Source organism: Ailuropoda melanoleuca, chromosome 15 (genome assembly GCF_002007445.2).
Source record: "Ailuropoda melanoleuca isolate Jingjing chromosome 15, ASM200744v2, whole genome shotgun sequence".
Taxonomy (NCBI): Eukaryota; Metazoa; Chordata; class Mammalia; order Carnivora; family Ursidae; genus Ailuropoda; species Ailuropoda melanoleuca.
Window position 1 is genome coordinate 20,274,539 of NC_048232.1, and position 106,541 is coordinate 20,381,079.

At 39.3% G+C, this 106,541-nt stretch overlaps 2 protein-coding genes across 9 annotated transcripts in view; both read left to right on the forward strand.

The window, feature by feature from the left end:
- Positions 1 to 5,933, forward strand: part of BMI1 (BMI1 proto-oncogene, polycomb ring finger) — a 30,820-nt gene extending 24,887 nt beyond the window's left edge. Inside the window, exons 1-10 of one of the 6 annotated variants that reach the window (XM_034643866.1) lie at positions 26 to 109; positions 854 to 984; positions 1,323 to 1,419; positions 2,031 to 2,086; positions 2,159 to 2,233; positions 2,399 to 2,507; positions 2,586 to 2,631; positions 3,054 to 3,152; positions 3,512 to 3,592; positions 3,679 to 5,933. In XM_034643866.1, the coding sequence (XP_034499757.1) occupies positions 873 to 984; positions 1,323 to 1,419; positions 2,031 to 2,086; positions 2,159 to 2,233; positions 2,399 to 2,507; positions 2,586 to 2,631; positions 3,054 to 3,152; positions 3,512 to 3,592; positions 3,679 to 4,008 (1,005 nt within the window). In that variant the 5' untranslated portion in view covers positions 26 to 109; positions 854 to 872 and the 3' untranslated portion in view covers positions 4,009 to 5,933. Of the gene's footprint in view, positions 1 to 25; positions 116 to 344; positions 484 to 847; positions 985 to 1,322; positions 1,420 to 2,030; positions 2,087 to 2,158; positions 2,234 to 2,398; positions 2,508 to 2,585; positions 2,632 to 3,053; positions 3,153 to 3,511; positions 3,593 to 3,678 lie in introns of those variants that run through there. The other 5 variants (XM_034643865.1, XM_019801262.2, XM_034643867.1 and 2 more) reach the window with 5 other exon arrangements.
- Positions 5,934 to 20,094: 14,161 nt separating this feature from the next.
- Positions 20,095 to 81,462, forward strand: SPAG6 (sperm associated antigen 6). Of its 3 annotated transcripts, XM_002913151.4 has the most exons (11): positions 20,095 to 20,256; positions 20,350 to 20,445; positions 35,307 to 35,473; positions 38,965 to 39,148; positions 59,189 to 59,394; positions 60,285 to 60,458; positions 61,591 to 61,743; positions 64,440 to 64,631; positions 73,499 to 73,615; positions 77,099 to 77,244; positions 81,191 to 81,462. In XM_002913151.4, the coding sequence occupies exons 1-11, from the start codon at positions 20,232 to 20,234 to the stop codon at positions 81,258 to 81,260; spliced, it is 1,530 nt and encodes a 509-aa protein (XP_002913197.1). In that variant the 5' UTR covers positions 20,095 to 20,231; the 3' UTR covers positions 81,261 to 81,462. The 3 variants fall into 3 exon arrangements, with proteins under 3 accessions (XP_002913197.1, XP_011225285.1, XP_019656841.1); XM_011226983.3 differs by lacking the exon at positions 77,099 to 77,244; XM_019801282.2 differs by lacking the exons at positions 20,095 to 20,256; positions 20,350 to 20,445 and adding an exon at positions 31,449 to 31,500.
- The last annotated feature ends 25,079 nt before the right edge of the window (positions 81,463 to 106,541 follow it).

A 106,541-nucleotide genomic window follows, 5' to 3' on the forward strand; every position in this document is an offset into this window, starting at 1 on the left:
CCCTCCCCCGCGCCCGCCGCCGCCGCCGCCCCGCCGCCCCGCACGCCCGCCGAAGCTCCGGGCTCGGCCGGGCTTCGCGCGGAGTTGCAGCGGTGGCCGGATGCCAAGTGTAAGTGTAAGTTGCTATGGAAACCCCGACAGAGGCGAGTTCCGAATCCGGAGCGAGACGGAGCCCCGGGCGCCGCCGGATCCGCCCCTCGCATCCCGGCCCCCGGGCGTCCGCGCGCTCAGGCCCCAGCCCGAGGCCGACTGGAGGTGCTTCTGCGGCCCCAGCACCCAGCTCCGGAAATGCCAGGGATGCAGATAGGGCAGAATTTGTTTTTCCTTTGTATTGCGTGAAAACGTGCCAGGTTCTGGTTGCTGGAACCGCCTAAAACAACAAGAGCCCCTGAGAAGCCAGGGCATGCTCCCGGATTTTCGATTGAAGATCTATAAGGAAGTTTTACAATAAATTTGGAGACCTGGAACAAGCCCTGGCGGTTGGTAAATATCTGCGGGGACTGTGTGGCGTCTGCAGCAGCCGTGGGGCTGCTAGGCTAGAGGACAAATGGAAGAAAGAGACCCGAATACTCTCAGCTCCCAGCCCCCACCGCAGACCTTTTCTTCTCCCTCCTGGAATGACCTGAGGGACCAGAAGTTACTTTAGTTGAATCCTTTTTCATCATTTCACTGTAATTGATTCAGGTCTGATTAGTAAATTCCTTCTGTAGAAAACGTTGGGACCGTTCAGCTGTACAGTGTTAAACGAGTTTTATGAACTCCTCAGCATTTCAGAGCGTGTGGTTACTAGAAGTTGGGAGATAATCTCGTTTTTCTTTCTGTGGATTACGGCCAATATTTCTGTGTCTTGCAGGATATTTTATCAAGCAGAAATGCATCGAACAACCAGAATCAAGATCACTGAACTAAATCCCCACCTAATGTGTGTGCTTTGTGGAGGGTACTTCATTGATGCCACGACCATAATAGAATGTCTACATTCCTGTAAGTACAAAGTTTTAGACCTTTTTTGTGTGTGTTATGTGTATTTCACATTTCTTTCTGACTTTTGAAAACTATTAACAATTCCCGCAATCCTCAAGAATGTTGGTAAAAAGTGATGGAGTCATATTCTACTCTTGCATTTGGTGAATTTTTGTTAATGCATATTTTAAACTTGTAACTATGCAATGTATAAGTATTCTCAGGATATTGAGTTAGTTTAGTTCATTGGAAATACCTTTTGACATTTAGCATTTTGCTATCATTAGTTCTCCATTTTTGACACTAATTTCAATGCTTAGCGTCTAATTTCTAAACTTAAAAACTTTTTCTACTTCTAGTCTGTAAAACGTGTATTGTGCGTTACTTGGAGACCAGCAAATATTGTCCTATCTGTGATGTCCAAGTTCACAAAACCAGACCACTACTGAATATAAGGTAAGAAAAGGTTTAAAATTATTGTCTCTAATTGTTATTGGAATTGCATAATTTAGTGGAGGCTACCCTGTTTTATTTCTTCACACAGAATTTACTGTTGAATCTCCACCTAATGTGTGTGTTTTGTGAAGGTTGGTCTTCATTTCTTGCCATTTTAATGATGACTAACTTTAAGCAAAGTTCGGTATTCAAGTGAATTTTAATGGTTTTTTAAAAACATTTTTTTTAAACCTGAATTAGTTCTCCATTTCTGCATTGGTTTATTGAGTTTATGACAGGCAGGAATGGGTGTGTGTACAGTGCTTCCATTTTCTTCTCTCTGTTCTCTTTCATATTAGCTAATTTAGTAACTTGAAAGGCACACTTCTCTTGATTCAGTGAAATGTGAAGAATTTCTTAATGAATGTAACAAAAGTATTTTTCTGCTGATTTAAAAGATTATTACTCCATAAAGAATTTTTAGTCTCATAATTGTTATCTTACTGATGTGGACTCTCATAATCAAGTAAAATACTATACCACAAAGAAAACAAAGAATCTGTAATAATTTATGAGCATTTAAAATTTTTGCCATTATAATTAATAATTTACTTTTCTAATTCTTTTTTCAGGTCAGATAAAACTCTCCAAGATATTGTATACAAATTAGTTCCAGGGCTTTTCAAAAGTGAGTAACTTGCTTACAAATGAATTTTTACGAGTATTTCATCAGCTTTACCTGCTATAACAAATGTTTAAGTCTTTTTCTCCCCCCCCCCTTTAGATGAAATGAAGAGAAGAAGGGATTTTTATGCAGCTCATCCTTCAGCTGATGGTAATCTCCTTAGAGAGGGAAAAGACATTTTATTTGGACAGAGAATTTATTATTCAATAATTATTAAAATTGAATTTAACTTAAAGTACCATTCCCTTTTTCCTACATATGTAATATTTTAATTAAATATTTAATTTTAAATTGAATTTCAAAATGTCTTTATAGCTGCCAATGGCTCTAATGAAGATAGAGGAGAAGTTGCAGATGAAGATAAGAGAATTATAACTGATGATGAGATAATAAGCTTATCCATTGAATTCTTTGACCAGAACAGGTAAATTCTGTCAGAAATGTGTTTTATGCTAATCTGTTCATAGATGCATTGTTCCACTAATAAAATTATGTTTCTTAGATTGGATCGGAAAGTAAACAAAGACAAGGAGAAACCTAAGGAGGAGGTATGTTCCATGTCGCAAAAACATACAGAAGAAACATTGTTTGGATTCTAGATTTTCTGAAGGTTTATGTTGCCCTTTAGAATATTCTGAGGCCAGATGATGCTGTCAAATAGGAGAAAATGATCATATTTGATGTTTAAGAGTAATTTATATCTGATAGTAACTAGATAGAATTTACTTTATATATGATTATTATTACAAAATACTTTAATGTTCAATGCTTTGATGTATTTGAAGTTTTCTTATTAGCAGTCTCCTTATTTCATATTTATAATAGTAAACTCGAAGTATAGTTAAAAATATAGCCAATCTCAGTTTTGGTATTCATACTTTTTATCATATTGAGGCAATCTAATTGAAATTCTTTTTCTTACCCAAAAGTTGGGAATTTTAAAAAATAACTTTCCTAAATGTATTCTTAGGTGAATGATAAAAGGTATTTACGTTGCCCAGCAGCAATGACTGTGATGCACCTAAGAAAGTTTCTCAGAAGTAAAATGGACATACCTAATACTTTCCAGGTATATACTTTATAGTTTTTGTGCATTTAATGTGGATTTTTTTTAATTCAATGACTTTTTTCTTTTTGGATTCCGAACCCCAAAAAAGCAACAGATTTTTTTAAATTTAGAACTCAATTGGAACTGTTTCTTAAAATGTTTAGTATGAATTTTGTTTTATGCTATAAAAACAAATTCCTTAGTAATTTCAGGTAGTATTTTTCCTCATTTGAAGTGTCAAGAGGGATTCTTTTCCTTGTTCAGATGTTTGAAGAGAATGTTTGTTAAAGCATTTTTGGATTGCATATAGATGACCAAAAAATCTTGATTTATCTTTGTTCTTCATGGTACTTAGTGATTGAAATATTACTTTCCAATAGATTGATGTCATGTATGAAGAGGAACCGTTAAAGGATTACTATACACTAATGGACATTGCCTACATTTATACCTGGAGAAGGGTAAGTGGCCTAACTAATACTCGCAGATTATTGTGGTAAACTGTATTTAAAGAGGACTGATTTTTTTTTTCCTTTTCATTTTGTAGAATGGTCCGCTTCCTTTGAAATACAGAGTTCGACCTACTTGTAAAAGAATGAAGATGAGTCACCAGAGAGATGGACTGACAAATGCTGGAGAACTGGAAAGTGACTCTGGGAGTGACAAGGCCAACAGCCCCGCAGGAGGTGCTCCCTCCACCTCTTCCTGTCTGCCCAGCCCCAGCACTCCCGTTCAGTCTCCTCACCCTCAGTTCCCTCACATCTCCAGCACTATGAATGGAACCAGCAGCAGCCCCAGCGGTAACCACCAATCTTCCTTTGCCAATAGACCTCGAAAATCATCAGTAAATGGGTCGTCAGCAACTTCATCTGGTTGATACCTGAGACTCTTAAGGAAAAAAAATTTTAAATCCCCGATTTATATAGATATCTTCATGCCATTACAGCTTTAGAGATGCTAATACATGTGACTGTCGTCCAATTTGCTTTCTTTTGTAGTGACATTAAATTTGGCTATAAAAGATGGACTAGATGTGATATTCATATGGACGTTAATGGAAAAGATTGTTCCTCTAAAGAATTGGTTTCTGAGAAGGCAGGCAAGATGTTTTTCTATGTGTTAGGCAAGATGTGAAATGGTTTCTGTAACCATTGTTCAGATTTGAAAAATTCTGCAGTGGATATAAACATTGGGCCATAGTTTGTTAATCTCAACTAACGCCTACATTACATTCTCCTTGATTGTTCTTGTTATTATGCTGTTTTGTGAACCTGTAGAAAACAAGTGCTTTTTATCTTGAAATTCAACAAACAGAAAGAATATGCATAGAATAATGCATTCTATGTAGCCATGTCACTGTGAATAACGACTTCTTGCATATTTAGCCATTTTGATTCCTGTTTGATTTTTACTTCTCTGTTGCTACACAAAACCGATCAAAGGAAAGTAAACTTCAGTTTTACAATCTGTATGCCTAAAAGCGGGTACTACCGTTTATTTTACTGACTTGTTTAAATGATTCGCTTTTGTAAGAATCAGATGGCATTATGCTTGTTGTACGATGCCATATTGGTATATGACATAACAGGAAACAGTATTGTATGATATATTTATAAATACTATAAAGAAAATATTGTGTTTCATGCATTCAGAAATGGTTGTTAAAATTCTCCCAACTGGTTCGACCTTTGCAGATACCCTATGTTTGAGCCTTATCAGCATAGAACATTTTTAATGTGGATCTCTAATTCTAAATTCTATTCCATTGAAAGCAATTGGCAAATCATAATACTGATTTTCTGTAGTAAAATACATGTTTACTTTTAAAATTAATTGTTGCAGTAAAGAAAAACTTTTAACTAAAGACTTTGGAAACCGTTTTCATTTCCTATTGCTTTTGATGGAATGAATGTTTTTAAAATGCATATTGATCACTATAATTCTAAAACAAATTTTTTAAGTAAACCAGCAAATTGCTGGAAGAAGGCATTTTATCTAAAATTAACATGTGGTTTAGCAGTTACTTCAAATTTAAGGAGTTGCTTTTACAGTTACAAACAATGACATATGCCCTCCTCTAATATCTTGAAATAGAAGCAATTTATTTTTAGCTTCTCCAGGTATTAATTTTTAAACAGAGTGAACATGTATTTAAAATATGAATAACCACAACCGTTTTCAGTTTGTGTTTTGCTTTGGTCGAACTTGGTGTGTGTTCATCACCCATCAGTTATTTGTGAGGGTGTTTATTCTATATGAATATCGTTTCATGTTTGTATGGGAAAATTGTAGCTAAACATTTCATTGTCCCCAGTCTGCAAAAGAAGCACAATTCTATTGCTTTGTCTTGCTTATAGTCATTAAATCATTACTTTTACATATATTGCTGTTATTTCTGCTTTCTTTAAATATACAGTAAATGAAGTTTTATGAAACCACAAAATACATATATTTTTATTTTGACCTAAATTTGTACAGTACCATTGTAAGTGTTGTTTCTAATTATAGATGTAAAATTAAATTTCATTTGTAATTGGAAAAATCCAATAAAAAGGATATTCATTTAGAAAATAGCTAAGACTTTAATAAAAATTTGATATGAAAAGCACAATGTGCAGAAGTTTTGGAAACCCTACTGTGGATTACAGCAGGTAAAACTAAAGAGAATCCATTGCTGTCTTAAGTAGTGATGTTGCTAAGAAGTCCATGCTTTGTTGTATAATTGCTTGAAAGCCCAATTGAAAGATGTATCTGTTTATTTACTCTACAATCTTTGAAGTAAAAGTTACCCATGTTTGCCAATTTTGGTGAATTTAACTCATTTTTGTAGGCTTCTCAAGTTTTTCATGATGTTATCTAAGAAAGAAAAGTTAGTTAATGGAAGTTTCAAATGATGGTTTTACTTTGGATGATCATGTATACAAAGAATGAAAAATTATTTTTCAAAGACTTCAAAACTTCAAATGCTAGTGGACCTTTCACTTGACTTACACAATACCAAGTTGTGAGATCAACATGGAACTAAAGACTTAACATCTCAAGCTTTTTATAATGGACTTATTTTTGAAATTGCTTATTAAAAATCAGATCTTGCATTTATGGCTTACTTCACACTGTTTTATCATATTTGAAAACATGCATTTATTTTGTTCGAAAGGATTTTTTTTCCCTACTCCTTTTGAAAATTTCTTAAGCGTTAAAGGATATTTCATCTAAAATGTCTTTGTCTTTTAATAAAACAGAAGAAAGATTATAATGTTTTGCATTCTCCCATAACTAGCTTTCACAGTTCTGACAATTACGGTTTAAAACTTTTGCTAAACTACCACTTTAAAAAGTTTCAATCTTATAATACCCATACAAAGGTTAACTTTTTAACTCTTAGCAGTAAAAGCAGGGTACATGAAAAGTAGGCTTTAAGTTTGGCTTTTGCTTCTGAAAAGTATTCTAGGATTCTCTATCACAAAGTTAGTGCTAACAAAATATTCCACAGAAAATGCCTAAATTGATTTCACAGATTTTACCTTAAATGCAAAAAGAGAATGAGGCTGGTTACTGTTGTGTAAATAGCGATCTATCTTGCTTTACACATGCATACCACTTTACAAGTACTTTTTGCTTTTAAAATTGCCGGCCGTTAATTGCATCGAGGGAAAAAAAGTAGCTGGCCTTCAGCTGACTTAACCCACCAACCATATTGCTTTGTTTCATATTCATACGTGCAAATGTTAGGATTTCTGGAGGTATAATTCGACTTGCAGAGTAAGCTCGCAGGGGCTTTCCTACATCCTTTCCTCTTATTCTTGTCCCAATATTTGGAGTTTCAGTAGACACATGGTATAGGCCTATCAAGATCAAGTTTTATTGTGAAATCTCAATAGGAACCCACATGAAATACTACTTTCCACTGACCAACAAGATGTTCTGTTTTTTAAAAAATAGCTTATGGTCATCTTTTGAAGGGATGTGATTTTAATTTTAGAAAACAATATGCACATGGAACCTAGTCTTAGAATCTTGGGGTGATGGAAGCGGGTTTTTTTTCTTCCCATTTCTTTTATATTTTAAAGGTGTGGTAAATACATCTTTTTTTCTCATTGCTCCTGGAATGATAGCTGGGAATTCTGATTTAGTCTACTTCTATGAAATGGAGGCTATATCATTCTGAAAGACGGTGGTTGTTTCCCTCATGCAGTCTTCCTCGCATTTTATCCAAAGCTAAGGTCTTGATGAAATTACATATAAGATGATCCTATTTAACAACAGTATATATTTTAAAGACATCTGATATGCAAAGAGCACAGAAAGCAGCTCCTGCATAAGGCTTTTGGGTTAGATAGCGTCATTTCACTTGAGGATGTTTCTTCAAGTATAAAATGAATAGCACAACAGGTGGTTATTTCTAAGATCGCTCTAAAAAAATTCTGACTCCTCCCAAATAAAACCTTGTATTAAACTGGGACCACAGAATTCAGATAGGTCCTTTAGAAGAAAGAGAAAGTAATACATATTAGAACCTCCTAGTAAGTCAGATTTGGGAAATACCCCCCAAATACCTTGAGCCTGTGGATCTCCTTGCAAATCTCAAGATCGCCCAGTTTTGATTATGAAAGTCTCCGAAAATGTTTACACAGTCGAGTGTTTCCTGTTTCCGCAGTTAATTTTTTTTAACGTTTTTTTCTTCTTTTGGTTCTTGAAACGGATTTCCTTTATTTGCACCAGTTTCTTTTTCTTAGTGTGCAATTTCTAGAGTTCTCACATGAAGGCTTCACTGTCAACCTGTCTTCATCAAGTCGACGACATCAAAAGTCATTTATCACTGCAAAGGCTATTCTAGGATTCTTGTGAGTTTTTTGAAGAAGTTCAAGCGCATGTGGGAAACTCATCCCGAAATTTCATTTAACCCTCCAAATAAACAGTAAGCACTCAATAAAACTTCCAATGAGTTAAATTACTCCCATTCTTCTAGGCTCTTAAAATATACCTTCCAGAGAATTATCAGAAAGAACTTTCAAAAATAGCAGGTGTCATTCCCTCAGAGTCACCTACATTTCAGTAAAAATACAGTTCTTGCTCTGATTGCTGGATCATCATGAAATCCAAACTTCACAGAGAACATGATTTCAAGTTTGGTGCCGATTTGGCGCTTAGTTCTGTCCCCTTAAGTTAGCTAGAACTCAAGCTGAGAGAAGAGACTTTGGAAGACTGTGGACCAGGGTACTCGCGAAACGCGTGGAAAATTGAGATGGAAGGAATGAGAACGTTACCGAGACGGATAAAGATGTTACTGGAGATTGAGAAATCTGTCCAGAAACTACAGTGTTTGGTCTAAATGCCCCCCAACAGTGGAAGATACCCAAACAAAGCCGAAGTCAGCAGCGCACTGCGCGGCGTGGAAGAAAAAGCGGGGCGGGGGGGCGGAGGAGGAGGCGAGGGTGATTGGGGTGGAAAGAGCAACGGCTTAAAAAAAAAAAAAAAAAGAAAGAAAGAAAAGTCTTCTTATATTCTGGAGCACCGTGGAAAGGGCACAGGACGACTGCTTGGAGAAAATGACCTCCCTTTCTCGGCCGCGCTGTCTTCTCGGTCAGGGAGCCTTTACCAAAAGAACACGTTAAGGAGGAAACCGCCTTTCTCTATGTCCTTAGTTTTTAACTAGCGGCTCTCCGAGGAGTGTAAAGAGCTACAGCTCAGACCTTGGTTACCACGGCGCCGCGGGGGCTCCGCCAGGCCCTACGCGCGAGCTGAGGCCGCGGGGCGCCGGGAGGCCATTTTGCGCGTGCGCCGCTCGCCTCGCGCCGCCCTGGGTTCGGCGGATTCGGATCCCGCCAAATTTGAAAGCAAGATTCTCAGGCCCTATCGGCTTGGGAAGCGGCAAAAAGAAGTCATTTCTCCAAAGTCGGAACCTGTGGCAAGGGGCGGCGACAGCGGGGTGCGCGCGGCATCACAGGGTGGCCGCCTTCCTGCCGAAGGCTTGCCCACCGGGCAAGACATCGGCAGGTCTGCCGGGCGGCGGAGGCACGGGGACCAGCCCCTGGGCCTCGAGCTCAGCGCGGGTAGGCAACGGACCCACGTCCGGGGACGCCGCGGCTTCGCCCGCAAAGCCCACAGACGCGCATCCTTGCTTTGCCCCTCCTCCTCCTCCCGCTTCAAATCCTATGCCCTTTCTCCGTCAAAAACGAGGTGTCCTTGAAGTTTGAATTTTTATTGGATAGACTGCAAATTAAATTATTAACAAAACATAAAGCTGCCATTTTGAAGGTTCCCTAAGGCCCCGCTTCGAAGGTGGTGACTGGAAAGGCTGACGGCTCCACTCCCCTGGGACTTAGCCGGGTGACAGTGTCAAAGAGGGGGTGACTTCGCGGCAGGAATCTCAAGATCTGGGCAAAGGACCACGCCTTGAAGAACCAAAGGCGACGCCTAAATAAGTCTCGGGGCCAGGCAAACCTGGGAGATTTGGCACCCTTAAGCCACCGGCGCCCTCGCGCCCCCCGACCGGGCAGAGCGGCTGGCGGTCCCAGGCTGGGATGTCGCCTTCGTCCGAAAGACGCCGGGACGCAGCCGGTTTCCGACAGAGTCTGTGCCTTCCGGATCCCTAGGGTATAAACGCTTATCTGACCTGGGCCTCCCACTGGCACTCGAAAACGGGGAAAGAAAGGAACGACTTGAGAAGGGGAGTCGGGGTAACGGCAGAGAAGTGAAAGCGGCCTAAAATGGGCGACGCCGGGCGAGTCCTCTTTATCAGACTGCAGGAGCCGCCATTTGGTGGCGGATTTTGGTATTTCAGTAGCACGTTGTGCTGAACGTCACAACTGGCTTGTATACGTGGCAGGGTCATTTTTAAACCGCGGTTTTTAAAAATTCAAAATTTCCCCTAACCTTCCCCCTTGGGGGCATTGAACCCCCTCCCCCACTCCCGGTGGACCGATCCACTCGCCCCTCGACCCGGGGCGGGGGACGTTTCCTCGGGGCGACGGCGGCCTCCACCCGTGCCCAAAGGCTGGAGTGAAGCTTGACGGAGCCCAGCGCACACCTAAAGGGGTGTTTTCCTCCCCGTTTTTCAGAGACTGGGGCGATTGCGAGCCCGCAGCTCTTCTCTCCCGAGGGCGGAGAATGTCCTTTTCCTGCGGTCCTGACGGACATTGTCTTCCCGCTGGCTGGCATCCCTGCCCCGGTCTCGCGCCTCACACCTCTCGGGCGTGAGGAGCCCAGGCCTAGCGGGAAGGAACCCACCCGACGAGAGGAGGCTCCTCTGGAAATGTCGAGTTAGGATGCCGCGCTCGCGCTTCCAGCTCTGCCCGAAGCCCTTCGGGGACCGGGAAAGCTAGACAAATCTGTAGAGTGCCAGGAAGCCTGGCGTCCAACCCAGCGTTTCCAGGTCCTCGAGGGTTTCCATTAAAAGCCCCCGAAGCGTGAGGTGCCTACCGAGAGGAGAACAAAGGGCCGAGGGGTGAACGCGAGGCTAGTCCGCGCGCACAGCAGCCCTTTGCTCGGCGGGGCTCGGAGTCGGGGGCGCGAGCAGGACTGACTGCCCGCCTGGAAAGGAGCCGGTGGGCCCTCTGCAGAGTCGGCACCTCCCCCTCCTCCCCGGCGGACTGAATGAACCCAGGCTTAGAGCCGGAGCTGCCATGTTGCATTCGCAGAGGGCGCCAGTGATTTGACGCTTCCGAGTCAGCGACACCCCCAACCGAAGAGCCCTTCAGCCCTTCGTGCCTCACAGCTGAGGTCAAAGCCCGAAGGGACCGCAGGGCGCAGGCGGGGGCGAGAGCCCTGTGGGCTGCCGAGCCGGTGTGGCGGTGGCGCCGCAGCGGCTTCCCCTCGCCACCTTCCTTCCAGGGGCTGCGGGGCTGCGCGCTAGGCAGAGGCTCGGTTGCCAGTAGCAACCACACGACGGCGATTTGCAGTCAGGGCCGCCGCAGCAGCCGCTGGTACCGCTGCATTATCGTACACCTCGGGGTCGAGCATTTGAAACTCTGGGGTTGCCCTCGTTGACTTCTCTCACCCCCGCCCCGGGTCCTCATCCTCCGGTACCATCAGCTCGGCTCAAAAGCCAGCTCCCCTGGCTTGGCCCTGCCCCCACCGCAGACAATAGGGGAGGCTTGGAGAGCACGCTGCTGCGCGCGCCTCGCTGAACAGGCACCTGAGCCCCCGAGATAGGGGCGCTTTTCTTGGTCCCAGCCCCAGGTGCCCTGGTCTCCAACTTGAGCTGAAAGGCTTTGTCAATGGCCATTCCAGTAGAAAGCTTTCCTTGACTTCCGAAATAAGAATGGTGGTAAAGAAAGAAGTCAAGACAAGACGCCCACTCCCTTTCCAGTAACATGGACACAAAGAAGAGCTTATGGTTGCATCTGCTCTTGGTAACAGTGGCTTTCCTCTGGGTTAGAGCCACAGGAAAACGCTACAATCTTCTGTCTATTTTGTCTACCACGAATATCTTGCGTTTGCTCCAACATCACGTCCAGATACTTGTTCTCGTTATGCGTAAGTGGATGGAGTATCCCCCCCCCCATTTCATTTGATGAACCATATCAGCTCTTGGCAGTGTAGACTGACTGGTCTGATACATTAAAAAAAAAAAAAAAAAAGATTGACCTTAACCCTCAGGAATCTTTCTGCCTTTCCTCATATCTGTGGTTCTAGGACACAGATTTAACTTTTTAAACAGAAACTTGTTAGTGTTTTGAGCAGGTTTTTATTGAAGAAAAATCTTCAAAGTATCCAGGTATCCAGCACAGTATTTTATTTAGCTGGTAGGATAACTTAGGAAATATGTGCATTGCCAAATTTCTTCCCTCTTGATAATTGCCCCTTCTTTAAATAGCCATTAAGTTAGCTGAGTGTTCTTCAAGGATTAAAATTTCATGTAAATCACAGATATGTTGAAATTTCTAAGTTTAAAGCTCCTGAAGGACAAGCACCTGTCTTATAAATCTTTGTGTGCTCCAGAGTCCTTTTAACATAACTCAACAAATATTTGAATCTTTAGAGGATTCCAGAAGTTCAATAACCCTTATTTTAAAAAATGTACTAATAACCACTATAAAGCTTGGGTACCTTTAATGAACTCGGTGGAAAGCTAAACATTTTCCAAGCTAGTGCCATTAATCAGACATTCTCATTCATGTATATTTTTTACCTAATTATATATCAAATGTGGTAGATTGTACTAAAATTATCTGACAGATGTTTCCAGAATTCTAAGGACAATGATAAAATGTATATAAGAACTAGTAACTTTGCTATTTTCCCACTATAGGGTCTGAAAATTGGTTAAATAGCTATATGTAAGATGAGATTTTAAAGTGACTTTCATACTTTCATATGGCACAAGCACGACATTAACTTTCTTCACAGTTCAACAGGAACACTTAAGGGGCTAGTATTGGATGTTGCAAATCTACCAAGGCAGTGTATCTTGAAATATCCTTTTTAATTTAAATCAGCTTTAAAACATACTGAAAGTAGTTGATATGTCTTAATCATATCTGATGGTAAACTTAAATCAATACGCATCCTAAAATGACTCTTAGGTATGATGTTTATTAAGGGGTTCACTTTTAAGCTTCACAAAATGTCAAGTTCATTAAATAAAACAGTTTACTTCAAAGAAGAAAGTTAGCACTACTTGGTTCCTGGAGGCAACATAATGACCTGTAGCTTGCCCAAACACCCCACCACCACCTTAAAAATAGGAAAGCAAGGCTTTAGTGAAAAGTTCCCTTCTACGGTCTTTCAAGAAAGAAAAGCTCCAACAACTTGCTTTGGACCAAGTTAAAGAGATTATCTCCCTTTTTCATTACGACTGTGTCTTTCAATGAATTGAAGGATAAGATCAAAGTGCATTCATATTCATGTGAATTATCGCTATTGACTTGAATAATGATGGATTTCATTGTTTTATTTAAACTGAAACCAGAAATGCTGCTTTTGAGTCTACACCCCTAAGGCTGTAGAATTTCTTCTGTGAGGACTCGAAAGCCAAGCAATTAGGTCTGACAACCACGTCATTTCCATAATGTACTTCCGTACAGAGGACTATTTATTGGAATCGGTTACATTTCTATAGAATCTTACCACGCAATTTTTGACTCCTTTCCAATCTTCTGGGGGGGGGAACCCTAAGTTTAATAAACACACTACCAAAATTCTTAAGTGTAAATTGTACTGGGAAGATAAAGTGATGTTTAGAAAGCATTTGGTTGTTCATGAATCAGAAAATTAATGTTATCAGTAATTAACTCAGGGCAGTGTTTTTGCTTTGAACATGATTCATTACAGTTTGTTTTCTAATGTAACTGAAGAACTTGGTCAGAGAAAGCTTGGGAAAATGTGTTTACCAGCTGTTTCTTTCTAAATATGCCTCGTGACAATTTTCTTAAAATATTTTCACTTGGGTTCTTTTCAAACTATCCCATCATTTTCTAAGGAGAAAAAGGTTATGAGATGCAAAGGACCCCACTCACTTTTACCAAATGCTCATTCTACTCAAATTAATCACCTATTAAAATTCTTACCACTTTGGAGAACACCTCTAAGGAAATTTATTACAATAAAGTAAGTTTACAACAGAATAATCTAAGCATTCTTTAAAATTGACTTAAGAAAATGCATTTCATGAACTTTAGTATACACAATTCGTATAGGCTCTCTAAACTGAAAGAGAGACTCTAGTGCAATGCAAGTCTATTACATTACCATGGTCTGCAATGGGTTCTGGGAATATCCTTTCCCACAAAGATAACTGATACCAGTTTCTTGGTATCACTCTTACATTCTTGCCATACATTTAAAGCATTATGCATAAGCATCACATTAAAAAAATGTTTTTAAATCTTATTGTGCTATAAGAAGTCTCTATCTTCCCTGTCCCCATTTGGTGTCCATACTATTGCAAGGCACTCCTTAAGCTAAGAGTTTGTTAGTAAGTTTGTTTCTATTTGGGATTTGGGCATTAACATTCTGGCATTATTTGTATACTTCTAAGTTTTTTGTAAACTTCCAAGAACTTTACTCTTGACTTATAATTAAAATGATAAGCAATTACATATTCTTTCACCAGAGTGTCTATTCACTCCTAGAATAAAAGGCATTTCTTTATAATTCATTTCCTGTCTTGCTAATGGTAAAGGTATTAGTATCTTCTTCACATAGGTAGTCATTAATCTTTTATGTTTTCCACATGAAAACCTTTATTCTTCACTTAAAAAAGTAAATACGGGGTAACGTTGGAGTTGGAGGCAAATTAAAATAACCCAGCTTTAGCAATATTCAGATGTTTCCTCTGGAATATCAAAAGGTAAGATGACAGGAGTTGTGTTTTATAGCTTACTCGGGCTAACGAGAATGCAAATTGTAGTGCAAATATCTCCTCTTAAGGAATGAGACGCTGTGCCACCGCGTCTTAAAACCTTGTCTACGTTTTAGCGGAGCTCACTCTCGGCTCTGATAATCTCTGTGGGGGAAACCGACATGCAGAGTGGATAAAGAGCATATGCCATTTTTGTAAAAGCAGAAACCTTGAAATTTTTTTCATTACTTTTGCAGTATTTTCGAAGGGTCAGAGCATACAGTCAGTTATTCAGAGTAATCAATGAGCAAGAAGTTTTGGCTTAGGACTTGATATAACAAAATGACGTCAAAAATTAAAAAAAAAATTGAGCCTCGCACATGCGCAGTGAGGTATGGCTTTTTTTCTTTTTTTTCTTCTTTTTTTTTTTTCGAATAAGCCTTTGGCCCTGCAACCCGCCTCTGGGATCTGGCCTGCGCCACCCGGTCTCGGGAGCTGGCTGAAGTAAGGTGGTGCAGGGTTCCCACACCCCACCCCCGGCAAAAAGTCAGAACCTTCTCGCTACCCCCACCAACGGGGTGTGGGGGGGCTCTCTTTAGAACTCCTGGTAGGAGAAAGTCAGGGGGAAGCACAGCCAACCCGAGCGGCCGCGGCGAGTTTTTCCGGCTGCGCCAGCGCTGCGGGGCCTCGGCTCTGGGGTTCGGGTCTCCGCCCGCCCCGGGCTGGCCCCTGAGTGTTGGCCGCACCATTCCTGGGCCCACGGGCCAGCCGCGCGGCGGGAAGGCTCGGCCGGGACCTCTCCGCGAGAGCCCGCGTGGCGGTGCGGTTCTTGCTGGAAGCCTGGCCCGGGGAAGCAAAACGAAAGGACAGAGGCCTTCTTTTTCCTGCATCCCGCCCCCCAGGAGACGCCGGCTCTCCGGGATCCGCAGCCCCTTCCCTTAAGATACCCAGGCCCGCGGCCCGCGGAGCTGTGAGGATGCGCTCAGAGTGGGACTCCCCCCCACCCCATCTCGCTCGCACCCTTGGGCACCGGAGCGGCCGAGCTCACAGCCGGCCCGGGAGGGCCCGCGGGAGGAAAGCAGCGGGGCAGAGTCTGCGCCGCGCTTCCGCACTCGCGCCCTCGGGCGGGGCGCCCCCGCCTCTTCCTCCTGCCTGCACCCCCCAGACCCTGATTCCCCGCGCCCCCTTTTCTCCCTAACTCAGCGACTGACAGCGGGGCCCTCGAGGGCTTCTGATCCAAACCACCGCCTGACCCCAGCCCCAACCGATTCCCGGCGCCCCCTCCCTCGTTAGAGTAAGCAGAGGTGCTCTTTGGAGTTTGAGAAATTTTGGACTAAAGGAAAAGCCGAGAACGTCCCAGAGTACTGCATTCTTCCTTACCCCTGGGGCCTCAACACCACCGTGAACACTGGATACAGTTGCCTGCCGGGGCCAGCGCCGTCGAGTCGGGAACCCCTCGTCCACCCAGCGCGGAGACCCACTTGTCCAGTGTTGCGGTGCTGGCCAAGAACCTTCGGCTCCTGGCTGGCGGAGCCGCTGCACAGTTCTGACTGGACCCGCACCTGAGGGTTGCGTGGGCCGAGTTCTCCCAGGTCTTGGACTGGATGCAGGCGGGGTGGGCTCCAGGGGTCGTTCCCTATGTGACACTTTCCATTTTTGTCTACTGTATCCTGTACTAATAAAAAGGTGGGACAAGGACGGTATCTACCTTCCCTGAGACAAGTCCAACAACACCAAGATTTTAAAGACGTGGGGGGCATGGGTAGTGTTGAGAGGGAGGGGCTGACAGACATCTGTGTCAGGGCGCTTAGAATTTTCTATCTGGTGATGCGGGGTTTGGGTATAATTTTTAAGGAAAACTCACCTCCTTAAAAAGATATTCACATCACAAGCACACACACCAAGGAGCAATAATTTGGTTTTTTATGCAAGTCCCAGTGCCTATTTCAGACTTCTACATTTAAAGCATCCATTTTTAGTATCAATCACTTTGTGCTCTATGGTGCCTTTGGAAGGGAAATCATTCGTGTATGGAATTCCCCCTAATCATGGTTTACTTCGAGAGTGGAAAAGATGAGTTCAATCTCTGTATCCATTGAATTACTGAAAAAGAAAGACATGTACAGGTGTATCCTTAGAACTTTGGGCCAGTTCAATCACTGTCATCTTAACATTTTACTGACCTTAATACTGAAAGGTAAACAATTTAAAGTTTAAAATGTAAAGAATTGACTTTAAAGGTTCTTGAAAAGCAAAGAATAGGACATAAGACAAATACAACCCAAGCATAGAAATGTTAATCTTCCCCTCCTGGGTAGGAGTGTCTGAGTCTCTTCACTGCTGACAAACCTGATGGCACAAATGGATGGTCTGCCAAGATGTAAATGCAAAATCTTGATGTTTCTCCCCCAAGGAGTGCCAAAGCAACATTTAAGAGTCATATGTTTGCTTTCATCATTATAGATAATATTTTGAGTCCACTAATTTGGTTATGGGGTATGTAGTGTTTTTATTTTTAATTCAAGTATGCAACTATGGGGTTGTTTCAGTAATTTTAGATTTGTTTTTGGCAAAGTGATTATTGTATTCTATAACTTAGATAATAATTACATGCAATTGCCAAATGAATGCCTATTTAAATACTAATACTATGTTTTAATTCTTTGGGAGAAGAGGGAAGGAGATTTCCTATCTAGATAAAACCCAGCTTATTTTTCTCAAAAACAAGAAGTCTTTTATTATTTAAGTGATGTAGATATTCTCATTTTCTTCACTTAGGTTACCCTAAGTCCCTTGTCTTTGCTTCCAAAGCACTTATATGGCTTAGAGCAATTATAGCTCTTAAAATACGGGCAGGCTGCAGTATATACTTGTTGAATGAATTAATACTTTGTTTACATGTCTTTCTCCCACTAGATTTCATGTGCTAGAAGACAAGCACATTCTGTTATTAGCAAAGTGTCTGGCATACTTTGATACTTAATCTGTGTTTGGCTTGAGAGAGGAATATATATATACTTGATTCACCTCAACAATTTTTAAAATGTGGATGTCAGTATCTAATCATCACATATAAAGCCTTAACTTTTAAAATTTAGCTAGGAGCTGAAGAAAAAAATACATGTATGGTAAAATTAGCAGAATTTCTTTCAGGCATATGTAAAATATATTCCCATGTTAATGAGATTTTTCTGAATTCCCAAACCAGATTTTTAGAGAAGTAGAACAAGATATCAAACTGGCTTTATAATGTTGTCTTTTTTAAGTCTAATTTTCATAAATAAAAAAATTAAATGCAAAAGTGATTTTGAAGTTACACATCACTAGCTTTTTACAAAAGGAGACAAAGGCTTCCAAACAAATCTTTCACAGAAACACTTTTGCAAATTGTTCAGATAATATGTTTCATCCTCAATCAAGTGTAGAGTTTAATAGGTCAAGTACATTATATATCTGTATTTAAAGTTAGCTGGTACTTTAAGAACAGTAATCTTAAATAGCATTTTTTTAAAAACCCTGAAATATCCCTTTGAACAGTTTTCTTTCTCACTACTTAACTGTTACAGGTGTGTATGTGACCATGGGGCATTCAGCTTTGTAAAACAGAATGGTATTTTATTTTGAAGTTAGTAAGTTGAAAAGTAGGTCAGAAAATATAGATTGGCTTTCTTGTCAGTAAAAGTAATCTGCCACATTTTATATTTGAATTGCTGATAAGATAATTCATTATATGTGTATTATAATCATTCTGTTGTATTTTTCTATTTAATTTTGAAGATTTTCCCCCAAAAAAGCTAGAATGAAGAGCAAAGATCTAGCTTCTTTAATGTGTCCAATTTCAGATATAAAGTAGGAATCCTATATTATGTTTTATCAGGAACAATACAATTTAACCCACAGACATTGTTAATGATAGATATTCAGAATCTATAGTTAAAAATAGTTTACATACCATTTGAACTTGTTTTTAAACTTTGTAGCATTCCATAAGTAGGCTTGTATAAGTAGTATGTTTATAGGTTTAGACATCTTTTTCACTATCAAGCTCCTATCTCAACACGTTTAAAGTAGAAAATCATAATAAAGAAATTACTAAAAATGACAGCTGTGGTAGCTTAGGAGTTTGAATTGTTTAAGGACTGAAACCAAATATGGAACCTCTTAGTTTTAAGGGGATTTTTTTCATAATTCAACAAGGAACTGAAAACAAAATTACAATGAAGGTTTTATTTGCCACTTTAATGATTTGCTCAATCTGTTTTCCCCCACATCTCTAAATGGGAACACAAAAAAACTTTAATTTAAAAAGACCTGTTTCCTTAGAGAAATGTGGAAACCATTGAGAAACTTATGACTTTGGAGTTAGGTAAAGGAATTGTGAGTATTACTGGCTTCTGAACTGCAGAGCAAAAGACATGCACCTGTTCCGGGGGTAGCAGGGACCTGACTGCACACACTTGCTCCTCTCTTTTATTGCTGGTCCATTCCCCAACTATCTGGGGCTCCACAAAATATCAAGACTTCATCAGAGAGCTCAAGTCAGGGTGAAAGCATAAAGATTATTATATAGGACTCACCCCAAATATGAGAACCAGCTAAGTTTGCATCCTCCCTTCTATTGAAGAGGAGATATCAAGAGGTTTCTCTCCTGTCTTGGCACTACTCAGCAGCAGCTATGGCTATCCATTCACTTGACACCTGGTGAAATTGTAGTTTCTGATGGAGAAACATTTAAAGTTGACACCTGTCATTGAAACATTTCCTATACAGTTTTCAGGCAAGCTAGAAACCAGTGATAGACTAAGTAATTAATTTCTGTTAAAACAAACTGGGTAAAAATTTAAACTTATACAAGCTAGGGAAGTCTGGTGAAGATAATGTGAACCAAGACTTTCCAGGTAAAGATTCTCTCCCTTTCTTCTGGAAATGGCATTTAGAAAAAAAAAAAAAAAAAAAAAAGAAGCTTAAGTTTAAAAGACAAAGACAAATGTTTAAAAACCACAAAAGTGAGCAAAGTTGGTAGATAGGAGAAAGTCACGGAAGACAGGACATTTATCATATTGTTCCCCGTCTTCTTTTCTCATTGAATCTCTAGGAGTGCTTATTAAAATACTTTTAAAGCAGTATGCTTAAGTTATGAACATAATTGTCTTGACCCTCCAGGAATCCTGAAACCCGAAATGCCAGGTTCATGAAAGCTGGATTAAAGGCGAAAACCATTCGGCGTGAAGGTTGTATTGACAATGTCTACATCAGATTACACAATGTCATATGTGAGATGTCTCTTGACCGCCTAAGCCAAAGACGACTCCACTGACGTAGTTTACTAGCTTCGCCGCGCTTCAGCTGGATTCTCTGGGGGGGGGGGGGCGNTGGCTCGGTCGCCGGGACCGAGTCCGCGGCTCAGTCAGGAAACTTCGCGGGTGCGGGTTCGGTTTGCAAGGAACCGCAGACTCCTGGCGGACGCCCTGTAAGCGCTGCAGGATCGTGACATCGACGGTGCACGATTCCCGCGGCTGCTTGGCGAGTGTGGCACGTCCCGGGAGCCCCTTGCAGGCGGAGTTCCCTCGGGGCTGGCTGCCTTCGCCCGGCGCCCGGTACCCCGGCCGTGACGTCACGCCCGGACTGGCCGTTGCCGCGAGACGGTCGCGTTCCGGTTCCGGTCGGTTGCCCGGGAGACGCGGGTACACAGAGAGAAACGGCTCCCGTCGGAGGCTGAGTCGTCGCCCCGGTCGCCCCCTCGGCGTTCTCACAGGCCGGGAGCGGACGGGCCGCGTCGCCGCGGAGCTGGTCACGGGCGGAGAGCTGCCGGCGCCATGAGTCAGAGGCAGGTGTTGCAAGGTAAGGCCCGGGGCGGCCGGCGCCCCGACGGGCTGGCGGCCGGAGCCGCGGGGGCACCGGGGCGGCCTGCTCCACCGTGTCTCTCCTCCGCAGTGTTCGAGCAGTACCAGAAAGCCCGGACCCAGTTCGTGCAGATGGTGGCGGAGCTGGCGACCAGACCCCAAAACATCGAGACGCTACAGAACGCGGGTGAGCCCGCACCGATTCCGCGTCGCTCAGGGCCCCTCGCCCCGCTTGGCGGGTCGCTCCGCACCCCGGGCCCTGCGCCACTTGGTGCCCCTGCCTCGTCTTGCACCTCGAGTTCCTAGTCACCCCGGGTGCTCAGCCTTCTCTCGCCCCTTACCTCCTTCCCCCTCACCCCGTATCCCTGGCCCCTCGTCGTCCAGGGTCCCTGGCCTCGCCTCTCCTCGGGTCCCGGATCCCCTGCCTCAACTCCGGCCTTACCCCGACTCCCTGTCGCCCGGCTCCTCTGCCGTCTGAGCTTTTGGAGAGGGGCAGGGTGGGGCCAGGAGGACGGCGCCCCTAAGTTCTTCCAATCACCGCGGAGACAGTAAAAGCATTTTTTCTCTTGAGCGGGTCTTTTTGGGTGTGAGGCCAAGAGGGTGAAGCTTCCAGATTGGTGTGAGAGGGGCCCGACGTCCCTATTTCCATCTTTATGGCGACCAGGCAAGTGTCAAGTTGAAAGTCAAGGCCAGAAGAATTGCCTGGAAGTCATTTTACGTGAATGGGAATCTACCTTAATCAGACCCATTTTATCCGGGTGCCGTTGCTTGTCACCCTGCCTTTGATCACCTTCGACTTCCTCACACCAAAGGAATTCCAGAGCGGTTGACACATTATTTCTCGCCTTGCATTAGTGAAAGGGCAAAGATTTGCTTGAATAATTTCTAAGACATTCAAAGTAGGTAAAGTGCTAGCTTTGAGAAGTCCTTATGGGGCTGTCATTCCACCCCCTCAGTCCGAAATCATGCATACTCTAGAAAGAGGAAGAGAGAGTGTGTGATTTGCTTCTTATCAATTAACATAAACAGGTGGAGAAGATAATGGTGGATTAAGGATTCCACCGCCATCTGAACTCAAAGTAACGTAGCATTTTATCACAACTGTGTCATAAGAAATGTTTAATTTATAGTTTGTAATCTTTAAAACTCACTCAAATTAATGTGGAATTAAAAGAAATTTAAGGACATATTGACAGGGCAAGAATGTTTAGAAATAATGTTTACTCTGGTTTCTTTGAGGAGAATGACTCTTGCACCTAAATGGCAATTTTTTCTGTCACTGAGAGGGATTTTGGTGTTTATTCCTTGTATGTTTCTCTTGGGGGGGTATATTCCTAGAAAGTGTATTTGGTAATCATGTTTTAAAGCTTTTTATTTTGAGATAATTGTAGAGTTACAAGAGTTGTAAGAAATAATACACAGATCCGCTGTACCTCAAAACTGTGATATGATATCACAACCGAGATATTGACACTGATAAAAATCCATCCATTTTATTCAGGTTTTCCCAGTTTTGCTAGTACTTATTTGTGTGTGTGTGTGTGTGTTTAGTTCTATACAGTTTTATCCTGTGTGTATCCATCATTACTATAGTCAAGATACACAACAGTTTCATTACAGCAAGGATCACTTTTTTTTTTTTTTGTCTTTTTATAACTACACCTACCTTCCTCTTGTCCCTAACCCTGGACAACCACTAATCTGTTCTCCTTTTGGAAATTTCAAGTTGATCATCTTTTGTTCTGCAGTTGTTTCATGTGGATTAATTTTCTTTCTTCGTGTGTGTGTGCATGGGTGTATACTTCCCAAAGTACCCAGAACAGTGTTGGACACAGTGTTTCATATATACTGACAAATATAAGTTTATTAGAGCATATTACATTTTTAAAATGCACTTAATTTTTAGTCCTTCCCCCCCCCTCAGTCCTACTGGTCAATGGCTTTTGTGAATGGACACTTACTATTTACAAATATTTAATTTCTGATCTATAAGTAAACAGCTAAACCAAAACATTTTTTTAAAAGGGAAAATGATTGACATTATTTTTAAAACTTGATACTGTAATATGGGGGTATAAGTAACACTTAAGATACAGAATATCACATTTTAGTATAATAGTGGCAGGTTATTTCCTCTTATAAGTATACAATGTACAATGTGTTATGGAATTTAATCATCCAAACCATTAGGCTAAGTGATCACCAAAGTATAAGGGACCTACATATGACATCTTAAGTAGCCACCTATTTCCATTTATGGTCTGGCTTATGAAGGAATGGAATACAAAAGGAATATAACAATGTTTTGAAGTTGTTTGCACTTGACCAAAGTTGATGGAATGCTAAGATTTTTCTTGTCTTAAGGAACTTATTTTAACATATTTCATGTTATCTAGATTCATTTTAAACACTCCTTTAATAATTTTAAATAGATACAGCTAATGAATATACTAGTATATTTATTCTTTTAATTAAAATAATCTGTAAGCTTTGTTATGGAAACTTTATAGCCTATAAACTATTGAAATGGTTTGTTCTTTAAAAAAAATCAATGTGGATTTAAAAATACTTTTTTTTTTTTTAAAGATTTTATTTATTTATTCGACAGAGATAGAGACAGCCAGCGAGAGAGGGAACACCAAGCAGGGGGAGTGGGAGAGGAAGAAGCAGGCTCATAGCAGAGGAGCCTGATGTGGGGCTCGATCCCATAATGCCGGGATCACGCCCTGAGCCGAAGGCAGACGCTTAACCGCTGTGCCACCCAGGCGCCCCTCACATAGGATNCTTTTGAATGAGCCACAATACGTATGCATCACTTATGTATTATGATCAAGTTTTTTTTCCAGTCAAGTGACTTCATTTTGATAACATAAAATACCAGTGCATTTTATTCCTGACTTCGACATACTCTCTGCATACCTAGGAAGGTTTTGTTTTGTTTTTTCACTTTTCTCCCCTAATGAACTACTTAAATAAATATGTATCATGGATCCAAGGTAAGGTGGAAAACATTTTCCATATAGGTATCATGATAAATCAGTAATTCACTTGTTAAGAATTTTTTAAGTCATTCACTGTGAAAGGAAACTTAAAGGTGAAAATTATCAATGGAGTTTTATTTCATTTTAAATCTCTGATCTTTTTCATTATATTTTTGATGTGCTAATAAGAATATTTGCTTTATTACATATGCCCAAAGTAATTACTAAAGCAAAGTGTTGCAAGATATCTTCTTCAGAGTATTTGGACAAAAATAAGTTTGATTTCTAACCAAAATTGTTACTAGAAAGAATGGTGTACAATGTGTCTATAACCTAGAGTTATTTTTTTCTTACTGAGATTTTATTCCTTCTAAATCAAATACATACAGGAAAACATTAAAAAGTTCAATGTTTATTATAAAATCTCTTTATGCACCCTTCAACCCTGTATGTTTGAACCATTACATCTTGCAGCTATTTAAAAATGAATTTTGATACTTCCCCTCTTTGAATAATCAGTAACACATGTAACACATTGTAAATAGTAGAGATAATACATTATTACTTCTACCAATTGTAGAATTTCAGCCAATGGAGGTGATTGTTTAGTTGTAAAATATAAGTAATGTTTTGTGGCGTATTGGACTATCAGGCTCTCTTACTTAGCTTGTTTAGAAAGTCTTTCATAATAAGCTAATATAAAAACTACCAGGAAAATTATTTTTAAACTGCTTAGCAGTTTAAAATGACCTTTCTGAAGCAGCTATTTATGTAAGAAAAATTGGGGTAAAATTTAAATTAATACTTTGTAATATTTAACATATAACCTATAGCAGAACAATAAGCATGGCTAATCACTAGTTATGCACATTTTCAGAAGGGTAGGAATAGAGAAAATTGTGTAACACTTTAAATATGCATCTCTATGAAGCTAATTTGCAAATTTAGGCAATTTAATGAGTTTACAATTCAAGAAAATAATATACGTTGACACAAAATGATCTTAAGTTACATGTGTCTGGGGCAGGGTGAAAGTTTTAGCACCTCAATTTGCTGAGAAGGAAAAGTCTGTGGTAAACATTTATAATATGTTTAAAACATAGCCTGGTAGGTACATGTACCATGATTCTCTTACAAAACCCACTGCTCCAAAGGATATTGCAACTGAAAAGATAATTAGTAGAGCAACTTCAAAAAAACTTAACCAATCATGCTATTTAAATTTCATGAATATAAAAGGAGTCTTGGACTTGTGAATGCGTGATAATTAAAGCACTGATCTTTTCTTAAAAGATAGGGATAGTGGGTTTTGTGTTTTGTTTGTTTTACATATGCCTCAGTGGAAAACATTTGAGGGAACTATAAAAATTCTGAACTTGTTTGCACCTAATAATATGTCCTAAAAACAAGATCATTCAAAATTATATTCTGTGTTCCAAACCCTTGTTCCTACAGGGACATTTATCTGTTTTGTTATCTAAGCATTGGTACATAAGTAGAAAATAATATAGCCAGGACTAGGATGTCCTTGTTTTCTTAAGAAAAACTGGATGATTAAACAAGAAAAATCTAAGCTATGGATGACCCCATAAGAGTGGGGCTTAGAAATGGCAAGTTTGTGTGGGTTACATTGTAATGTGACAATGTTTTTGAAAAGATATTTGAGTATTTCCTAACTCTTTTCACATTTCAGTGTTTTTTCATGGTTTTTGTTCCTATGACTAGAACCTTTTTTTGTACTTCTTTGTCTAATTAATTTCTACTCATTCTTTATGGCTCTGTTTAGATGTTGATTCCTCAGGGAAACCTTCCTTGAGCCCTCTCAGTAAGTTAAGTCTCTTGATTTATGCTTTCCTTGCTCCTAATATTTCTCTTTCATGATACTCATTACGATTACAATGATTTAGTTTCTGTTTTCTCCACAAACTATAAATTCCGTGCCTAGCATAATGCTTAGTATAGAGCAGATGTTCAACATATTTAAATAGAATGAAAGGAATAATAATAATTATTTTTTTTAAAGATTTTATTTTTATTTATTCGACAGAGATAGAGACAGCCAGCGAGAGAGGGAACACAAGCAGGGGGAGTGGGAGAGGAAGAAGCAGGCTCATAGCGGAGGAGCCTGATGTGGGGCTCGATCCCATAACGCCGGGATCACGCCCTGAGCCGAAGGCAGACGCTTAGCCGCTACGCCACCCAGGCGCCCCAATAATAATTATTTTTTTTAAGATTTAATTTTTAAAAGTAATCTCTATCCCCAACATGGGGCTCAAACTCACAACCCTGAGATCAAGAGGTGAACTGAGCCAGCCAGGTGCCCCAGGAGTAATTATTTTTCTAAGTGTTTTCACATCTCTTAAAAAATTAGATTCTTATAACAGCTTAGATAGGTAGAATAGGTATCTTCTTAAGCCCCCAAAAGGTTGGGTGATTGCCCTCATCACAGAGTTAGTCCCAGCCATACTGGGACTAGGAGATGCTTAATTGCTGCCTGACATTGCACTCTTTCTGTGTTACCTTGCAGGTATTAGTAAGCTATTTCTACATGGTTCTAGGAGTTCCTAATAAACCTTAATGTTAACTATTAAAACAAGTCATTTGTTTAGGCCTTTGGGTACGAAAGGCTATCCAGTAATTGTGTGTAATTGGCTTTTGAGGTCTCCTTGAGGACCGTTATGGGAGCTTGAGTGGAGGCCAGATGCAGAGAACTAACTTTAATTGATAAGTACCTGGAGGTTTGAGGGAGTGGGAGTTGTATTTAGGGCTTACACTGAACTTAGAACTCTAGAAGACCTTCAGCTTTCTCTGACTTCTAAGGAAAGCCTTATCAAGCCAGGTACTCTTTAAAAGCACCCCGAGAAAAGTGTGTAATCCACTGGAAGTTACAAACCGAGATAATACTTCAGATAGTTGTTGGACTGAGTCCCTGCTGGGATCAGAGAGAGTGCAGGGGAGACTGCATCAGAGCCCAAGGTGGGCAGCTTGTTCTTTTTGAGAACATGGGGGGTAGAGCACAATGGAAAGGGAGGCACTTGATATTTGTTGGTTGATTATATTTAATACTTCCATTTGTTTTTTACTTAATCATGCTTTCTGTGAAGGACTTTTACGCCATATTCATTGGAGTCAGAACTTTGGGATTTCTATTGAGTAGATATATTGGCCCTAAGAGAAATCCAGGGCCACCTTTGAGAAAAAATTTGGTCTTGACTCGTAGTGAGTGGGATGGCCCCTCTGAACATGTCAGACTTCCCTAATTTTCAAAGTGACATTTTGATTTTGCCGTATACCCCATGATTTCTGTCATAAGGGTGGCTAGATTTTAAATTTATTTTTTGGTCAAGTTCTGTTATAAGTCCAGGTGAAAACAAATGATATTTGTGCTGTATGTCTGTGTGCATGTGTCTTCAAAGGAAATGACTTTTATCCACTTTACTGTATATTCTACTTCTGTGTCATTAGAGTCACTATTAGGTTATATACATAGACTAGCTTATGTTAGTTTTCCAAAGAGATGTCTTTGTAGAATCAGTCTAATATGCCATCTTTTGAGGGCTTATTAAAAAATACTTAGGGGCGCCTGGGTGGCGCAGTCGTTAAGTGTCTGCCTTCAGCTCAGGGCATGATCCTGGCATTCCGGGATCGAGCCCCACATCAGGCTCCTCCGCTGGGAGCCTGCTTTCCTCTCCCACTCCCCTGCTTGTGTTCCCTCTCTCGCTGGCTGTCTCTCTGTCACATAAATAAATAAAATCTTAAAAAAAAAAACTTAAATTTCCCCATAAATTTCTTTAAATCTATCATTGAAGACATTGTCCATTTTGATGTTAACTATTTTTTATGTAAAGATACACTCTTTTATTCAACCAATTTTTATCAATTATTATGTGTCAAGCTAGGCCTACATATAAAATTTCAGGAAAAAAAATTGTTCCTACTTTATTTCACAAAGTGTTTCCTTTCTTGCTTTTGCTTCCAGAAAACTCAGTGATATGTTTAGAGTTCAGAGTTGCAGCAGTTACTCTTAACCTATATTTTTGATAAAATTATCAGTTCCCATCTCTCTGCTGTGTAACTCTTTTTTTTTTTTTTTTAAAGATTTTATTTGTTCATTTGACAGAGAGAAAGAGAGAGAGCACAAGCAGGGGGAGCCGGAGAGGGAGAAGCAGCTTCCCGGTGAGCAGGGAGCCTGATGTGGGGCTCAAGCCCAGGCCCCTGGGATCATGACCTGACCTGAACCAAAGGCAGATGCTTAACAGACCGAGCCACCCAGGTGCCCCTACTACATGGCTCTTAGATATCTTTGCATATCTATCTTTTAGAGAAAACTATCTCAAAACTTTTTAGAGTAAGTGCAATATGAATAAAATAAAACATTTTATCTGAAGAATTTGAACTGATTATCTTCCAAAGGTGACCTCTTCAAATATTACCCATGAAATCTCTTGAAGCAGACAATCCTTTCATAATTATTCTATTTATTCTCTACTTACCCCATTTATGAGAGTTCCAATTTTCTGTAGGCAGGTGGGTATTATAGGTATAAATCATAACAGAGAAAACACATTGACAAAAGGAGACAGGACTAATTCAGTATTTGCAGCTCTCTAGAAAACTTCCAAATTAAGATACAGTTATATCTATTTGGGGTGCTATGGGGTAAAGGGTCAGTTTAAATGACTCATATACCTAAAAGAAGAACTATGAACATATATTATCCTTTTTGTTGTTATTTTTAATTTTTAAAAAGTTTCTAAAAATCACTTTATTGAGATATAATTCACATACCATGCAATTCACCCACTTAAGTGTAAAATTCAGTGGTTTTTGATACACTGAAAAATTTTTAATGTAAAGTAATCTCTGTACCCACCATGGGACTTAAACTCATGACCTTGAGATCAAGAGTGGCAGGCTCTTTTGACTGAGCCAGGCAGGCACCCTGATACATTATTATTTCTTAAAATTGTGTTAAATATAACAAAATTTGCCATTTTAGTCATTTTTAGGTGTGTAATTCAGTAGTATTAATTATATTCCTAATGTTATGCAGCCATCACCATTATTTCCAAAACTTTTTAAAAGTCACCCTAAACAGAAGGTCATTATGTTTCTTTAACTAAAATTTGCCTAAAAAGAGAAAATTGCACATTAAATTTCAGTTTGTTCATTCGTCATTCAACATTTATTGAGTGTGCAAGGGCCAGCCGCATGCTTAGATGCCGATCATGCAAAAATAGGCATAGACAACGCCCTTAAGGAGCTTATTTGCAAAGGAGAGATATATAAATACTGTTTGGTAAGTGTCCGTTACATAGACGTATGGAGCACACATGAAGGGTACATAACTCAAGCTTTGGGAGTTATGGGAGACTTCTAGAAGGAGGAATTATCTGGCTGAACTTCATAGAAGTTAGCCAGATGAAGAAGGGGGAGAGGAAAACTGTATTCAGGTAGAGGAAACATTATGTACGAAGGCACAGAGACAAGAGGAAAGGTGGTGCTTGATAGAAAAGGTGAATGTTTAGGTGCCTGGGTGGCTCAGTCAGTTAAGCGTCTGCCCTCACCTCAGGTCATGGTCCTAGGGTCCTGGGATCAAGTCCCACATCAGGCTCCCTTCTCAGTGGGGAGCCTGCTTCTCCCTCTGCCTCTCCCCCTGGCTCGTGCTCTCTTTCTCTCTCTCTCTCTCTCTCTCTCTCTCTCTCTCGCTCTCTCTCAAATAAATAAAATCTTAAAGAAAAAAAAAAGAAAAGAAAAGGTGAATGTTTAGATATGGCAGGAGCCTCTTGGGATAATAGGGCTACAGAGAGGCAAGGCAGTGGCTGGAGAGGAGAACAGGCCTACCTCTGAAGGACCTCATCAGAAGTTTGGATTTATCCTGGAATTGATAGAAAGCCATTGAAAAGCTTTCATCAGAGAAATGAAGGGATCCGTTTTGTATTTTTGAGAGATGATCTTCACAGGAGTGTGGAGAACTGATTGGAGGTAATTAAAACAGGATCCAGAAGACCATGTGCCATATTAACAGATCTGTAGGATTTATGACTTAGTAGAAGGGGCGGGGCAGGTGAGGAGAGAGGGGAGTTCAGCGTGACTCACAGTCTTCTGGTTGCCATTCATTAATGGAGAAGAGATACAAAAAACAGAGGGAAATGGTGACTTCATTCTCTAATAGTGTTGAAGTGTCTGGGATATCTATGTGCCAGCAACTACAGTGAGCAGTTTGGCTATGTAGGGCTCTGGAGCTCATGAGAGTGATCTTGGCTTGGAAAGAGAGGTTTGGACATGTGGAATTTACATGTTCATTTGAAAACTATATTAAAGGCCCGTTTTATATTTCTTCATGTAATTATAAACATGTAAGTTCCAATCATTTTATCTAAAGTATCACGTAAGTTGAACTTGCCATAACTTTTGTGATCTGTGTACTTAGGTCGAATCTCACATATAGACAGTGGTGGCTATGACCTAGCCAAGAGTCAGACAGTTGCACTGTAAAAATGAATGAAATTTTGGTTTAATGCAGTAATCATGGAAGAGAGCTACAGAAGTGAATTCAACAGATTATACCCTTTATTGTGCATTTGAAACCTGGTACATACAGGCTAGTTTTCATTGGCAAATGGGCTGTGATTGATATTGGGGAGGAGAAACAGGAGGGCATAGATGCTAGAGTTATAAAATAATATCTACCTCATAGGATTGTAATGAGGATTGATGGGTTAATATTTGTAAATTCCTTAGGGGAGTCCCTGGCACATGATAAATGCTATGTAGGTGTATGTTAGATTGGTAAAGAAATACCTACTGTGGGAGGCGCCTGGGTGTCTCAGTGAAGTGTCTGCCTTCTGCTGAGGTCATGATCCCAGAGTCCTGGGATCGAGCCCCGCATCTGGCTCCCTCCCACTTTACATTTCAGGCCAGTATGAATTTATCATGGTTTCTTCAACAGTCTGCAAGAATCATGCATCTTTTGTCCAAGCCAGAAACTTGGAAGTATCACTTACTCCTCCCTCTTCTTCACAATAATCAGTTTGTCTTGTAAATATCTAGACCTTTCACTTTTCTCTTTCCCTTTGCCATTAGTATTCTCCAAGCTATCTTCACATCTGGCCTACATTCATACAGTAGCTTCCTAAGTGGTCTTCCCACCTCCCATGTTGTCTCTTTTCATTCTTTCTCCCCAGTGTAATCAGTGATCTTTCTTTACAAAGTACAAAAACACTGACAATGTTCAGGTTAAATTCAAAATACTTAAGATAGTTTATTGGGCTCTTCAGTACTTTTGTCTCTGTTAATCTCTTAGCCTTCTTTCCCAACTCTTTGCTCCCATCTTATACTATGGTCATACTGCATTCTCAGTTTTAAAGATTAAAACACAAAACAGAGAAGGTGAGAGGTAACTAGGGTAAGCAGAAATCTTTACTAGGACTTACGTAGACCCAAAGGCCCAGTTTGCAGTACTTGTTTTTAAAGAAACAAAGTTGAGATGTTAGCTATCTTTTTAAAGCACAGCAGATTGAGGTAATATGTATATAAACTATATACATATAATATGAGAATGGGATTTTTTTTGGCCTTGGAAATGTTTGATATTTCCTTCCTGTTTTATATCTGTAATTGGTGTACACAATCAAAGTAATTCGGCCTATGTTGTGTTAAAAGGAATTAAAGACTTGTGATTATTTTGAGGCTATTTTATAATCTTCTCCACTAGATTATTAGTTTCTTGAGGGAAGGAACTGCCTTTTCTCAGGTGTGTAATCCTATTGTTTGCCAGTTGATAAACTCTGATCTATTTTTTGAATGAATTCCTGAGGGCAGGATCAGCGAAGTTGTTTTTCTTGTTGTTTTTTTCATAACTGGATTGAAATGTAGATATTACAAGCAATGTCTCTAGTATGGCCCTGGAACAAGAAAAATAGAAAAGAAACTCAGAGCTATAAAGTTGGGAAGGGAGAGATTGTGAAGATTTATCTAGAAGTTTCAGAAACACTTTCGTACGATTTGATCAGTTTTTGTGGAGGAAAGAGAATTGTTTTATAGATGTTAGAGTATCATATGTGAATTATTATTTTTAATATTAGTACCTGTGGGCTCCTTCAGTAGAGACCGCACTGAGGTCATTAGCTGTCACTAGAGACCTTGCTTATCAGATATTGTAGTAGCCAGTCTTCAAAGTGCTGTTATTTATGGACTCTCAATTTTCATGCATTCATTCACCAAGGATCAATCATCATGGATTCCTAATGGACAGGCAGGTAAGGAAAAATTTCTTTTTATGTTACATATGCTTCTTTTCTCCTTTCTCCCTCCCTTGCTCCCTAACGTATTTCCTTCCTTCCTTCCTTCCTTCCTTCCTTCCTTCCTTCCTTCCTTCCTTCCTTCCTTCCTTCCTCTTGTATTTATTACCTGTATTTTTAGGACAGACTTGTAATTAGAATAACAAGGTCTCCATGCTTAATCTGTGTAAGAGATAAAAACATGTCTCAGGACTGATAATTATGAAGCACTAAGAGGCAATTCAAGGACTAGAAATTTGGGCAATATTTTCTCTAATAAAGATGACCTTATTTAAGCAAAGATATATTTTTTTAAGATTTACTTATTTATTTTAGAGAGAGAGAGAGAGAGAGCTTGAGCAGGGGGTAGGTGAGAGAGAGAGAGGGGAAGAAGCAGACTCCCTGCTGAGCACGGAGCTTGAAGCAGGACTGATGTTACAACCCCGAGATCATGACATGAGCCAATATCAAAGAATTAGAGGCTTAACTGACTGAGCCACCCAGGTACCCTCAAACAAAGATATTTTAAACTGAAACTTTAGCTTTTACTTTTATAGGTTCAGAGATTTTAAATTTTTCAAAAGTCTTATTGTGCTACTGTCTGAACTAAGGAATGCAGGAAAAAAATGATAGAGCAGAGACATCTGCATGGAGGCCTAACTTTGATATTAAATACAGGGATAGAAGGAAAGGAATGGTGTGTCATTTTATTGATCTCATTTTTCCTGGGCCAGATGTAGTAAAAAAATGGAGGAGAAAACGTATAAAGCAAAAAATTCCTTTGAATATATGGAGAGGTGAAATACTTGGGGGGTAAAACATTTTACTGCTAAAACAGCAAATTGAAATTTTCCAAAATTGGGAGACTTATGGTATATTAGCTAAATACTGTAACTAATAATAAAGACTTATAACTGGGGCACCTGGGTGGTTTAGTCAGTTAAACCTCTACCTTCGGCTCAGGTCATGATCTCCAGGTCCTGGGATCAAGCCCCACATCGGGCTACCTGCTCAGTGGGGGTCTGCTTCTCCCTCTCCCTCTGCCTCTCCTCCCTGCTTGTGCTCTCTCTGTCTCTCTCTCTCAAATGAATGAATAAAATCTTAAAAAATAAAATAAAATAAACACATAACTAAATTAAACATTACAGACCCAGATAGATGAATTCATTCTTTAACTTCTTAACATAGAAGTTCAAAGTTTTTGAGATTTAATTCAAAATACTCAGGATGAATAACCCAGTATAGATTGATTTTCCAATTATATTTCAAAAGACAATAAACCATTGCCTTCACATACACACACACACACACACACACACATATATATCAAAAGGGAAAAAAAGGAAATACCAGAATCATCAGGAAAAAATAACATGAAACATAATTGTAATTCTTTTAAAACTATTTGAAGCATACTTATTATACTTTATACTTTTTGACCCTGTTAATGTATTTATTATGAAACTTCAAATACGTGTTAACAAATTTAGCTCTTGTTTTTTTAGAGTATTGACTTATTTTACTTAAAATCATGCATATTTGTTATAAAAAATGAAGTTATAGTCAACAATAACTAAAACCAACCCAATTTAAAAATGGGCAGAGGACTTGAATAGACATTTCAACAAAGAACATGTACAAATGGCCAATATAAGCACATAAAAAGACATTCACTGACATGAGTGATAAAATGAAAATCAAAACCACGATGAGATACTACTTCACACCTATTAGGGGGCATTATTAAAACACAAAAAACAAAACACAAAAAATAACAAGTGCTGGTAAGGATGTGGAAGAATATGAACCCTTGTACTTAGCTGGTAGGAATGTAAAATGGCGCAGCTTCTGTGGAAAACAGTTCCGCAGTTCCTAGGTAGTGGTGATGATTACACTAAATCGTACACTAAAAAATGGTTAAAATGGTAATTTTTATGTTACATCTATTTTACCACGATTAAAAAGCTAAAAAAAGAAATCTAGTAATGAGACAGCTACAAAGAGGAGATCAACAAATCATTTTAAATCCAACTTTTTAGAAAGAACCCGTGTTAACATTTTGTAGTCATTCTAATACCTTATTCTGCACTTTAAACTTTTTGTTGTGAGGTATTTCAGAAATTATCACTACAAAAAGTATAGATAGTAATATTAGCAACACTTATGAGTATAGACATGTTAATTTGTTGAACATGAGCTATGACCTAGAAGTGCCATGTGCCAGCAAAGTTAACCAGCCTGAGTGGGATTCAAACCAGCAACTGTGGTCTTATGTAAGATGATCTCATCAAACCACCATAACCATAAAGATGATCACTAAATGAAATTGGGAACTACAAAAAGCCACGGGTCACATCATTACATGTATCTATGAAAAGCATCATTATTCTCTGCTTATGTTATTGGTAGTACTGTTTATCTTAATTTGGTCTAATCCTAAGTGTTATTATAAATGTTTTCCTTTTATTCTTTCTCAAAAGTTTCTGGACATAACATTATAAAAGAATATTGATAATATTTGCTTTTCTAGATCACTGCGGTATGTTTTTAAAGAAAAGATGTAATAACATCTAGCTGAATAGCCTGCTGCAAATTAAGTAAAGTTTAGAAAGTCAAGGGGCGTTTTGTTCCAGTTTGAGCTCTGTCATCACCTTTCTTGTAACCTTAGACTAAAACAGCATCATTAAAGCCCAAATAGCAGTTGGCTATTTGGGGTATTTTATAGTAAGGCAAAGGTACTGTAAAGACTTGGAATAGCCAAATGACTAAAATGTAATTATTTTTTTATCTCTCTTTCCCTACCTCCTCAACTTTCAATATGTATTATTTATTTAGCAATCATTAATGAAGACTGTCTGAATTTCTAACCATGTTCCATCATTTATTAGTTTTGTGATGATTTCTTAACCTTTCTCAGTCTCCATTTCCTCATCTGTAAAATAGACATAATAATAGGCCACTTCATAGGTTTGTTATGACAGTTCAGTGAATTCATATGGAAAACAAGTCCTTAAAGCAACGTGTGCATTTAAGAAGTGCTGGGTCAATATAAGCTAACTTTTACTGTTGTTGCTGTGATGGTGATAAGCCTACGCTGTATCCAACCCTGCAGTGAATATTATGAGGACTAGTAATGCAAAATACTTATCTCAAAGAATTTGTTTCTTTGAAATAATATCAGAAACCTGAATTTGCATCCCTTCATGAATGCGAGGCCTTAGCCAGTTGAAATCACAGAAAAAACCCAACAGTTGGAATCAGAGAAAAAACAAAAACAAAAAACCAAACAAAACAAATGGAAGACTCCATAGAGATGAAAGGACCTGAACTGAACCCTGAAAGATAGGATTTGCAAAGGCTGGGGGACACCTACACCCCAGCTCCCCTCTACCCCCTACCATGTGCTAGGTAGGCATTAAACTACTTGCTCTACAATCTTTCTCTGCATTCCTCATAACAGGCCTATCAGGTCACATAGCTACTATTTGCCAAATCAGGGATTTAAACTCTTAACCTAACTCCAAAGCCTTTCTTGTCATGCTGTGCTGCTGCTTTGATAATTTCAGGTTGTATTATTCTTTGTCTTGGCCAGTTAGATGCTTCTAAATATACCACTAGTTTTTAGTGGATAATTTTTTTTGTCTTTACTGATTTTTTTCCTGTAATTTTCATATATATATATATATATATATATATATACACACACACATATATATATGCTGAATTGTATATTTGCTTTTGCATTTAAATTTTGCTGACTTCTGTTCTTTCATAACTAAACTCAGGTGTGATGTCTTTGCTGAGGCCTCTTCTTCTGGATGTGGTCCCAACAATTCAACAGACTGCTGCGTTGGCTCTTGGGAGACTGGCTAATTATAATGATGACCTAGCAGAAGCGGTGGTGAAGGGTGACATTCTTCCACAGCTTGTTTATTCTCTGGCAGAACAGAATGTAAGATTTTAAAAAAAGTAGTTATATATTTTTTGTTTTAGATTTTTAAGAATCTGCTAGTTCGGATACAGATGCAAGGTTATAGGCATTAGAATTTTAGGATGTTAACACAACATTTAATTTTTTGAACTGCACATAATAATATCTTTAGGGTATTTTATTTTAGGAGTAATAGGCAGCTTTTCCCCATTACTGTTCATATAAGAAAACAGATTACACAATTTTTAATGGGATTATATATGAAGCAGTATTTCTGTGTATGAGAGTCTTAAACCTGTAGGATCAGGTTTGAGAGCTGTATGGAGCCTTAGGCAAATAAAAAGTTGTTTTCAGCAATCCTGATATGCAGGTGAAATCTGGCTAACTATAAGAGACAGCTTGGAAGCAAAGGGGAGAGAAGCATACAAAAGGAAGGAGAGTACATGTAAGGGAAGGTTTAATAAAGCATTTTATACCAAGTACGTAAGCATGCCAGTCCTTTTAGGGGTCATCTAAGAGTGCCCCAATTTTTTCCCCCTCCAGTCTGGTCCTACTCTATGTTTCTGTACAGCACCACCCAAGAATAGTTAAGGACTTTCCTATAGATAGGGTCTTGGTCTGTTTATTACATTCTGTTAGTTTAAGGATATATATTTCTTGATATTTTTTAAGATTAAATTCCTATTTGTATAACCAAATGACAAATGATCCAATTTAAAAATGGGCAAAAGACTTGAATAGACATCTATACACATACAAAGAAGATATACACATGGCCAATGAAGATGAAAAGATGTTCAACAGCATAAGTCATTAGGAAATGCAAATCAGAACCACAGCAAGATACCACTTTACCTACTAGGATGGCCATGATTTAAAAAAAAAGAAAAGAAAAGAATAACAAGTGTTAGTGAAGATTTGGAGAAATTGGAGCCCTCATATATTGCTGATAGGAGTGTAAAATGGTGCAGCTGCTATAGAAAACAGTCTAGCAGTCAAGTTAAACATAATTACCAGATGACCCAGCAATTCTACTCCTAGTTAGATATCCAAAAAAATTGAAAACAGGTGTTCAAACAAAACTTGTACACAAATGTTTATAGCAGCATTATTCACTATAACAAAAGAATGACTGGATAAGCAAATTTTGGACATCCATATAATGGAATATTATCAGTCATAAAAAGGGATGAAGTGCGGACACATGCTACGACAGGATCAACCTTGAAAACATTATGCTAAGAGAAAGAAGCCAGATACAGAAGGCTACATGTTGTATGATTCCACTTCTAGGAAATGTCCAGAATATGCAACTCTGTAGCGACAGAAGCAGATTAGTGATTGTCAGAGGCTGGGGGGAGAGGGGAACAACGTGACTCCTTAACATGTATGAGGTTTCTTGTTGGGCTGATGAGAATATTCTGGAACTAGATGATGATGTTTGTACAACACCATGAATATGCTAAATGCCACTGAGTTGTACACTTTAAAATGGTTAAAATAGTAAATATTATGTGTATTTTACCAGAACAAAAAAATAAATCTTAATTGTTTAAAATTTTGCCTTATTTTTATAGATTGGAGAGTCATTTACTGACTGTCTTATCTCCACGAGGAGTCTCAGAAATTTTATTTTTCTTGCAGGTGTTCCTTCCATCATCAAATACTGTTAGACTTTGTTCTTCCTAGACACTTAGCTCCTTCTTTCGAGGGCAGGGTCTGTGTTTTGGTATCCCACAAAGAAGGGTCTCAGTAGATATAAATGTGAATGAATGTCCATTAGTTGTAAAGAGGCAGAAATGAGGAGAAAGCGAGAATGTGAAGCAGTGTTCCCAGGCTGCTGTCTCCTTCACCAACCAGTCCTTTAACTCATTTCTCTCAGGATTTAATCTCTTCTTTATGAGGTACAAAGTCCCTGGTGTGGCTTTTTTTCCCTTTTTTTTTTTTAAAGGGAATTCTTTTAGTGAGGAATGGGAGAGAAGAGAGAGGAATTTGAAGAAGCAGAAATTAGGAGAAAGGGGAAATGAGATCAGAAGGGGTGGATTATAGGCACTGCAGTTAGCAGCGACGATCGATGGCCAGTAAATTGTGAATTTGAAATTCTGCCATATGAAAGGTCACATTATGGAACACTACATAAAAAACTAAGGATGTACTGTATGGTGACTAACATAACATAATAAAAAATTATTACTAAAAAAAAGTCACATTAGCTTAAGGTGATGACAGGAAGCATATCACCATTATTTTCCCATGATTATAAGAAAATAATGGAAAGCTTCTTTAGTTTTACAGTAAGTTAGTAGATATTTGGTTACTGACATAAAATTAACCTTTATAACAAATATTTTAATATCTATATATGTTAACATTTAAGAAACTAAAGAAATATATCAAAACATCATTATTGACATAGCATATTTCTTATATCATCAACATATACCAATTTTTGAGATATAATACGTTAAAATATTCTTGATGTATTTTCTCTCTCCTATAATTTTTGTTGTATCTTAATCTTTTTGCCAAAGTAAATAGCATGCTTTCAGAACAGGTGCTATAGTGACCTAGTCACTTTAGTAGTCACTGTAAAGACGTAAAAACTTGGAATCTACAATTAGGGGGTTAATTGGGTTCTATTAATAAAAGAGACCGTTACTGTGTTGTCATACTAACCTTGAAACAGTAGTGAGTGTTATAGCCAAATACTTCCTATACACTTAATTTTTTTTAGTTATATTAAAAAAAAACGTTAATCTTGTGTTTCAGTTTTATTTCTCAATCTGATAAAATTTTACATAGAAAATTTTATAAATATGAAGCATTACTTAAAGTTCACCTAACAGTAAGTCATTTGTATTTATTGTTTTAAAAAAAGCATTTCTAAGAGGGGATAAATAACACATCCCCTTGTTTGGTTAGTTTATTTACCAGGAAAGCTTTTAAAATGTATCATGAGTGTTTCGCCTTTATGTTTATCCAACAGTTGGTAGTGCATCTCGAAACATGGTTGTTATTTCAGGATGGCTTGGGACACCAAAAGATTAGTTGAGGTCATGAAAGGCCTACCATGCTTAGAGGCTGAGGGCAAGTAAAGGAAATGAATTTGTCAGTGGACAGTTTTGTTGCACATGCTAACGATCTAAGAGTTCCCATGGGTCAAACAAATACTTTTCAGTGTGATGCAGATACAGAAAATCTCATTATTTTATGAACTGGTAGGAAATACAATGTTTATATGGTATTTTATACAATTTCCAAATGAATTTTTTTGGAATAAAACATTTGAAATGTAATTTAAGATTTAAATGATTTCAGTTTAGTTACTGAACAGAAGCAACAGGGGAACATCAAAAAATTATTTTGCAGGATGTTTTTCATCTTTTGGATTTAAAAGCTGTTGAGCTTTATGTATATTAATGTCATTTTTATGTTGGTTTTTGTCAATTTTAACTTTTGGTTTTATACGTGTTTGATTCACTTTGAGTTTTATCTATTTTATCTTATTGTAGCGTTTTTACAAGAAAGCAGCTGCCTTTGTGTTACGAGCAGTTGGCAAACATTCTCCTCAACTAGCTCAGGCAATAGTTGATTGTGGAGCCCTGGATACGCTGGTGATATGCTTGGAAGATTTTGACCCTGGAGTCAAGGAGGCGGCAGCTTGGGCACTTGGATATATTGCAAGACATAATGCAGGTAATGGAGCATATCTGAAAACAGGATTATTAAAATTTAGATTTATTAGGTAAATCTGGTTTTGCTTAGTGAACTATAGATGCAGTTTTAATGATGTTTCCATGCATTATGGGAGATAAGTTTTGAATGATGGCCATGTTATTTGGATCACACATTCCCCAAAACCTACACATTTCAGTCTTGGGAGAAGATATTTGCAAATGACATATCTGATAAAGGGCTAGTATCCAAAATCTATGAAGAACTTATCAAGCTTAACGCCCCCAAAAAACAAATAATCCAGTTAAGAAATGGGCAGAAGACATGAATAGACATTTTTCGGAAGAAGACATCCAGATGGCTAACAGACACATGAAAAGATGCTCAGCACCACTCATCGTCAGGGAAATGCAAATCAAATCCCCAATGAGATACCACCTCACACCTGTCAGAATGGCTAAAATTAACAACTCAGGAAACAACAGATGTTGGCGAGGATGCGGAGAAAGGGGAACCCCTTACAGTACGGTAGGAATGCAAACTGGTGCAGCCACTCTGGAAAACAGTATGGAGGTTCCTCAAAAAGTTAAAAATAGAATTACCCTATAACCCACCAATTGCTCTACTAAGTATTTATCCAGAGGATACAAAAATACTGATTTGAAGGGCCACATGTATCCCGGTGTTTATAGCAGCATTATTAACAATAGCAAAATTATGGAATGAGCCCAAATACCCATCAACTGATAAATGGATAAAGAAGATTTGGTATATTGCTGGAGAGGATATGGGTGGGGGGGAAGGGGAAATTGGGCAATGGGCTTTAAGGAGGGCACTTAATGTAAGGAGCATTAGGTGTTATATACAACTGACGAATCACTAAATTCTACTCCTGAAACTAATAATACACTGTATGTTAACTAACTTGAATTTAAATAAAATCTATAAATAAATAAATAAAAATATAAATCTATTAATATATATTATATATACTTATAAGTAATGTTATTCAGCCATCAAAAAGAATGAAGAACAAAATCTTGCCATTTGCAATGATGTGGATGGAGCTAGAGAGTATTATGCAAAATAAGTCAGTCAGAGAAAGACAAATACCATATGATTTCACTCATATGTGGAATTTAAGAAACAAAACATGAACATAGGGGAAGGGGGGAAAAAAAGAGAAGGAAGCAGACCATAAGAGACTCTTAACTATAGAGATCAAACTGAGGGTGGCTGGAGGGGAGGTGGGTAGGGGGATGGGCAAAATGGATGATGGGTAATAAGGTGGGTGTTCGTTGTGATTAGCACTGGGTGTTACACGGAAGTGAGGAGTCACTAAATTCTACTCCTGAAACTAATACTACACTACATGTTAACTAAAATTTAAATAAAAATTTGAAAAGAAAAAAAAAAAACCCTACACATTTCAGTCCTTATCCTAGTTAGTAGAAGAGAAATTTGAAGATAGAAAGAGACAGGTAGTGGGGAATGAGGAGAGGTGAGATAGTGATGGATTCTCAAAGATGTTGGTAAATTGGTTCAGTGAAAAAATTTTAGGTTGTCATGCTTCAGGGGATGTTGGGTCCTTACTCTCTCTCATGATAGGGGTGTTCTAATCCAGGCAGGAGACATCGCATGAATGAATAATGTTGAAGAGATATGGAAATGATAACTTTCTAGAATGTATTTGTATGAGCCCATATTGGGCAAGAGGGAGGGGAAAGAGGAGTACCTCCTCTTACAAACTGACAGCTCCATGAAGTCATCGAGAAGGACATGGACCTCTCATGTGAAGTTTGTGCTGACACACCTGTTGGTAAAGAATACAGAGGGAACAAAATTGTCCTCAGCACTTTACAGAAGTTGCTAAACAATACGAATGAATAATACAACAAGAAAATAGTTTTAAAACAAACATATGTAAAAATGATCAACCTCGCTAGTAATCAAAGAACTGCACATTAAAACACCAGTGAAAATGTCTTTCCCCACTTATTATTATTTAGGGGGAAAAAGAGTAAAGCAGAAATGTAGCCAAATGGTTAAGAGCACTGTGGCATTAGACAGGGTCTGAGTTTGAGTCCAAGTTCGACCACTTCATTTCTGTATGACCTTGGACATAACTTTTAAACTTCCTGAACCTTAACTTCCTCATCTGCAAAAGATGTTGCCTAAAAGGTGTTTCAGAGATTTGTTGTGAGCGCAATATTATATGCAAAGCACTTTGACCAGTAGTTGGCGTGTGGTAAATATGCAATGAATATAAGATATTAGTGTTTATACTGAAGGTTGGAGAGAATATGATGTTTATGGCCATTGGTGAAGGCACTACAAATTGTATAAACTTGTGGAAAGAAGTTTGGTGAAACTAAGTCATGAAAGAGTTCTTGGTTACTCTGAAAAGCCTGCTTTGGGAATTCATCCTAAGGGAAGAATTCCACAGAATGAAAAAGTTATATTCATGCAAATGTTATTGTAGTAGTATTTGTAATATCAAAAACCCTCAAATATTTGGCAGGAATTTAGCAGTTAAATTATGGTCGTTTTTACTTAATGGAACTTCACTTGGCAAATTAAAAAGGTAATTATGAATCCTACATGGTAACATGGAAACATGATTGTAATGTAAAAAAAGAGATAAAATTATATATTGCAATTATAAGAATATAAAAATAAGTTTGTATGTGGACATAAATTACAAAGAAATACATGTTTGTATTACTAGGGTGATAGAATGAAGGATACGTTTTCTTTGTTTTCCAGATTTTTCAATGTGTGTTTATGTACGAAACAATAGCTACCACTTACTGAGCACTTACTGTGTGCCTGGCTCTGTGCAGTGTGCTTCAGATCCCTTATCTCATTTTGATTACAGCTACCCATAGGGTCGGTATTACTTTCCCTGTTAAACAGAGGAAGAAAATGTAACTTAGAGAGGAGAGTTATGTTAATGGTGGAACCAGAATTATGTTATGTTAATGGTGGAACCAGAATTTGAGTCTAAATCTGTCTAACTCCATGTTAACCACTGACCATAACAGCTTCTCTAAATATTTCTTAAAAGAGCATCGAAGAAGAAATTCAAAATGGAAATAGGAAGAGGCTTTTCCATGGTTATGTTTAATTTGGTTCTTAAAATGGCGACACTATTAGAGACAAAAAGGAAAGAAAATGATACAGAAATAAATGGAGAAAGAAAACTATTGTCATGCTTAGAATGAATCTGAATTAATATATTAAAATGATTTCCTTACTATTTGGATTTTGGTTTTCCGAATAGGGTCACCTTAGGACTATTGTTTAATGTATGGCGATTGAGGAAACTAAGGCAGTTTTTGATTTTTAAGATTCATTTCTTTACTTGAGCAAGAGAGTTGGAGAGTGAGGGAAGGGGCAGAGGGGGAGAAAGAGGGAATCTCGCGCAGACTCCCCCCTGAGCACGGAGCTGTGTGGGGGGGGGCTTGCTCCCACAGCCCTGAGATCGTGACCTGAGCCCAAATCAGGAGCTGGATGCTCCGCCGGACTCCCCTAAGGCAATGTTTTAGCTCAGAAGCTGGTTATGATGGGAAGCTGGTTATGATGGGAAGCTGGTTATGATGGGAAGCTGGTTATCATATTTAGCTTGGGGTTTTTGTTGTTGTTATTGTTGCTTTTGGTCAGAGGACTTTACGGGAAACAGATTGTAACATGCGTATTTCAAAAGGTGCTGCAGAAGAGCTTTGAGGGGCTGCCATACAGATATACTCTAGGCAGGTGCGTATAGATAACCTTTCTCTATCTCCCTTTTGTTAAGTCTGAGGCTAAATGATTATAGTTCATAAATAGGATCTGTCTTAGGGATTCCATTCCAATTTCTTGCTATAATCTGGCTCCCACATGGAATTCCCAGTGTAATTTCAATATTTCACAGTAGTTAGGGGTCTGGGACCCAGAAGCTCCCAGAAGAGATTACTGCATAGATTTCTCAGAAGGAAAGGGAATTGTTACCCAGTAGGCAATAAAAGAAGTCATCATTCACATCCTGAATCAGTGAAAATAGACGGTTTGCCTCTAAATAATCTGACTTCTTTTTCAGTGATTTCCTAAAAATAGAATATGTTAGATTAATGGGGAGACATTCATTCAGTGTTTTCTGCTTAGTATTAGAAGAATGTTTTATTAGGCAGTTCAAGAAACAGAAGCCTTAAATGGAGATGCAAAGAAAATAAAGTGTACCTTTAAGGGCAATAGAAGGAAAACGTTTTGTGTCTACGAAACAAAAATAAAGTAAGTGTGCAATTAGTAGAAGAGAAAAACCAATAGGCACCATTAGACTTGTTCTTTTTTTTTAATAATATTTTTTATTCTATTATGTTAGTCACCATACAGTACATCCCTAGTTTTTGATGTAATGTTCCATGATTCATTACTTGTTTATAACATCCAGTGCACCACGCAATATGTGCCCTCCTTACTACCCATCACCAGCCTATCCCATTCCCCCCCCACTGAAGCCCTCAGTTTGTTTCCCAGAGTCCATAGTCTCTCATGGTTCATCCCCCCTTCTGTTTACCCCCCTTTCTTCTTCCCTTTCTTCTCCTTATTTGAAAAATGCAATTTCTGAAAGTTACTTCTATGTGTAGATTTTAAAGCATTTTAGATAATCAAAGGGAACTGGGGACTAACAACCCAAAATGGTATGGGGTTTCTTTTTCTTTTTCTTTTTTTTTTTTTAACTCTGTATAAATTATGTCATTAAATTTCTGTGGTTGAATCATCAGTTATTGAATATTCTTGATGTATGTACCTCTTTCTTTGAAGGTAAATAAGCTATTTCTTTATATTTTCTCTGGCTTTTTAAATAAAAGCTGAGGTAAATTCTTCTTAGACTGGTTCTTCTTCCTTCTTGCTGGATTCTCCCACTCTGCAGCATTATTCTATTAACATATTTTCCTCATCAATGTCACCCTCTCATTGTTTCCGAGGATTAGTCCTGCTTTTGGAGATCCAAGGCATGAGGCAGGGAGCCTGTGTGGACAGGAAGTGTCAGCAGCTAGGAAGAAGGAACCATGGGTCTCTGCAGGTGCAGGGCTTCCACCTGGCGGGGCCCAGAGCAGCGCTCTGCTTCGCTGCTCCCCACTGGCAGCCTCTCTCTTGCTTCCTTACTGTGTGGAGCACAGCAGCTTCGTGGAGGAGGGCTTCCAGTGACCTCGTAGCAAGGGGGTGGCCGCAGTGAGGGTAGCACCTGGGATTAAACTGACAGCAATAGCCTGGCTGGAGGGGTGAGGAAGATGGAGTCGTACAAGGGCTTTGTAGGAATTATTTTCCACATTTGGGCTCAAGAATAAGTTTTAAGTGTTTCTTTTGGGAGCTTTAGTTAAATATGCCATTTCTTATAAACTTTTGCTGTCTCAGAGTAAACTTTGTTCTCAAGCCTGGCAAAGAGGAATACCGTACCTTTGGTTAGGTGTTCTAGAACATTTTAATCATTAATATAATTGTCATATTATATAGATGAGGAAACTGAAGTAGAGAGGGGAAGGATTTATTCTGGCCAGACAGCAATTTATGGTGGAACTGCTTGGCAATTACTCAAAATCTTTCAGAGATTCTTCCTTTTTATAGTATGAGAAAGCTAAGTGTACAAGAGCTCATCATTCTTCATTTTAAACTCCTTGTTGTATCTGAAAGTCTTGCCAGATACCTCTGTTTTTAATCCCTGATGGCTGGTTCCCACATGTGTGATGATCCTTTTCTCCTATAGACTTGATTGATGTCCACAGGACTAAATCAAATGAGAGATTTCCATCCCAGCTCAGGGGCAGTTAGAAGATGAGGTTGCCAAGACGAGCAGTGCTGACAGGAGTTGGCTGCTTTGGACACTACAGAAACAGTTAGTAGATTATATTCTATTTGCTAAACAGATAATATAAGGAAGGAATCCAGACCGAGCTGGTCAGCCTGATTCTTTTCTATCTTGTGTAGAATGATGACATGATAAAAAGAAAAGAGAATTTTAAAATTCAGAATTTTTGCAAATGTTCTTCTCATGTCACCCATCTGTAAATACCAATAGGCTAAATCATGTGGAACAGGCTTAGGAAGCAGTAATTAACTTTTTGAAAAGTCACATATTCGTGACAAATATCTGAGATAACAAGGGACTTTGTACTGTGGGGATGAAGGGGTGAAGGGAACTGCAGGTTGGTAATTAAAAATTATTTTAAAAGCCCTACAGACAACTGTCTTTACTGAAGCCTGTAGATAATAATGTTGATTTCTGTACTATCTTTTTCTTTTTACAACTTGTTTTATTTTGGAGGGGTTGAGGAACACATAAGCATAGAGGCAAATGATGTATATGGGATTACATGTATTACATGTTACACCTATTTTGATCCTAACATTGACTTCCACAAGTAAGTTTTCTACTTATTGAAGTGTTGGTGAAAAAAGATGAAGTGAAAATAGATGTCTTGTCTATGTTCTTTTGGCATGGAGGCCAAATATGTTAAACAAAGTAACACTTTAATTATAACTACTCAGTAGTTACTTCATTTGTTAGTCATTTTTAGGGTAGTTTGTGTGCTACTAGAAGAAAAAATATGTTGTGAATTCTTCTGTATTTTTATTTATTGTGATTTTATTATATTATTATTTTTTAAAGATTTTATTTATTTAATTGTCAGAGAGAGAGATAGCTAGAGAGAGAGCACAAGCAGGGGGAGCAGCAGGCAGGGGGAGAAGCAGGCTCCCCACTGAGCAAGGATCCCGATGCAGCACTTGATCCCAGAACCCTGCGATCATGACCTGAGCTGAAGGCAGAGGCTTAACTGGCTGAGCCACCCAAGCATCCCTATTTATTGTGATTTTTAAAGTTATAAACTCTTGGTTGATAAAATCTTCTGAGGTTTTTTTGTGTGTGCTTGTTTTTTTAGAATTCAGAATATAGAACAATACCATATAATTCTGTAATCTCAGATTCCCAAGTCACTGAGACCATTAACTTCATATATGAGGCCAGTGAACAGTTTCTTTATCACCACCATCATCATTGTAATCATCAAAAAGTATCTGAGGCACTTATGTGTATGTTACCATGTCTTCAAAGTAAAGAAGTTGGCTAATATCTTATCTCTAGGATTTTACCATCTAAGACAGGGGGATTGACAGAGATGAGCATGAAAGTCATCCAGACAGCTGGGCACATTAGACAGAAATGTACTATATTGTCTTAAGAGTACGTATAATACACTGGGTGATTCTAAGTTGGGCCAAGTGAGACATGAATTACAAGTTATGCTGTTTGTACCATTCCAGAAAGGACAATCTTTTTATTATTCTTAAGTTACATCTGGATAACTGCTGGATGGATTTTGGGCATAGAAATAAAGAGAAGTGAGATTGATAGTACAGTTAAAGGAGAAAGGAAAGCCCTCTATGCACCAAAATACTTCCTCTACCTGGTGCCACCTAATATTCTTTTAGTCTGAGGCTTTGTTTTCTGTTTGGTGCAAATATCTGCACAAGAAATGTCACAAAATTATGTGCTGAGTAGATAAAGAGAAGGGTATTTGCATCCTACTAGTTTAGAAATAAATCAAGTTTGAACAGTGCATCATAATGTATTTTTTGGGTTTGAACAAAAGTGTTTTTCAGACTTGCTTTATTTTCCAATCACTAGTGTATAAAACCTTCCAACACCTTTTAGATATTGAGGGGAAAAAACTATTTATATTTGAATTTCTAGAAGTACGTTAGTCATAGTGTATTTGACTGAAATTTGAAAGTACTGCAATTAAGCATTTCACAAACATCTACAAGAGAATTTACTTTTTTTTTTTTAAAGAAGATTTTATTTATTTATGTGACAGAGAGACAGCCAGTGAGAGAGGGAACACAGCAGGGGAGTAGGAGAGGAAGAAGTAGGCTCCCAGTGGAGGAGCCCAATGTGGGACTTGATCCCGGAACACAGGGATCACGCCCTGAGCCGAAGGCAGACGCTAATGACTGCGCTACCCAGGCGCCCCAAGAGAATTTACTTCTTAAAAGCTTAGGGCTTTGCTAGCATAAGAATTGTGCTTTGAGAGTGCCTGGGTGGCACAGTCCAGTTGGTCCTCCAATTCTTGGTTTCTTGTTTTCCGCTCAGGTTGTGAGGGGTGGTGAGATCGAGCCGCACCTCAAGCTCTGAGCTCGGCAGGGAGTCTGCTGGAGACTCTCTCTGCCCCTCCCCTCCACCTAAAAAAAAAAAAAAAAAAAGGATGGTACTTTGAAATAAGTCATGTTCATCATCTTAACATACATCTTAAAATCCATTGTCTACTGGGAAAATAGTTATTGTATAATTACCATGTTTCTGGCTGATTCTGCAGTTAACTTTTTGGCCTACTTTGCTCTCACGTGTGGCTGTAGATGAATGAAACAGCTTGCTATAAAAATGTAGTATAAGTTAATTGCATCAAAGCATTTTGCTCAAGATCGACTTCTGGCCTTGAAAAGGTATTAACTGCAGTTATTGAACTCTTTGTGTGATAATTCTATTACTAGCCATTTCTCTGTATCTCCTTTGATTTTAAACTACAGATTTACCGATGTGGTCGTGCACTAGTCACATGTTACTGTCATATACTTGAATGGTGGCTCGGGCATCTGAGGCACTAAATTGTTATCTACTCCTAATATAAATTTAAAAATTGATAAACCAGTTCAATTACTGGAGATTTCTTAGGTATGATCAAAACAACATGGGTATGTGAATCTACTTTTTCAGCTATAAACTTTTTGAAGTCTAAATACAGATTGAGTATTTCCAATGAAAACTTAGCAGCCAAACTGACATGCATCGTAAGTGCAAAATCTGCACTAGATTTCCAAGACTTGATATGAAAAAAATGTGAAATATCTCGTTAAAATTTTTGAAAATTGATTACATGTTGCAATTGTAATATTAATATTAATATTGTGTTAAATAATGTATTTTATTAAAATTAATTTCACCTATTTCTTTTTGCTTTTTATTTTTATTTTTTATTTTTATTTTTTTATTTTTTATTTTTAAAGATTTTTATTTATTTATTTGACAGAGATAGAGACAGCCAGCGAGAGAGGGAACACAAGCAGGGGGAGTGGGAGAGGAAGAAGCAGGCTCATAGCAGAGGAGCCTGATGTGGGGCTCGATCCCATAACACCGGGATCATGCCCTGAGCCGAAGGCAGACGCTTAACTGCTGTGCCACCCAGGCGCCCCTATTTTTATTATTTTTTGAAAGATTTTATTTATTTATTTATTTGGAGAGAGAGAGAAAGATAGCAAGAGAGAGCACAAGCACAAGGAGAGGGAGAAGCAGGCTCCCTTGTGGGGCTCAATCCCAGGAGCCTGAGATCATGACCTTAGCTGAAGGCAGCCGCTTAACTGCCTAAGCCACCCTGGCACCCCTCCTTTTGCTTTTTATTTTTTTAAAGATTTTATTTATTTATTTGACAGAGACAGAGACAGCCAGCAAGAGAGGGAACACAAGCAGGGGGAGTGGGAGAGGAAAGAAGCAGGCTCATAGCAGGAGCCTGATGCGGGGCTCGATCCCACAACGCCGGGATCACGCCCTGAGCCGAAGGCAGACGCTTAACTGCTATGCCACCCAGGCGCCCCTCTTTTTGCTTTTTAAATGTACCTACTAGAACATCTTAAATTATATGTGTGACTCACATTCCTGTTGGACAGTACTGACTTAGAATTAGCATGTCTATGCTTTGTGTTTATTTGTTAAAAGGCAATATAGTGGTAATGCTCTGGTCTTAAAAAAGTCATACATAGAGAAGGGCCATATGCACCCAAATGTTCATCGCAGCATTGTCCACAATAGCTAAATTGTGGAAGGAGCTGAAATGCCCTTCAACAGATGACTGGATTAAGAAGATATGGTCCATATATACAATGGAATATTACTCAGCCATCAAAAAGAATGATTATAGCTAAATTGTGGAAGGAGCTGAAATGCCCTTCAACAGATGACTGGATTAAGAAGATATGGTCCATATATACAATGGAATATTACTCAGCTCATTTATGGAACATAAGAAGTAGGAAGATAGGTAGGAGAAGAAAGGGAAGAAGGAAGGGGGGTAAACAGAAGGGGGAATGAACCATGAGAGACTAAGGACTCTGGGAAACAAACTGAGGGCTTTAGAGGGGAGAGGGGTGGGGGATTGGGATAGACTGGTGATGGGTATCAAGGAGGGCACGTATTGCATGGTGCACTGGGTGTTATACACAAGTAATGAATATTGGAACATTGCATCAAAAACCAGGGATGTACTGTATGGTGACTAACATAACATAATAAAAAATTATTATTAAAAAAGTTATACATAATATTCCTGTTTATTAATCAGTATAACTAAACTGTAGTATGCAGTAAGTTAAGGAATTTGGAACTAAAAATACCATTTGGGGAGAAGTAAATAATGATTCAACTTTGAGCAATCTCCTACTCGATGTAAGGACTAAAATGTACTTTATATGTGAAGTGGCCAGACTGCCGAACTCACACATGGTGAGACATGATGGTGGAGACATATACTTATAAAATAAACAATTCTGCAGTCCATATTAGGTTGATGTATATTAGGTTGACCTACATGAAATAACCTATATTCAATTGGTTTTGATTTAACAAAAATAGCAGTTTCATGTGGTTTAATCTAAAAATATCAAGAACCTCAAAAAGTGTCAACATTCCCCCTTAGTAATTGTAGCTCTCAGGCGCTATCATAAGTAAATACACACATGCATGTGTGTTTGTGTAATCTGTGGAGTTCTAGATGTATGTATGTATGACCAGTGGTAGCCAGCCTCCAAGATGCCCCACAGAGGTCCTGTGTCCTGGTATTCATACCCTTGTATAGGCCCCTCCCACATCATACCAGGATTGGTCTGTGCGGCCACTAGACTATGACAGAAGTGACGGTCGGTTACTTCTGAGAATAGGTGACCAGCTATAAAAGATTGAGGCGTCTGTCCCGGGGGCTTTCTCCCTTTTTGTGTCTCATTACTTGTTCTGGGGAAAGCCAGCTGCTAGGACGCGACAGTCAGACAACCTAGGGAAAGGCCCACATGGTGAGGAGCTGAGGTCTCCAACAACCAGCAAGAAACTGGACCTTCCCAACAGCTACACTCAGCTGAGTGAGATTGGAAACACATCCTCACCCAGTTGTGCCCTCAAAAGACTACAACCATTTGTGTGAGAGCAGCTTCGTGTATAACTCAGAGTCACAACCACCCAGCTAGGCTGCTTCTGGATTCCTGACCCACAGAAAATGTGAGATAACAGATGATGATGTTTGAAGCCGGTGACTTTGGGTCATTTGTTACACAGCAATAGATAACTAATACATAATGTTCTTTTTTTTTAGATTTTATTTATTTATTTGTGAAAGAGACAGAGCACGAGTGGGGTGAGGGGCAGAGGGAGAAGCAGACTCCCCACTGAGCAGGGAGCCTGATGCAGGGCTCGATCCCAGGACCCTGGGATCATTACCTGAGCCAAAGGCAGACGCTTAACCGACTGAGCCACCCCGGCGCCCCACTAACACATAATCTTAATGCACACAGAGGTTCACTTCACTGTATTTATAATGGCCCAAACCCAAACCACAATCAAACGAAACAATTAAATGTTCTAAAGCGGGGGAATGGTTAAGTAAATTATGGCATGTATTTACTCAGTGGGATATTATGCAATTATTAAAACGTGGAGCTGAATCCACCCTCAGGAATAAACGTGGGCAGTGGAAGCCCACGGGCAGCTTCTAGGCACCACTTAGAGGGAGCCACACCAAGAACCTCGGATCAGGGGCCACTTTTGTAAAGGCACCTGGCAAACATTCTAATCATCCAGTGCTTCCTTTGTTTTCCTCTTCTCTCTCCTCTCTGTGTGTTCTTGTAGAGAGCTCCCCCCCTCCGCCCAGCCCCTGCCACCCTAGCAGCTAGAAGGCAGGGAGCTTAAAACTGGGCTGGAGCAAAGAAAGAGTGCCGGGGATGCCGCGGTCATAAATGCCCCCTTTGCACTTCAGTTTACTGTTTTTGAAGCTTACGAATTTGCAGGCAGAGTGAAGCTACGACCATGGCTACAATCTTATATACTCATTTAGCAGTTGGAAAACAAAACGAAAACATTTCTAGATACAAAAGGTGTACTTTGTAAAAAGCTCTGATTCCCACGAATTTACCATCCGATTCTTCGTGGATAAAGCACCACAAACCTTCTCTGTAGCTTTTACCTCTTTCTATCCAGCTTAGTCTTAGCCTTGAGGTCGTTATAAGTCAAAAACTAAAAACTGCCAAAATTTGGGTTTTTAAAAATTGCTCTAAATCTTATGTTACCTATTAACTTCCAAGGCCATACCCAAGTCTTTCTCATTTCCCACATTCTCCTTCTCTTGTCTCCACTTCTTTTCCTTACCATATTTTGAAGCTGCTTTTTATATTTGAGCCTGTAAGTGCGCCGTCCATCGCAGCTGCATGTAATTTCTTACTACGGCACCATTAACTCCAGATCAATGGCTTACTTGACTCACTTGACTTTTTAGAGGAGCCAGAATTATTTAACCTTCAAAGCATATGTATGTACGTTAACCCTTAAACTCTCAAACACTCAACCCATGTGTACGAGTTAGACCAATAGCTCTGAGGATGGGAGAGACGTGGCATGGAAATAATGAAAGTAGGAAAAATGACATCTGTGTGGTGGGGGAAATAAATAAAAATCATATATTAGACTTTTTCATAATAGCATGCAAATTCTCTCTCTACCCTTTTCTCACCTAGCAACTGGAGAGGTCTGTCTCTCAGCTCAGAATTACAGGTATCATGAGCGTTGTTACCTACAGAGGGATGTTGCCTCGCTCAGACGTGTTAGTGAAGAAAAATACTAATTCTAATACTAATTCAGCCTCCACGATGCCCCCCCCAATCCCCAGTGATGCCCACCTCCTCCTAGTCACATCCTTGTGTAGCCTCCACCCACATTTTACCAGTGAAATATAGCAGAAGTGATGGTATGTGACTTCTGAGGTTAGATTATGAAAGACTGCAGATTTTGTCTTGGGTTTTCTCTTTTGGATCACTCACTCTGGGAGAGGCCTCACCATAAGCAGCCTATGGAAAGGCCCCAGAAATGGGGAGGACCTGATGAAAGCTTCTTGCAACATTCCCATGAGTGTGCTTAGAAGGAGATCCTCGAGACCCAGTGGGGCCCCGGATAACTGCAGCCCTAGGGGACATCCTGACTGCAGCCTCGTGAAAGGCCCCAGCCTGAACCACTCAGCTAAGCCGCTCCCAGATTCCTGACCTACAGAAACAGCAACATCATGTTCCCTGTTTGAAGCAGCTAAATTGGTGTGATTTGTTACCTAGCAGTAGATAACCAAGCAGTAGATTAGCTGGGTTAGACCAAAAACAGGACACATTTCTTCCACTTTGGAAGTGACATTCCTAAACGCATACTGCCGTGTGGTTGGTATATAACCAGCTTTGGCATATTTGGCTTTGATTTTACCAATTCACGAAAAGTTTGGTTGAATGGGGTGACTTTTATAGCATAAGATTAACATCAGAAGTGTGTAGCCAAATTTTAAATGTATCTTTAACCTGCTTTATTTCAACAAGGTTTTGAAGGGGTAGTGATATATTTTACAGCCAGATGCAAAAACCATCCTATCTTTAAACAGATAAACAGGGCCACCTAAGTGCAGAGAAATGGTGATTCATGACTTTCTTTTCGTTTTTAATATAATTTGTTGTAGGGCTTAGACAGTGATTAAAAGTGGTGTTTGAAAAAATGATTTAAAAAGCAGTAAAGTTAAAAGAATTAGAATTCCTGAGGTGTTCGATTTGCCTAATTATTTCTGAATTAGTGTGCGAAATTCATAATATTTTTTTCTTCCTTTTTTTCTTTTTGGAGAGCCTCTTCAATTTGAGTCCTTTTTATGAATTCTCCTGATAGATTACTTAATTTTGCTCAAAGTCTTCTCTCCTACATCTCCATTATAAGCAGTTAAGTATCATAATGTATATTTAGGTTAATTCTTTTTTTGCAGGTCAACTTTCAGGTTTTCATCAGTTTCTTGAAATTTGCTGCTGAAATTTTTAATTTAATTTATTTTATTCATAGTGGTTCTTTGATGACTCCAAAACATGACTCCAAGAATCAAAGGCAGAAAGTACATTATCTTTCCACATCTGGAGCCTACCACAGGTCATTTTAGGAGGTATAAAGTTTAAGCCCAGGGTTGTGAAATGACGGTTGTGGGCTGTAGCTGGCCCACAGGTGGGTGTGTTTTCTTTGGCCTGCATTATACTGTCTCACAGAGTGGTGCTGTGTTGTTTTTTTTTTTTTTTTAATTGCCAACACTTAAAAAACCCGGTGATTTCACGTTAAAAATCAGATTTCTGGCTTCTCTTGAAACACCATAGGATCTGATGACAGAGGCCTGTGTTCCTATGCGGCCACACCGGGCTCAAGCTGAACGATTGCTGCTGCTTGTAGCCGTCGCATGTGCTTTTCCAGTTTTCCACTGTTCCCCTTCCCGGTATTTTTCGTATACCCTCTGACTTCACTTATTTGAGTTACTTGCCTGGGCCGTGTGGACAATTGAGTTTACCACTGCAGATCTAAACAAGCAACCAGTCACAGCAGTTAAGAGGAGGGGTCGAAGCCACTGTGAGTACCACTAAAGCAAAATCCCTTTTCCCTGATTTCCCTGTTTTCCCTGCTTCAGCCATGCCTGTTATACACTGATGGGCATTCCTGTCCTCTTCTAGTCAACATAAAGTCCTTTCTAATATTCCACTCATCCAGATATAGATAGTACTAATTCTGTGAGTGGTGTTGTTCTTAAAAGTCCTCCCTTTATACTATGTCTTTTTGTTCTAAAATTAAAGTGTCCTGAGCATTTTTTTCTTCTTCTGTATGAAAGATTTTGATCCGTTGAAGTTGTAATCCTTCACACCTGTTAGGGAGTACTACAAATTCAGCCTTTATTTTGTTAGGAAAACAAAACCAAAACCAAAACCAAAACCAAAAACCCAGGTCCCAAGAACAGGACAGAATAAAATTCTTAACAAAAAGCAACTGTGTGAGAAGCAACGAGTTCTCACCCAAAATTTCATATTAAGAATATTGAAAGGATTGTGTGCACATAAGCCTTTACAAATGTAATTAGAAAGGATCATGGAAAAACTGAGAGAGGCAGAGAGAAGTGTGACGGGTGACTACCCTGGTCACAGTCCCATGGAGGAGGCCGCCTTCCTTCCTTGGCTCAACAGCGAGCTGTTCATGAGGCCCAATAGAACCAGTTTTTCCTTTCCTGCAAACAGCTGACCATCAAGTCTGAGGACTGTGTATTCAGTTGTCTACATGTCTGCAATACATGGCCTTCATTATTATTTATGAAAAAGGAAGTGCTATTGGATAGTTTCATTCCCTCTGACAATTTGCAGTCTAAGAAATTGTTATAAATGAATAAAGCTTCACATTTAAAAAATGTAATATTTTAACCTAAATGTAATAAGGACATAAATTAAGGCAAGAGGGCAAGTGTGGAAAAGTAAACAGAAAATATTTCCTCTATCCATTAGTAATTTTCAAAAGATTTTTAATTTTCAGAATGCTTAAAGGGGACATACATTCCCACCATTTTTTAAAATAAGAAAATTCCTGCCATCCTGAGAAATAAGCTAAAATGTTTATATTTATTTTCCTTTATAATAGTAATATTAGTATAGTTAACACAGCAGTAGCTGTATATATATGGACAAAAGATATATTCACATTTCTTTTATTTTTAAAACATTTATAATCACATCAAAGACAATTTGGCAAATTGAGAAGAAAAGTTTATCAGCACTAGTACCATCAATGCACTATAAATTCCGTTAGTATGTTGGTATAATATATAACCCTCTTTCTCTGTATTTTTCTTTGTATAACTACTACTAATCTTGCTTGTTCTCTAACATAATGATTATGTTGCATGTTATTACATAAGAGAAGATTTATTTTTTAAAAACTAATTTTTGAAGGTTCATTTAAAATTTAAAATGAAGCTATTTTCAGGCACTAAGATAAATTTCTTAACTCACTGCTTTTCTTTGGTCAAATCTGTCGACCTATAATGAGCATCTGAGTCTGTATTAATCTTTGATTTCATAAGTATAATTAACAACCAAAACTCATTTTCAAATTAGAGTTAGAAATGAACTCTGTGAGATTTCTGTTACGGGAAGTAATTTTTAAATGTACCAGAATTTGCATGTACTTCGGTTGCCATTGCTTTTTTCCGAATAGAGAAGTGTAGGACACGGGAAAGGGGACAAGGAGGTAATGTGGGAAGCCCTGCCTGCCACACCCCTGCATATGTTTTCCCCACCCGCTCCACAGACCTGACTCCTCGCTCTTACTCGGTGTTGTCTGTTTGTACCTTCACCCTGAGCCAACCCTGTTAGAACAGAAGCACGTTTTACTCTATTCGGCTTCCCCAAGATCTAGCCAAGTTTCTAGCACGTAGTAAACACTGAATGAACACCTGATGACCAGAGGAAGAGAGGAGAATACGTCAATATGCTGAGCATGAGAGAGGACAGGATTATACCGGGATGTTTTTGGCTGTAAGTTACAGAATATCAAGTACAAATGGCTTAAAAATAAGGACGTGTTTTGTTTTACATGACACACAAGTTCAGAGTCAGGGCAGTTCCAAGATTGGTTATGCAGCTGAACAGTGTCATGGAGGACCCAGATGTTTTTCATTTTTGTACTCAGTCATCCTCAGAGAAACGGTGATTTCTTCCGTTATCGTTGCAAGACAGATGTAGGAGTTCCAGATGTCAATCGTACACTTGACCATGTCCAGCAAAGAGTCGGAGTTTCCTTCTGTGTGTATCTATTGACGACAGAGAAAAAACCCTTTCACAGATGCTTCTAGCTGACTTCTACTCGTGCCTTGGCTGACAAAGGCTACTGGGTAGACACCAATGGTGACTGGCACAGAAATGCCAGAGGAAGCAACTGTGGGGAAGAGGAGAAAAATATGCCATAGGAAAAAGAGTAGCGATAGAGGCAGGATAAGATAGTCTGTAATATGTGTAACATGGTACGGTGTGCATTCTTTAGGCCTACTGTATTCTTACATGTATATACACTGCTTTATACCTTGTATGTGTATGAAGGCGATGGAATACCATCATTTATAAATAACAGTGTGTTTCTGATCCCAGTTTTTAGAGGACCAGATAAATCTGGAGATATGATGTATATGAAATCTCAAGTACAGAATTGTAGGCCCAACCCAGGTTCTTGGAAGCTTCATTACCTTCACAGGAGATCTTTCTCCAGGGCCATCCCCAGCCTTCCCTACATTCACCATCACTACTCTGGAGAGAATAGAAAGCAGCTGAGGATGGTAACAGAAGAACAGAGTTTGCTTTCTTGTTCAACATTATAGAGTTTGGGCAAAGGAGGATATGGCATTCTGTTATTCAAGGAAAAGATAAAACACGTGGAAATGACAAAGATAGTAATTTAAAAAAAAAAACCTTAGTTTTTATTAATAGTACTTTTATTTTTTATTTTTAAAAAAATATTTGACAGAGAGAGAGAGAGAGCACAATCAAGGGGAGTGGCAGAGGGAGAGGGAGAAGTAGGCTCCCTGTTGAGCAGGGAGCCCGATGCGGGGCTCAATCCCAGGACCCCGGGATCATGACCTGAGCCACCCAGGCCCCCCCTATTAATAGTACTTTTAAACAGTTGTAGTTTACTGCACATTCCTCCTCTTAGAAAATATAAATAGAAGTGAGCAAACATAAATAGATGAACTCATCTTTATGCTCTCTCAAAATAAATGCAGCCCATTAGAGATCTCCCTCAACTTGCAATAGGGTTCTATCCTGGTAAATCCATTGTAAACTGAAAATATCCCAAGTTGAAAATGCATTTGCTACACCTAACCTCCTGCACGTCATAGCTTAGCTTAGCCTCCCCGCAACGTGCTCAAAACACTTACGTTAGCCTACAGTTGGGCAAAGTCATCTAACACAGAGCCCATTTCATAGTAAAGTGCTGAAAATGTCACGTAATTTATTGAATACTGCACTGAAAGCGAGAAACGGAACGGCTGTGTGGGTGCAGCATGGCAGCGCATACTGGTTGCTTAGTCTCGTGATCACGTGGCTGCCAGGGCTGAGGCTCGGCCGCCGCCCAGCATCACGAGAGAGTGTTGTACTGTGTATGTATCCCTAGCCTGGGAATAGATCCAAATTCAAAATTCAAATTGCAGTTTCTGCTGAGTGCATATTGCTTTTGCGCCATCATAAAGTTGAAAAATCTTAAGCTAAACCATCCTAAGTTGGGGACTGTGTGTATATATTCCAGGTGCCCTTAAATATGTGCACATAAAGTTTATATTACCATACAACACCTGTATAATTTGGGCTGAACTGAATTAAGTAACATATTACCAATTAAAATATGAAAACTATATCTATAAATTACACATATCATACTTTATGCTTTCTTTCCATTTCCCTTGGGTAGGGGTGGTAGGAAAGATACAGTAATCACCTGTTTCACCTGCTGTCTTATTGGTCTTAAGGCAGTTGCGGCAGAATCCCAGCGAAGCTTCTGAGGATCTGTTATATTGCGAGATTGATGTTGCAGTCTGTTGCTGTTGTCTTTTTTGTTGCTGTTGTTAACCAACGTCCTCTTATCTGCCTCTTGTTCTTGAGATTACATATTAACTTCCCATTGTATTTCATATTTCACGTTAGATTTTTTTAAATTGAAATATATTTGCTAATCAATGTTAGTGTTAATTCGTAGAAGTGTGTCATCTGCACCAGAGCTGAATGAGTCTGGCACATAATAACCTTTCATTGATACTTGTTTAATGAAAGGATGAGTGAACCATTTATATGATACCAGAACTTTAATATAATTACAATAATTGAAGGAAAACAAATATTGGACACTATAACCTGTATTTTCGAACATTATTTCCTTTTAGAAAATGTGATATCACCAATCTTTTGAAAAATTAACCACTGTATTTTTTTTAATTAAAGACTTTAAGTGATATGCTAAATAGATATCTTAGCTTGGCTATAAATTGCCAAGGCACTACAAATCTCGGAAAATGAGAACATAATTTGAAAGGAAGAGAGTCTAGAAATGGGTATATGTGATTTAGTAAGAGAGGCCTAGAATACAATGAGGGGAGAATCCGTAACTACATATGGTATTTTATGCTTCTCAAAAGACATTTTCTACATACATATTATATGGGTCTGCCTGCTTGTTTCTCATTCTCTATAATTTAAAATGTGTTATTTTTATAGCTGTTTGTCTTGGACACAAAAACAAATCAACATGTATATTCAAAAGATTTTATTTCTGACGTGAAATGGTTAAGATAAATTTATTCCTTTATCTAAACATTAACATTTACATATTAAAATGTTCAGTTGTAGATCTCGTTTTATATGTACAATGAAAATGCACCTTTTAATTCTGAATAAGTTAAAAAAATCTTTCAAAAGTACTATAAGATGAAAGGAATTTAAAAATTGACATTATTGGCACAAGATTCATGTTAATGTTTACTCATGTAAATAGCACAAAATACTGCCTAATTAGTGTGGTTGGTAAATTTTTGGTACTTTAATTTTCTCTGTTATTGTAAACCATGCATAAAATGCTTGCCTATTGAGAAGAGCAGAATTGTCAGAGCTTAAACAGCTGACATCTGCTTACTCTCTTAAAAAAAAAAAAAAGAATAACAAGCCATTTCAGCCTAATCTACCTCAAATGTGTTCATGTAAATGGGGGTCCATCTATTGACCTGTATTCTTTTCAGCTCAGGATTGGTCCACATGGTTTATGAAACCAGGAAGGCTGATTTGAAATGCAGATGTCGAGACAGTGAAGTACACCCCCCCCCTTTTTTCTTTGCTGTATCTGTCAGGGTGAAAAATGGCTTGCACAAGGGTCAGTCACCCATACTCACTTAATTACTTTTCTTGGACCCACAGAACTGTCACAAGCTGTGGTGGATGCGGGAGCTGCCCCTCTTTTAGTACTCTGTATCCAGGAGCCAGAAATTGCTTTGAAAAGGATTGCTGCTTCGGCCCTCAGTGATATTTCAAAGCATTCTCCGGAGTTAGCACAGACCGTAGTGGACGCAGGCGCTATTGCTCACTTAGCCCAGATGATCCTGAACCCTGATTCTAAATTAAAGGTATTGAAAAAGAAAGCTAAAAAACAAACAGATCAGGCTTCCAATTACCTAAGAAAATAGGAATGTGGGTAGATTAATATTACACATTTTAAAATAATTAGAAAATTCACCCTTGAAAACAGATACGGATATGTTATGTATTTGGTCTTTTAATATGTGAACCTTAGGCTGGAGAGATCAGAGAGTAGACCTGTCTGGTTAAAATATGTGCCATGCTGAAAACGAGGGGGAGCATCGGTATGAACATCAAGATTAAAATAAGGAATTACGCAATGACTGAATCTCAGGGTTGGAACGGACCTAAAGGTCTTCTAGCCCACCGCTATTATATTTAAGTTTCTTATGAAAATTGCCATATTTACCCTAGTTTTTTTTTTATGGCTTTCTAAAATTTGATTTTCAGTTAATAGTTAATTATACTTTCGCATTCTAGTACTTACATTCTGTAAGTTTCTAAAATTGTTAACGTTAACTGAGTAATGGAAAGTTCTTTGAAATGGTATCAGCATGATGCCAAAAATAAGATGTTACTTGTGCTTGATCTTTTTTGTACTACATGTATCATAAATTAACAATGTGAGTGTTAATTAAGAAATACTGCTCATCCAAAGGTCATATTCTTCGATCATCTGCATAGATAAGAGATTTAAAGAGTCCACAGAAAAATGAAGGCATTTAATTTGGGAATTAGGGAATTTGAGAAATTGAGTATCCAGCCTAAGACTAGGAATGGACTGTCTCGAGACTCCTAAATCTAAGGTTCTGTTAGAAATGTAATTGTTTTTTCCTTTTTATAAAGGAATTTGAGTGTGTATAAAGCTGTTTAAATCAGAACTCTGCAGCAAGCTCTATGTCATGTTTTGTTTTTTTTTTGGTTTTTTGCTTAACAGCGTCAGGTCCTTTCAGCTCTTAGTCAGATTGCAAAACATTCCGTGGATCTGGCAGAAATGGTGGTGGAAGCAGAGATTTTTCCAGTTGTACTTACCTGTCTGAAGGACAAAGATGAATACGTGAAGAAAAATGCTTCTACTTTAATTAGAGAGATTGCGAAACACACGCCTGAGGTAAAAAAAAAAATTCAGGTTTTAAAATACAGTAATATGTAGTTTTATTTTTTAAGCAAAACATCAACTTGTTTATGGGGCTCAAATGCTGTGCCACGTGATCTGGTTAGGTCAGGGCTTCTCGTCCCCAGCACGATGGACATTTTGGACCAGGTCATTGTTGTGGGGGGCTGTCCTGTACACGGCATCCCTGGCATCTGCCCACAAGATGCCAGTAGCACCTGAACCCCATCCTGATAAAAATGTCTCCATATATGGCCGGTGTTTCCCAGGGGACACAAGTGCCCCTAGTTGAGAACCACTGGGTTATATCAATGGAATTTGAGTCTAAAATCTAAGTTTTTAATAATTTCCTGCTTTCCATTTTTAGATGGTGGGGGGCGTGGACTTTTGTCAACCTTGTCATTCTAGGTCAGCTGGGAGTGGTGACAGACAGCATGCCTCCAGGTCTGAAGAGACCACCAGGCCCACAGTCTAGGACAACCTAACTCTCCTAACTGCTTGAGCTCTCAGATGCTGAGGGAGTAGAGATGAAGCAAATCTGGATGGATTCTGAAGTCGTATCTTTCTCCATGTATATTCTGACTCATCAATTTCATTTCATGGAACTTTAAAGTTCTCATTCTTTATGTCACCTAACATCTTCATTTGGTTGAGATTTTTCAAGATCAAAGTGCAAGCAGCTAGTAGTCATTGCTAGCAAAGGGGGGAGAATTAGGCTAGAACAGTTTAAGTCTGACATTGTCTTTTAGCATTCAGTGATTAATGTGCTTCATACTCACTCATTGTGATTGGGGGTTTCAGCAGTTAGTTAGTTATGAACTAGCCCTAGGCTTAGTGTCTAGGTGAGGAATTTTGACATCTATTGAAATAAGGATAAAAGTTGTGCTATTGATGCATGAAAAACTGAACCACAGAGTGGCTCCTCACAGTGAGTATGTCTGCGCATTGGAAACAGCAGGATTATTCTGCTTATATATTCCTTAATGAATACAACAATCTCACTAAATGATATTTCAGATTTCACCAGATGGCTTTTAGGTCCTAAATTTAAAAATTGGGCGAGACTAAAGGTAGATTGAAAGATAATCTCATGCTTCATGGTCACGATGCTCTGCCTCTCCTCTCCTAGCTTTCGCAGTTGATCGTTAACGCCGGAGGAGTGGCTGCCATGATTGATTGTATCGGGTCCTGCAAAGGAAACATAAGGCTGCCCGGCATCATGATGCTTGGTTATGTAGCGGCTCATTCTGAGAACCTGGCAATGGCAGTGATCATTTCCAAGGTCTGTGCTTGTTTCGTTTCCTCTAGTTATTGCAGTGAGATGTGCTAACACAGAACCACACGCGAGTGCCCTCCCACAAAGTATAAAATAGAACTGACTGGAGTGAAAGAATTACCTTAAGAAATTTTCAGCTTTTTCCAAGGTTTATCAGTAAGTTTCCCAAAGCAGTGCTTTAAGTAAGGTTTACTTTGTAGAAGTTTAAAGTTTTAGCCAGTGTTTAGTATTGACAAACTATCAACACTTCCGAGTTTTAGTATTATCTGTACTTAAATATTAAGTATCTATCTCGAAGGATTGACTACATATTTACAGATATATAAAGCACACTTTGATTAAAAATAACTGTTATGGGGCACCTGGGTGGCTCAGTCGGTTGAGCATCTAACTCTTGGTTTCGGCTCAGGTCATAATCTCAGGGTTCTGGGATCGAGCCCCATGTCGGGCTCTATGCTCAGTGGGTAGCCAGTCTGCTTGGGGATGCTCTCCCTCGCTCTATGCCCCCCCCCCTCTCGCACATGGTCTCTCTAAAATAAATAAATAAATCTTAAAAAAATACAACCGTTATAAATGACATGCCTGGTAGTTGTTTTCATTATCCTCTGATGTCTGTACATTATCCCTTCCTGTCATTTGGGTAAGAGATGACAAGGCTAGGACATCCCTTCTTTATCTCCCTTTTCTCTGTAAGCTTTCATGAACTGATTTCTCTTCTTAGATGGAGGCAATTCAGAGCACACATCAGACAGTAATGGTTTTGTTTCCTTGCTCTAGGGATTTGGCCTTATCTCAACTCGGTATTAACCCACCAGGGAGTGTAGCCTTGGCACATAGTAGGTGCTCAAAAAATATTTGTTGAATGAATAAATATTGATCTCCCAAAGAATGCTTCAAAGGCTGTGTGCTTACAGTGTCTCTGGCAACCCTCTAGGGTGTGGGTTTCTTATCAGCATAGAAAACCTGCTGCTGTGTGTTAAACAGAAGAGGGGGGGGTTGTTTGTTTGTTTTTTTTTTATCCCCTGCTAATCCTCAGAATAAAGAGGAACCTCAGATCTTCATTTCCTACCAATTCCTTGATAGTTCTTTGTTTCACTCCCTTTTTATCCTGCACCTTTCCTTTTGTTCTTCTATTACCAAAGACTATGATAGTGACTAGAGCAGTAATGCTTTCCGAAGGGTCACCATGGGGATATTATTGGGATTTTTGATTTGCGGTTCTTTTGTGCATAGTCAGAAAGCTTACACATAGGAAGAAGGATGAAAGAAGCAATTACTTTTGCTTCCTGTATTTCTTCCCCAAACTAACCAGGCGACGCTCCCTTCCTTTGGTCTAGGGTTGCCGCTGGCCTCTCCCACCTAGTTTGCCTTTCAGTTAGTGAAGACTGGGGCAGTGGCAGCAGCGGTTCCCTCAAGCCACCCAGGGCTGCATCATTCTTTCCTTGTCATGTGGGGCACTGTAAGGACCAGTAACAACAACTTCCATTTACATAACGCTTTATAATTCTCGAAGCACATTCATGTTCCTTATCTCATTTGATAGTCATAACAATGGAAGCCCATAAGTCAGAATTTGGGGGATGGGGATAAAGGTGACTTCTCTTCCTCTTGCTCCTTCATTCTTGATATATCCCAGAAGTATGGGGTTTCAGCAAAGTTGCCTCATTCTTAAGACAGATCTGACCTTGTATTGGCAGACACACATTTTTTGTTGTAAGAAAGAAGCCAGTGAAGAGATATGGTGGGTTTCTTCAGGAAATTAGTCGTACTAATAACTGAATATTAAAGTGGACAAAAAGAAAATATACATGATCATTTGGCCTTTGCTATGGTAGCCTGACCTTGTGATATTGGCTTTTGTGATACTAAATTTAAGGTGATAATTATTCTAGTCTTGAATTCATTAGAAAATTATGCCTATATAGAATCCGGAATTATAATTTGATTTGGTTATTTGAGTATTCCTTGGGAATATAAACTGTGGTGTATTTGAGACCCTTTAGTTAATTCTGTTTTTGATTATTGAGATAAAATTGAAGCCTGTGCAGAATATAAATACATGCTATCTATGTAACAAAAGTAGTAATTTCTACTTTAACATTTAATCATGTTAAAATGGGCAACACTATCATTTAAAAGTTGGCTAAAATAAATGAAAATTATTTATTATTTCAGGAAAGTTTTTAGTGAATATTTCATCTAAAAGGTACTTAAGTAGGATTCTTTGTCATTCTTTTGATTTTGGATCTATACTAGTTATTTTGTTCTCAGATCTATTATACTTGGTGAAAGGCTTTTTTTTTTTTTTTAAAGGATTCTAAGCTAACTTTTTAAACAAAGGACAATAAAAGGTTTTAAAATCCTAAACACTTTTATTTTGCCACAGTGGAATCTGGTTTTGCCTATAATATATACTAGTCTGGGGCATCTGTTGTTTGGTTGAATGCCTCTCTATTTGGGGAGTAAATGCTAGCAGAGATATTCTTAGTGTAGTTGTATTGTTACAGATAATTAAGGTAAATTAGTTCTAGTCATTTTATTGACTTGAAAAATGACAGCCCCTGTGATGTGCTCATTTATTGAACCGTTTAGGAAAAAAAGGATCAAGGCCAAAATGATTTCTTCTAATGTTTGAGAGACATGGAAGACTCTTTAATCCTGCCCTAGATTCGTAACACTTGCTCTTTTGATCAACGCTGCAGGGTGTGCCCCAGTTGTCAATCTGCTTGTCAGAAGAACCAGAAGATCATATTAAGGCTGCTGCTGCTTGGGCCATAGGACAGATTGGGAGACACACTCCAGAGCACGCCCGGGCTGTTGCAGTCACAAACACCTTGCCAGTTCTGCTTTCGTTGTACATGTCAACAGAAAGTTCCGAGGATCTTCAAGTAAAAGTAAGTGCTTAATTTTTAACAGTTGTATGAAGATTTGTTAGATTTGACTCATTCTTAAAAATATGTAATTTTAAATGTTTTAATTATCATTATGGGTAATATTGATTTTATTAGTTGAGAAATACAAATTTACCAGAACTGAGGTAGCTTTTCTTTGAAAATGGGTTACCCTTATCTCTAACAGCGATCTATTTTAAAGAAAGTTCTCTATAGTATAGGTGCAAAGTGGTTTGTAAAATGAATGTCTGGTTTTTGCATTTTACTTTAATGTTGACTTTTCTTGTGGAATAGGAATTGAAGAATAGGATTTTGGAGGTGGAATTAGAACTTTAGTCCAGTTCACATTAAAAAATTGAGTCCAATAGAATTTAAGGTGCTTTCGAAAGGCATAATGCGACTGGTCAGAGGGTATTCCTGAAGCTATGATCTACCTCTCCTAACTCTGCTGGATCCTTGAATTATATATTTTATGTTTGTTCCTTAAAAGAAAAATGTCCGTAAATTCACTATGTTAAACATTTTAAAATCATGTGTTTTATTTAAAAGCAAGTTTTCTTAAAAAAATATTAATGGCTAGTAGAATGATTTACAAAACCTAAATTTAATTAGGATGGGTTGTTTAATAATTTTAGAATTTCAAAGAAAGAAAAAAATGTTTCCCAGCAGGACACCTGGGTGGTTCTGTGGGTGGTTAAGCATCTGCTTGGACTCAGGTGATGATTCCAGAGTCCAGGGATGACTCCCGCATCGGGCTCCTTGCTCAGTGGGAAGCCTGCCTCTCCCTCTGCCTGCTGCTCCCCCCTGCTTGTGCTCGCTCTCAGACAAATAAATAAAATATTTAAAAAAAACGTTTCCCAGCATAACTCCCTTAAGAAAACATGCACCTTTTTTGAAAGAGTTTTCAGAATTGCCTTAGACTGAGGAAAGCGCACAGAAAGGATAAAATTAACAAGAGTAAGTTAAATGACATTTAAATTTAGCTAAAACAATAAATTAACAAATAGGAAAGCCATTTGCTGAGGCAACTTTAGATGGTATAGTAAGGCAGGAAGTTTACTTGAACTATATAGCTGAGAGACTCCGAAAGTTATATAATGAGTCATTTATGGATTTATAAATTTTGTAAAAGTGAATTTATGTTTATTTGGTTATGTTTACGTGTTATTTTTCTACAGATTCATTGAGGGAATTTCTAACGTTAGCATTTTTTCAATTTTTATAAGACTTTCTAGATCAAAGCAATGACTTAATAGATTTGGGGCTTCCCTTATATTTCTCCACAGTGTTGAGTATATTCCTGCGCAGTGCTTGGTAGAGAGTAATGTTGCCAACGTGCTAAGGCCTTTCCCTGTTTAACCATTCTGTGATTCTTTGGCTTTCTGGTGAGAAACCACAATTACATTTCCAGTTTTGAGTTGTCCAAGTACAGCTGATTTACATGTGTATAATTTTAGCTTATTTATGTAGTTCACTTTTTGCCTCATATTTTAACCCATTATCGTGTTTGCCTTTTCTTCTTCCCTCTTCCCTCTCATTCCCACCCCCGGCCTCCTCCTCCTCGCTCCTCTTCCCTCCTTTCTCTAGTGGTCCAATGACTACGGTCTCGTCTGCAGGGTCTCTGCAGGTATAAGCTGAGCCCAAAATATAATAGTAATCATGTTCAACTTCTAGATTATCCAGAGGTAAATTATTAATAGTCTCTATCGCCTTCAGATTCCTGCACATAACAACTTCTATTTTCCTTTAAGTTTTGGAAATAAAGGAATATATCAGCTACAGCATGAATCATTAATAGTGAAATCAATACTAATTGTAGTTTGAGAAATCCTTGCAAATAGTGTCTTAGGTAGCACTAAATACTTTTTATATACTACTGAGTTTATGTAACTTGGTTTTTAATGAATTATTCTGTTTTTTTGTATAAATATCACTAGAGTAAAGTAAGTTTAAACATTCACCTTTTGAAGATCATTTTTATTGTGTACAAGTTTAACAAAAGTAGTTTTATGGCACTGGAGCAGATAATGCTAAGTGAAATAAGTCAAGCAGAGAAAGACAATTATATGATTTCTCTCATCTATGGAACCTAAGAACTAGGATGATCGGTAGGGGAAGAAAGGGATAAAGAAAGGGGGGGTAATCAGAAGGGGGAATGAAACATGAGAGACTATGGACTATGAGAAACAAACTGAGGACTTCAGAGGGGAGTGGGGTGGGGGAATGGGATAGACTGGTGATGGGTGGTAAGGAGGGCACGTATTGCATGGTACACTGGGTGTTATACGCAACTAATGGAACATCGAACTTTACATCGGAATCCGGGGATGTACTGTATGGTGACTAACATAATATAATAAAAAATCATTTAAAAACAAAACAAAACAAAAAAACACACAAAAAACAAAAGTAGTTTTATTAAAACATTCAGGTTTACTAATAGAAGTTAAGGTTCCTTCTGCCTATATTTGATAGAATATTTACTTTCAGGAAATACAATGGGTATTAAAATAAAAAGTGGGATTTTTATTAATCATTATCCTGTCAGCAACCCTTCCAAGGCTTTAAGTCCATCCAAATATTTTCTTATTGTAGGGACTTGATTATTATTTTTGCTTCCCCAAGCTTTCTTGGATTCTCACGTTTGTTGTTTTAAAGGCTTTAGAATGAAAGTCCAAGTCTGTTTGATTTGACATTATCTCAGTGGGGAAAAATGTATCCAAGAGCTTTAGGAACTGTCTAATGGTATTTCTCATTTGTTACTCTGTGGCAGCTTTCAAATTAAAGGCCATGTTGAAGTTCATTTTGTCCCAAAGGCATGTCAGCTTCTGTAAGCATTCTCTAATTGGTTCTGATCCAGGAGAACCAATGAGCAGTCCTTTGGAATTGCTCGCATGTTCTCATATAGCTTTATATCTGCCTGCACCTTATTAAAAATGGGAAAAAAGATGCGTCTTTTATCTAATAAGCTCACCTACATATATTTTGAAAACATTCACACAGTTGCATTTTCATTTGTTTTGATTTAGAGGAATCATATTGTAATGGTCCATCTTAGTTTGGCATTTGAGTAAATTCATTCTATTACCTTAGTTATGAAAGTATTTCTAAGATTATTTAATTATTGTGTTCTTGTCATCATGGTTGTTTCCCTCTGTCTTTTAACAGCTTTATTGAAGTACAGTTCATATGCCATACAGCTCACCCAATTAAAGTGTATAATTCAATGGTTTCAGTATATTCACAGATGCAACCATCACCACAATCTAATTTTAGAACCTTTTCAATCCCCCTGAGCAGTCACTCCATACTCTCCCTGCTTAGCCCCGGGCAGCCATTAATTTACTTTGTGTCTTTGGGGATTTGCCTCTGCTGGACATTTCGTTTAAATGGAAATCATACCTTGTAAGTGGTCTTTTGTGCCTGGCTTCTTTTCACTTAGTGTTAAGTTTCAAGGTTCGTCCTTGTTGTAGCATGTATCAATATTTTGTTCCTTTTTATTGCCAAATAATATTCCATTGTATCACTATACTACATTTTGTTTACCCATTCACCAGTTGATGGACATTTGGACTGTTTCTACTCTTTTTATTATGATAAATAATGCTGCTATGAACATATTTGTACAGGTTTTTGTGTGGATGTATGCGGATGTATATTTTCATTTCTCTTGGGTACAAACCTAGGAACAGCATTGCTAGATCAACCAATAACTCTTTTTAATATTTTGAGGAACCAACAAACTGTTTTCCAGTGTGGCTGAATCATTTTATATTCCCACTAGTAATGTAGGAGGGTTCCAATTTTTCCACGTTCTTGTGGACACTTGTTATTACTTTCTTTTTTTTTTTTTAATTGTAGCCATCCTAATAGGTGTGAATTGGTACCTCAGTGTGGTTTTGATTTGCATTTTCCTGATGGTTAATGATGTTGAAAAATCTTTTCACGTGCTTATTGGCTATTTGTACATCTTTGGAGAAATGTCTAATTGGACCCTTTGCCCATTTTTAATTTGGGCTATTATATTTTTATTATTGAGTTGTAAGTGTTCTTTATATATTTTGAATACAAATCCTCATCAGATGTATGATTTACAAGTATTTTCTTCCATTCTATGGGTTATCATCACATTATTGATGGTATTATTTGCAGCAAAAATCTTTAAAATTTTAAAAGGTTCAATTTATTTATTTATTTATTTTTTGGTTGCTTGTACTTTTGGAGCCTTATCTAAAAAGACTTGGCTTAACCCAAGGTCATGAAGATTTATTCTTGTGTTCCCCCTTCCTTTTATTTATTTTTAATTTTAATTTTTCAGGGGCGGGAGAGGCAGAGGTAGAGGAAGAGAGATGATCTTAAGCAGGCTCCATGCCCAGTACAGAGCCCCATGCCGGGCTCGATCTCACAACCCTGAGATCATGACTTGAGCCAAAATCAATAGTCATATATGCTTAACCGACTGAGCCACCCAGGCGCCACTCCCCGTCTTCTTCTTCTTTTTCTCCTTCTTCTTCTTCTTCTTCTTTATTAAAAAAGATTTTATTTATTCATTTGAGAGAGAGCACAAGCAGGGGGAGGGGCAGGCAGAGTGAGAAGCAGGCTCCCTCCTGAGCACGGAGCCTGATGCAGGGCTCTATGTGGGGCTTGATGTGGGGCTTGATGTGGGGCTCCATCCCAGGACCCTGGGATCATGACCTGAGCCAAAGGCAGACACTTAACCAACTGAGCCACCCAGGCGCCCCTCCCCTTCCTTTTAATAAGTATAACTCTTTGGGCCAGAATGCTTTCAGAACAAAATTAACTTTTGAATAAGAAACATTATTCATTTTAGGCAGTTTTCATTAAAGCTCATCCTTTAAGGAAAGCAACAATGAATAAGTTTTTTTATTTCTTGCATTTTCTGTGAAAAACAATTAAAATGGTATCAAATATTTGCATAGTATTGACAATTTTAGTTTGTTAGTTACTATTCTTTTGTGTGTTGTTAAGAGATTCAAAAATAGTGTTGCTATTTACTGTGGTTTTTGTAATAGCTTTTATCAATGTGGACAGAGTCAGTTTTTAGAAATGACAGAAAAATGAATGAATGTAGAACGATACATGCTATGCTACTTTATAGGAAAACCAGGCTCAAACCCAAGTTGCCCTAAATAGACAGCTCATGACTCCTTCTCTGACATCATCATCTATTATACATGGTCTAAGGATAAACACTACCTACTAAATGCTGTGACAATTAGAAAAATTCATAATCTGTTATTATTTCAAAGTAATATGTTACTTGATTTACTGAAAAAGGAGAACAAAAGGGTGTGTTTACCCCATATAAATTCCGTATAATTCACAGTATGAAGTTGTAAGAACTATTTTATTTTGCTCAGTGCCATAAATAACCAAACATAAGGCACATTTTCTAAAGGCTAATAAATTTAAAACCCAACATATGACATGATCTTGTGTGTAGAAAATCCTAAGGAGTACAGACACACATATACAAAAATACTAGAACTACTAAGAGTTCAAGATCACCAGATAGTCGGTGGAGCACGCCACTCTTGATCTCAGGGTCATGAGTTCCAGCCCCACGTTGGGTGTAGAGATTATAAATAAGTCAACTTTAAAAAAACAGATAAGAAATTAAGACAATTGTTTCATTCACAATATCATCAAAAAGAATACTTAGGAATAAATTTAGTAAGAGAAGTATAGATTTGTACACTGAAAACTATAAAACATTACTGAAAAAAGTTAAAGAAGGTCTTAATAAATGGAGGGACACTCCATGTTCATGGACTGGAAGATTCAATATTGTTAAGATGGCAATACTTCTTCCCAAATTGATCTATATATTCAGTACAATCTCTATCATAATCCCAACTGGCTTCCCATCTCCCCCGAACTTGAGAAGCTGATCCTAAAATTCATATGGAAATGCCAAGGACCCAGACTAGCCAAAACAATCTTGTAAAAGGACTTACACTGCCCAATTTTAAAACTTACCGCAAAGCTACAGCTATCAAGATAGTGTGGTACTTGCTTACATAAAGACATATATATCAATGTAACTGAACTTTGAAAATCTAAAATAGACCCTTTTTTGATTTTTCACAAAGGTTCCAAGGCAACTTAATGTGAAAAGGATAGTCTTTTCTGCAAATGGCCTGGAAACAATTATTACATTCTCAAACAAAAATATTAATTTGGACCCTTATCTCATACCATACACCTGAAGTAGCTAAAAATGGATCATAGATCTAAAAATAAGGGTTAAGACTACAAAACTCTTAGAAGAAAATAAAGAAGTCTTTGAAACCTTGGATTAGGCATTTGTTTCTTAGAAATGACACCTGAAGCTCAAGTAATGAATGAAAACATTCATAAGTTGGGTTTCATCAAGATTAAAAGCTGGTATGCTTTAAAAGACACCATTAAGAAAACCAAAAGACAAGCCACAGACTTGGAAAAATTATTTGCAAATAATATACTCAAGAAAGGCTTGTATTAAAAATATATAAAGAGTTCCTACAACTCGATAATATGAAGACAAATAACCCACTAAACAATGGGCAAAAGATTTGAATAAGCATTTCACCAACAAATGATCCATCAGTACATGAAAAAATATTCAACATCATTAGTCACTAGAGAAATGCGAATCAAAACCATAGTGAGATACTACATCACACCCACAAGAATGGCTGCAATTAATAAGACAGATAATAACAAGTGTTGGTCATCGTATGGAGAATCTTGAACTTCCTTACATTACTGGTCGAAATGTAAAATGTTGTAGTCACATTGAAAAACAGGCAGTTTCTCAAAATAGTAAACATAAATTTACCATTATCATCCAGCAGCTTCACTCCTAGGTATCTTCCCAAGAGAAATGAAAACATTTGTCTACACAAAGACTTGCATATGAATCTCCATAGCAGCATTATTCATAATCACCCAAAGTGGAAACAACCCAAATGTTTATCAATGGGGACTGGATAAACAAAATGTGATAAATCTGTATGAGGGAATACCATTTGACAATGAAAGGAATGAAGCACTGATACAAGCTGTAACAGGACTGTTGAGGGAGTGACTACAAACGGAATGAGGTTCCTTCTTGGAATGATGAAGATGTTCTAAAATTAGGTTGTGATGATGGTTGCACAACTCTGTAAATTTACTAAAAATCCATTGAACTGTGCACTTAAAATGAGTGAACTTATGCTATGTAAATTATATGTCAATGAGGTTGTTAAGATATCTTAAGCCCAGAAATTGACAAGTAAATAAAATCTTAACTAATATACTAATTTCTTTCATGTTGGGAAATATAGCTGATTATTAATTATGACATACATTCCTATCTAGAAGTACATATAGTCATAAATCAAGTATATTTCTTGACAAAAGATAGTAAAACTCACTGAATTTGTAGGATCATTAGACTCTTTTCTAGAGTTCTTAATTAATAACTTGACAGTCCATCACCATGGCACATTGAATGTGATCTGTGCTATACAATTAGTAGACCTTATCCTCAATAGCAGTCAAGTTAAATTTGGTGACGTGCTAAGGTCACCATGATCCTAAAATGGCTCATGAAGTATAGCTAGGCATGCTGGGGACTGAGAGTTTAATTTCAATGTAGGTCATACTACTTGTGGAAGAAAGCTGGGCTGCATTTCTTACATTCCTGATTTTGTTTCATTCAGTTTATGAAACAATATTTGAGGACAAATGTGTCAAGATAAGAGGTTATACCAGTCTGCCTAGCCTGGGTCTCTGGGAAACCATGAAATTAACAGAGCCTTTACTGATAGCACAAATGTGAGGAAAGGTTTTCCTGAATCCATTTGCCAATTGGAAAATTCATGACGTGAAAATCAAAATGCTCCTTGGAAAAAACAAAACAAAACACCAAAATGCTCCTTGACATTTCAAAAGCACTGCTAAACATTCAATAGCAAGATGCCAGGAGACCAGGTTGGCTAAGGCCTGTGAGAGAATCGGAGAATCTGAGGGATCGGAGGAAAGGGTGCACTGCCACACAAAACCTCATACAAGCAGGTGTGGAATTCCAGCCTTCCAAAGTGAAGAGGGCAGGCTTGAAGACGAGGAAACAGAGTCACAACGAGCCGTGACCCGAGAGCTGGCTGCAGTGACACGCTACAGTCACATCAGGACCCTTCTTCGGTCATACCCGCTGTCAGTGGGACATACGAAGGGCTGGGGACAGTGGGGAAGTGCCTGTTGTTTGACTTGTGGGTGATGCGCTCCCTGTTGCCGAGGGGAGCTTTCCTGTACAGTCAAGTAGCTCCCCTCTGTTCCGCTTTACCTGTGAATGGGGCAGTTTCTCCCCACGAGCTACAGCAGCGAATCTGCAGACATTCACTGAATAACGCACAGAGTACTCTTCCTGACTACATACCTAGAAGCCATGAAGCCTTTTAGAGAACACGGAATGTTTGATAATGACTTTCTACAATAAACTATTTTCTGTTTGTTGATTGGAAGGAGTAGGACATGTTGGTTATCTCACAATTTAATATATACAATTTGGACTAATAAAATATAATACATATTAATTTACAGTCTATAGCTTTATGCTTTTTAATTTTACTTTCCTCATGGGTGATTTTAAGACATCAGTAATACACTGTAGATTCTAAATTTTAACAGGAAGACAACTGGGAGGGTATTCTATGGTAAAACCAATGCCGGATAGTTTTTCTGACAACTATCGTAAACAATGAAACAACTGCAGGTTAGACCTGGAAATTCATTTCATTTTCAAGTTCTAGGAACATGAGGCATGCATTTTGGTCAGGCTTTGATTACTACTTTGGTCTATATTTTGCTTTGTATTTCAATAGAGTAAAAAAGCCATAAAGAATATCCTACAAAAATGCACCTATTTACCAGCCCTGGAGCCGTTTCTGTATGATGCACCTCCCAATATTCTGAAGCATGTGGTTGGACAGTTCAGTAAGGTAAGACATGCTCTCTTTTCCGGAAGTGCGGGAAGAAGATTTAAATGACTTACTAACTTTTTCCTGTTGGGTCAATGTCTTCTTCTGAAAGAGGGGCACAGGCATTTACTTCTTAGCTCTCCCTGACTGTAGTGACAAGAAGGGTGACATAGGTTAATAAAATTAACATAAGTTAATAAAATTCACATATAAGTAATTCACACTTCTTCCTCACATTTTCTTTACAGCCTCTGTCCTATCTTTTTCAGTGTTCTTGGGGAGTAAATAGTATGTCAACATATAAACACCTCATAATACAGATAATTTATATTGATAAGTAATTTAGTAATTATCATGGTGTCTTTTAGTCTCACTCACCTGCGAACACTGCAAAGATCTTATAAAGAAAAACAAAAAGGTCTCTGAGCCGTTTATGGCAGAGTCCATGTACTTTACTGGAGATGCTTTCAGATAGTCATTTGGAGTTTATTGACTTATTTTATGAACAGTTTTAACAAATATAGCCGTCATATTTCTTAGATCATTGCAGATTAAAAGTAGTAAGGTAGAAAGGTCAAGCTGCTGGATGTGGGTTTAGCCAGCAGGACCGACTATTAATAGCAAAGGCTAAGAAAGAATGACTGTATGCCCATAGCTACTGATGGCCAGGGTGGCAGCCCTAAGCTGCAAATAACTGCTTACAGTGTGCTCAGGAGATTTAAAAAAATGGGGTCTTTGGAAGTAGCATCCCATAGTGGTTATGAGCTCAGGCTGAGGAATTAGGGTGCCTGGATTTCCCATTTACCAGCCAGTATCTTTAGCAAAGTCTTGATGTGTCTAAACCTTAGTATGATTACCCATAAAATGGGGGGTAATAAGAGTTCTTATTTTATAAGATCACTGTAAAGATTAAATATTATATATAAAAGGTTTAGCTTAATCCCAGACACTTATTAAGCATTCAAACCCCTCCCCCCACTGAAAAACCCAAAATGTTGTTTTTAAGAAATAAAACATAGAAGTGGTTAAGGTTACTTTTTTAAAATTAATAAAAATGAGTGGGGGGGGTAAATTCATGTGAATAGTCAGGTGTAGACCTACATAAAGGAGGTACTACTATTGGTATACTGTATTTCTACAAACAATGAACAAGAACTACATATCGTTACAACTTTTAAACTGGGCCCTGCAGCTGTAGGTCTAGTCTCGGGTACTCACCTGGAAGGTAATACTATCGACTAACGGCCTCCGTTCTCTGGCTTCCATGACCTCCAGCTGCTTGGGGGCCCTCGAGCACCACAGACACTGGACAGCCGAAGCTTCTACACGCTGAGGCTGCCTCAGGGTACAGTTCCGGGTATCAAACACTTAGGTTCTATCTTCCTAAGTTCTTAAAGTTGTGTTTTATGGTCCAATCTTTAAGTCTCCTGAGTGAGGAATTCTTGTTTACTGAACTTACTGTGAAAATGAACACTGACGCGAACGGAGTTCAAAATGAGTCACTAGAGTAAACCAGTGGATTTGTGCACGTTAGACCGCCAAGATAAAATAAAGGCAGGACCACATATGATATACTCTTACAAATGTGCCTTTGTGAATATTTGCTTTAGGCAGGATTTTGTGTTTTCTTAATCTGAGGATACCAGAGCACTGGAAAGAGATGAGAAAGCAAGGCAGGTGAAGAGACATTAGTGTAGTGTGGCTGGCATCAGAGATAGGAGGTAATGAAAACTCTCCAGGCCAAACAAAATATTTAGAACAGATATATCTGAAGGCTATTTCATTTTTTAGAAATACATACTAATGTCATCTTTTTTTTTTTTTCCTAGAGAGAGAACACAAGCACATGTGTGAGCTAAGGGGGGCAGAGAGGGGCAGAGGGAGAGAGAGAATCTTAACCAGGCTATACGCTGAGAACACAGCCCCACGCAGGGCTCGATCTCACAACCGTGAGATCATGACCTGAGCTGAAATCAAGAATGGGACACTTAACTGACTGAACCACCCAAGAGCCCAACTAGTGTCATCTCTTAATGTCCAGTTGATGTGTATTATCATTCTGTTAGCAAGATCCTTTTGTAATTTTAAATATTTGCTAAATGCCTACATGTACCCAATACTTTGTTAAACATTGGGGGATAGACAAAAAAAATGAGACAAAATTCTTCTTCAAAGAACTTTATAATCTAGCTGAGAGACCACACAAAACAATTCGAAAACACTTCAATGTGCTAGATTTCATGATAAAAGTTTTTTTTTTAAATTTAAGAATGAATAATGAATGCAGCCTGAAATATTCAGAGAGGCCTTCAATGCAGGAAGTACAAGGGAAAAAGAGAAAGAATGGAGGGGGGAAGAAAGGGTGTTTCTGTCAGCATTGTAGCCATGACCAAAGAAGGGAGCAGGGATTCCCATAAGGCAAACCCGCCCCCTCTCAGGGCCTTTCTTGTCTGGTCAGTCATTTGTTGTCTTGCATAATTTATTTCTTCATCTCCACTGGCCCTTTCCTCTCAACACACGAACATCTACTGTCAAATTCAGTGACTTTTAAAAGTTCTCATTGGTTGCTTCTTGAAATCTTCTCTTGGATTTGTTGATTCCTTACTTTTCTGATTTTTCTTGCCTTTTCGACATCTCCTTAATTTCCTTTCTCTGCTTACTCTTTAGTATGTCCATTCATTTGTTAAACATTTATTGAGCATCTATGAGGCATCAGACACTAGAGAAATGAATGAATGAATAAATGAACTAATGAATATATAACTTCTGTCTTCAATGACATTTATACGTGACAAGACATAGAAGCTGATAGTTAAAATATTATGTGGCAAGCGCACTGACAATGGTTCAACAGAACGCTGAGAGAAGAAAAGTTATCTGCCTCAACCCGGGATAAGAGGGTGGGTAGGAATGTCCCAGAGAAAGTTTCTTAAAGGAGGGGATGCCTGAGCTGAATCTTAAAAGATGAGTAAGAGCCAAACAAAGGCGGGGAGAAGCGTGGAGGGTGGAAGGGCATCCTGGGAAGAGGAACCAGCATAGGCAAAGGCAAGTAATGGCCCAACATGCACCCGTTGAGCTTACTGAAATGAAATTTAAGATAGAGATTGGTAGGGAAGGGAGCTGGGGAGGTATTTAGGACCTGAGTCACAAAAGGCCCTCTGTGCCTGCTGAAGGATCTTGCCTTTAATTTTGAGGGTAGTGGTGGGACCCTGAATGGGTGTAAGCAAAGGAGGGACACTGCTTTACTTTTACATATGAGTGGATCCCCATCACCTTTGCTTATGTTCAAGGCCTTTATCCCATCTCCACAACATAAAAAGCCAATACGTTTCTAAAAAGACTACATTTTACTTCTAATCATCAGCAAATTTAGGCTCATTCTGTTACAGGTATATTGCACATAAACTCTCCTTTACATTTCGTCAGATAGATTATTTCTTTTCACTAACGATAATCCCACTTGGAAAAGAAAAGCTGACGTTTTTATGTGCTCGACTTTTCAAGGTACTGCCACATGACAGCAAAGCTCGACGACTTTTTGTAACAAGTGGTGGACTTAAAAAGGTTCAAGAGATAAAAGCAGAGCCTGGATCTCTCCTTCAAGAATACATCAATAGTATTAACAACTGTTACCCAGAGGAAATAGTAAGGTGAGAAAAATGGACTTTGAGTAGTTCAAAATTATAATGTAGTTTTCCTGTTTTCAAATCTAGATTTTATATCCACTGCGTCAAAATGTGTTCTTGAAATACTTTTACGTTTACTTCTCTCGTGACCTCTTTTTCCCCTCAAATTTGCTAATGTTCTGATTGGCACACGCCTCTCCACCTCAAACTAGAACGTCATTTGAGACATGGCTATACTAATCCAACACGTGATTTACTAACGAGTACCTGAATACAGAGTGCGAGTTACGTTAGCAATCTTCAGTGTGAATCTGATTTAGAAAGGGCCTGTAGATTCTGATTTTCATAGTTCCCTGCATATTATTTTTCTGCCTTAAGCTCACATTTATATTAACAGGAGTATTACAAATAGAAAAGAGATGTTGAGGAGCAAAAAGAAAGTTACTATCTATATTTGAAAAAATTAATGTTTGTGATATGCAGGTGCCTCATAGTAATGTAGTAGGAAATTCTTTTCAAGATTAATTTTTTTAATAAGTTTGATTTGCAGAACATTAAACCTAAGCCTCAGTCCTTGTAAGTCTAAAGAAGGACTATTCCACTAAACCCAAATAAATAAAAGCAAAGTTACCAAGAAAAAGACAATGACTTAAACAACTGAATCTTGAAAAACACCAGTGAAACATTCGGAATTAAAGGCCATATTTATCCATATTTGTCTAATCCTACATTCATTTCTTATTTTCCCTAGTTAATGCTGGAGAATATATATTACAATGTTTAAATCTATGTTATAATTTACTAAGTTATATAAATGCTTCTTCCTATTTAGTATCCGTGGTTTTTCATATATATGGTAACACTCATTGTAAAAGCACAAAACTAATCTTCTTCAAGGTTAAAATTTGTCTTCTGTTCATATATATTTTTCCAGTAAATTTCCGTAGGTAGAATTCATATACTTTTGTGAGGTTCATGAGTACTGCTTGACCAAAGGAGTTCCAGTAAGTTAGCCTTAAAAATATTAATATATAAAAATATATCTAAGGAGTAGTATATCATAAATGTATATCTACTATATATAATATACAAATAAAATAATATACAAAAAAGCATATATAAAATATGTGTGAAACTACTAAATGAAGAAAATATGAAAATCTTTTATCAGGAAAAGAAGATAAAGTTAACTTGCATACATTCTTCCCTTCAGGGAGAATGCTATTTTATTTAAGTTTAAAATAGATTTCAATGTAATTTACTAAAATAAAATTATAGAAAAAAAATTTAAAAAGCTAAGGACTCAAAATGGAATGACCTATTAGAATTAACCAGCAATAAGGTACTTTCTTGAACAGAAGTCTTCTTTCACTCCTTTCTAGAATTATGTTACAGAACACTAGGGGAAAATGAAAACTCTGTCATATTAGAATTTAATCTGGTGCTTTGTCAAAATACCGTTGTAAAATTTTAACCTCACATTCTGTGATCTAGGATTTCATTTTAAAACTTGGCTAATTATCATGAAGAATTCTGATTAGCGGACATTTCATGGTTCTTATGTTTTTAAAGCATTAGGTTCTATAGAACTTAGAGGTGTTTTGTAGAAATCTTTGAAACATTGCCTATGAAAATGGACAAATATAAGCTCAGAATGGTTTTATTTTTGTGATCATATAATTCTCAGGAATCACTTGGTGGCTATTTTAGAACTAATTATTCTTTATAAGACGGGTTATCAATGGATACATTCTTTCAACTGTTACTAGCCTAAACATTTATTTCATATTGCCTTGCAGTTTTGGTAATCTTTCAAGATCTCTAATAAAGGTGGCTAGTGTGATGGGCAGAAAGGGGCTAAGGCCTAGATGTTAGAGGCCTGAGTTCTAATCCTAGCCCATTCCACAGCCAGAGGTATTTTTAGAACTCTGCGTTCTGGATCTCTGCCTAGACTAGACTATATTGTAATCAATATAAAAAATTATTAATGAGCTATATAATTTTTTATACTAACTTTTTGAAATCTGGTAGGTATTTTATCACTTCCAGTTCACCTCAGTTCAGATGCTAACTTTTATTAGAAACACTTATCTGTATTTGGATTATATAAAGTTTACAGTTGAAAATGTAGATTCATTGGGGCGCCTGGGTGGCACAGCGGTTGAGCGTCTGCCTTCGGCTCAGGGCGTGATCCCGGCGTTATGGGATCGAGGCCCCACATCAGGCTCCTCTGCTATGAGCCTGCTTCTTCCTCTCTCACTCCCCCTGCTTGTGTTCCCCCTCTTGCTGGCTGTCTCTATCTCTGTCGAATAAATAAATAAAATCTTTAAAAAAAAACAGAAAGAAAATGTAGATTCACAAGTTGTTCCAAAGACACCTAAAAGTTTCACCTGGGGGCACTTGGGTGGCTCAGTGGGTTAAGTGTCCGACTCTTGATTTTGGCTCAGGTCTTGATCTCAGGGTTGTCAGATGGAGCCCCACATGGGCTGGGCGTGGGCCTGCTGAAAATTCTCTCTCTCCCTCTTCCTCTGTCCCTCCGCCCACGAGCGCGAGCGAGCCTGTGTGTGCGCCTGCGCGCTCTCTCTCAAAAAGTTTCACCTGAAATAACTGAATTGAGTATCAGTTTTTACATTTTTTTTTACCCTTCAGTCACTCTAGCCATATTTCTAATGCTCAATAGTCACATGTAGCTAGTGGCTACCACGTGAAACAGCACAATTTTTTAAGTTTTGGTTTTTCTAAATCTACTTCTTACCATTTACATAAAAAGTACGTATCTTGTATCTGACCCATTTATCAGGCCTAGGAGGGTGAGGCCTGTTTTAAAATTTGTGACTAAGAGAAACAGTTGTGACTTCCTCAGTGTAAGAGGACTTCAAAGAGACACTGTTGAAGGACAGTTCTTTCAAGGGTAGGAGGCCTTTAGAGGAGAAACATTCTTTAGGGTAAATTGTATGATGTATGTACGTGTCTGTTTAACTAGGACCACCTAGAAATACGCTATTGAGAAAATACTGTTCTGTCTTGTTTACCTCTACTTGACGAATTGTGGGAGAAATTAGTGTAATGTAAGTTGTGAGTTTTTAAGTCAAGCATCTGAGAATAGGTAAAGATAACTAACAAGGACAAAGCAAATCTTAAACATTAGATTTTATCTGGAGAGAATACCTTAGGAAGTTTAATTATTTTGAGTGTTTTGGAAAATTTTAAATTACACTTAGATTGTCTGTTTATTATATTCTATAACAACAGCCAAATTTTATTTGACGTACTTTTATGTGCATATAAATTCTTTCCATAGATATGAAGCATTTCATAATGCATTAATCAACATATTCAATGCTTTCATACTATCTATTTTATAAAATGTTCAATTTTTAAATATACATTTTAGTACTATGGATGCCCCAAATCAATGAAAATGACTAATTTCCTAAGTTTGTACAATGGGATATTTGTAAACCATTTATTAAATAGTTCTTTAATGTGAATTATACTCCCAGAAATTTTTGTTTTTATTGGTGACCAGATCTGATTAAGACATACAGTGAGAATAATCTGTAAGGCAATCAGAATGCAGTCATTGATTAGTGATGTCTAATTTATGAAAAAAACCTATTAGCTATGATCATTAAAGCAACATCAGTCATTTAACATAATAAAAAGAGTCTCTGTAATAAAATACTATCACTGGATCCAAGTATCTGGCTTTGAAAATACCCCTTCTGTGCCACTACATTAATCGCCCTTCAGTGTTTTGCTATTTACCCAGCACAGTCCCGTGAGCTGGTGTTCTCCTCCTCGACAGCCTCTAACCCGATGCACAAAGCATTACTGGAGTGTAACTATTCCGAGTATGTTTGAGCTTTCACTGATAGAATTAATTTAGATAAATATCTTATATGGAATCTTTTGTGCCTGCTGTGCTGAATCTTTTCCTAAGTATCTAATAGAAAATTTTCTTTTTCAGGTATTATTCCCCTGGATATTCAGATACGCTTCTGCAGAGAGTGGACAGCTATCAACCACTTACTAAATAAGCAAAGTTCTGTTTTTATACTCGAATTCACAATGGAGTAGTTATGAATGACAGTTGTTAAAGCTCTTTCTAAATATTTGAACTAAGTACATTCTAGATTAATTCAGTGTGAAATACATTTGGATAATATTTTCTAAATTTATGTAATACTTAAAAAAATTAGTGGCCTGGACAGATGAGGAACTACTGGTCATCTGCATAGGATTTGCCCTCAGGGTAAATTTTTAGAGGACACTGAAGGGTGTTAAGGCATTTGTTTTTGTTCTAGTAAACCCTTCTCCACAGCCCTCAAACACTCACACCTCCAACTACATATAGATGAAAGATGGTGTCGAAAGCTTTGTTACTTTGGCCAATTCCTCCTAGACATAGGCAAGGAAAACTGGCCTTGCACATTCCTCAGCAGGACGTAGAAGGGGAAATAGCCAAGAGAAGAAACTGACAGAAGTATGTGGCACCTGAAGAGACTCTGATGCTCTTTCCATCAGTGCATTATCCAAACACGGAATCTCTGGACAACCTGTCAGGTTCTCCTAATAACTTAGGAAGCTCTCGTGTTCATGCCAAATTTTCTAAGCTCTTCTCTCACCTCCCTGAAACTGTTCCTTACCTTTCATGGGTCTGGAGAGGGAGGAAGTCAATATTAAGCATTATTACACTACAGACATGCTTCCCATTTCATTGAAAGGTTTCTTAGTCTAGCCCTGCTCATGAATAAACAAGAAAGGCAAATAAAATGGGTCCTCAGTATACCCTGTCCTCGCTTCACTTCCCCAAGTTTCAAAAGGCACATTTTCAGGGATTTAAGAAATAATTTAAAAAGAATACCACCAGAGTTAGACTTTGCATGCATTTTCACTTAGCTGAAAGGGAGTGAGAGGGAGTTTCAATAAAATTTTAAATAAAAACATTAGACTCTCCTTTGCATTTTTTTCTTGTGGCGTACTTCTGACCTTGGGGATTACATGATTACGTTTAAAAGTCTTGGTTAGTTGGTGTGTGTATGTCTGTCTTTCTCTCTGTCTGTCTTTTGATCTAGAAGGACATTCCTTACAGTGATCTTCCCTGGAGGCCTGGAGAGGAGGTGAATGACCACCAGAGAGCCCCTAGGCCACACTGTTCCCAAACTGGCCAGCTTTCAGGTTTCCTTCTTGGATTGCTTCCCCCCCACCCAAAGAACCTACCCATCTATTTCTGGTATTTTCTGAATTCATCTCTGTCATCTCTGTCATCATTTCCTAACTTTGTTGCATCTTTTTAAATTAAACTTCAATCATACCCAAGATTGTGTCACTTCTTTTTGCCTTATATAGGCCGAGGATTGCTTGCAATTTGACTTTTGAATACTTTCTGGGGCCTACTTTGTTTCCTTGCAGTAATTTCTTTGATGTATTGCATAAGAAAATAACTTTTATTTTCAGGTGTGTAGCTTTCCATTCTCTTCGTGCCTGCCCAGCTTCTCTTCTGAACCTTTTAACAATTTGAGAAAATAAAGGTAGTTTTCATGTTTCTTCCTTAGAATGATTTTTTTTCGATGGCCATGTTGGTGGTGACAAAAACTAGTCTTGTCTGGAATGAAACCTGCACAGCTGTTTTGGGAATGGTGACTTTCCTATTATTATTTCTTGCCATTGTATGTTGATGTAATGGAAGTTTTTCAGTTTATACATCATTTCATACTTATCAAATAGTATTAAACTAACAAAGAAAATATTTAATAGTGTTTGGATGAATGGTATAATTTTATCATGAAATTTGGAAAATATATGCTATGAACTGTTTCTTAATTTAAAACACTTAAAGCAAAACGAAGCTTGCTTTATTTTTAGGAAAGTCTACTATGAGACTTTAAAAAATTTTTTTTAAAAATCTTTTCTATTTGGGCTAGAGCAAAATAGTGTCTCTCATTGGTGGTATTCTCTTTGATATTTTCACTCCTGGTTTGGATTTTGTCAATTCCTATTCTCCAGGCAGACCAACCCTGTCTCAGCGCTCTCTCTCCCCTCCGCAGTTTATTTAAAATTCAGCTATCATTAGGATATCTTGTTTAGCTTATATAAACAGCAGTTTATTTTTAGGACTTCATTTCAGGAAAAAGATGCTTGAATCTATTGGTTGAAACTTATTATTCATACAGTTCGCTTGTTATGAAAACAGGTGCATTATCAGTGGTGCTGAAAAGAGATGTTGAAAATCTAGGTTCTGGTCGTATCTGTTACATAGTAAGGGGTGATAATACTTGTTCAGCTTACTCATAAGATGCTTATGAATTAACCTCCAGTGATGCAGGTAACAGTTTTGTAAACTGTTCTATTCTGTGCAAATTGATATATGATCTAAGGGGAATCTTGACAGTCAATAACAGATCAGACATTCTGGCCAGCAACTGGGCACATCAGGCCCCATCCTTTTAGGTAAGTGGAGTTGATACCAAATAATTATGATAAAGAAAAGCTACACTGCCTGTCCTCATAGAGTTTTCTTTTTTTTTTTTTTTTAAGATTTTATTTATTTATGTGACAGAGAGACAGCCAGCGAGAGAGGGAACACAGCAGGGGGAGTGGGAGAGGAAGAAGGAGGCTCCCAGTGGAGGAGCCCGATGTGGGACTCGATCCCCGAACGCCGGGATCACGCCCTGAGCTGAAGGCACGCTTAACGACTGCGCTACCCAGGCTCCCCCATCTCATAGAGTTTTCTAATATAAACACATTTGCCCAGACCCAGGGAGTAAAAAAGGCACGAGACACTGAACACAAAACAGGCATATTTCATGTAAAAGCAAATGACAGTTTCATATTTACAGGAAGTTGTCCTGTTTTTCTTTTCAAGTTTTTTTTTTTTTAAAGATTTTTACTTATTTGACAGAGACAGCGAGAGAGGGAACACATGCAGGGGGAGTGGGAGGGGGAGAAGCAGGCTTCCCACAAAATATCACTGTCTAGAGAATATTGATTAGTGGCTATTCTGTTTCAGAGATTAAAAGGATTAAATGACAGTCATAACTGTAACTCTTACATTTATCAGTCCGTTAAGGGACTTTGGACTTATTTTAAAATATTATTTGTCTATGCAATTATTTTTCTAGTAATATGAATACTTATGGTTTTTTTAAAAAAAAGATTTATGTATTTATTTGAGAGAGAGAGAGCGAGAGTGGGAGGGGAGAGGCAGAGGGAGAGGGAGCGAGAATTTTTTAAGCAGACTCCACACTGAGCACGGAGCCCCACACAGGGCTCAGTCTCAGAACCCCAGGAGGACGACCTGAGTCGAAACAAAGAGTCTGGTGCTTAACCGACTGTGCCACCCATGTGCCCACTTCTGTTTTGTTTTTAAGAGGACTTCATAGGGCATAAAATTAGATAATATTCAGTGATATTGCTTTAAAGAATGGTAAGCTGGGGCTCCTGGGTGGCTCAGGGGCGCCTGGGTGGCTCAGTCGTTAGGCGTCTGCCTTCGGCTCAGGGCATGATCCCAGAGTCCTGGGATCCAGCCCCACATCAGGCTCCTCCGCTGGGAGCCTGCTTCTTCCTCTCCCACTCCCCCTGCCTGTGTTCCCTCTCTCGCTGGCTGTCTCTCTCTCTGTCAAATAAATAAATAAAATCTTAAAAAAAAAAAGGTAAGTTTTATTGTATTTGAGTAAGTAATCTTTTAAAAAATTAAGGAAATATAGGAAAGGATAAAGAAAAAAGCAAAAACATCACTCCAAATCTCACAACCCAGAAAATAATTGTCATTAATAAGCTGACATAATCCTAGATACCTCCTTGAGCCTTTGCACAGATAAAAAAAAATTTTAGAAAAGTGTATTCATGCTATCCATGCTATTTTAAAATAAAGAGCAAAAGTTGTAATAGCTTGTTTCACAGAAGATGGAGCTTTTTCACTTTTTTTACTTCAGTGGGTCTAATAGGGGAAAGGTCTCCTTGGTGGTAAATTAAGGATCAATATAAAATATTTACGAATGGGCTCCTTTTGTTAATGATTGACTAGTATTTGTTATAGAGATTTTTTCTTTTATATTTTCTGGGATTTTTTTCAAGCAGACATTTTATTTCATAATTTCATAAGTGATTCTATAAAATAGACCATGAAGTTTAATGTCTTTTTCTTTTCTCTTCGTACCTGAAGCTATGACTTTGTAAATGCTACAAAGATTTTATTCTTTTTGTTTTTTTAGGGAGAGTGCATATGGTGGGGGGGAGGGGAAAAGGAGAGGAAGAGAGAGAATCTTAAGCAGGCTCCACGTCCAGTACAGAGCCCAATGTGAGGCTCAATCTCACGACCCTAAGATCATGACCTCAGCTGAAATCAAGAGTTGGATGTTTAACTGACTGAGCCACTCAGGCGCCCCTAAATGTTACAGAGATTTTAAATTGAGGGCTGCTTATGCTTTATCAGATTTACAACACTGGATCAAGAATATTACAGAAAAATATATCATTTGCAAGGTGGGTTGGTGTAGATATTTATATATTAAATAAAGCCTATAATTTTTCCCATGTATACAGGATTGGTGGTAATGCAATCCTGCTAAAATTTATACTAAAATACAGAATGTATACATTACTGATGGTAAGTATTTACTCAAAGTATTTTTGGATATAAAGAAGTCCAATCCTTTGAGAACTACTGTAACCTGTATTGACCTCTCTTTTTAAATTTCTGTAGCACGTATAGTTTAAATCACACAAATGTAATTAAAATTCCAAAGAGAATGTCATCCTTCTCCCATTTTTTTTCTTTCTTCACGAACTCAAGCATGACCTTTTTCTTGGATGAAGTGTGCCCTGTGCTCTTCCACCCCTGGTGGCACCCAGCGCTGTGGCAAGCGTGCAGTAGCACCAGTGCCAGCCGGCCTGAGCAGCAGGGCCCAGCAGCTCTCTCTGGTCACGTGTCTTTAAGTCCCTACACCTTACTTTTCTGAAAGACCGGCCTGCCTTCCTTCCTTCCTTTTTAGGATTATTTATTTATTTATTTGACAGAGAGAAAGCACAAGCAGGGAGAGGGACAGGGAGAGGGAGAAGGAGAAGCAGGCTTTCTGCTGGGCAGGGAGCCCGACTTGGGACTCAATCCCAGGATCCTGGGATCATGACCTGAACCAAAGGCAAGCACTTAACCAACTGAGCCATGCAGGCACCCTTGAAAGACCATCATTTAGTGCAGAAGAGCACAGGATCTAGAATTAGAGACCCATTTTAGAATCTCGAAACTGCTATACCCTGACTCAGTGGCCTTCAGCAAGTTACCAGTAGTACCCATTTTATAGGATCCTGAGGACTAAACAGGGTGAATGAGCACAGGGCCTGGCATGTAGTAAGCAGTGACAGCACTAACTATATGGTATCTTTGTGTAATTAGAAAAAGATGCACTGTCCTCAAGACACTTTACTTTCACCTAGCAGAAATTGTAATATTCTGATTTTTACACTAAGACACTTTACTGCCATCTGCTGGAAAATTCTCTTAGTAAATATGCAAATCCATGATTTCTGTGATGTGAACCACATCCCCTTAGATGTGCAGGTGCCCTTGTGCAGTACACAACCTGCACAACTGCGCACATAAGTGCTCAGTAGATCATATTTGCTACTCTTCTTTTCACTTTTGTAAATGGGGTTTGGAAGGGAATTCCAGATAAACAATGCTATTGTATGAAGCAATTCATTAAAAAAAAATCAAGGAGTTAAAGTTAATCTCTATAAATAGTTTTTCTCTATTTTGTTACAAAGCCTGGAAACATTTGAGCTAACTACTTCCCCTGGTTCCCACTTCCCATACAGAAAAGTATGTTCTACAGTAAAACCTTCAATTTAAGTTAGCAGAGATACTAATTAAGCCATTATTCTGGCATTTATAAAAACCAAAAGACCAAATAGGGGATGTATATATGCAAAATCAAAGTATGTTTTGGAATAATCTATATAGCATTTTAATCGTGATTTAAAAAATTGGTTTCAGAATATTACGTTGTTTTTGCAAGACGGCAGATCTCTGGAAGGGAACTCTGCTGGGACTCTGTTCACCTTTCTTCATCCCAGAACCTGGGCTGGGATATGACGGATGACTCTCTCTTCTAGCCAAACAGCCTTTCTTGAAGGGATCATTGTAGGACATTTCGTACACAAAAGTAAAAAATTTGGCTCATTTTCATACCTAGCAGTACAATCATGAAGATGATTGACTACAGTTGGGTAAGAGAGAGTTTACTGGTAATGGGAACACTCTCCCAGGATAGAGGATTTATCTCCTTGGCAAGGACGCTAGGTGCTGGCATAGCTCTTGGAAGTTTGGAGGAAGTGACTTCCCACAGTAAGTGAAGTGGAAATGCTGCAACTGCCATGGCAGATGGGGGGGGAGAGATAACAAATGACGCGGGGATGGGCGCGCTGCTGAGCATCCCCTAGATAGGACTGCAAAAGCCACTTCTAAGAGAAGCCCAGAGAACACACCAGTTACTGAGGTGGCAAGAAATGAACTGTTCAGAGGGTAATGACCATTGGAATCTCAGTAGTAACACTCTTCCTATGCCAGGGTTGACTGGTGGAGACAGTGTTATAAAACTGAGCTCCTTAAGAGGGATGATGGAGTCCTGAAATAATAGAGGCCAGGTGAATACTTAACTGTCAGAAGCAAGGGGTGTGCAATTATTGCCATGAGCTGCAAAACTGGAGTGGCAACCAGGATCCGATCTGTGGACAGCCATGAAGACAGTTAAAGGAACTCAGCGTTTCTAGAGGTAGTCAATAAGGGTATCGATTTATAAAATAAAAATAAATGAAAAATCGATGGTCAGTAGGCTCACGGCAGCTTAGTCATGGTCACTTGCCCCGTTTCCCAGATCTGGAGCCAACTGACTGAAGGACGGGCTGGTCACAATGAGGATGGAGCCTGAAACGCCTGGACTAAGTGTATTCAGTGGCTATTTCCCATGCACTTTAAAATCCTGCCCCCACCCTTTAACTGGGTGACAGGCACTGCAGCAGGTCTAGGCTCCCGGGCAAGGAGCCCCACCAGATCACTGAGCAGGCCTGTGGTAATGGAGGGATCTGTGGTGGGAAACGCTATGCAGAGTTACTGCTAATCCCAATAGAGGAACCACAGCAGAGGCTCCTGGGATTTGGGATCAAGGTCATACCATCTGTAGTAAAGAACTTTACACCATTTGAAAAGAAGTTCTTATAGACTGATGGCCCTGATTGAGACAAGGCCTGACCATGGGACATCAAGTAAGTTTGCAACCAGAGATAAACATGGGCTAGGTTCTATCAGACCCAGCAGGTCATGATTTGGGTGGGCCCAGCAGCAATCCATCATAAAATGGGAGTGTAAGACCCAGGACTGGGCATGGGGAGGAGGGCCAGAGGGCACAAGTCAGTTGTTCCAGCTGGTGGCCCGGATCTCCGTGTCTTCTCCCACTACTGAGCTGGCATTCACAACTCTGGGTTCACAACTAGCTCACGACTATGGCTGCATGGGGGTGTGTCTTAGGGCCAGCTGACAGAAGAGGAGAAAGGCCAACCTTTGTTTACAGCTGGGTTGACTCAGCACAAGACTGCAAGCCAAAAAGAAAAGCTGCTGCCCTGCAGCCTACTTAGGGGGACCCTGGGAGAGAGAGGTCAGGGGGAGTTGCTGGCGAAGCCCCTGGTTGTCTGCTTTGTGTGGAAACAAGAATAGTTCAAGGTAAGAATACACACAGGCTCACGGACGGTGGTAAACAGAGCGGCAATTTGGCCAAAGGCTTGGAAGGAGAAATATTAGAATATCATGGATAAGGTGTGGACACAAAGTGTGAATAGGTTGTGTCCCAGGTTCATGCATATCAAAGTGCCCTAAGCACTTTGATCAGAAAGGCACTAAGCAACGCTCACCACCCAGCCACGGACATCAGCCAGTCCCATCAGCTATCGTAGTGCGGGCACTAATGGGTGTTTCAGTGCAGTAGCCATGGCGATGGGGATAGTGGCTGTGAATAGGGCTTCGACTCACCAAGGCTGGTCCAGCCACTGCTGCTGCCAAATAGCCAACCTGTCAATCAGAGAAATGACCTCTGACCCCCGAGTTACAACACCATCCCCAAGGCAGCTAACCAACCAACCATCTGGAGGCAAATGGACTACAGGGGACCTCTTTTACTCTGGAACAAGGAGGGATTCACCTAGACTAGGGTTATATATGCTAAGAATGAGTTTTCCTTTCCTATCCACAGGACCCAGCCACCATCACCATGTGAGGAGTAAGAATGTTTGATCTACTGACACAGGATCCCATACAACACTGCTTTGGACCAAAGAGTACGCTAGTACACCGGTCCAATCCCATACTGCATCCTAGGCCACCGGCACGGCAGAATGGTGGAATGGGCTCTCGAAGACACAGCTGAGGCTCCAGCTAGGAGATGATACACCCTGAGGTTGAGATGCCATCCTAAATCAGTAACCATGAGATGGTACTGTGTCCCCAGTAGGTAGAATAGATGGGTCCAGGAACCATGGCGGAAAGTAGGTGGCATTCCCAGGGATACACTGGAAATTTGTGCTTCCTGTCCCCAAAACTTTAGATTCTGTGGGTCAAGAGGTCTTGTTCTCAGAGGGATAATACGTCATCAGTGGACACAGAGTCCCACTGTATTTTATACTACAGCTGCAACTCAAGCCACTTCAGTTTCCTTATGCCACGAGACCAGCAGGAAGCAAAGGAGTGACTAAGCTAGCAGAGATCATTGATCCCGATGATCAGGAGAAGGTAGAGCTCTGTTACAGAAAGCAGAGAGGGAACAGTGTGAGGCACACGAACCATCCAGCGGAGTCTCCTGATACGCCCATGCCCAGTTTTAACAGTAATCAGACAAGAACAGAAGCCATGGTCTAAGATGGGAATGGTGACTGGGTCTTAAGACTCTTGGAGATGAGGGTCTGGGTCACCCTACCAGGCAATATGCCTAGACCAGCATGGGTGCTAGCGAGGCAAATCTAGAAGGGGTGGTGGAGAAGGAAATACAGTGTCAGTTACTGAGGGCTTGAGATCCATTGCAGCTGTAGCAACTGTAGTTTCCCCACAAACCTTCCTGAAAGTTTCCCCGGCAATAAAGGCCAACGAGAACCCTCGAGTTGCTGGTTATTAGGTGGATGAACTTCCTATGAGAAACAGTTGGTGGCACGTGAAAAGACGCTCAACATCACGCATCATCAGGGAAACGCAGATCCAAACCACAATGAGTTATCACCTCACACCTGACAGAATGGCTAGAAACAAAAGTACAAGGAATAACAAGTGTTGGTGAGGATGTGGAGAAGGAGTAACTCTTGGGAACTGTTGGTGGGAGTGTAAACCGGTGCAGCCGCTGTGGAAGACAGTGTGGGGGTTCCTCAAAAACCTAAAAATAGAACTACCATGTGATCCAGTAATTCCACTTCTGAGTATTTATACAAAGAAGATGAAAACACTAATTTGAAAAGAAATATGTACCCCTATGTTTACTGCAACATTGTTTACAACAGCCAAGATATGGAAGCCACCCAAGTGTCCATCAACACACGAATGGTGTGTGTGTGTGTGTATANGAAGATGAAAACACTAATTTGAAAAGAAATATGTACCCCTATGTTTACTGCAACATTGTTTACAACAGCCAAAATATGGAAGCCACCCAAGTGTCCATCAACACACGAATGGAGTGTGTGTGTGTATATATATATATATACACACACACACAGACATACACGTATATACACACACTGGAATATTACTCAGCTATAAAAAAGAATGAAATCTTGCCAATTGCAACAACATGGTTGGACCTAGAGAGTACAAATACCATATGATCACACTTGTACAGAGAATCTAAGAAACAAAACAAATGAACAAAGAAACACACAAAAAGCAGAAACAGACCCACAAATCCAGAGAACAAACTGATGGTTGTCAGAAGGGAGAAGGGTGAGGGGCTGGGCAAAATGGGTGATGGGGAGAGGGAGGTCCAGGCTTCCAGCCACGGGCTGACTGAGTCCCAGGGAGGAGAGGACGCGCATACGGAATATAGTCAGCTGTACCATAACAGCGTGGTACGGGGCCGATGGCGGCTACACCGGTGGTGAGCACAGCACCATGTACAGAGGTGTTTAATCGCTGTGTTGTACACCTGAAGCTAATGCAACACTGAGTGTCGACTACACTTCAGTAAAACAAGGAAAGCAGCACAAGGGATGAACCGTAATGGACGCTCCTCTTCAAGGCCAAGGGCCGACGCACCCATTCCCCAGCGGCAGCTCTTTCCTAGGCAGACCTTTTTTTTTTTTTTTTTAAGATTTTATTTATTTATGTGACAGAGAGACAGCCAGCGAGAGAGGGAACACAGCAGGGGAGTGAGAGAGAAAGAAGCAGGCTCCCAGTGGAGGAGCCCGATGTGGGACTCGATCCCGGAAGGCCGGGATCATGCCCTGAGCCGAAGGCACACGCCTAACGACTGCGCTACCCAGGCGCCCCTAGGCAGACCTTTTCTGTCCTTACCACAAATATGAACTGAATTAAATACTCAACCCACAACTTGAATGAGCCTTAATAATTTGCTAACTCTTAAAATTAACACCTTAAGTCGAGCCCCCCCAAAATTTAAGAACACTTAGGCAACTCGTTTAAATTGGAATCAAACCAAACCAGAGCATCAAATGTTCTCAGATCTAAACCCAAACTGCGGTTTCAGACACTTTGCACGTTTAACCCTGGCTGGCCTCTCTTTGGCCCCAGTAGCTCTTGCTAATCAACTTACTCAGTAAGCTCAGTAAGCTCTCAACTTACTCAGATGGGGAAGAACACATCAGTTGTATTTCCAAAAGTAATTTCACACCCACGCAACATCATAGCCCCAAGTCACATCATACAAGTGAGTGACACCTGGCTGTGGTCAATTGTAAAGTCATCTCGGTTCTCCTTGATTTAGCCTAACGAAGCCTCTGACTCTAAGGGGCAAAATCTTAACCTCATTTACGATGAGGTTGCCTTACAGCTCAGGCAAAATCTTTGGGTTTCTCATCCAAGGGCAGGGGTGGGGGTGGGAGTAGGAAGGGAGTTAAACAGTATTCATGTGGAAAATTTTTCTTAGAAGTCTTTAGATTGCTACTCACGCAAGAGACACAGGTCTGGGTTTCGGCACCGCGAGGTCAGGAAACATTCATCTCTGTATCCAACATACCACTTAGCATGGCTGCCTGGCACTCGGGAGATCAATATAGAGTCACTGCAGAGGTCCTTGGCTGTTGGCAGCAGGGACCTTGGCCAGGACACTCGGAAAGTAACCTGCCCGAGCAAGAATAGGCTCTTTTCAAGCTGCACTCTGTCCAGGCTGCTGCCACTCTGTTTACACCGGGCATGGGAAGTTGGCTGTATTGTCAGCCACAGCCGCTCAGCTCAAGTTAGCGCTGCCTCAAGTAGTTCTTCTTAGGACTTTAAGATGATAGCAGAAAGGACCAGTTTCAAAGGCATGAACCCACATATAGGGTAATTCTGAGTTGATTAAACTGTGTGAGCTGGAATACATACTCCGTGTGTGTGAATCAAACTCTACCGGGAATTTCGGCTTTGATGCAGAAAGACAGTGAGTGGGGGCTGGTGGCTGAGCCGCTGATGCTGGGCTTTGGAGGAACCAGGGGACTTCCTGGGCCAAGTGTCCCAGAGGAAGGCTTGGTTGTTCCAATCTTCCCTGGATTCCACGAGATCCTGAGTATCCTTCCAGTAAATTTCCACTTTTACTTAGGTTCTCTCCAGTTGGTTTCTGTTATTTGCAAACAGAAGAAAAGCACTTTAGAGGAAACCAGTGTCCAGCTTAAACTTGTTGCTGGGAGAATGATGGTGTTACTGAAGGAAGTGGTGGGATGCGGGGACGAAAGCTGAGTGGAGAGTTGGGGCGAAGGCTCTAAAAAGAACCACCCTTCTTCAGCTCCAGACAAGGGGCCGCACGTGGACTGCTGGCTGGAGCTCAGCAGAGGGCTGCAGGGGCAGCGCCCAGGAAGGGTGGGTTTTAAATAGTCATTTTAAAAGCTGAATGTCTTCTCTTCCTCTCCTCTCTGCTTAGGAATCTCTCCGACAGTTCTTGCTCCAACTCTTGTTTCCAGTCTCCCTCTCTCAGCTTCTTTTCTTTCCAAGGTGCTAACTGCCAACAAGGGGGCCACAGGATTCTTCTGATTCCAGGATTATTTCTCTGAATTATCAGCCATTTTCTTTGAGCCTGAGGAAGGAACTCGAACAGTGACCGAATCCCTGCCCCTTCTCTCCCTCTTCCCAAGCATCTCATTGTGAAAATGGGGAAGTCAAATCCTGCCTCTGGCTCAAGCCGTCTACTTAGATGAGTTTACGGGCTCCACTGGAAGGGCGGGCTAAATTAGGAAAGGCAAGAGAGCTGTGGATTTAAGAGAAAACTACACCAAATCTCTGTGGGAGGAGGGAAGGAAGAGAGGAGGAATTTGGACCATTTATTTGCAGCATGTCTTACTGACAGTTAAATACAGTGGTTTGTTCTGTTTTCTGCCACTCGAGGGTTATTTAATTAAATTCATGACCTAGGATGCTAACCAGCCCCACATCTAAAATAATTGCTTCTCTGTTGGTGAGATGTAAAGCCGGGATTGATTTTCCCCTGGCCGATAGCTCTCCTTTCTGAGTCATGAATGTCATCTCCACTCTCCTCCCCACGTAATTTGATCTCTGTATTTGATCCCTATTTAGTAGTACACTTCGCTAAACAGATGTCTGAGTAATTAAAATCCCACATGGGCACGCTCGTCCGTGAGTTACATCTATTTAATAGCCCGCTCAGAAACTTTTCACCCTCGGCTTTTCTGCCCTCCTGGTGTCCTATGTCACTGGCCTTTAGCGGGCTTCAAATATTAGAGTTCCAGCCGGCTATGTTTGTTTTCCTGCATTCACAGAGCCTCTCTTCGGTTTCTGACTGAATTTTCTCACAAATCCCTGATCTCGTTCTCTTTCAACTCACCTGGATTTTCTGTGCAGTTTTCCACCAGCGTTCAAATTCTCATGAGATGAATCATCCTACATTTCATTCATGCCAGCACCAGCAATAAAAAAAAAAAAAATCAGAACAATGTTGTTAGAACCATGGATTAAGAGTGCCTTTTATTTTTTTCCCCTGAGACATAGCCAAATATTTCAGTCTGAAAAATCCCCCCCCCTTTTTTTTTAACTATTTGAGATCAAATACTGGAAACCTGTTTGGTTGTTACAGGTCACACTGAAAGATTCTGATGGCCAAAAATTATAGAAGAATGTGTGTTTGGAGCAGGAAAGGGAAGTTAGGAAGGACTTACTACATGGAATTTACTCACTTTTGAGAGACGATTTAGATGGATTATTTATGAAAATGTAAAGAGGGGCGCCTGGGTGGCACAGCGGTTAAGCGTCTGCCTTCGGCTCAGGGCGTGATCCCGGCGTTATGGGATCGAGCCCCACATCAGGCTCTTCCGCTATGAGCCTGCTTCTTCCTCTCCCACCCCCCGCTTGTGTTCCCTCTCTCGCTGGCTGTCTCTATCTCTATCGAATAAATAAATAAAATCTTTAAAAAAAAAAAAAAGAAAATGTAAAGAGATAATGTTCTTTGGACAAATCTTATGATACTGATATACCATTACATAAAACTTGAGATTAATACTGTAATTTACAGTAGGTAAAAGAATTTCCCCTGTAGTTGATGGTGCATACTGACTTTAAGGATATTCTGAAGTGAGTTTAGGATATATTGATCTTTTTTGATACCTATCAATTCAGACTTGAACAAAATCAGATAAGGTGAGAGTCATATAGCAAAAGAACTCCTTATTTCCCTACTTTTAAATACAGTTCCAGTGCATTTAACATGGATTATTTTATAAAAATTTCTCAGAACATGTATGCTTCTTGTGAAGTTCCTTTGTATTTGCAACATTGCAGAACAAAAAATAGTGCAGTCAAAAAGCAAGCAATGAGTTCAGAAGTTAAGTAATAACTATTTTGGTTATAGGAAAGGAAATTCTAAAAGTATTTGTCTAAGCTTTATTACCATGATTGTATTTAAAAACCAGGTGAAAATCCTATTGTGCAATGCGAGCTTTGTTTTGGTGGTTTACACAACTTCTAGCCCTGTTATCTGAACTAGCAAAGGCCAGGTACATAAACAGAGACATAAATTAACAAGGATTCTTAGACCAACAGTGACATGGAGTAGGAGCTAGTATTTCAGGAAGATAGACGAGTTCAACATGATGGATGTGATTTCTTTCACTGTTTATCATCTTGCATCGTTAAAAACCTGATGGCTCCTGAGCTAACTGCGCCAGGATAACCTCCGCTTGCCTGTTCCCAGCTCCCCTCCCATCCGTGCAGCTTGTGACGAACCTCCTTAAAGCTGAGGGCACTTCTCTCTGATCCAAGCCTTCGAAGGCTTGTTTTCCTTGCAGTCATTTCTCATCACATGCTCATCCATGCTCTGCTGTCAGCTCCTCTCAGACCATTAAAAAAAAAAAAAAAATTACTAATTCCAATAACCCATTTATTTCTGGCTTCCCCACTGCCTTAGTGTAAACTGGAGAGAATTTTTCCTGACTTCACAAAGTTGTGAGGGTCAGAGGAGCTCCTGGGGATGAAAGGACTTTATACATGGTTACATGTGGCCACAGAGCTTGGGCTCCAGCTCTGACTGCCTGGCTCAAATACTATTTTCTAGCTGTGAAAACTTGAGCAAGCTACTTAACTTTTCTGGACGCCAGTTTCTTAATGTGGAAAACGGACATTATAAAGGACCTAAATCCTGGGGTTGTTTGGTGGTGGTTACATGAGACAGTTCATGCATATTACGAGGTCAGAACATGCCTGGAACAGTCCCTGTTTTAAGCCCCAGTAAGTGTTAGCACAAGTGTAGGCATCCATTCACGTCTACAACTTCATCTCTCTCCAGACCTGGGCCTTCGGGGACCTGTCCTCGTTTAGAAACGGCGGAATGCTAGGCTACATCCCTTGGGCATCGTCTGTGACAGCTAAGGTTGGGGCAGGAGGTAAGAACCCTGGCTGAGCACACGTATAAACTGGCAGGTACTTCTAACAGCTGCCTCTTTCTTAAATCTTGTTCCCTTGCTTTGGCTTCTCCTCCAATGACTTTGTTTTGAATGATTTATCTTGATATTTCAGTTTGCTGTCTATTTGTACTCACAGCCACAAAGATAAACCCTTCATAATCTGGAAAATGGGGAGAGTAAGAGTATCTGCCCCTGGGTTTGTAATGAGATAAATCAAGTGAACCTCTTTCAGAGGAGACAGGAAGCACAATATCCTAGGGGTGCTTTTGAAAAAGAAAGTGGGCAAAAAGCATTTGTAATCCAACTATCATCGCATGAAATGACATGGAAACAAACAGAACAAAACATATAAACGACAAAAACCTAGAATTCTAAAAATGGGAAAAATGATTCTTCCAAATGAACTTTCTTCAAAGTGGTTGCATCTGGATCTATAATACATAAACACATAACTCCTAATACAACGATGTTGCCGTTGCCTGAAAACTGATGGGATTTCTTTTTTGAAGCTTTGAAGGATCTTGGTACAAATACTAACTCTGCCATTTTATAATATTTATGGCAAATATCTACTTCTCAACTTATTGTTTGTAATTTTTGACATACAGATTTTCTCAATGCTTAAGTAAATAACTCTACACTATATCTTCCATTGTTTTGTGTTTAGTTTCGTCCCATCCAAAATCACTTAAATATTCACTTTTATTTTCTTTTAGCTCATTTACAGCTTCATTTTTGCATTTGTCCCTTTAATCTATCTAGGCCATATTTCAGTGCATAGTATGAAATGAGCATCTAATTGATTTTTTTCCCCCAGATGATGGGCCAGTTTTGCTAGTACCAGTTATTAAATAATCTATGTTCTCCTCATTGCTTGATGTGTCATTTATTGGTATGTTGAATTTTCTTTCATGGCTCTCTTTTCTGAAATATTAATCTATTTGTCAATCTTTTCTCAGTAGTTCAAAATCATTGTAATTATTGCAGTTTTACAGAATCTATTAACATCTGGTGCAATGAATCTCCTGTTATTACTCTTCCTTTTCAAAGTAGTCTGGCTAGTCCTATTTTTGCCTCCAAACGGAAATACATTTTTTTCAACTTAAAAAAAATTCTTATTGGGATTTTGGTTAAGGTTGCAAATAAAGGAATAGATACTTATCTCTAGGAGCATAATAGATTTCTCAATCTGTTCAAATCTTATTTTTGTGTTTCTCTCTCTCTCTTTTTTTTTTTTGTACAGATCCCCTCCAGTTCTTGCCAATACTATTTATATGTAAATAGATCTTTAAAAAAATACATGTATCCCAACAGGTTATTGCTTGATCACTGGAAAAGTTACTGACTTTTAATACATTGTTATGACAGCTTTTCAATCAAGTCTCTTGAGTTTTCTAGGCAAAAGTATCATCTACAAATAAAGGCAAATTTTCTTCTGCTTTTCAATATTTTACTTACTATTTCTGTTTCTTGTCTTACTACAGAATTATTTCAGCATAATTTTAAAGAACAGTTTTGATAGCAGACATCTTTGTACTGGATTTTAATGAGAATGCTCTCTTGTCAAATCATTAAGCACTAAAATTTTAAAATACACTTAAAATTAGGCTACACTTAAAAGTAGACTGAATACTAAAACGAACTCTCATGTGCCTGTCACCTAGCCTCAATAATTGTCAACATTTTTGCATACACTTAGTTCATTTATAAATTAATCTAGCCTTTCTAGATGCTAATTTGCAAATATCTATCCAAAAATGGGTCCAGCAATTCCATTGCTAGGCATTAATCCTACACCAATACCAACACACATAGATATTCAAGAAGGCTCACTGTAGCTGTATATAATTGTGGAAAACTAGACAAAATATTCCCAGTAGGTAAGTGAAAAATTATGGTATACTAAGCTTTATGAAAAATTTTGGTAGACCTATGTGCTGATGTGGGACGATGTCCAAGGTACTTTATACGATGAAAATAGCAAGCACAGAGCAGTATGTAGAGTATGATTCTGTTTTTTTTCAAAGTGGATGGTCATATGCTTTTATGTACATGGGAAATTTCTGGAAGGATATATAAGAAACAGTTAATAGAGGTCACCTCTGGGAGAGAGAATGAGGAGTGGCGGTAACGGGAGGTTGAGGAATTAACTTTACACTTCCTCCTTTTCCTTCCTCCAATTCCTGTTGGAGCCCAACAGAGGGCTCAATTCCATGATCTTGAGATCATGACCTGAGCCGAAACCAAGGGTTGGACACTTAACCGACTGAGCCACCCAGGTGTCCTCAAGATTTTATATTTTTTAAGTAATCTCTACACCTAATGTGGGGTGCAAGCTCACAACCCTGAGATCAAGAGTCACACGCTCCATTAACTGAGCCAGTCAGATGCCCCTGATTTTGTCATATTTTCAAGGGGAATTTTGGCATTGAATTTCTTATGAGTTTGTAGTTTCTGAGTGCACTTTTTGTAATATTTTTGACAGGATTTAAAATAATTATATTTGCTTCAAAAATGGGTTAAATTATTATATTTTTATGCATTTAGAAAGAGAATTATATATCCTTCAAAATTTGCAAAGATTTGCCTACAGGGCTGAGCCATTTTTGATTTCTTCTCTGGTTTTGATTTGGTTTTTTTTTTTCTATTTCTTGATTCAATGTGGGTGATTTGTGTTTTTCCAGAAAAAAAATGTAATAGCATGTAGCTAACTACACACAGTATTCTCATATAGTTAAAAAAAAAACACCAAAAACTTTTCCATAGCTATTATGTCTCCTTTCCCCTTTTTAATTTATATTTTTTCTCTCTCCTTTTATTAAATAGATTTGCCAGATATTTCTCTACTTTCTTCCTATTTTTTCCAAAAAAATTACTTTTGGAATTGATCAATAATTCTGTTTTTTGTTTGTTTTCTAATTCACGGATTTCTGATTCAATCTTTCCTTAATTCTCCTTTTCTTAAAGTTAATTTAAGTATTAGTTCACTTATTTTTACTCTTTCTTGTTGAATTTTCTCCAGTAAACAATGTTACTAAGGTTGGTCTGGTTTCAAATGACTTTTGGGTATTTCTAAAAATTAAATCTATTCTCAGAGGAAGAAGATTTTCTTTTTTTTTTTTTTAAGATTTTTTTAATTTTTATTTATTCGACAGAGATAGAGACAGCCAGCGAGAGAGGGAACACAAGCAGGGGAAGTGGGAGAGGAAGAAGCAGGCTCATAGCGGAGGAGCCTGATGTGGGGCTTGATCCCAGAACTCTGGGATCACACCCTGAGCTGAAGGCAGATGCTTAACGACTGAGCCACCCAGGCGCCCCTGCCTTTATATATTTGAAAAGAATCAAGTGCTAGGACTTAAAGAGTGGCTCANACCCTGAGCTGAAGGCAGATGCTTAACGGCTGAGCCACCCAGGCGCCCCTGCCTTTATATATTTGAAAAGAATCAAGTGCTAGGACTTAAAGAGTGGCTCACATTTGCTTAATGGAATGTCCTCTGATACCGTGTCCTGTGACTGAAGATATGTTCAAATGGTTTTTCGTTTTGTGAATATGTGTTTACATACCTTCTGTGTCCAGCCTGGCTTCATATTTGCTTGTAACTGAAATTAATCCCAAATAGAAGTGCAGATTTTTCAAATGAAAAGATTAAAAACTGTTCACATGATAGGATGACAAAGTTTTCTTTGCAAAAATCAATTCACTATGATGATGTAGATGCAGTCAGAACATTTTTTCTAAAATAATTTTTTAACATTCTGATAGGCCACATTATAAGCAATAAAAAGAAGTAATAAAAAATATTGTGAGAGGGGTGCCTGGGTGGCACAGCGGTTAAGCGTCTGCCTTTGGCTCAGGGCGTGATCCCGGCGTTATGGGATCGAGCCCCACATCAGGCTCCTCCGCTAGGAGCCTGCTTCTTCCTCTCCCACTCCCCCTGCTTGTGTTCCCTCTCTTGCTGGCTGTCTCTATCTCTGTCAAATAAATAAATAAAATCTTTAAAAAAAAAAAAAAGGTAAACCTTAAAAAAAATATTGTGAGAAAGGTAGATTTCCAAGTGTGACCTTTGCAAACATATGTAGCAGAAGATCATCAGNTAAACCTTAAAAAAATATTGTGAGAAAGGTAGATTTCCAAGTGTGACCTTTGCAAACATATGTAGCAGAAGATCATCAGATCCACGTGTTTGTAGATTATGTAACAGTATTTAAGTGGTCAGGAAAGGAAGGATTTTGTGGTCAAGAAAGTGGAAATGTTCTTTCTAACATATGACCCTGGCCAGTCCCATCTTAAATAACTGTTGATCAAGTTACAGATGGTTGGCAAGCCAGGTGGGAGGGAAGAGAAAGGTCTGACAAAGTTGCAAAACAGACCACAAAGCAAGTGGCTGTTATCATCAAATATACAAACTTACTACTCTTCAATAAATTAAAATAATGTAAAGAAAAAGTGTTTTGCAAAGCATTTCAGAAAAAGTTGCTTTAAAAGGCTTTGACATAAAATTTTAGGAAAGAACATGGCTTTATGAATAAACCGAAAACATAACTAGGCACCCTCCAACTAGTAACTTTATGATCATGATGGAAAACATGTTTCGAATATATGTTTGAAATATACATATATTTCTTTTGCACCTACATGCATTTCAAGTTTTTTAAGCTTCCAATGTTTAAAACATATAAGTGCCAGTGCTCTAGAAATTTACTTTGACATTAGGAACCAATAAATGGAAAAGCAAACTTTTATCTCTACCATCTTCAAACAGAGGCATGTATATATAAATTTATGCATTCAGTATTGGTCTTAACTGGTTTCCTTTTATTTATTTTTTTAAAAAGATTTTATTTATTTATTTGGCAGAGAGACAGACAGCAAGATAGGGAACACAAGCAGGGGGAGTGGGAGAGGAAGAAGCAGGCTGCTAGCGGAAAAGCCTGATGTGGGGCTCAATCCCAGAACGCTGTGATCACGCCCTGAGCCAAAGGCAGACGCTTAACAACTGCACCACCCAGGCGCCCCTTAACTGGTTGCCTTTTAAAGTAGCAGTTTAGGGTTAACAAGACAGTAAGCCAGAGCCAAAAATAACCTTCATTTTGTTTGTTATTGCGGCTGTGAAATTTTCAGTCAAGCACAGACCTAAAGCCCAAATGCTGCTAAAGGATTACCTAGAAAGCAGAGCCTGAGGCCAAGTTTAAGTGCTAGGATTTTATTAGGAGGTACAATCCCAGGGCAGCAAGGGTAAAGGGAAATGCAAAGGCAGCAAATACAAGGCAGTACATCACTGAGCTGAAAACTACCTCACAAGAAAGTAGAGCTGATTGCTCAGTCTCAAAGGAAAGCTTCCAGACAAACCCTACAAAACCATCTTGTCTTGAGACCTGTCTATGGAGAAAAAGGGGGAGGAATTTATATGCTGGCTACTTCTTGCTTTCTGTCCTTTTTGGTGCAAATTTGTCCATGATGCTCTTCGGGGTATGTCACATGACCTCTCCTGGCTATTGCCTGGGAAGCCAGAGCAAGTTGAACAGCAAGGTTTTTACCTGAGTCTGGGACTGATGGGAAGAGCCAGAGGCTCCTACCTCAGAACCATGGTACCAGAGGCAGTGCTGAAACAGGGGGACGCTGTCCCAAGAGGAAGCCACAGAAGCAGAGGCCTCTGCACTGAGCAAGAGGTTAAGAGGGGACTTGGGGGTGGGACTGAGCAAATCTGCAGAGGTGCATGAACTGAGTCTGGTATAGTGCATATTCCTAGTGGCGGCCTTCACGGATTCTTAGAGGAGGAGGACCCCCTCCATTTAGAGAGAACACACATTTAGGTCTCAGATTTTGTAAACCAACGTGTCCCTTATTCCTCAACTATCGCTAGCAACTACTTTAACTCTTTTCTCCCCGTTTTTGAGGTGTAATTTAGATATACTACAATTCACCCATTTGGACACGATGGCGAGATAAATTTTGTCAACTGCATGTCTTATAACCACCACTCCTATCAAGATATGGGATTGTTCTATCAGTCCCGAAAAGTTCCCTCCCGCTGCTTTGCATTCCATCCCAGGCAACTGCTTTGGGTCACCACAGTTTTGCCTCTTCTAGAATTTCATATACATGGAACCATACAGACTGAGGCCTTTTGTATTTACCTTTCCCCCCACAGCACAAAGTTTTTCAGGTCCATCCATGTTGCTCCACGTATGAAGAGTGTGTCCCTTTTTATTCTTATTTTGGAGAACTTACTATGTACGCTAAATGTCGGGCATTTTTACCCGCATTATCTCACCTGGAATCCTCACAACCATCCTGCTTCACAGCGGAGCGACCCCAGGCTCAGGGAGCCCAGTGGTGGAGTTTGGGGAGGGGCCCCAGGCCGACTCCCGCGTCAGTCAGCCTGGCGGCTCCGCACACCGTGCTCCGGAGCCCGACCTGTGGCACCTACTGTCCAGCTCCAGGGGGCAGATGGGGCCTGGCCTTGCATAGGCTCGGGCCAGACAGCTCGGGACCTAGGCCCCGCGGAGACTCCCCGATGTCGGAGCCACCGCCCCCTCGGCCGCTCCGGGCCCAGCCGCCGGCCTCCGGAGCCGCCCGCTCCCGCCGAGCGGCCCTCCGCGGCCACTTCCAGGAGGGGAGGCGGGGCCGCCGCGGAGTTCCGGAGCCACGGCGGGCGGGACTCCCGCAGCTGACGGCCAGCACCGCCGCGTTTCTGCGGACGCGTCACGGCGCGAGCTGCCGATCGTGCCGCGTGCCTGGGCGTTTCACCCCGCGCCGCCCGGCCGTTTCCCTCCGCGCGCGGACGGCGCTACTTCCCGCCGCGGCCACCGGGCTGTGGGGGGGGCGCCGAGTCGTCGGCGTGGGCGCGGCGTCAAGCGTCGCCGCCGCGCTGCCTCCTCCGTCCGAGGGGAGACGGCGAAGCGCGCAGGCAGGATGCCGCGTCTGCCGCTTCCAGGGCTGGCCGCCACGTCCCTGCCCCCGGAAAGGGACGATCGAGGACGGTGGTCCGGCGTCGTTGTCGCCTCCTCCACGTCTTGGGCGCTACGATAGTATCTGGAGACTTCATTTCAGGGATGCAGTGGAAACAAAGATGACGGTGTTTTGCCCTGTGGCGTGGAGCGGCCCGCCCGCCGCTATTGTCTGGCTGCCTGACGGGAGCAGCAGCGCTATTTTTCTTACTCGGAACGTGGTTATTCGGGGGCAGCAGAGGGACTTACAAGGAGGCTTTGTCTGCAGTAAAAGAGCTGTTGCGAAACGGCCTCTCCTGAATGGCCGCCGGGCCGCCTTCGGCGGGGACCGCGCGGGGGACCGCTGGCAATTTTTTCCACATCAATTAAAGAAAGGAAAAATCTGCATTTTCCTCCCCACGTTTTCATTCAGATTTGAGCCCTAGAGTCCGTTTGAGCCGCAGTAAAGAGCTACCATCCGCCTTGACTTTGTCTCTAATATTTTAGTCTTCAGCGACTCTTTTTTCATGTAACCGAGGTCTTTTTGGACCCTTAGAACATCCTTTGCTCTCTCAGAAATAATTAGAAGACTGGGGAGGTGGCCGATGCTCACACACGGGGTAGCCTGCATTGGTTTTGTTGAATCCACCCCGGTGCCTCAGGCTGGGGGTGAGGGCGAGGAGAGTGGGGGAGGGGACGGGGGGCAGGGCTGGTGGAAGTTAAAGTTATTTGGGGAACCCATAATTGTGTGACTTTTATGAATATCCAATGAAAGTGCCTGGTGGGAGAAGGTGAGAGGCAACTGGACCTAAGAAAGGGGCTTGCAGTCAGCTGAGAAGCCATCTATTGTGTGATCACAACAACCTCAATGACAAAAGAGGGAAGCGAAATATTTTTTGACCGCACCAAAGTAAAGCTTAGATTTACAACTCCCTCCTGTTTATCTCCCATACTCCTCTTATATTTCCCTTCATAGCATTTATAACCACCTGATCATGTATATTTTACGCATTTATTGGCGTCTCTTCCCACTTGATCTAAACCTATTGGGAGCTGGGAGTTTCTTGTTTACTGTTGTTCCCTGGAGCCTGGTACAGTACCTGGCAAAGTACTTGGGGCTTTGTAAATATTTACTGAAATCAGTGATTACCAAACAGACGCGACACGTGATTTAAAGGCGTTGTGAGAGAAACACAAACCCAAAAGCCACATGACACGAGGAAACCGATCTCTTCAAACCTGCTTTTTTCATGTGGAGCAATAGTTAATAAGGAATAGCCAAAAGATAGTCACACCACTATTCCATTTTCCAAAGAAGGAGAATAAAATAAATGAGCTCGCACTTCTAGGTGGCTTTCCCTTCAAGCTAGGGATTGATTTTCTGGGGTGAGCCTACCAAAAATCTGTGAGGAAAATGAGGTCCTTTCTTACTATTTCTATGTAACCCTCTGCACATGCTCACCTCTGTCTGGGAGTTTAGGTGGTCTGTCTGATGAGCAAGACCTGGGGCTTCCAGACATTCAGAACACAAGATTTTTGTCATTGTTCCATAAATATTTTTCTGTTCTGCAGTCTCTATGTCATGTACAGTACACATCTGGGAAATGTGTTTCACATGAAAATTAGCTGGCTAAATCCTTTTTACTACCTGAACACCCTTTCAAAAATGGCCCCAAAGGATGATGATTAATAAATGATGGGTTAGGTTTGTTTTTTTTTTAAGATTTTATTTATTTTAGGGATCGAGAGCTTGCATGCACTCACATAAGTGGGAGCGGGGTAGGGGGAGAGTGAGAGGGACAAACAGACTCTGTGCTGACAGGGAGCAGGTACAAGGCTGGATCTCACCACTCCGAGATCATGACCTGAACCAAAACCAAGAGACCCACATTTAACTGACTGAGCCACAGAGGCGCACTGGATTAGTTTTGAAGGATGTGAAAATAGAGTGTTTGAAAGTGAAGAGAACCAGAATAGCCAGGTCCTTTGAGGAATTATCCCTGTCTCAACCTCCTTTTCTTTGGAACTTTGGTTAGGAAAGGACCACAACCACACCTTGGCTAGGAAAGTTTATAATACCTTTCAAAGTATACCTGACAGGTTGGAAAGTTCTTCATAAAATAGAAGTTTAAGCTCTTATATCAATGCCTCTAATCATCCAGTAATCATGGCATCCTGGTATGCAAACCTGGAGTTCTCCTAGGAGATAATTCTCAAAAAATATACTATATTTATTGAATATTATGTGTCAGGCATTGTTCCAGATGCTGTAGAGATAGCGGTAAAACAAAACAAAAACAAAAAAAACGACAAAGATCTCTCCCTTGTTTTATATTGTTCCACTTCCAGACCCCTTCCTTCCATCCTTTCACTACATCTTTTAAAAATCAAGTCCTTTTAAAAACCTAACTTTTGGCTCAAAAAAATCCATTTCTCAAATTTTCTTTTTATGGCTGTAATTTTTAAAAGTTTAAAAATGACTTTCCTGGACTCCTTCAGTTGGCTATAAGTGAAGATAATTACTATCCAATCAGCTTTCATCTTTCCATGAGCATGTTTCCTTCACCTAGACTTTACCTGACCGTATCACTCTTATAGGGGCATACAGTAAAACATAATATGGAGAATAGCAATATTAAACGAATTTTTAAAAACAGAGGTGTTCCTTTGTCAGATTATTATTTTTTTAAGGAGTAAACTAAATGCTGTTGTAGAGAGTCAGAAAATAAATGAAGAACAGGTTCTAGTGCATAACATAGCACCAGAAGGAATTTCAAGCCTATATTATCATAGTTGTAGTAACTCTGCTCTTTTTCACCAATTTTCTCTAAATTTTCTTCCTTTCATTCAGTCTAAAATGCTCACGTAAGATTATGGCTTAACTAGTAACTATGGCCTTCCCCATTTCGCATTTAAATATGTTATACTTCAAATTTGCTTAAATATTCTTTTGAACTATCCTATATTCCTGCTCATTCTTTTCAGCCTAAACTGAGGAAGCAGACCTCCTCTCTGTCCTCTCTGTCTTGCCTCATCTTCCTCCCCACCAGTTGATCAAACCTAGGAGTTAGAGCTATATTCCCCAACATGCTAGTTTTTCTCCACCCTGGTTAGCATGTTAGAATCACCTGGGAGACTTTAAAAAATACTGGCTTCTTGGACCTGCCCCGATCAATTGAATTAGAATCAGTGGGGGTAGAGTCCCAACACTTGCATTTTTTTTTATAAAGATTTTATTTATTTATTTATTTATTTATTTATTTATTTATTTATTTATTTATTTATTTGACAGAGAT

Coding starts and splice junctions, on each gene's coding strand:
- SPAG6 (XM_002913151.4), top strand. CDS start 20,232: ATGAGTCAGAGGCAGGTGTTGCAAG. Junction 64,632..73,498: donor CCGAGGATCTTCAAGTAAAA/GTAAGTGCTTAA, acceptor GTATTTCAATAG/AGTAAAAAAGCCATAAAGAA. Junction 77,245..81,190: donor TACCCAGAGGAAATAGTAAG/GTGAGAAAAATG, acceptor TTTCTTTTTCAG/GTATTATTCCCCTGGATATT.